This window comes from Rhinolophus sinicus, linkage group LG05, assembly GCF_036562045.2.
Source record: "Rhinolophus sinicus isolate RSC01 linkage group LG05, ASM3656204v1, whole genome shotgun sequence".
Taxonomy (NCBI): domain Eukaryota; kingdom Metazoa; phylum Chordata; class Mammalia; order Chiroptera; family Rhinolophidae; genus Rhinolophus; species Rhinolophus sinicus.
In genome coordinates, this window is record NC_133755.1 from 64,435,582 (window position 1) to 64,557,477 (window position 121,896).

General features: G+C 38.6%; 2 protein-coding genes and 1 pseudogene across 3 annotated transcripts; 1 reads left to right on the forward strand and 2 right to left on the reverse strand.

The window, feature by feature from the left end:
- Positions 1-34,932: 34,932 nt before the first annotated feature.
- Positions 34,933-39,365, reverse strand: SOWAHC (sosondowah ankyrin repeat domain family member C). The gene has a single exon (XM_019757043.2). It carries the CDS (start codon positions 39,187-39,189, stop codon positions 37,564-37,566), a length of 1,626 nt encoding a protein of 541 aa, XP_019612602.2. The 5' UTR covers positions 39,190-39,365; the 3' UTR covers positions 34,933-37,563.
- Positions 39,366-39,520: 155 nt separating this feature from the next.
- Positions 39,521-98,194, forward strand: SEPTIN10 (septin 10). Of its 2 annotated transcripts, XM_019757044.2 has the most exons (11): positions 39,522-39,887; positions 62,883-62,948; positions 67,622-67,742; positions 68,158-68,353; positions 73,283-73,469; positions 76,698-76,859; positions 78,460-78,556; positions 79,695-79,863; positions 90,191-90,323; positions 95,204-95,391; positions 97,197-98,194. In XM_019757044.2, the coding sequence occupies exons 2-11, from the start codon at positions 62,898-62,900 to the stop codon at positions 97,210-97,212; spliced, it is 1,320 nt and encodes a 439-aa protein (XP_019612603.1). In that variant the 5' UTR covers positions 39,522-39,887; positions 62,883-62,897; the 3' UTR covers positions 97,213-98,194. The 2 variants fall into 2 exon arrangements, with proteins under 2 accessions (XP_074188411.1, XP_019612603.1); XM_074332310.1 differs by lacking the exon at positions 76,698-76,859 and having other exon boundaries at positions 39,521-39,887.
- Positions 98,195-103,211: 5,017 nt separating this feature from the next.
- On the reverse strand, positions 103,212-103,362 carry LOC141572006 (U2 spliceosomal RNA; annotated as a pseudogene).
- Between the last annotated feature and the right edge of the window lie 18,534 nt (positions 103,363-121,896).

Sequence of the window (121,896 nt, forward strand, 5' to 3'; positions counted from 1 at the left end):
GCAGAAACATGACTTGAGGATCTACAAAGGAAGTTATTTCTCTTTCAATTGCCAGACCTTTGCCAGCTTACAGGAACCCCAACCTCTTGATGAAGAGAAGGCCAGTTCGCCTTAGGAAGGAAACTTTGTCAATGTCAGAAATAAAATAATCTGTAAATCTTCCTCCAAGCACTTCCCAAAGGGACCTGAGGTCACTTCCCAGGGTGACTGTGCATCTGGGAAAGGGAAACAATGAGACTTTTGAGTGCTTACTAAGTGCTGAATACATGTTGACATTAATCTCTGAAAAGCCAAAACATCCCTGTGTTCTACAACGCAGAGCAAATATCATTCTGTATTATCCCTTATTCTACAGATAACTTTAATCTATGCTTTTGAGGAACAGCTCCAGTTTCCTACTGGGCCCTGGTAGAGACTGAAAGGTTGACCATGGGACACCTGATCAGTAGGCAAGTCACGTTGCCATCATGAACTGGGTGCCATCGGACCCACCAAGCCATATGGCTGCGCATGCACGGCAGGAATCCATCTATCAAGTGGAAAATGCCTTACTCCTGATATGTAAGAGTCTTTTGGTCTGAGTAAGGTTTTGCAGGGTACTGAGACAGTAAATAAAACATTCTTTGAACCCATGGATAGTGGGACTAGCAGAAGCATTGCAGGTAGGGAAAGGAAGTCCACAGTCAGAACAGTTGCTATTGTAGTGACAACAAATTGCCTCCCTTTCTATGATGGAAAGGGGTCTGATGCAATCAACCTACTATCATGTAGCTGGCCTCTTCACCACCACCTCTTGGAAATGGTGCCCTATTGGGAAAGAAGTGTTGGCTTTTGCCATAAGCAGGATGGGCATTCAGCAGTGGCAGTAGCCAAATCAGCCTTGGTGAGGGGTGGTCCATCCATGTCATTGAACCCATGCACAGCCATTATCCTTGGTGCTGTAGCCACTTTGTACATCACCAATTGAGCAAGCTGTCGGGGAAGCTAATATTCACATATTAATATCATCTTGTACACTGACTTTTGAAAGTCTCCTCTGCAGTGGATGCCATTGGGAAGCAATCATATAGGACACAAGGACCATCATGCTCTGTCCATTCTGAGAGGTCAGACCACTTCCTTAGACTTCCTTGTCATAAATCTTCCAGTTTTGTTCCAAGTTGCCAACCAGCCATCTAAACCATCAGCCACTGTCTATGAATCAATGCAGATCCTTACTTCGGGCTCTCATTCTAGTGCTCAGTGTATTACACACTGGGAAGATTTCCCTTTACCACGACCCTTCAGGGCTACCCTTGAGAGGGACTGAATGCAACAGCAGCCCATTTCCTGCTGGTGCCAACATGTTGTGTAGATGTATCTGTAAACAAGACCCAAGGTTTTATGGCCGTCTCATATAATCTTAAGGAGCTTGCATAAGGGCTTGTGTTTGGAGTGAGGGAAACACAAAAATGCAGCAGTAGTAGGTGTTATGGGACCCTATAACTTATGGACCTGCTTGAGCCCAATCTTATATATATTCAGTTATGGAACCAGCTGGGACACAAGGTTGGAATGCTGCCATACAAAATGCTTTGAACCAGGAGCAATATATGGTGTCGCTTCTTCCACAGCAGAAATTCACATGACCTGGGATCAAGGGGTGGAAATGGTAGTGAACCTCTCACCATTATCTGATGGGTTACATTTCCATCTTTGAAAACTTGGTCTGGAGGTTTAGAGTTCTTTGTTGTCAGGGGGCAATGCTTCACCAAGGAATGCAACGATGTTTCCATGATGTGCGTGCGTGCGGAGACCTGACTATTTGGAACCTCTCTATACCACTGGACCAACTGGCAGAAGGATAAAAGGGGTTTACTGAGCTGTCTGGAGAATACATCCTGATTTCTAAGGGGATACTGGGTTGGCACTATACAGTGGGGCAAGAGAGGACCAGGTTTGGCACCCAGGGGATTTGGTGAGCTCTTCTTAGTACTTCCATGTCCAAAATAAAACCTAGTGGAAAACTACAGCTGCCCATTAAAGGCAGGACCACTGAGGACTCAAACTACTCAGAAACAAAGGCTTGTGTCACCTTACCCCATGACGGAAAAGGAAATGTGCAATAGGTGGTAAGGAATAAAAAGTAATAATATCAACCTCCTGACAGTAATAGAAATGAGAACTGTAGTAGTTTTAAATAGTCAAATATGATGAAAAAGATATAATGCATAAATGAGGCTTAAAGTTATATACACATATATGTACCTATGTTTCCACTTTATCTGTTACCTATTATTTCAGATGAGGAGAATTGGTGGTACTTAACCAGTGTAGTTCATAGGCCACCAGAAGCCACCTCTGGATCTGACAGAGAAAGGACTATGTATCATCAGAGATCCTGGGCTTTGAAAAGGATCCCTAGATTTCTGGGGCTTTGTGTCTCTCTGTTTGGAGGGAGAGAGTATATTGCGGAGAGCTAATTCTGGTAGTTGGACCCATGACATTTTGTAATAGGAGTTAAATTTGGGTAGATATATGAATAGATACTGAGCCACAAAAGGAGTGGTTGTGCCAGTTATTTGCCATCTGCTCTGAGATACTTTCCCAGCCCTCCCCCTGCTCTGCTCCATCAGACTACATTTCCCAGACTCCCTTGCTAGCTTCCAGTTAGGACTGGCCAGTGGAAGGTACTGGCAAGACATTGGCAGGAAGGAAAAGGAGAGAAACAGGGTACCCATTCTCTCTGCTCTTGCAGCATTTCTGGCTGTGTCTCTATGCTTCAGCTCTGGCTGGGCGGCTCTTCCTCCACAGCCCCAGCTGCAGCCAGGCAGCCTCTGTGGCTCAGCTCACACAAGTGGTCCTGGCTTTTGGACACCTGGCTTCACCTCCTCTCATTGTCCTTTCTGTCCTAGGGAGGTAGTGGCTTCCTGCAATTACTAATGTCTGGATTACCTTGCCTTCCATTGTGCTCTGTCAGCTTCCTAATACATTGTTTCTAATTTTCTAGATTAAATTACCACTATTGACCTTTGCGGTTTAGGCTGTGTCTCCTGAGTCTGGCTACTATGCGTGCTGTCACATCACTAGAATGCATTGTGTTAAGCCTTATGAATTTTCATCATCTCTCTGACTTTAGTTTTCCACAAAGTTTAAATAAGCACAAATGTCTGTGAATCAGTTGAAAAACCAAAGTGACACACAGTGCCCTGCAGTGAATATTCAGGACAGAGATTGTTTCAGTCAGCGTTAGGATCATTGCAGCCTTGCTCTAGAAAAGCTCACAACTGTTTTTGCAACAAATGGTTGCATCCTAAAATTGTCATTTATCACATCTACTGTGACACGCTGATGAGGGAGAGGTCATGGCCTCCAATGGACTAACCATCTTGGTGATAGCTTTCCCTTAAACACACAAGGGAGAAAACTTTTTTAAAGGAAAGTTGTGTTCCGGAAATCCGCTGTTAAGAAAGTGGAATATAAAAAACTTGGGATTTTAAAATAGATAAGTGAGGAGTGAATCAGATGCTTTACAAAAAATAGTTATTATTATAGGAAAGTATAACAGTCGTCATACCTTTAAATACTAAATCCCTGTAAATACATTTAAAGCACGATTTTCAGGAGCACATTTCACATTAGCTCTCAGCTCCAGCTTCCTACACTTGGCACGAAGGACTTAGGCATGGAGACTGATTACTCTTGGCTTCTAAGCCAGTTCTAACTTTTGCTGCTCCTAGCTTATAAGAAGCTTGCTTTTTCTTTTTTGTTTTTCTTTTTATTTTTCCCTTCCTCCCTTCCTTCCTTCCCATTAAAGGCAGGACCACTGAGGACTCAAACTACTCAGAAATAAAGGTTTTCATCATTCTGGTTGAGAGTATGGCATTCCCCTAAGTCCACGGGACCAGAAACTAGCTAACCATCTTCCCTGGATCCTGCGAGGGGTGAGGTGGGGACGGACATCAGAAATGTGTCTGTTTCCTCTTCTCCGGTTTTGCCCCCAGTGACCATGGGCCAGTTGGCTGTTGGAATCAATCCCAGTCGTGCAGGTCCAGAAAGGCCAGGCTGCGGAATCCCACATTTGCTTTCTCAGCACTGGAGAAGCGCTTTTCCCTCTGTGTGCTGATCTCTCATGGCCCTGGTAGGAAGAACAATAGGCAGAAAAATAGACCCAACCTGAAGGGGCTTCCTGAGATGGCTGAACATCGGGCCCTCCAATTTAAGCTGCCAGCCTCAGGCCCTGAACAGACCGACGTCCAGGCCTGGTTGCTTAGTAGTTGAGATCAGAAGCGATCATTCTGTGCCCTTCCTTTACAATGGACAAAAGGTGACTACAAGACACATATGTGTCGGTCCCCATCTAGACCCCTTCCTGCCCTGGGGCCCACTGACCCAATTCCCTCTGAGACGTGTGGTGAAGGTGGGGACTTTGAGAAAGATTTCCTCACTCTTCAAAGGAAGCTCCAGGAAGAAACTGGGTCTTCTCCCATAGGCTGTATCAGTGTCTGGCTGTGATGGGGGCCCAAACCTTGGAGCCCTGAAGGTGACTACTGTGAACAAATCAGTCTGCACATGGCAGAGCATAGAGACGGACAGACCCTGGGTCCTTGGTGACATCATGGACCAGCCATCACACCTCTAGAATGTCATGAACTAAGAGATAATAAATATTCTTTCTAAGACAATTCATTAGGAGGCCAAAAGCCTCCTAATAGTCTCTGATCTGTATGTTCCTTTATTATTTGTTAACGCACACGGTCACAACCACTGTTTATCTACCAGTGTGTCTGGGGTTGCCTGGAGGGAAGGCATTGCTCACTCCTCCATCATCCGATTGGGACTCAGAGATGGAGAAAGTGCTGTGGCCAGGATGGCAGCCCCCATAGGAGTGGGGCCACATACATCCCTGAGTTCTCTAGAGGCTTACCTTTGGAACACACCCACCCTGCCCCCAGGAAATGATGACCAGTGAGAGCCTGACCCATCCAGGCATTTGCATGGTGACATGCACTTATTGCTGGTGACATGTGATGCTGCTTACACTAGAGGCTCTCCTAGGCTCTCCACAAGCCCGGCCACCCCGAGTTACTCCGAGAGGAGGGTGGCAGGGCAGGAGGGTGTTGTCTGAGGCCTCAGGTCTAGGGCAGGTGAGCCCAGCCTCGCTTCCCCTGGGATCTGCAAGCCCTCGGCCTGATCCAGACACCTTTCTAGGCCTCTATCTCCAATGGGTCGAGTCACCTTTCAACTTAGATGTCTTGCTTGCATCTCAAGCTTAATCCTTCCCAAAATGTAACCCCCAGTTTTCTCCTGAAACTCATTCCTCCTACTGTTCCTTCATCTCAATAATGCCACCAAGTTGTTCAAGCCAGAAACAGGGACTCATTTGTTTTTTAACCGCATACTCCATGACTCAAAGCACATGACATTAACTGGGCTGTGGGAAAGCTGGACAGTGGTTCCCTTTGAGGAGGAGGGTGTGGCTGGAAGGAGCACAGAGGGCTCTGGGAGCTGGCGATGTTTTCTTTCTTGGTCTGGACAGGTTACATGGTATGTTCATTTTATAATGATTCATTGAGCAGCAGTACCTCACCCTCTACTCTCATGTCAGAAAAGCAGACAGACTCAAGGATATCACCTTGCCTAGTTTTGAATACATAGGTATTAATATTACCTTACATATTTGTATGTCACTCTGTATTTTTGTATGTTGCACCTACTTGTATGTGTGTTATATTTTTAAAATTTATTATAATGTTCTCTGAAATTGTTACATATTAACATTTTGTGACTGAATGTCTCATAATATTAGAATGTCATATTACAAGACTTAGAAACCTAATTCTTCAAACTAGACAGAAATGGATGCAGTATGCTAGCTCTTTTGCCAAGCTGCCTGAGTTTGAACCTGGTTCTGCCACTAAATTTTAAATAACCTCTTTGTGTCTCAGCTTCCCCATCTATAAAATGGGCTGGTGATGATAAATATCATTGTGTATTTATTTCCTTGTTTTCTGTGCAAGTAACTTCTATGTCTGCATATCTCCCTACTCCAGGGGCGAAGGCCTGTTAATCCTCTTCTGGTCCCCTTGCTATATTTTTTCAGGTGTTCCATAGACAATAAGGCATGAGTGACTAATGACACTAAAACTGAAAATTTTCTGTTTCAGCATTCATTCATTAGATTAATTCATTCCATTAAAGAGGAAGTGTGGCCCTGAGGCTGGAGGGCTGATTCAAACCCCAGCCTGGCACTGACTGAGACTTAGAAATTTGTCAGAATAAAAATGGTAACTCACGTAAGTGCTGTTAATAGCACTGGTGCAGAACCAGTACTAGGCATTAGTTCTAACTGTTCATTCTAAGAAGAAATATTCATTTGTGAAGAATGCATTTGTAACTTCTAGGATTACTCTGGGGTCATGACATCCCAATAAGATACCGTCTTACCCAAAGGATCTGTTTGTTTATATTAAGCACATGACATTGTCACCCGCTGTACTAGGTACTGGGGATAGAATGCTGAGCAAACAGATGCAGACCCCTCCTCTCAGGGAGTTTACATTCTAGCAGAGAAGACAGATACTAAAACATTCTTACACATATTTGATTATGTAATTTTGGGAGGACTCGCCTTAGTCTAGGGATCAGGGAAGAATTCCCTGAAGTAGTGGTATTTAAACTGAAACTTGAAGGTTAGCCAACCGGGCTTTTTGTATCTGCTTGAAATAGTCACTCTTGGTACTGCCTTGTATTGCTTTATACTTGCTAATTGGTACGTTCGTATTATCTTCCGCCTCTGGCCTTTTTCATACCTTGTCTTCGTGAATCTGTGGTTACTGCCGATGACAGCCTTACAAATTGTAGCCATGTTATTAGGCTTCCACTCTCCTATTTGACTCACCAAATTTGCCTCAAGGATTTTTTTGATTCTGAGTAATAGAAATCTGCTTATACCAGCTTAAGGGGGGGAAGAAAGACTTGGTTATAAGGACATGTAGATCACAGATCCCAAGGCAGCCTCGTGAGGAAATACCCAGTACATAGAAGTTGTTTCCAAGTCCTACTCCTGTGCCATATGGCCGTTTGCCTCCTTTCCGTCTGTACATCATCCATTTTCTGTCTTTGCAGACTGCATACCTGACCAGCCACAGCCATCCCCTGGCCTCAGGCTAGTATGGCCTCGTGCAGTGGCTAGCACGGACAGGTTTCTCTGGTCCCCAATTCCCAATTCTCCAGAGAGATCTACACTGCTTGGTGATGCCTGGGTCCAGTATTCAGTCAGATGTGGTCAGGGGGGTCACGCTGGACAGATACGACCTGCAGGGATGGAGGTAGAGGAACCATGTTTAAATAAGGAGAACCATTGGCTGGGCTAATGCCTCCCAAAGTGTGCAAATCAATAGGCCTGCAAGGCAAGCCCAGTGCCCTGCCATGTAGCCCTATTAGAGCCTGACACCAAGAAGGAAAGGTGCATGGCTCCCACAGATTTTTATGTATTTTTTAAGGATCCCCCCCAGAATATTAAAGTAGTTTTAAAATATTGAAAAATTTAAACATAGTGTGAGGAGGAAATGTTCCTCTACCCTTCTAGGTTCTTTTAGCTGGTCTAATAATGAAATCAACATGAGACAGATTAAGGAGAGAAAATAACTGCATTTAATTACATATGTGCATATGGGAACCCCACACACATGAGAGATCCAGAGACCCTACACACGAGAGGTTCGGAGACACAAAGATAAAATGGGCACTTATGGCTTTCTGAGCTAAGGGTGAGGTAAGCTGTTTTGGGGCTTCCAAGGGAGGACGGTCATTGCAGAATGATAAGAAGAGCAGACGTTCAGTAACTAAAAGTTTGCCCTGGCTTATAACACGTCATAAAAAGTGATCTCTGATCATCTTGTATGCTGGACAAAGCCCCTAATTTAAATTCTTTGAGGGACAAGCAAAAGTTTCTCGTGAGCCTGCAGAGTCTCAGTTGCCTTCAGCTCAAAGTCATCCACACGCCAAAGTAGCACATCCAGGAGAAGCTTGTTCTGAACCCCTTCAGTATGTGCATTGAAACTCACAGCGTTCTTTTAAGTTTAAATATATAAATTGTACCCAGAACAGAATTTATTATCGTTTTACTCTCCAGGCTTTGATGGAAGCAACCCCTTTAATCATATTTTATTAAAATCATTAGCCATTAAAAAAACACATAAAAACATGAATATAAGGGAACACATCATTCATTCCTTTGGCCTCAGGCTCCAGTATGGCTCAGCATAGCATTGTCAGAGCTTGTCTTCATTTAAAATGTTAATGTTATTCATTATAGGTTTTTGCATTCATTTGATTTTTTTGAAATATTACACCAAAATATTTATCTGGATGACTGTGTTTTCTGGCACCACCCCCCGCCCCTTACATTTTACACCCAAGGTGAGTCTCACTTGCCTCACCCTGGTCCCAGCGTGAAGTGTGAGCGTCAGTCACCTGGGAGGAGACCAGAAATAGAACCAAGTAACAGAAAGTTACCTAGGACCACAGTGCCTGAGGAGGGAAGGTCAGCAGTCAAGCCTGGATGGGGTGCCAGCACCTCTCCCCCATGTCCCCCAGGGTGATTGGGGGACAGTATCCTGCTGGGCTGGTGTCAGGCTTCAGATTTACTTTGACTTTAGTTCCCTTTGGTTCTCCATTATTATGTTTTTATGAATATTGCAGCCTTTCTTAGCTGTGCTGAGAAGAAATAAGAATTTTGTCCATACTGGAAGCAGAATACTTAAAAGGGGAAGAGTGTACCTCTGGGAGCCAACATGGGTTTGACAGCCATTATCAAACATTTATGACACTCACACTGTGCTTACTATGTGCACACACAGCTCTAGGAGTCTTACCTAGGTTAACGCAATTCAAACCTCTAAAAAGCTCTGTAAACTACACACTGTTAGCATCCCTCTTGGAAGAGGTGAGAGAACTGAGGCAGAGGAAGGTTAATTTGCTCAGAGCTGGTCTAGACAGTTAAGTGCTGAATTGGGTATACAAATCCAGACAGCCTGACTTCGGACTCCAGGCACAGAGCCATATGCTCTCCCATCTCTCCGCACTCCATCCCTCAGAGCCTTAGCCTACCACCATCACCTGGAAAATCTCCTCTCAGAAGTAAATTTGGGGGAACCTGGATTTATTTTCATAAGCTACGGTCTCACTTACTAATGGCAGCAGCAATTGACTTTACACTGAGAACAGAATCTCAGGCTGAAAGTGTGAATTTCAGGCGTCACCCATCGGGGATTTGGTCAGAAGAGGCTGGGTGCCCATTCTGCCAATTCACAGACTACTTGTTGCTCTAGAAGAGGTAGCTGAAATTACTTATTAAATTGGTAAGTCCTACCCCACCTCCTTCCTCCAATCTATCTCTAAATCCCTTAACGGTGTGACATTAACCCTGCACTCTGTTGGGAATCAAGGCTCAAAGACAGCAGTCAAGGAATTAAGTTTGCTGGGCCCATGAAGGTGTGTGTTAGAAATAAAATACTGGTGGAAGAATTTTTCCAGCAGATTAAAGAGTAACCTTGCTGCTGGCATTCGCACTGACATTTAGGATCCCACTGGCTTGTGAATCATGGCATTGTCGTTTGGGGCCACATAGTCAGGAAGCAAACAAAAGCTCCTTAGAGTTAGCACAGCATTGCTATTCCTGGGGGAGGAGGCCAGCAACAACAAGCCAACTAGGAAAACGTCCCCAAAAGTGGTCAGTTAGACCAGACTAGTTTCTGTTGACTCCATCTTTTGTTTGTTTTAAGTGACAGGCCTTGAGGCTTGGCAATGGATGGGGTCCTGTGATTTGGAAATCAAATATTGACAAGCAGCCAGGGAAACAGACTGGAAACAAGGTCCAGGTTTGGATGACAGCTCCAATCCTTTGGAAAGTGGAGTGCTGGCCACAGGCTTAAATTCCAGTCCAAGGCTGCATCCAGGCAGCATCGCTGCAACTCCCCAGCCACAGTGTTTTAATTGTCCTTGGGATAAAGAGACAACCAGAGCCAGTTCTCAGCTCCTGTAATTTGAAGGTGGTTACTGCAAAAGGCTGAGTTCTTTTTTTGCCTTGGAGAAATTTTGCAGATGATTTCTTAGTACTCATCTCAGATTCTGGAAAATTTTAACTCTAACACAGACTACTTTTCTTCAACCCCACTCTCTCCTTTAGTGATCTTATCTGATATCCTGGTTTTAAATCTCATCTATTGACTGATAATTCCTTAATGTATATCGTCAGCTCCAACACCTCTCCAGAGCTCCAGAGCTAGATGTCCAACTGTGGATTGACATTTCTAATTGCCATGTCAAACTTAGTAAGAGCAAAACTGAACTTTTGAATTCTGCCTAACTTTCCCAGTTTTCTGCCTCCTTCAGTTTTCCTTTTCTAAATAAGTTCATGGCAATCCTCCGAGTTACTCAATGCCAAAAACCTAGGATCATATTTGCCTTCATCTACTAATAAAACCACTAGAAAACTGTTCTCTATTCCTCAAAAATATATCCCCAATTCATTCAGTTCTCACCATCTCACTGATATAACCAATATACAAGTCACCTTTGTCTCCTGCCTATGTATATTGTAAAAGTTTCCCTCCCAAAAATGTTTTATTATGGAAAGTTTCAACCATATAAAAAGTAGAGAGAATAATACAAACCTCCATATACCTATCACCCAGCTTCCAAAATTATCAGCATTTTGCTTGAATTATTTCTATCTTTTTTTTCCCCACAAACACTGGTGTTTTCTTTTATTTCAGGATATTTCTAAGCAAATCTCTTACATAATGTCATTTTTATCTGTAAATACTGCAATATACATCTGCATACTGATAAGGAATTTTTAAGAAACATAACCACCATACTCTAATCATATCCAACAAAATTAACAATAATCCTTTTATATTGTACCTATGGTCTTAAAAACCTAGTGTTACAATTGCTCTAGTAGAATCAGAATTGAAAAAGAAAATCAATTTATGGCATTTGGTTAATTTGTACCTAAAGTCTCTTTTATAACCATCCTTTCCCTCCCTTTAATGTCCTTAATTTGGGGAGATTTAGTCACTTGTCTTTTGGAGTTTTCCACATTCTGGGTTGATTGATGACATTCTCACGGTGTAATTTAAATTGTTTCACTGTCCCCTACTGTTTCTTATAAAGGGGTAGCTAGTTCTACAGTTTTGATTAAATTTTGATTTCATTTTTATTGCAAAAATACTACATAGGTAGTGCTGAAAACTTCCTATTGCATCATACCAGGAGGCATAATGTCTGTAGTCCCAGTTTTATCGAAGCTATAGTTTATCTATGGGTTCAAGTGTCTTAAACCCAGAATCCCTTCAAGCCAAAATTAATTAAATTGTGCTATAATTTTAAAGATCCTGTGGGAATTCTATTTGGTAATCTAAGCCTGAAGTCTACATAGTAAATGGTAGAATTGGAGCAAACGATTAGTTGGGACTGCTTGAAGACAAGGGATAAGGATAGACGTGAATATGAGATATGAAAAATCACCAGCCACCTGTCTCACTGCTAGGATAAGATATTGAGTGGATGTCATACAGAGAGGGGCTTTTGACCTTGACTTGCATCCCCTTCTCACTCCCTCCACTCTACCAGCCCTCTGTTTGCTGAACTCCTGGAGCAGAGTGTTATTCCAGAAAGGAGCTTTGCCAGATATTATATTGACTTTTACCTTCTACTTTAAAAAGAAAAACCCAGCTACTTAAGAGCATAAGCAAGGATTGAAAACTCTTGGTCATAATAAGAGTGGGTCAGTCATCTCTTGAACGGTTTAGGAGAATGATGAAAGAAGACCTTTTGTGTACTGAGAGTTTAAGAAAAACATTTCAAGAGATCTTTAGTCAGCAAGAAGTTGAGGATAGGGAGAGCTGATGGTTATAGGTTTAGTAGGTAGGTACCAACAGATATTGGAAAAGGTCTTTTTAGCCTTAGTGTCTACTCAACCATCAGCACCCATCCATCTACTGCAAGCTGCACCGCAAAAGGATATAGCTTGATGAAACTTCCTTCAGTACTCCCATTATCGTGGGGAATGTCTTGTGTATATCAAGAAGAGAGGATAGTATTTTGGAAGGAGATAGACTGTACTTTGATGTTATCACTTCCCAAGAACACATAAGGACTCATGCATAATTGTTCTAAGATCAAACTAGGGGAGCACCTAAGTCTATAAAGCAAATATTAACAGACCTAAAGGAATAAATAGACAAATACAATAATAGTAGGGGATTTTAATAACCCATTTACATCAATGAATAGATGTAAAAAATCAATAAGTAAACATTGATTAGCCAAAAAATCAATAAGTAAACATTGGCCTTCAATGACATGTTAGATCAGATTAATTTAACAGACATGTACAGAACATTTCATCTAAAAGCAACAAATACACATTTTTCTCAAGTGCACATGGAACATTCTCCGGGATCAATCATATATTAGACCACAAAACAGGCCTTAATAAATTTTTAAAAATTGAAATCATAGCAAGCATCTTTTCCAATGTTATGACATTAGAAATCAAGTACAAGAAGAAAACTGAAAAATTCACAAATATGTGTAAATTAAACAGCATGCTACTGAACAACCAAGAGTAAATGATGAAATCAAAAGAGAAATTAAAAAATACATTGAGACGAACAAAAATGGAAACACAACATACCAAAATCTATGGTATGGAGGGGCAAAAGCTGTTCTAAGAGAGAAGTTCATAGCAATAAATGTAGTACCTCAAGAAACAAGAAAAATCCCAAATAAACTACCTAAGTTTACACCTCAAGGAACCAGAAAGAGAAAAAATGAAGCACCAAAGTTAGTAGGAGGAAGAAAATACAAAGATCAGAGCAGAAATAAATAAAATATTGTGTTTTTTAACACAATAAAAAAGATCAATGAAACTGAAAGATAGTTCTTTAAAAAAAAAAATTTACAAATTTCCAGCAAGAGAAAAAGAGGGCTCAAATAAATAAAATCAGAAATGAAAGAGACAATACAATTGATACCACAGAAATACAAAGGATCAGAAGAGATTACATGAATTATTAGACACCAACAAATTGGACAAGCTAGAATAAATGAATAAATTCCTAGAAACATACACTCTTCCAACACTGAATCACGAAGAAATAGATTGGATCAGTAATCAGAAACCTCCCAGCAAACAAAAGAGTTGTGGGTTAGGGAGTCGGCAAAATAGGTTAAGGGGGTCAACTTCTAGTTATAAAATAAATAAATCATGGGGATATAATGTATATCATAGTGATTGAAGATAACAATACTGTCTTGCATATCTGAGAATTGCCACGTAAGTAAATCTTAAAAGTCCTCATCACAAGAAAAAAAAAATTGTAACTATGTATGGTGATGGATGTTAACTAAATTAACTGTGGTGATCATTTTGCAACGTATACAAATATCGAATTATTATGTTGTACAACTGAAACTAATATAATGTTATATGTCAATTAAACCTCAAACATTTTTTAAATAATCTTTTTTAAAGATCAAAATAGAGTCTATGAATTGCATTCCAACTAGTGTAGAGGGACATCTGAGTCAAGCTTAGCGTATACTATGGTGCTGAATTCCTATAACAAGCCTATGAAATGGTAGGTATTATTCATCTTTATTTTGCTGATAAAACTGAGGCTCAGAAAAGTAGATCCAATTGATCTAAGTCTCACAACTAGTAATATATTTTATTTACAAAGATGGATTTTGTGGTGGCACTCTCCTCTGAAGGACCTAGAAACAATAATAAATCCAATAGCTATGAGTACCCTAAGTGTCCCTATGGTATTTCTTACTAAAACAAACAAACCAAAAAAACAGTAGGTTTCCTTAGAAAAATGTCCAATTCCAGGTTGGAGGAAGGAAAAGTACAAAATGAACTTGGAGCATCTTGTCATATCAGAAAGCAAGGAAGTAAAGAGTTGTGTTGAAATGTGTTATTAGTCAACTTGAGAGAGTATTTCTGACCCCTCCTGTTGACTAATAATAATAAAATTAGAGCATCAAAAAAAATAAGCAGAGGGTTAAAACACATTAAATAAGTTAAAGCTTGGAGTTCATAATGGCATTTTTAAAAATCCAATTCAAAACTACCAAATAAAGGGAGAAATCCATCTTTCCTTATATGAACTGTACCTCAGGGTAACCAAACAATTCTCTTTACACAAGTAGGCCAGATAATAATTGAAGAAGGAAAATAGAATTAGAAGACCACAGTATTGCAACCCCTAATGAAATAATGGATCCAAGCACTGATCTTATACAGACAAAAACAGATATTATGGATATCCTGATAGAAATACACAACACCACTTACGAAGTGTTCTTGCCAAATGGAACCTGAGTATGATCAAGCCTCTGAATATGCATACTGATTTTCAGAAAATAAGGAGACGGAAGAACATGTTAAATGACACATGAGATGCAGTTAGCAAAATCTAGACCATGGGAACTCTACAGGAAAAGTGACTCCATTTCTTCCACAAATAAATGGAAAATATCATAAAGGAAAAAAATGGTGATGGGGTGTGAGATAGTAGAAAATTGGTCTATGCCCCCAGTTCCTGGCACAGAGCTCTTGAAACCCTTGTAATTTCCTAAGAGCTCAAGGAGCATCTCTTGTTCTAACTCAAGGTTCCTGAAACCCTTGTAAATTCCTAAGTGATAAGAGCACTAGGAGCACATTTTGTTCTTTTTTTTTTTTTAATTATTAGCTTCAGGTGTACAAAACAATGTAATAGTTAGACATTTATCATTTATATCCCTCACAAAGTGATAATTCCCTTCCCCCAATCTACTACCCTTCTGACATCGCACACAGCCTTTACATTTCCACTATCTCTATTCCTAATGCTGTACTCCACTTCTTGTAACTATATAAAAATTATATTTGACATTCATTATTGTTCAGCTTCTATTGAGGCAACTCTGGGTGTGCTCCTGGATGGCTCCTGGAAGGGGGCTGGTCACCAGCAAGACCAAGCCATGATTAGAAGCTTGGGATTTTTAGCAGCCCCACCTCCCTCAACCTCCAGAGAGGTGAGAGAGGCTGGAAATTGAGTTAATAATTGATTGTGGCTACTTGAGGGAGCCTCCTGAGAATTGCAATAGCATGGGGTTCAGAGACAGTCCACGTTGGTGAACACATCCTCACCAAGTGGGTGATGTACCCCGACTCCATGGGGACAGAAGCTCCTGCGCTCAGGACCCCCCATCCTCACCCCCAACACCTCATCCTTGTATCTCTTCATCCAGCTATTTATTGGTACCCTTTATCATAGCCTTTAATAAACTGGTAAATGTGTTTCCCTGAGTTTTGTGAGCCTCTCTAGCAAATTAATGAAACCCAAAGAAGCGTTCATTGGAATCTTGAACTACAGCTGGTTGGTCAGAAGCACAGATAATAACATGAGCTTGCAACTGGCATCCAAAGTGTGTGTGGGGGGAGGGGGGACTGAGCCCTTTAACCTTTGGAATCTGATACTATCCCCAGGTAGGTAGTGTTAGAATTGAGTTAAATTGTAGAACATTCCGCTGGTGTCACAGAGAATTGCTTGTTGTGGGGGAAAAACCTCCACACATTTGGTGACTAGAAGAGTTAGAAGTGAAATGTTCTGTGTGTGTAGTAAAGGAGACTCACAGGAAGGAAAGATATAATAGGAAAGAACTGGGTTTTTCCTTTACAGAAGGAGACTGAACTCGGCCTTTCATTACATGGGGTAAGTGGTGGTGGTGGCAGGGGGGAACCTATCAATTAAAAGAGACTTGAAAGACATATTAACCAACTGAAATGCATGAACCTAATTTGGAATTATTGCCAGTATTTTCAGTGTGATCAGGATACTGTGTGTGTGCAGGTGTGTACACTTACGTTTTAGTAATTTTTAGCAAGTTTTTTAAATCGTGAGTTTCATTAAGGATTTAAGAATTTAAACATTTCATAGAGGACTGGGAATGCCACCTAGAAATGATGCCAGCTTAAACATGTCTGTATAGCTCATTGCGCACACACTCTGATGACATGCAGATTGGCAGCACAGTGGATGGCCTTTATTTTTATTATTTGTAGAAAACTGGCATTAAGATTTAAAAATTTACCTTACAAAATTACTAGCATCAGTTTTAAGCATTTCAACAATGCTTGTGAACTCCGCTTTTCTTGATGTCTGAGATTTGCTTAAAAATAACGTGAGATCTGGGAAAGTGGGCAGGAAACTAGATTAAAGAAGATTTGACCAAAGTGTTGATAACCATGGAACCTGGTTTGTGGTTACACTGGGATTCATATACACTTTTCCATATTTTTGACATCTTCCAAAATGAAAAGTTAACAACATTAAAAACCCCCAAGAACAAACCATTGCCTACAAGATATGTCCTTAGTTCACAGGGCCCACAATCCTTTGACAGGAGTTCCTATTTCCTACCGAATCTTCTCCTTCTTGGCAGTATACACTTTTTGTTCTAGCCCAAGTGGATTATTCTTGTCTCCCTATGAGATGCAAATTCCAGACTCTGAGTATGCATTGTCTTGTCCTGTTGCTGGAACCAATCCTTCTGTTATCACTGCAAGTGTATGATTCCTAAGTCTGGCTCTTTCAAGGCCTCTCATTTTATACAACTCCCGCTCTTCTCTGAACATCAATGACACATTAGTATCTGTATCTCACCTTCAGTACTGATATTGTTAGTTACCTTTCTGTGTGCATGTGACTTTCCTTCCTATTTAGCTCATACATAAGTCCCTAAGACCAAAAACCTTGTGTAGTATTTTGGTACACCCAGAAGACTTTAGCACGATGGTCCACAGTAAATGGTTAATAAATATGGTTTAGTTAAGTGGCCATAATCACTCAATTCTGCCAGAAGTAGGTCTTTGAAAGGAAAAAGATGATGATGTCTGAAAGCAAAGTTAAGAAAAAGAAAAGTTAGATTGAGGCAACCTGCCCAGAGGAGAGAAAAATTACCGGGTGACAGCCTTCTGAATACTTTGCTTAGAGTGGGAAGATTTTTGTCTTATGACCTTAGCAGACAATATTAGCAGATTTCCCCCTGGACTCTAAATAAACTGTCATTTATTTCTTGTTTACAGCAATAACACTTCTGCCTGCCCCAAATGTTCAGCTGCCAAAGCACACCATCTGGCTGAAATACCTTGAACCACTCATTAAATGGCCATTACTCAGTTCCTTTATAAATCTTAATTCCTTTTTTAAATGTATTTCAAATAGCCAAGGGAAAATAAAAAAAAGATTTTTTTTTTAGAAAATGGAAAGCCAATCTCTCCCACTTATATGACTGGCTAGGATGTTGTCTTTTTCCCCCCCAATCCAAATGCTTTTTGCTGTTGATGTTAAATGTGATAAATACACATAACATTAAACTTACCATTTTAATCATTTTCAGGTGAACAGTTCAGTGGCATTAAGTAAATTCTATTGTTGTAGAACCATTACCACCATCCATCTCCAGAACTTTTTTATCTTGCAAAACTGAAACTCTATATCCATTAAATACTAATTCCCCATTCCCCGCTCCCAAGCCCCTGGCACCCACCATTCTATTTTTTGTCTCTGAAATTGACTACTCTGTGTACCTCATATAAGTGGAATCATACAGTATTTGTACTTTTGTGTCTGGCTTGTTTCACTTAGCATAGTGTCTTCAAGATTAATCCATGTTGTAGCATGTGTCAGAATTTCATTCCCTTTTTAGGCTAAATAATATTCCATTGTATGAATATACCACATCTTATTTATGCATTCACCCATCAGTGTCATTTGGGTTCTTCCAACTTTTTGACTTATTGTGAATAATGTTGATATGAACACTAGTGTACCACTACATGTTCAAGTTCCTACTTTCAATTCTTTGGGCTATATACCCAGCCCAACCCATGTTTGGAAGCCATTATTTACAATTACACTTCTTAGGCGTCCTGAATATTTCCCTTCTTCCCCCATTTACCTTTTAAAGTAATTCTAGAAGATTTACCTCAATTTTTAGCCTTTGGTAAGCCCCACATAAAAGTGACAGCCTCTGAGTGTCAGGAGATTGTCAGAATTGATTTGGAAGCAGGAACCAGGTGGGTGTGGATGGGCACTCGGCCAGCTGGTTCAGTCCTTCTTGCTACACCTGGGCCTAATTTACAATAACAGATGCTTCAGTCTCCAGGCTTGAGGATTTGGAATGACTGTTCAGTAAACAGCAGTCGGACAGGATGGAAACAGAGCCCAGGAATCTGGGCTTCCCATCCAGAAGGGGCTGAATGTGACTGATTCATGGGAGCAGCAGGAAGCTGGCAGCCTGGAGGTGACTCTAAGTGACATACTGTGGTGATGAAGCATGGCTGTGGCCCTCAGTGAGTAGTCACCTCTGCCCTGGCTTCAATTCATTGTTTGTGGAAAAAGAATCCTGTAATACATGCTCACCGTTGAGAGCTTTCATAAGGAAAGATTAAATATTAAAGGAAACTCGGACTTTGAAAACTACAGGAATCATAATTCCTAAGCCTTCATGTGAGCTCCCCATTACGCTTAATGTCCTCTTTTAGGGAAAAAACAACACACATACACACAAAGCAGAAGGCAGAAAAAAGAAAGAAAATTCCCAGCCCTTACTGAGCAGAATGTTCCTTGGGTTTTCTTTTAGTCTTAATCTGGCACTGTTAGAAAGCATAAATGATCTAGTAATAACCTTGAGTAAAATGCAGGTCAAAGCCGCTAGAATACAACCGATTTCCTTACATGATTTCTAGAGTCAAATGACTACTTAATGAAAACCTGCAAAAGATTCTGGAGGAATTCTCTTTGCTACAATGTCCAGTGAGATGAAGAAACATCTGCTTTATTTTCTTACGGAGATTAGACCTAATGTTTAAATTCATCACTCACTACGATAAATTTCTTAATTCAGAAGGTAGAGAATAAAGGCACTTGAGAGAAATCTGAATGAATCTCTGCAAATGAGGAAGTGCTACAGATTAAACTACTGTACTTTGAATGTGAAAGGTCTACATGACAACAAAAAACATTCAAGGAATTGGGCAATTCGCTCCTTCTTTCCAAGAATATTAAATAGAAAAACCAGGCGACATCTCTTGTAAATTGCTCCCATGTCTGCCATAAAGGGATCTGGCCAGAAGCAACATCTGCTGAGTACAGGCTTTGTTTTGGAGCATGGTTGGAACTCTACTGGAGACAGGAAAAAAGTCTCCAACCTCTATTTACTTCAAGAATCATCATCTCAAAAAAAAAGAGAGAAAAAGAAAAAAAAAGAAACATCATCTCAAGGTGTTGGCAGAAGAACCAGGGAGCTTACAAGAGAATCATCTCAACAATGCAATTTCCTAAGAGGCATTTCAAACTTTTTAAAAAAAACAGTTTTAGTGGTTTTTTAACAGTTTTGAACAACTTAGTGGTTTTTAGGACAGTAGCTGAGATCAAGCCCTCATGAATGAACCATTAAAAAAATCTGAAAGACAACAACATTGTGTTACAATCATCAGTCTAAGAGACTAGAATTTAATGATTCCAACCACTAAAAAAGGATAATTATATAACGTGATAGAGGTACTAATTCTTGCTACAATGGCAATCATATTACAAATACATAAATGTATTAAGTCAACATGTTATACAACTTAAATTTATACAATGTTAGATGTCAAATATATTTCAATTATAAGTAAATAGATGAATTAATTAATCAATCAATACATAAATGAAAAAATTATAAAACAGAAGAATCTAAAAGATAATTGAATAGTAGGAACCCTGTTACTGAAATTTCATTTAAATTTCTATTACTGTGCAAACCTACTATGTATTATACAGGGAATCGGGAATTGATTTTGTTAACACATGTGTGAAAACTAAATCTAACTGGATTGAGTTTTAAACTAGCCAATGGAAGAGGCCACACAGAAAGGGAGTAATTAGATCAGTGACCTTTCGTAGATGGCTCAGTCGCACTCTGGGGATTGCCTTCAAAACCAGATTCAGGAAAAAGAACAACAACAAAACACTCCAATCTAAATATGTGACATGCACACCTGGTGGGGAATTTGGAACTTGTATTTGCTTTTATGAACTATGAAAATGAAAGTTTCAAGGAGGTTAAATGTCATTTGAAACTATTGTCAGAGAACAAACCTAGTGTTTACCTTTTCTTTAAATGAATTTAGTTACCTTTTCTTTAAATGAATTTAATCAGTTTCTAATGAGTGCTATGGAAACTTGAAAAGCCTTTATCTTAACACTTACCTACTTAAGAGTTTGGTTCTTTTAGTTTTTTTTTTTTCTTTGTTTAAATGAAGTTGCAATAAAACCACAAAGAATTTCCATATATCTTTTGTCCTGATTTCCAAATGTTAACATTTTGCCACATTTGTTTTAAATTTATCTTTTTTTTTCCTGAAACATTAGAGATTAAGTTGCAGACATGATGCTTCTTAGCCCAGATTGTTTGTTTGTATTTCCTAGAAGCTAGGACAGTTCTTTTACATAACCACAGAACAATTTAAAAAATCAGGAAATTAGCATCGACACGATACCGTTATATTCTACGGACTTTATTCAGATTTTGCCAATTATCATAATAACATCCTGTATAGCAAAATAAAAGTCTGGATCATGTGTTGCATTTGGTTGTCATATTTTGAGTCTCTAATCTGGAACAGCTCTGTAGTCTCTCTGTCTTTCATGATATTGACATATTTGAAGACTACGTGTTAGTATATAGAAAGTCCCTCCATTTGGATTTGTCACATGTTTCCTAATTGTTCCATAGGGTTATACATTTTTGGCAGAGAATTCATAAAAGTAATGTATTCTTTTCAGTGCATCATAGCAGGAGACATATTATGTTGATGCATAACAATTTTTAATAGAAAAATATATCTTGGTATGCTCTTCTCAGTGGAAACAATGAAGATTCTAATCACCATCAGATTTTTAATAACTGTAATACAACTGTGTATTTACTTATCACTTTGCTGTAGTGGGAAAAGTAGAGAGTGTGTCTTATTCATGTTTACAACTTAACGCTCAGCACAATGCATGACATCTCATTGGCAGTCGATAATACCTATTGACTGAATTATTTTTGGAGAGCACTCTGACTTCCTCTTAACAATCCATCGTTACTGGTTTCTGCTCTCTGTCTCATTCTCGGCTTCTTCCTTGGCTTAGACAAAGTCAAACAGTCCAGTTTGGATACAGCTCCTCTTAGGACATGACGTATGGCTCCACTCATGAGCTATGGGTAAAACGCCACTCACCTCACTGCTTGAGAATGTTAGATCACTGAGAAAATAAATGATTAAAGTACAATATGCCAAGTACTTCTGTCACTTCTGCTTGACAGTGGAGTTTCATAAAGTGGATTAAAGAACTAGATCACTGACATTCAAACCCTATACTTTTTGCAATTTACAGAAAATGTTAGGATTGAACATATGAATTTCGAGTTTCTCTATAAATTGGTGTTAACAAATAGGCTCTTGCCATAGCCTATGTGTTAGTGGTTGCTGGCAGATGGCAATGTAAGAAAACATGTCAGCAATGAAAAATTTAATCAGAAAGAGGTGATCATTATTGTTTACCAGTTTTTATTTCTTTATGGATATTCATCGTGGTTGTGACTTTATATTATGTGCAAATAATTAATATTATAGTGAACAGTGGTCATTTTTTGTATGATGATCTATCTCAACTCCTTCCTATGTTAATTCTCTCTTAATTTTTAACATTACAAATGGTTGATATTAATGTATGATGCAGTAAATATTCTTTTGATTTGCCCACATATGCACATCAATATACATCACCACTCACATCCCAGACCTTCCAACTAGGATTACGTTGGTTCTTTCTGAATATAATTGTTTAATGAGCAAGTATAGAGAAAAATTCTCTTCATTTTTATTTGTCTGAAAAGATCTTTATTTCGCTGTCAGTATTGAAAGATCTCTTAGCTTCATCTTCAGTTATAGCTGATGGTTATTTTTGTCAGTACATTGAAACCATCCCCACTTCCAGCTCTTATTGTTGCTAAGATATTAGCTCTCAGACTATTTGTCCATTTTTTAGAGATAATCTATCTTTTCTCTCTGTCTTATTTTAACATCTTCTCTTTGTATTTGGTGTTCATTAATTTAGGTATAATATGTCTAGGTGTGGGTTTCTATTCATTTTTTTCTGTTTATGGTTTGTTGGATTTCCTGATCAATGACTGGTATTTTTAAACAGTTGGGGAAAATTCCCAGCCATTATTTCTTTGAATATTGCTTCTTCCTCCTTTTCCCTACCTTATCTTAACTAGAATCCCAAATGCATGTATGCCGATCTCATCCTTTCCTTTATGTGTCTTAACTTCTTTTTTACATTAAAAACAAATCTATTTCTCTGAGCTACATGCTATATAACTTATCCAAATGTATGTTCCAGTGGTTTTTTTTTTCCTCTTCTGAGATGTTTAATCTGGTGTAAGACTGTCCATTAAGTTTGTTTGTTTTAAATCTCAATTATTATACATTTTGTTTATAAAAGTTTTGATTATTTTTCAAATAAGCTTATTCAACTTATAGTCTCTTGTTACTTGCTCACATTTTTGTGCTGAGTGTTCAGAAAGGAATATGAGAAAATCCATGCCCTTGGAAAAGCTAGCCATGTGGCACAGAAAATAGGTAGAGAATTAAACTACAACAGCACAGTGTACTGGAAGATGCAACAGAGAACACACAACCTGCAAATATAGCCAACTCATCAAAGGCTTCCTGGAGAAAATAACTAGCTACAAATTGCAAGTGAATCGCCATTAATCCATAGTTCTCCTGTGTAATAGCATTAATATGATACCAGCTATTGCACACTAGATTTTTAAGAGAATCAAATAAGTCAACTCTATGCTACATGAGAAAACAAATGCCCCTTGACTTTCTTTCTCCTTCTTCTCCTTCTTTTAAGGAGGGCGCAACTCACAGTGGCCCATGCGGGGGTTAGCACCACACTCTAACCAACTGAGCTAACAGGCCACTCCAGCCCATTGACTTTTTGAAAATCTACCAGCCTGTGACAATCCTTGAATCTAGCAGTCCTTATTTTGAGTCCTTCACTCATTTTTGGTGCTAGACATCATTTATTTGTCCCTCCCCAGGTTCATTCTCACCTGGGAGACAAATCCTTTTTAATCTTGCCTTCAGTTCCATCCAACTGCTGGGAGGAGAGAGACATTGCGGTTGCTCCTCACACTTGGCCGTGGTTCCACAGTGGCTGCGTCCTTCTGGGACCACCGGTCTTGTTGGGCAGCCCCTATTCCACAGCTCTATCAACAGGTACTGGTAACACATCAACAGCTGCCCTCGGTGCCTCAATCTTCCCTGCTGGTCCCTTTAGTCTTGTCTCTTCTTTCTAAAAGTGTTCCTTCATCCAAAGTCTTTAAAATAATTCCAGCCAAATGTGCCTTCTGTTTCCACAAAACCATTTTCCATAGAGCATGAGCAAAATAAAAAGTGAGTAACAACATTTATCGTGTAAGATTTTAAACTGAAAGGAATTTGAAGGAAAAGAAATCTAAAATGATAACTGTGTATTTCATCCTGGACAGCAAGTATTGAGTAGATAATATGATATTCTGTTTCCACACAAATTGGTCTGACACCAGCTGGGTGCACTGCAATTCAATTCCAGCAGGGTACCCTGAGAGGCACAGAGAGAGTGGCAGTGCCCTGAGAGCCCTGGCTGAGTCCAGGAAGTCTGGCTGAGCCCTGAAGGTACCCTGGCTGTGCCCAGGAAGTCGGGCTGTTCCCAGAGAGAGTGGTGGTGCCCTGAGAAACCCTGGCTGTGTCCGGGAAGACAGGTGGTACCCTAAGAAGTCCAGGAAGTCTGGCAGTGCCCAGGAGTACTGGTGGTGCCCTGAGAAACCCTGGCTGTGTCCGGGAAGACAGGTGGTACCCTAAGAAGTCCAGGAAGTCTGGCTGTGCCCAGAAGTACTGGTGGTGCCCTGAGAAACCCTGGCTGTGCCCAGAGAGCCTGGCTGTGTCCAGGATATTGCATTCACCCCCAGGCTCCTCGCACAGGTCCCCTCGCGGAAGACGCTTGTCGCGTAGATTGTGAGGCGAGAGCCTGTAGGGGTGGAGTGTGGGGGCGGAGCCCCAGAGAGTAGTTTCCAGGCTCTCGGCCTCACATAGACAGGTGCTGGCTCAGGTAGTAAATGGCCAACTGTGATTGCATGGCCATCAGCTGTGGCTAGTTGGCCGTCAGCTGTAACCAGTGAGCCATTGGCCACTAATATAACTGCTGTGGCTACGCTAAGGAGAAGGAAGAGAGAGAAAGGAGAGAAGAATGGGGGCTAGCAAGAAGATGGCGGCTGGGCTGGCAAACGTGGATGGCGGTTTGCGGACAGTGTGGATCCAGCCTCCAGTGAGAGTATAGTGCCGCCAGAGAGAATATAGTGGTATGACTCCCCTATCTATGGCTCCTTGTGTGTTCCTTTTTGGCCTCACCATATCCTGCGTTCTTGTATGGGGAGCGGGAGCAGAGACCCCGCAAGCTGTCCCGCACGACAGCATGTATGCCGATCTCATCCTTTCCTTTATGTGTCTTAACTTCTTTTTTACATTAAAAACAAATCTATTTCTCTGAGCTACATGCTATATAATTTATCCAAATGTATGTTCCAGTTGTTTTTTTTTCCTCTTCTGAGATGTTTAATCTGACGTAAGACTGTCCATTAAGTTTGTTTGTTTTAAATCTCAATTATTATACATTTTGTTTATAAAAGTTTTTATTATTTTTCAAATAAGCTTATTCAACTTATAGTCTCTTGTTACTTGCTCACATTTTTGTGCTGAGTGTTCAGAAAGGAATATGAGAAAATCCATGCCCTTGGAAAAGCTAGCCATGTGGCACAGAAAATAGGTAGAGAATTAAACTACAACAGCACAGTGTAGTGGAAGATGCAACAGAGAACACACAACCTGCACATATAGCCAACTCATCAAAGGCTTCCTGGAGAAAATAACTAGCTACAAATTGCAAGTGAATCGCCATTAATCCATAGTTCTCCTGTGCAATAGCATTAATATGATACCAGCTATTGCACACTAGATTTTTAAGAGAATTAAATAAGTCAACTCTATGCTACATGAGAAAACAAATGCCCATTGACTTTCTTTCTTCTTCTTCTTCTTCTCCTCCTCCTCCTCCTCCTCCTCCTCCTCCTCCTCCTCCTCCTCCTCCTCCTCCTCCTTCTCCTCCTTCTTTTAAGGAGGGCGCAACTCACAGTGGCCCATGCGGGGGTTAGCACCACACTCTAACCAACTGAGCTAACAGGCCACTCCAGCCCATTGACTTTTTGAAAATCTACCAGCCTGTGACAATCCTTGAATCTAGCAGTCCTTATTTTGAGTCCTTCACTCATTTTTGGTGCTAGACATCATTTATTTGTCCCCAGGTTCATTCTCACCTGGGAGACAAATCCTTTGGGTTTCCTTTTTAATCTTGCCTTCAGTTCCGTCCAACTGCTGGGAGGAGAGAGACATTGCGGTTGCTCCTCACACTTGGCCGTGGTTCCACAGTGGCTGCGTCCTTCTGGGACCACCGGTCTTGTTGGGCAGCCCCTATTCCACAGCTCTATCAACAGGTACTGGTAACACATCAACAGCTGCCCTCGGTGCCTCAATCTTCCCTGCTGGTCCCTTTAGTCTTGTCTCTTCTTTCTAAAAGTGTTCCTTCATCCAAAGTCTTTAAAATAATTCCAGCCAAATGTGCCTTCTGTTTCCACAAAACCATTTTCCATAGAGCATGAGCAAAATAAAAAGTGAGTAACAACATTTATCGTGTAAGATTTTAAACTGAAAGGAATTTGAAGGAAAAGAAATCTAAAATGATAACTGTGTATTTCATCCTGGACAGCAAGTATTGAGTAGATAATATGATACTCTGTTTCCACACAAATTGGTCTGACACCAGCTGGGTGCACTGCAATTCAATTCCAACACTAGCCACCTGGAGTTAACACAGGCTCCCCAGGTGGAGGGCAGAGTCCTCCAGAGGCTAGCCTCATTGTTCAGGATACACATAGGGCAAGATTTGAGAGTGTCCTGTTAACCTAAAAATAAAAGGCTAAAATGAGAGGCAGCAAGTGCTTATTTGAGATCCAAAAGAATGGCTCTTCTGGAAGCAATGATTCAGGCAGAAACCCAAATACAGTTTGATTAGGAAGGGAGGGCAAGGGGTATTGATGAGAAAGGGGATAGGGTGGGGAGGGGGTGAACAATTACAGGAATGAAAGGAAGGAATTTCTATAGATGCAGATAAGCTAACATAGTGATGCTAATTCTAAACAATGTCTTTAATTTCCAATCCAGTATTCCTGTCTGCTTTCTTGTTATCTTTGCAAATAGTTGTTTTGAATATAATGCTGCTTTAAGCCCAGTCCAAAGGTTATTTTGTCCAGTTTTAACATTCCAAATGTTTGAGGAGTAAGATGTGCAAGGCAGTTCCTCTGGGACGACAGCCCTGAATCCATTTCGAAGTGACTCAGTTTATACAGCCTCACTTTCCCTTTCACTAGCTGACCTTGCTGATCTTTGCTTATTTAGTATAATTCTTTCTATTCTGTTAACCACTCAGAGCTAGCATTCTCAGGGGCATTTATATTTTATTATTTAGATTTTATTGTGAATGAGTTCAGATAAACAACAAAACAAGGAAGAAAGGAAAAGTCGTGACACAGAAGACCAAAGCGTGCCTGTCTTTTTTATTCTTTTTACCTTGTGCAGTATTTAAAACATATAGGAACATATGGTAAATAAATATATACCTTTCATCCAGCTTTATCATATTTAAACATCTTGCTATGTTTGATTTTGATTTTTTTCCTGAAGAAACAAAACACTATAACAGATATAGTTAAGTTTCTTCACTTCATTCTTCTTTACCCCAGAGGCCATGACCATATTCAATTTGGTATACACCATCCCTATGTCTTTTTATACTATTACTATTATGTTTGCATCCCCAAATGAAACAATATTGTATTGCTTTATTTTCAAACATCTTTATAAAGTGTATCATACTCTACATTTCAGTCTGCAATTTACTTTTCTTCCACTTAATACTATGATTTTGAATTTAATCCATGTTGGCTCTACTTCATTTATTTTTAACTTCATTTATTTTATAATAAATATGTCATTGTATGATAGCACTACAATTTATTTATTCGTTCTCCTTTTGTTGGAAATTTGCGTTGTTCTCTTTTTTGTTGTATTAAAAACAATGCTGCAACAAACACACAGGCTCTGGGCCAGTGCTTGTCAATTCCTGGGCTCTCGTTAAAATGCAACTGTTCATTCGCTAGGTCTTGGGTGGGGCCTGAGATTCTGAATTTCTATAAAGCTCCAAAGTGATGCTGAGGTTATTGACCCACAAGCTACCTATCTATCAGGAGGTAAATCAAGAAGTGGAGATGTTGGGTTAAAGAGTATGTGTATTTTTGACGTTATTACAGTTTTTCAAATGAGTCCAATTTATACCTTTTCTGTATATGAGTTCCCTTTGTTCCACATTTTCACCAACACTTGGTATTATAAAAATTTAAAGTCGTTTAAATGATTATACATTTTTTCTCTATACTTGAATGTGGTATATTATGTTGAATATATTTTTCTGATTTTGAATCAGCCTTCCATTACTGGGGGGAGAAAGTTACTTAATTTTGTTGAATTTGATATGCCATTATTAAGGATTTTAAAATATAAATTAATGAGTGAGATCAGTCTACAATTTTCTTTTATACTCTACCAGTCTGATTTTGGTATCAACATTACACTAAACTCATAAAGTATTACTTTTTATAGTCTCTGAAACAGTATAGGATAGGAAGTATCCGATTGTGATGTATTTTGTTTGTTTTGAGAGAGTACAGTATTGAGGAGAACCGGATGAATTTTAATAGTTCAATTTCTTTAATGGTTATTTGATTTTTAAAGATTTTCTAAAGTCTTTTTCTAAAACATTATCTACTTGATATTAGTTTTCAAACTGATAGTATAAAGTTGCTGTATGGTTTTTATTTTTATCACCATTTAAAAATTTACTACATTCTTTAGTTTGGGTTTGATTTGAGTTGTTAACCTAGTTATTTTCAATCTTTTTATTTATTTTTTAAATTTTTTTATTGGGGAATATTGGGGAACAGTGTGTTTTTCCAGGATCTGTCAGCTCCAAACCAAGTCATTGGCCTTCAATCTAGTTGTGGAGGGCGCAGCTTAGCTCCAAGTCCAGTGTTGTTTTCAATCTTAGTTGCAAGTGGCGCAGCCCACCATCCCATGTGGGAATTGAGCCAGCAACCTTGTTGTTAAGAGCTCGTGCTCTAATCAACTGAGCTATCCGGCTGCCCCTTTGATCTTTTTTTAATGAATTCTTTAAAGCTATATGTTTCTAAGAACTTGTCCATTTCTTCTAGGTTGTTGAATTTGGTGCCATATAATCCTTCATAGTATTCTTGGATGATCCTTTGTATTTCTGTGGTGTCTGTGATAACTTCCCCTTTTACGTTTCTGATTTTGTTAATCAGTGTCTTCTCTCTTTTTATCTTAGTAAGTCTAGCCAAGGGTTTGTCAATTTTGTTAATCTTCTCAAAGAACCAGCTCTTTGTCATATTAATTTTTTCTATTGTCTTTTTGTTCTCTATTTCATTTAGTTCTGCTCTAATTTTTGTTATTTCCTTTCTTCTGCTGACCTTTATTTCCTTTTTTCTGCTGAGGATACATTATCTTCGATTTCTACATGAACTACTGAAACTCAGAATACATAACTTGCCGAAGTTCAAATGGTACGTAAGTGGCAGATCAGTTTTCCAATGATCAGGAGAGTGGTCACTTTCAAGGAGAAAATACAGAATTTATGTTTTGCATGAGTCAATTATATCTAAGTAATCTTATATCTAAGTAATCTAATCTTATTAAATACTATAATCACCACTGATTGGGGGTCAGATCAACATGAATTCATGAAAAATCTGAATTATAAGATGTTACAAGTGCAATTCTTTTCTATTTAGTAAATTCAAACTGGGTTGACAAATTTTTGCTTCAACATTTCATAACATAAAGGTCCCAGTGTTAATGAATGCTGAGAGGTGATGTGCAGCTAGGTTTCTGGGGCATGAGAATAAGTATCTGTATCACAGAATATTTCAGCTAAAATGACCTCAAAGTTTATCCTGTTGACTTTCCACTCAGTTCAGAAATTCTCTCCTCAGTGTTTTACAATAATGGTTGTATTGGCTTGGAATGAAAGACGCATTGTGGTGGTTTAAAATCCTCACCTAGCAATGTTTCCCTTAAATACTCCTTTATTGCTTACCAAAATATCTCTTCATTATTAGTTAAGAGCTTAATATCAATGTAGTTCAGATCTGAATAAATAGATTTTCTGTGTATAACCAAGAGGCAGTGAGAGATGTGGAAGACACAGTGAGAGAATTTGCTACAATCAGCATAATAATCACACACATCTATAGTCATTATCTCTCCACAAGGGAAGAAAAAGAAGAGCAGACCTCAAGAAATACTCCTTAGACAACTTACAAATGGCTTCAAATGGAAATCTAAAGCAGTCTAAGTGGCTGAAATAATGTATATGAAATGGGTAAGGAAGGTTGAAAGCATATATCATGGTCCAGAATGTTGCCCAGAATAATAAAAGCAATTGATTGTGAGAGATACATTTTCTTAAAATATAATATGCATCAAGTTATTGTTCTGCTCAAGAAACTCACCAGAGTATGGACACACTTCTCAGCGTGGCATTCAAAACATTCTAAGAGATGGCCCCTACCTGCTCTCATACGCTTGTCTCTTACTAAACCCCCTGGAAAATCCCCAGAGTTTCAGGAGGTTACCTCAAAACAATTTTGTATGATGAGCTGAACCATGGCATTTACTTTTGTCTTAGGCTCAGACCACCTTCCATGCTCCACGGCTTCCTTTGTACATGTGTTGACTATGCAACTGCCATGTGCAAAGCACTGGATGTAGTATGTGAAATGGCAGCTCCAGCCCCTCCCCATGGAGCCTGCAGAATAACAAGGCATTGCCTAGCCCTACAGTGCACAGAAGTGCAAACGTCATATTTTTGTAGAATTAAATTGGCCCTCATGAGCATCCTTTTTTTTCCAGACCCCACCTCAAGCTGTCCTTATGTCCTTTCTTTTTCTCTTCTCCTTTCCTTCCTCTACCCCAAACTTACCAATCTTGTTTACAGAATTCTTTTAGAAGATTCGTTTTGGCTTTGAAGGTGGTATCCAGCTTTTTGATAAAGAAATCATGTTTTTCTAGTGGTTGATTATGGATTAAAACATTACTTGTCCTGGAAGGAACTTGCCCACTGTGTCTGTACAGGAGGATACCTTAATCCAGACTTTTGAGGTAAGACATTGGGAAAGGTAATCATGGTGGGTTAGTTTTAAAACAAATAACACTCACACCACACAGATACCAGACTCACCTGTCAGAAGCTATCCAGCTGGGCCACTCTAGCTTTTGAGGAATAGAAGCTCCGGTTATATTTCCCTCTAAAAGATCCAAAAGTTGTGGGGTATAGACTGTGAGAGGCCAGCGGGCAGGGAGAGCAGTTCATTCCTTTAGTCTTTAAACAGCTCCTAAGAGCAAGCGTGCCTCAGGATGGTTGGGTGTGAGGAAGACATCTGCTTTTCAGAACAAACAGTGGGAAAGAACACCAGGGATCTGTTTCATCGGAAACAGAGACGTCCAGGGGCTGGGGGAAGTACAGAGGAGAACACTATTAACTGGTCAGAATTGTGTGGGGAAGTAACCAAGGAGGAGGGGACCAGAGATTTCCTGGTAGTGACAGGAAAGCAAGTTCCAGCCATCTGTGCAGCTTGGAAAAGGGCACAGAGGCTGTAAAGAGCACTGTGTGGTCCATGAACCTCAAGGAGCTTAGAGCATCCAAAACATGGTGCAGGGGTGGGTGTTGGGGGCAAGTGGCAGGAGATGAGGCCAGAAAGTAGAAAGTAGGCTGGTGAAAGCCTTCTTGTTAGTCCAAGGCCTGGGGGTGACAGGGGCAGCTGTTCATTTGCAAATTTTTCTCTGGAAAGAATGCAGTGGACTGGCAGTGGGCACGCTGAGATGGAGTGAGGGCCTGAGTGCCACTTCCTGGGGAATGCAAACTGTAACAAGTCCTAGTCTCAGCTCTGAAGCCTTCTAGTTAAGGAGCCCTTTAGATGAGAATCTAAATACTAGCTATTTTTCACTTCGTCACTATCTGCATTAGGTACAACCCAGTAAAAACTGAATAAATTATTTTAAACCAAGGAGAAAGACCAACCTGAATTCAAGAAAAATCAAATAACCCAAAGTATGGAAGGAACCATTAGCTGGAGTTACATTGGAGAATGTAAATAGGGAGAGAAATTAGTAGTTTTTACTTTTCACCCTAACAGCTTCTATACTGTCATTTGTTTTAATCCATGAGCATACATTACATTTTTTATATAAAAATAGTTAATGAGTTATTTAAAAACTTCACAATTAAGTTTTATTTATTTGAAGTACATGCATAGATAATTGGGTATCAAAGTTCTAGAAAGTGACTCATGTGTCAGAGCAATTTGCAAAGAATGAGCCAATGTCCTTGAAGATTCTGTTCTTAAAAACATTCAAATATCACCCTTTGTAATAGAGCCAAGGTGAGCTTCTTCCTCTTCCAAAATGAGTTATCAAAAATTCAGATGCAGTGTGTCACAAATTTACGGCAAGGAAAACAGAAGGTGTGTTGCTGGTTTTCTTCCAGGTTGACCTTGAATCTCTTGATAAGTGAAAGTGGGCCTGAGTCGTTCCACTAATGCTGAAGTGCTCAGACAAGGTGTATGGAAGCTGGGGAATGGGAAGGTGAGCCTAAAAATAGAAACATAACCACGTCCTATACATTTTAAAAGCAACTCCACCATTCTGAGCTAAGGAAATATTCTTTCTCAACCCAAATGGATTTTATCCTAGGTGACAAAACACTTAAAAATTCAGTTCTTATTCCGTGCATCTGTGTCAATCATTCGTGTTTGTTTGTGGTTTTTGTTCGGTCTCTTACACAGAGACTATGAATTTTCCACATCATTTCTACATCACTAGGTGGTAGCCTTTTAAATGTACGGCCAGTTGACTCTATTTTATGTTCCCAGAGAAGTGGCATAGCCTAGTGAGTACCACAAACCTCTGAGCCAAACTGCCTTAGTTCAAGGTCAGGCTCTGCTACCCACTAGCTTTGTGAATTTGGGCAAGTAGCCAGTTTCTACCCCTTGTTTCCCCATCAATAAAATGGAGATACTAGAATAGAATGCGGAGGGAAGTTGGTTTACTTTTTATAAAGTGCTTTAAAACTATGAGTAAATTCCATTTTCATACAGCCAAAGAAAACCCTCAGCCAGGTTTAGAATCTCAGTGCAGACAGCATGCAGCCATAGCACTGAACTGCTGAATAACCAAATAATTGCCTCTAGAATGTAAACTTGTTATGGACTGAATGTTTGTGACCTCCCCCCCTCCCATTCATATGTTGAAACCTACTCCCCAAGGTGATTAGGTGTTGAGGTAGGGACTTTGGGAGGTGATTAGGTCATGAAGGTAGAGCCCTCATGAATGGGATTAGTGCCCCTTTTAAGAGACTCCAGAGAGCTTCTGTGCTTCTTCTGCTACGTGAGGACAGAGCAAATAGAGGGCTATGAACAAGGAAGCGGGCGCTCTCACCAGACGTGGAATCTGCCAGCTCCTTGATCTTGGACTTCCCAGCCAATGTAACTATAAGAAATAGATTTCTGTTGTTTATAAGTCACCTAGTCTATGGTATTGTTTTAGCAGCCCAAATTGAACAAAACTCGAAGATCACATTTATCAATATTGGCAACTTTTGGACAAGCCTCAAGGCTATTCAACTATATTTCTAGACTATTAAACCTAAAATTTCTTAGAGACCCAGAAAAGTATTCTAAAGGGCACTTCCAGGTTCTTTTATCAGAACAGCATAAAGTTGTGTTTTTTTTTTAAATAAAACAAAACAAATAAAACCAAATTTATACAATCCTACTTCACTAGTTGACTTCATTCTAAGTCAGGCCAGTTTTGGCTACACCTCAGAATGGATATGGCCTAAAGCAATGTTTCTCAAGACAAAATAAGTCACAAGGGTGCTTTGCAATGATGTTTTAACTTTTCCTGTGCTCACATAACCTCTGACCAATTATTTCCGAAGACTGAGTGAGTGTTCTACCTCATGAGACTCAATGGCATGTTTAAAATGACTATTAGAAAGTTCTCTAGGCTAAACTAAACTTCATCTCTTCTTTTGCTCTTGAGGGCTTCACATAAAGTTGTTTACATACTGATAATAGACTATTTAAAGCCACTTAGATTCTCCTAGGGATTATGTACTTGAGTCAACTTGTAAGGTAAACCTTTCTTATAATCAAATTTACTCTTGAAAAATCTTTCAAATTGCCCACAAAGTAAAATCCTAATAAAGCCAATTTTACCTCCAGGATTGGGATAGATTGTTCTTTTGGCTGGGTTGCAGATGAAGTGGTTAGCTGGCAGTTAGAATAGACATGTCATATGAAAAATACTTAACCTTTATTCACTTGGCATGAGTGCATATTGTTGAAATTATCCATATGATGCAACATTACAAAATGTTTAACGTTTTCCATTACAAAAAAAAAAAGCTTACTGAGTACCTTCAACATGTCAGGTATTGTGCAGGGAGGGGGCAATAGATATGGACAATTCATTAACTAACTGGGGGAGCCACTTCCTGAGATGAAAATGACATTTAAAAGAAGATTAAAAAGTATGGTAACATGAAAGTGATGTTCTTCAGAGGGAAAAAAGTGGATAGTGATGCAAACAACTCTACTGCTATGTCTCAAAAAACAAATTTGTAAGTGTCATCTAGTCCTCTAATACTAAGTATTTCATGAAAATTTGACTTCATTGAAGGAATAATGGTTTGCAGAAAATTCCCAGAGTATTTACTTTTAGGATTAATATACAAGAAGCTCCAAGTAATGCCATTTATTTAGCAAAATAAAAAATAATTTTTCACTAGGAAAAATTATAATATCTTCAAATGAACTGCTCAATGAATCCTTTCAAGATACGTACTTCTAACGAAAGAAGTCATTTTAGAAACAGAAACTAGACTTATCTAGTCCTTCAGTTATAATGAAAAATGTTTCATAAGTTGTCATAATGAACAGCAATAACAAAAAATCTCAGCAACAATCATAATGAGATCTTCCCAAGAGAGAGCAATGGCAGACAATTATATCAAGGATTCCCACATCCCTATGCCATCTCATAGAGGTAAATTTTGTTAAAATAAAGATCAAAGGCAGACTTAATGAGGAAATGAATTTGTTAATGTCCAGAACTTGATGGCTATTGAAGAAAATGGAAAAAAAAAAAGGCATTCCCATACCTTTCTGAAGATCTGGTCTGAGTAGGGAGAATTTATGGTAGATGGCGTGTGCAGGAACCAGACTTTTTTTTTTTAAGGTAATAGTGGAGGTACTGCCTTCTCTGTAAGTTGATTCCTCCATCACTGGTGCCATTATTTGAAGTACAAAACAGATGTGAAAAAGTCCGCAATCTTAATATCTTACTAACTGCCACTTACTTTGTGACCCTGAACAGCCATCAACCTTCATTTCCTCATCTGTAAATTAGGGATATATGGCTATAAGACCAGTAACATTAAGAGACAGGAAAGAAATCACATAAATCAAAAATTCAAAAGCACTGTATGAACTGTAAAACATGATACAGGTAAAAATTATACAGGACTATGGAGATTTAGACAATTTGGAGGAAAAAAATCTAGTGTGAATCTTTTATTTTGACAAAACAAACTACAAATTTTACATTCTAAACTTCCAAAATTTCACTTATTTAAAAAATAAGAGACAAGGCAATCCTGGACTCCAAGACTTCACGCATGAACAAAATAGTACCAGATTTTCAAGTTATATAAGCTAGCTGCATTTTATATACCATAAAAGTAAAGAGAATTGTTCCACACATTCACTAGTTTCAAGTGTATCAATAAGAAACACATGGACATACTTGGGTTTTCTAACCACACAGTTTTATATCAACAAACATCTAAGTAACTGACATGATTTCCATTAATGGTAAATATAACTCCACAAATATCAAATTACACAAATCATTTGCTCTTTATGTTCTCAATTTAGAAATTGAAAAACAAGAGGAATGTAGAGTTAAGTAGCTGAAAATGCTACACAAGCACATCATGGCAAGGAATGCTACAAGTGGTTCCCCATAGGAATGATTTTTGAAAATTAAAGTATATTTTATTGGAAAAGTTAAAATCTTTAGTGTGAAAAGCAAGTTAAATGAAGTATTGGCTCAATCTCTAAATATTTGGCAAATTATAGATTTTGTGCAACTAATTAGTAACACACACATTTAAGAGATTAATACTGTTTAATAGAATATTCAGATGATTCTTAAGTGTCTACTTTGTATAGTTCACTTTAGCTTTACATGTCAATGAAAGGTAAGATTCCTCAATGGGAAGTTATAGCTTATTCTGCACTAGATACAGGTAATGTGTATGATTCAGAACAAATAGCTGCTTTCACCTTCAAGGAACCTATTTTTAATTTATACAAAATTAGATTATTTTCCACCCATATGTATGGATAAAAGTGCTTCTCAAATGTACATGGCCCATTTTCATAATCCTAAAACAAAAATAAAGGCACACAAATAGGTAATAGTTTATATATCTTATATGGATATTTTTCATTAATTTTAAACTAATTCAATTACTATCTAGAGAAGTGTGACACACTTGTTACCAATTTCTATGACTTGGGAAATTAAAGCTCTAACACCTCACTAAAGACCGCAGTTCTGTGCAATTCATCTATTGGTTCATTCACTCTGCAAGTTAACTCACTCCTTAATCTCTATAGGCTATAGGTACTTTTATTTTAGCAATTATGAGACCAGAAAGACTAAGGGAGGACTTGCTGGAATTAGTCTCCCATAAGTTGTTTTGTATCTTGTTACCATAGATTTAATATGCTTGTGAGTTAAATTTTACAATGCTTATAAAACACTTACCCTAACATATTTGAATGTAATGTAATTAAGAACATGTAAGTCTCTAATTTTAATGAACGGTATTTTTCATTTATACACAAAGGAATTCAATAGCCAGCAGCATTTAAATATACAAATAGTACCATCTCTTCTCTTTTCCCTTTATAAAGTGCTATTTTTAAGTAGGTAGATTTACTATCCAGGTTTTCAGTAACTTCACTGTATGTCTCTAATAGATTTAAGAAAACATTAGAAAATTGAAAGAATTTAGTATTTTAAACATTTGCAAAATATTGCTACAAAGCATAGAGACTATGAGTGTGTTTTACTAGGAAAACAAAAGTGTACCTTATGTGACAGTCATTAAGTTGATTTAATAATTACTTCATAGAAGCATAGACTCACTAAGATTTATGCCAATATTTGCTAATCATCTAAACCAAAAAGTTTCTGTAGGCAATTCAACTCTAAGCACCATCAAATAGGATCATGTCAAATAAAACCAATTGCTATATAACCCCAGCATAAAAACTTCAGCAAATTTAGATTTTTAGAATAGCAAAATAAGTTAGTGAGAATCAGTACCAGAAGCAATATTTTACTTAAAAGTACCATAGGTTGTTAAAAGCGTTTAATTAAAAAATTTTTGTAGTTATTAGTAATGTACCTTAATACTGAGTGCAGTGGTTTTAGAGATAGTTAAGAGGAAACTCAATTAGTGAGTGTTGCCTATTTCTTTAGTTCAGTGATTAAAGCTGAAATTGCTTTTTTAAAAAAATAGTTGAACACTACTTACAATACAAATAGGATACCAACAGGATTCCCATTTTTATTCACATTCTCTAATTAGTGCTTCTGCATTTCAATTTTGACCTGCTCTTCAGTAGTATCTTAAAAACCAAATACAATTAATAATAAAAAAATAGAACAGAACGTAGTTTTGTTCACTTACAAATACTAGTACCAGTTTCACTATATTTGTTGTTGCTCTTGGAAGAGTAACCACTTTAAAAAACAGATACATAAAAGTGCAATATTCCTTACTTTGCATGGCATCCAGTAATAGTAACATCAAATGAACCTTCAAACCATCAATTCTATACCCCCAATTTAGACACATTTCTAGTCCTTAGTAAAAGGGACTCCAGGGTAGAGGGATAGCATGGGGAAAAGAAGCCTAGGGCAAGGTTTGATGAATCACTTGGAAATCCACCTCACCCAGAATGCTAGGGGGAATTTCTGCCCACCCATTCCAACCCCCCAATTAAGAATGGGAAATTTAGCCTAAATTTCTTCTGGTCTCACTTTCTTGCCTACATCTAGTATTCTATCTCAGAAGGCAAATTAACCTTAGAATTTTCTAGAAGAAATTATTTTTACCCAAATACATTGGACTTTGGTCTCAATTTGAATGAGGATGACTGGCCTTTAAGAGACCGGTCCTCTTCTTCTTCCTCCTCCCCCTCCTCCAGTGGCTGCTCCCGGTCTCTGAAAGAGGGTGTGGTGTGGATGATCTGGGTTCGGAAGCGGATTTTGTTGAGTCTGGGTTTTACTCGCCCACCAGAGCTGCCTGAGGCTTTGCGACCTGGGTCCTTTGCTTTGCCTCCACCCCATCCCTCAGCCAAGTGGTGGTGGTGATGGTGGTGGTGGTGATGGTGGTGATGATCCCCTCCATCCTCCGGGATGTGGGAGAATTTGTAGGTGATGAGGTGCGAAGGGAGCACCTTCGACAGCCTCCAGCGCCCACCCCCGCTGCCGGTAGCGCTCTCCGCGTCGTCCTCATCCATGGCTCCCACCAGGTTCTTGATCTCCTCAGCGATGCTCTGACTCAGGTACTGCGAGGCCTTTTTCCCACTGTAGTCCCTGATGTCCACGTCGGCATCGTAGGCCCCCACCAGCAACTTCACCACCTCCACGTGCCCATGCATGGCTGCCAAGTGCAGGGCGGTGTAGCCTCCGCTGGTCCGGGCGTTGATGTTCACTGGCAGCTGGTGTTTGTTGGCGAAGTTGACCAACATGGCCAGGAGCTCCTGCTTGCCGAGCTTGGCGGCCCAGTGCAGGCAGGTGAAGCCGGTGATGAAGTCCCGCTTAGCCAGCAGGCCAGGCTCACAAGTGAGCAACGCTTCTAGGCTGTCCCACTTGCCCTCGGAGGCTGTGAGCATCCAAGCGTGCTCCAGAGGGTCTAGCGTCACCGAGCTCCCACTGCTGCTCTCCTCCTCTGCCGACGACGAAGCAACAGATGCGCTATCCGAGTCGCCCCCGCCTTTGCCGCGTCCTCCGCCAGAGGAGAACCCAGGGCTGCTGCCCCCAGGACAGACGCTCCTCTTCAGCTGCGGGGAGCTGCCCATCACAAGGTCCAGGAGATTCTGGCGAGTAGACCGTGGGGTGGTGGCCCCCCCAGGGGAGCTGCCCCCGTCCACCTCCTCGCAGCCGTGGGGCGGGGGCTCCAGGTCCTCGCTGGGCTCCGGGGCCGATGCCCAAGCTGCGACGCGCAGCGAGTTCTTCCTCCGGGCCCCGCCGCTCAGAGGCGGCCCTCTCTGACTGTCTCTGGCCAGGCTTGGCGGCCCGATCGCCGCGGCGGGCGACTCCCCATCGCCCGGCTCTGGGGGCGCCACGATGGACGCCGCCTCGGGGCACAGGCCGCTCTCCCGGCTCTTGGCCGGGTCATCGGGCGTCTCGGGGTCGCCGCCGTGGGGCTCTGGCTCTGCGGTCACCGAGATGCGGGGCAGGTCCCGAGGGGGCGCGGCCTCGGGGGACAGTGGGCCCTCGCAGAACCTCCTCTTGAGATGTACGTACTTGGAGCCGTCGGCAGGGTCGGTGCGCACCGTGGCTACGGCGTTGACCAGCTCCTTGAAGCGGGCGCGGGCACCGGCGCGTTGCTCGGGCTCACCGCCCAGGGCGCCCCTAAAGTGCTGCACTAGCTCAGCGTGCCGGGCCCGACCCCCGCGCTCCGAGAGGAAACGTAGCACCGCCTCGGGGCTGAGCTCCGCCGGCCCCTCCATCCGTGGCCACGCTGCTTGTTTGGTGGCGGGCGGCTCAACCCGGCCCCATCGTGGCCAGCTCCAAGGTGCGGGCTTCTGACGAACTTGGACTCCAGCAGGAGAGTCAGGATCTGAGCCTCGCGCCAGCAGCCAGAGCCTCCGCCACCGCTTCAGTGGGGCCGCGCCCAGCGCGAACACGCCCCGTCGGCCCCGCCCCCGTCCCTGTCCCGCCCACTTCCGGTCCCCGCGCGGGCCGCAATCTCTGCTCCTGCAGACTGCGCGCCAACAAGGCTTGCTCCACCCCATGCCCCGCCCACTTCCGGCCCTCGCGCGGTCTTCAATCGCTGTTACCGCCAGCCGCCGCAGGCTGGCTAAGGAGTACTGCCCTTATTTCTTCGCAACGTCTCTCTCACGTCCCCAGTCTCCTGCAGTCACCTTCCCCCTGCATTGACTTGCCCTATAAAACGTGGAGGGGCACTCCTGTGAGAGGCTTGCACCGCGTCCGTGCGTCACAGGCCACTAGGCTCGGCCCCTCCCCTTTCCCGGACCGCCAGCGGAGGCCGGCCCCGCGCATTAAGCCCTCCTCGGCCCCCTTAGCTCCCTCCGCCGTTGGGACGCGCCGCTCGGGGGCCAGGGCTGATCCGCCGCTTCGCTGGACCGCAGCCCGCTTGTCTCAGCGCCGGCTCGGGACCCTGACCTCTGAGGTGCCCCGGCACCTGGTGAGTCCGGCCGACGCCTCACGCCCCCTCCGCCGCCCTCCCCACCACCAGGGCCTGACTCCCAGGACCCCCGCCCCGCCTTTCCAGGGTCCCAACGTAACTTCCTCAGCCAGGAGCTCAGAGCTGGGAGTGCCCGGCTGCGTCCGGTCCAGGCGGTGATAGTGACCTGCGCCCCTCCGCGACTCCCGGTCCTCTTGGGCGCTCTCGGCGGGCCATCCCAACTTGGCAGGGAAGAGGGCTCCGGTTTCTTTTGCTGCAGCCTGGGGGAGGCGTGTTACGGTGCTGCCTTGCACCGGGAGCGCAGGGCGCGCCCCTCACTGCTCCCTCAGCGCGCCATGCAGAGTGGCTGGAAGTTTTTGCGTGGCTTCCCCGTCTTTGCCAAAAGTTAATCTGAAACAATGATTTTGGGTCCATTATTTTTATAATGATTTTGAACGCACAGGGCAGAGTAATATAATAGCAGTGGTCAGAGTTGTATACATTTCCCTCACTTTTTAAATTAATTTTTGTTTTTAAATTACCGTTGATGTTCAGTATTATTTCATATTCGTTTTAGGTGTACAGCATAGTGGTTAGACATTTATATAATTTACAGAGTGATCCCCCCATAAGTCTAGTACCCACCTGATACCATAGTTATTACAATATTATTGACTGTATTCCCTATGCTGTACTTTACAACTGTGACTATTTTGTAACTATCAACTTGTACTTAATCCTTGTTCACCCAACCTAACCCTCCCCTCTCATCTGGCAGCCATCAGTGTCTTCTCTGTATCTATGAGTATGTTTCTGTTTGTTCATTTATTTTGGTCTTTAGATTCCACTTATAGGTGAAATCATACGGTATTTGTCTTTCTCTGACTTATTTCACTTAGCGTAATACCCCCTAGGTCCATTTATGTTGTTGCAAATGGTAAGATTTCATTCTTTATGGCTGAATCATGTTCCATTGTATAAATGTACCACACCTTTTTTTTAATCCATTCGTCTATTGATGGACACTTAGTTTGCTTCCATACCTTGGGTATTGTGAATAATACTGCAGTGAACGCAGTGGTGCATATATCTTTTCAAATTAGTGTTTTGGATTTCTTTGGATAAATACCCGGAAGTGGGATTGCTGGGTCATTAGGTACTTCTATTTTAAATTTTTTGAAGAATCTCCACACCGTTTTCCATAGTGGCTGCACCAATTTGCAGTCCCACCAGCAGTGCACAAGGGTTCCTTTTTCTCCACATCCTCACCAACACTTATTTGTTGACTTGTTGATGATAGCCATTCTGACAGGTGTGAGGTGATATAGCTCATTGTGGTTTTAATTTGCATTTCTCTAATGATTAGTGATGTTGAGCATCTTTTCATATGTCTATTGGCCATCTATATGTCCTTTTTGGTGAAATGTCTGTTCAGGTCCTCTGCCCAGTTTTTAATTTGACTGGTTTTTGTTTTGTTTTGGTGTTAAGTCACATGGGTTCTTTATAAATTTTAGATATTAATCCCTTATATGTATCATTAATCCCTTATATGTATCATTAATCCCTTATAGGTATCATTAGCAAATGTCTTCTCCCAGTTGGTAGGTTGTCTTTTCACTTTGTTGATGGTTTCCTTTGCTATACAAAAACTTTTTAGTTTGATGAAGCCCTATTTGTTTATTTTTTCTTGTTTCCCATGCCCAAAGAGGTATATCGGAAAAAAATTACTGAAAGCAATGTCAGAGAGTTTACTGCCTGTGTTTTCTTCTAGGATTTTAAGTCTCACATTTAAGTCTTTAATCTATTTTGAGTTTATTCTTGTATATGATGTAAAAATGTTGTCTAGTTGCATTTTTTTGCATGTATCTGTCCAGTTTCCCAAACACCATTTATTGAAGACACTGTATATTTTTGCCTTCTTTGTCATAGATTAATTGACCATTTAGGCGTGGGTTTATATCTGGGCTCTCTAATCTATTCCATTGATCTGTGTATCTGTTTTATGCCAGTACCATTGCTGTTTTGGTTACTCTAGCTTTGTAGTATATAGTTTGATATCTGGTAGCGTGATACCTCCCACTTTGTTCTTAAGATTGCTGTGGCTATTCAGGGTCTTTTGTGGTTCCATATAAATTTTAGAATTATTTGTTCTAGTTCTGTGAAAAATGCCATTAGTATTTTGATAGGGATTGCATTGAATCTATAGATTGCTTTGAGTAATATAGACATTTAACATTGTTAATTCTTCCTATCCATGAGCACAGTATATGCTTCCATTTATTTATATCTTCTTCAGTTTCTTTCTTCAATGTCTTATAATTTTCTGAGAACAGGTCTTTTACTTTCTTGGCTAAATTTATTCCTACATATTTTATTATTAGTTTTGGATGCAATTGTAAATGGGATTGTTTTCTTAATTTCTCTTTCTGATAATTCGTTATTGGTGTATAAAAGTGAAACTGATTTGTGAATATTAATTTTGTGTCGTACTACTTTACTGAATTCATTTGTCAGTTCTAATAGTTTTTTGGTGTCATCTGCAAATAATGACAATTTTACTTCTTCCTTTTCCTTTTTTTTCAAGATTTTTTTTTTTTTTTTTTTTAATTGGGGAAGGGGAGCAGGGCTTTATTGGGGAACCGTGTGTACTTCCGGGACGTTTTTCCAAGTCAAGTTGTTGTCCTTTCAATCTTAGTTGTGGAGGGTGCAGCTCAGCTTCAGGTCCAGTTGCTGTTGTTAGTTGTGGCTGGGGGCGCAGCCCACCATCCCTTGCTGGAGTTGAACCGGGCAACCTTGTGGTTGAGAGCCCCCACTCCAACATACTGAGTCATCTGGCCACCTGGGAGCTGAGCGAGAGCTCATTGACTTCATTCTAGTTGCAGAGGGCGCAGCTCGCTGGCCTATGTGGGAATGAACCAGCAGCCCTGTTGCCCAGAGCTCACGATCTAACCAGTTGAGCCACCCGTCCACCCCTACTTCTTACTTTTCAATTTGGATGCCTTTTATTTCTTTTTCTTGTTTGATTGCTGTGGCTAGGACTTCCCATTTCCCTTACTCTTTACTCACTGGAGTCCTGGTTTGCTTCCTCATTTTACCCAACTGTGTGGTTATCCAAGTTTTCCTCCATTAGGATTTAAGGGCCTTCCCCCTTTTACTTTTGCCTTGGCACCCTTGTACATTAAAAGAATATGTGTGACTGATTTGTCTGGTGTTTTTTACCTTTCAAATAATTTTTATCTATTTATCTCATTTGATAGTAAGCCAGTTGTTCTCAAAGTATGGTCACAATTATATTCCTAACAATACCACACTGCTTTTTGCCTTTTTCACACTCATTCTCTTATGAGTGTACATTCAGTTTTCCAGAGGCTGCATGATGTAGTGACCTCACCCTTCTGAGGGCTAATGGAATGTGTCCCTGTGTATACTTGTCTTTTTAAGTTTTTCTGTTTTAATTTTAATACTATAAATATCAATGGTTGTGATTCATGCAAACTAAAGCTCTTTGGGAGCCTGAGACAAAAAGTTTGAGAACTGCTGGTCTAAGCAATCTCCTGAATTGGAAGTTTAGGTTGTAGGAGCAGAGTTCACATTGTAGCCTGAGAGGTTAGATGCTGTGTCCAAAGTTATACAACCAGTTTCTTTGATAGAGCCTAGACAAGGATTTTTCTCCATGACTCAAAACAGGTCTCTTTCCACTCTGTGGTGTATTTAGAGAAATCTCATTTTTCTACCCCGACGGCCTTGTTGCAGTTGCTGTTTGTGTGCATGTGTGGGTGAGGAAAATGTGTTTTATCCACTTTAGTTCATGGCAATCTTCAGAATTAAACTTGGGCTGAAGAAAGCACTTCTTTAATCGGTGTTGGATTTCTTGTCAATTGCTGTATTTATTTTGCAATACAGTAATAAGGCTAACCTTTGCTTATTTTCTAATTAAAGTTTTTTATTTTGAGATAATTGTAGATTCACATGCAATAGAGATTCCTGTACTCTTCCTTCAGTAATAACATTTGCAAAACCATAGGACAAGACAACAACCAGGACACTGACGTTGACACTGTGAAGATGGAGAACTTTCCGTCACCATAAGCATCCCCTAGGTTGCCCTTTTATAACCACACCCACTTCCTTGCCACTCCCACCTCTTCCTTAACTCTCAGCAACCAGTGATCTGTTTTTCATTTCTATAATTTTGTCATTTCATGACTGTTATATAATGGAATCACACAGTACTTAACCTTTTGGGATTGGATTTTTTTTCACTCAGGAAAATTCTCTGGTGACTCATCCAGGTTGTTGCTTATGTCATTAGTTTGTTCCTTTTAATTGCTAGTAGTATTCCATGGTAGGGATGTACCACACTTTGTTTGAAGGACATCTAGCTTGTTTCCATTGTTGGGCTATTCTGAATAAAGCTGCTATAAACATTCATGTACAGTAACATGTAATGGAACATAACTAAAACATAAGTCTTCATTTCTCTAGGCTAAACTCCCAGTAGTCCAGTTGCTGGGTTACATGGCAGTTGCCTTTAGTTTTATAAGAAACTGCTAAACTGTTTCCCCGAGTTTCTGCATGTTTTCCATTCCTGCCAGCATTGTATGAGATCAGGCTCTCCACATTCTCACCAGCATTTGATGTTCCTGTTTTTTTATTTAGACATTCTGGTAGGTATGTAGTTATATATAGACAATCCGATATATACTGTGGTTTTAACTTGGGTTTCCTTAATGGCTAATGATGTTAAATATCTTTTCATGTGCTTATTTGCCATCTGCATATTCTCTTCAGTGAACTGCGTCTTCATTTCTTTTGCCAATTTTCTAATTGGATTTTTTAAATTGTTGGTTTCAGAATGGTTTTTTAAAATATATTCTAAATATTAACCTTTTCTTGATATGTGATTTGCAAGTATTTTCTCTCAGTCTGAAGGTTTTTCATCTTAATATTCTTTTGCAGAATAAAAATGTTTAACTTTGATAAAATCCATTTAAAATTTATTTTTCCTCCTGTGGATTTTTCTTTTGGTGTTAAGTCTAAGAATTCTTTGCCTAACCCTAGATCCCAAAGGTTTTCTCTTATTTTTTCTTCTAAAAGTTTTCTAGTCTATGTTTTACATTTAAGCCCATGACCCATTTTGAGTTAATTTTTGTATAAGGTGTGAGGTTTAGGTTGAGGGTCATTTTTTGGGGGCCTGTGGATGCTCCGGCACCATTTATTGAAAAGGCTTTCCTCTATTGAATTGCTTTTTTGCACTTTTGTAAAAAATCAGTTGAGCATATTTGTGCAGATCTATTTCTGGGTTTTCTATTAGCACACAGTCTTGATTCCTGTAGCTATATAATAAGGTTTGAAATAGAGTAGACTGATTCCTCTCACCTTATTCTTATTTTTCAAAAAAGTTTTTTTTGGCTATTTTAGTTCCTTTGCCTTTCATTATAAATTTTAGAATAGTCTCATCTATATCAAAGAGTTTTGCTAGGATTTTGATAGGAATTACATTAACTATATCAATTTAGGGAGAATTAATACTCTACTGTGTTGAGTGTTCCAACTTATGGACGTGGTATTTCTCCCCATTTCTTTATATTTTCTTTGATTTCTTTCATTAGCATTATGTAGTTTTTAGCTTACAAATCCTGCATATGTTTTGTTAGATTTACAATAGTCCCTTCCATATCCCTGGGTGCATATATCCCAAGATCCCAAGTGGATGCCTAAAACTATGGGTAGTTACTAAAATACATATATATATATATATATATACACACACACACACACACACACACACATATACATATATGTGTATATATGTGTATATATATGTATATATGTATGTATGTATTTATAGTTTTTTTCTATACATACATCCTTTTCATTTAAAAAGGAAGCATGGCTTTTCTTTGGCATGTCCAAATTGCCAGCATCATTACTCTTGAGCGTTGGGGCCATTATTAAGTAAAATAAGGGTTACTTGAACACAATTACCGCACTACTGTCAATCTCATAACGGAGATGCTAAGTGAATAACAGGTGGCTAGCGTATACAGTGTGGGGATGCTGTACAAAGGGATGACATACATCCTAGGGAGGATGAATGGAACGGGATGGTGTGAGAGTTCGTAATGCTATTCAGAACACACAATTTAAAACTTATGAATTGTTTATTTCTGGAATTTTCCATTTAATATTTTCAAACCGTGGTTGTGTGTGGGAACTGAAACCATGGATAAGGGGGGACTACTGTACACCTACTTTATTTATTTTAGCAATTGTAGATGGTATTGTATTTTTAATTTCATTGACCACATATTCATTGTTAATATATAAAAATACAGTTGATTTTCATGTTTATCTTGTGTTCTTTGACCTTCATGAATTCATTATTCTAGGAGTTGGGATTCCTAGTAGAGTCATTGAGATTTTCTACATAGAAAATCATGTCATCTATACATAGGGGCAGTTTTATTTCTTTTCCAATTTGTATGCCTTTTCTTTCTTTCTTTACTTTCTGCCTTATTGTGCTGGCTAGAACTTCTAGCATTGTTGGAATGAGAATAGTGAGAGCAGACATCCTTGCCTTGTTTCTAATGTTGGGGAAAAGCATTCAGTCTTTCATCATAGCTGTAGGTTTTCTTGTAGATGCTCTTTATCATGATCACGGGATATTGGTCTGGAGGTTTTTTTGTCTTTGTCTGTTTTGGTGTGGGTAATAATATTAGCTTCCTAAAACCAATGGGGAAGTGTTCCCTCCTTTTCTGTTTTCTGTAAGAGATTATGTAGAATTGGTGTTAATTCTTCTTTAAATGTTTGGTAGAATTCTATGAAGCCATCTAGGCCTGGAGATTTCTTTATTGGAGTTTTAAATTTATAAATTTAAATTTAAATTTCCTTAATAGTTACCTGCCTGGCAATTTATATTATTTCATATGGGGTGAGTTGTGGTAGTGTGTGGTTTTGTAATTCCTTCCTTCCAAGTTGTCAAATTTGTGTGTATAGTGTTCATAGTATTCTCTTACTATCCTTTTGATGTCTGCAGGGTCAGTAGTGATACTCCTTGTTTCATTCCTGATATAATTTGTGCCTTCTACTTTTCTTTGTCAATTTGCTAGAAGTTTGTCTATTTCCTTCAAAATTCTCAAAGAACCAGCTGTTTTGTTGATTTTTCTCTTTTGTTTTTCTGTTTTCTTTTTTTTTTTTTAATTAGTTTCAGGTGTACAAAAGCATAAGGGTTAGACATTTATACCGCTCACAAAGTGATAACCCCAACAAGTCAACTACCCGTCTGACACCGTGCATGGCTATTACAATACCGTTGTCTATACTCCCTATGCTATACTTTATATCCTGTGACTGTGTGTGTGTGTGTGTGTGTGTGTGTGTGTGTGTGTATATAAAATAGTTGACATTCAGTATTATTTTATGTTAGTTTCAGGTGTATACAGTGCAGTGGTTAGGCATTTGTATATTATAATTTTTAAAGTGATCCCCTCCATAAGTCTAGTTCCCATCTGAGACCATACATAGTTTCTACAACATTATTGATTATATTCCCCATGCTGTATTTCACATCCTTGTGACTATTTTGTGACTACCAATTTGTACTTCCTAATCCCTTCATCTTTCTCACCCATTCCCCTAACCCCCCTCCCATCTAGCAGCCATCAGTTTGCTCTCTGTATCCATGAGTCTATTTGTTTTGTTTGCTCATTTATTCTGTTCTTTAGATCCCACATATAAGTGAGAGCATATGGTATTTGTCCTTCTCAGTCTGACTTATTTCACTTAGCATAATACCCTCCAGGTCCATCTATATTGTTGCAGATGGTAAGATTTCATTTATTTTTGTGGCATTGTTTTTCTATTTTCAGTATAACTGATTTCTGATCTCTATTCCTTTTCGTTTGCTTGTTTTTGGTTTATTTTGCTCTTCTTTTTCTAAGTTCTCCAGGGGAGATCTTAGATCGTTGATTTGAGAGTTTTCCTCCTTTCTAATGCATGCGCTTGGTGGTATGAATTTCCCCACAAATTTTGGTATGTTGTTAAATCTCACTTGATACTCTTAACGGATTTGCAGACTTTTTTATTTTTAATAGAAGAGGCCATTAGGACTCAGGGAGGTTTAGCATCTTGCTCAAGGAATCACAGCTAGTGATGATGGTCAGATCTGCTCTTGGCCATATTGTCTCTGTCACTATCTCCAGTATGTCCTTATTAGCAATTGCAGAAGTTTTAGGATTGAACGGATTTTGACTATATAGTTACTTACTGTTGACTGTGATAATGGATCTTGAAATAATGTTCACTACCTTTTCCTGTCTTCTGAGAAACACACTCATAATTTTCCCCTTCTTCAGACTATCCTTAGGAAAACTTTTAAATTCCTACCTGCATTTGTCATATCCTGTTTCAGCTACAATGCTTCTGAACTCTTCTGATTCTTTTTCAGTTATCCTTCAGTGAGAATAATTTTTAGAGGTGTCCCTCATTTGTTTTATTACACTTCTATTTTGAAATTGTGATTCTTAATTCTTTCCTTTAGTGTCCTAGAGTTAGTTACCACCTCAGTGCCTTTGTGTATTCCCATTTCTCCATCTGGAGTGACATTTTTCTCCCCCACTGGTCCAGATACTGTAATCATTGGATAATGAAAGACCAAGTTCCTGTCCCACCTCAGAAGCTTTCCCAGAGAATCCTAACCCAAATTCTCTTAGTAACTATTAATTACTATATTCAGTCTGTCATACTGCTCATTTGCCATAATTTGTGTTTTGTATTGTTCCTTAATGTTTTGCATCAATTAAATTTTAATGAGCCTTGCAGTTTCCCCGCTCAATTAAATGATCTGTCTTCTGGAAGAGCAACCTGTAATAGTCTTTGTATCCTCCACAGCCGTGATTATATCTTTGAGGACATGTGTTGATTATTTTTTATATGGAATATGTGTTCACCTTGAATCATATTCTTGTTGAATGTTAAATACATGAATTATCAATTCTCCCAGGCATCCAGCAGCTATTTGTTAGTCTACATTTTTGTGCTAATGGAGCTCCACCTTCCACCAGGCTTGTACACTTGTTAGTTTCTAAGTACTGTGATACTTTAGACCATGTGTCTGGAGCATCTATTTTGAGAAACATGGTTACCAAATTCTCTTAGTAACTATTAATTACTATATTGGGAATTCTGGAATTTCCAGATTTCTTTAATTGTATGTTTTCAGACACTAGAAATATTTAAATTATGGAATAAATAAATTGTTGGGGCAAATTTTAAAAAGTGAACTGGGTGTTGAGACTAGAAAAGGAAGGTAAAGTCAAACAGAGCATATGAAAGAGTTTTGAAATGCAGTCTTGGAGAGAAAAGAAGCTGAGGAAAACGCACCCAGGCTTTAGAATTCACCCTCACTTCTTTCTGTTACAAGGGAAGATGCTTGGAGACTTAAGTAAAAGGAAGTGGTAGCATGTGCGATGTGAACATGGTAGAGCCAAGGCTATAAGCTTCTGTTGGGATGAGGGATAAAGATACACCTTTCAGCCGTATTCCATTTAAGGCTATCCCAAGTCTTTTTCCATCTAGAGAATCTTAAATACTCTGATTTATCTGACAGGTATAAACAACTGACAGGTATAGAAGTAAGTATATGGCAGTGTGGTAGAGATTGCATAGTAATCATTTAGTTAACAAAGGATGTGTTCCAGAAATGTTTATTATCAGAAGTAGAAATTACATAGGAGGCATGGGGTTATTTTCTGGGATGTTATACCCGAGTAATGTAATTGAAATATTAATTAAATAATACCATATGTTGAAAAAAATACAATATACATGATGAGGAATAAGCAGAGGTTAAGGTTGGGGGAAAGGAGAAAAGACAATTTCTGTTTGAGATGTGGATGTAGGAAGAGACCAGGAGAACGAGCGGTTCCCGCAGGTCCTCACCAGGTCTGACGGGTTCCCCAGCCCCTCCAAGCTTGTTTCAGGCCCCCAGTGTCATACCGCCAAAGATAAGGTGGGAGAGCTGTGGGATATCTTCTCTGATCTCCTTTCCCCTCTCTTAGAACCAGATCGAGTTTATTCTACTCTCTGTGTGGGCTCTCTTTATGGAGCAGCATGATATGTGTAGAAAGAGGTCATATTAAATAGTAAAATATTAGGTAGAGAGTATATTGATGGATATCATAAATATTTGTAAGCGGTCTGTGCTCCAGTTTTTTCATGGCATCAATTTATGAGATTATGATATGTACTAAGCTTTAACTTATGTAAGGAGTGAAGACTTTTTGCAAAAGCTCAACATTGAGCTAAGTATTAAAGGAGATGGCCATAGATTAGCAGAGAAGAACTGGCTAAATATTTCAGGCAGGAAGAAGATTCATCATCTCAGACTCGTATACACTCAACCTTAAAATAACAATGAGATGCCTTTCAATTGTATTTACCAATCATGAAAACATAACTTTAAATTTTTCTTTATTGTATATATTTTTAAAACTAAAGGGAACTTTAGTAATTATTTTTAACTTCTTTGGACATATTTTTACTTTTTTAGTGGTCTAGCAATCTCTAGAGATCTTTGCAAACGTTAACATATTCAAGTTATATTTTCATATGGATTTGTCCTTCGCTGGTTTGAACATACCCACTGGAGTAACTAAATGCTGCCAATGCTTAAGTGCATTCACTATGGCCAGTACTCCAGTACTTGCATTATCACATACGCGTATGTCTTCAGTGTCATGAGCTGAGTACTGTTATCTCCGGATTTTTTTTTTAAATGAGGATTATCTTTCTCAAATTTTGCTGAACAAACTGTCTCTTGTTTTGCTCATGTTGTCATTGTATCTCCTTGCCCCAGGCCCTCATACATGGCTTTGGCAGTCACTTAGTGCACCAGCAGTTTGCATCTGTTGCCTCCATAAGCAGTTAATTCTAACAGTTTTCTCATTAAGCCATACATTTATACTGATGTCACGTTCTCTTCTCTGTTGTGACATGGGTCATTCAGATAATTCTAGGGGCTCTCTGTTTTGAGAGAAGATAGGCTGCTTGTCATTTAATAACAGAGATTTTGTTGTATAGAAAGAATTATAATTACAGTTTCCACATAACTTAGGGCCAAAAGAACCTAATACTGAATTGTAATTTGAACAGTTCGAGAAAATATTTTAATCTCATTTTGTATTTGCATATTTTGCTGTGTGTTTTCTTTTGTATTGCTGCTCACAAAATAATCAACACATATATTGTCTCAATCATTTTGTTTATCCTCAGATAGTCTTAAGTTTTTGTTAGCTACTACTTTCCCATGTATTACTTACTTTTAGGTAGAAAATTTTGTTACATCTTTATGAATTAACTTTTTTTTTATTGAGGTGTAGTTTATGTAGAGTGGAATTTACTCTTTTTTAGTATAAAGTTCCATGAGGTTTGGTGAATGTATCGAGCTGGGTAACCATAGCCACAAACATACACACAGAACGAGTCCATCACTCCCCTCCGCAGCTCCTTTGTGCTTCTCTGCAGTCCTCCTCCTAATCTCTGACCATCACTCATCAATTTTCTATTCCTGTTGTTTGCCTTTGCAGAATTTCACATTTATGGAATTATCATCGCCTGTGAGCTGGCTTCTTTAGCTTTAGCTAAGTATGATGCTTTTGAGAATTAGCCATGTCGTTGCATGTTTCTTTTTACTGTTGCCTTTATTTCATTGTATGGATGTGCCACAACTTTGTCCATCCTTTCTCCACTTGAACATTTGAGCTGTTTCCAGTTTTTAACAGTCTTGAATAAAGTTACAGTATACATTCACGTACAGGTTTTTATGTGAGTATAAGTTTCCATTTCACTTGGGTTGGTATCTAGCAGTCGGGTTGTTGAGTATGTGTGTGCTTAACTTCAAACGGCAAACTGTTTTCCAAATGTCTGTACCAATTTGCATTCCTAGCAGTAATGACTGAGAGTTCCTGTTACTCTGTGTCCTTCCCAGTGTGGTCAGTTTTTTAAAGTCTCATGACTTAATTTGCATTTACCTAATGACTAATGTTGAGCATCTCGTCATGTGCTTATTTGCCATCCCTAGGTCCTTGATGAAGTGTCTGTTCAAATCTTTCCCCATTAAAAAAAACTGAGTTATTGCCTAATATTGTTATACAAGTTTTAAAATATACATATTTCTTATATGTCTTTTTATGAAATAAATGATTTATGAGTGTTTTATCCAAGTATGTGTCTTGTTTTTTCATTCTTTTAAGAGTATTTTTGAAGAGCAGAAATTTTATAGTTTGTTAGGTTCAAATCATCATTTTTTCTTTATGGATCATGCTTTAGGTGTTGTAACTAAGAAGTCTTTGCCTAACCTAAGGCCACAAAGATTTTTATACCTTCTGGAAGTTTTAGAACTATGATTCATTTTTAGTTAGTTTTTGTATGGTGCACAGTATGCATTGAGGTTCATTTTGTTTTGCATATGGAGTCCAGTTGTTGCAGCACATTTTTAAAAAAGATTATCCTTTGTCCATTTAATTACATTTGCACCTTGTTGAAACCTACCCTGCCCCCACTCCCGCCTTGACTTCTCTGGATCTCATCACTCTCTTTCCTGGAGGCAGGGTAGTTAACTACTTGACACCTGATTGCCACTTCTAGATCATTCTTCTCCTCTCCTCCCTAAATAGTCCCAGTTTTGACTCCCACTTAGTTATCCTGCCATGTACTCACCACCTTTCTTTGCACAGAGTCATCTCTGAAACCCCACCTCCCCCTATGCTTGATGGTGTTGCTACTGGCTCCTTGTAACTCTCTAACTTTAGACCTGTTGTAATTCTGGGTGGTTTCAGGATCCACACAGATTATCCTTTCAGGACCCTGCCTTTCAGTTTTTGACCTCCTCTTCTAAAATCCCTTGTGTTCTCTCTCCTACTTGAGCCTCTTCTTGACCTTGTCATTACCCAGTAACTGTGACCCTTTGCAATCTCAGTCCCAGGCATTCCATCCTGACCATGCCTCCTGTCTTTCCTGTTTATTCCTTCAATACTCTAAGTCCCACAATTCTTTGACCCAATCTGTTGACCTACTACCTTTCCTCTTTCCCTCATATCCCTTTATGCCCTCTTTTCCTTTATTTGCCCAGCTTTTAAGTCAACCCCTGTAACATTTATAATCATTTCCTTGCATGTCTCAGTTCCCTCTCTTGCTCCACCATTCTCCCCTGGCAAAACCCAATACCCACTTCAATTAAACTATCCCCGCCTCTGCTCTTGCACCCTCACAGCTACATATGATAGAGGAAAATCATGCTGAGTGGTTTCACTTTAACGTCATGACTACTAAACTCAAGAGGCTGCCTAAAAATAGATGCTGCCTAAAAATTATACTGTGTTTTCCTCATTCATTCACCCACTCATTTTTCTAGATCAAAGGTAGGCAAACATTTTCTTTAAAGGGCCAAATAGTAAATATTTTCAGCTGGTCTCTGTCACAACTATGCAACTTGGCCATTGTGTCCTGAAAGCAGCCACCCACCTTATATAGAGTCGGAATGGCACACTCTCTCCTCTCTAAAACACTTTCTTTTCCTGTCTTCCAGGACTCCACACTTTTCTGGATTTCTTTCGCCCTCTTTCACTGTTCCTTCTCAGTCGTATGGACTGGTTGCTCCTCAGTTCTCCAACCTTTAAATATTCGAGTACCCCCGGGGCTCAATTCTGTGATCCTTTCTCTTTTCTAAATACCTTCAATCCTTGGGTGATATCTCCTCCCACAGCATTAAGTATTAGCCATATATTGATGACTTCAGAATTATCACATCCAGTCCAGATAATTACGTACTCAGTACCTTCACTTCAATATCTAATAGGCTTCTCCAATTTGAAAGAGAGCTCCTCGTCTTCCCCAGTCCTCCTCCTCCTGCAATCTTTCCAGTTCCAATAAATGGAAGCTCCCTCCTCCTTATTGCTCAAACCAAAAACTTTGGAACCATTCTCCATATCTCTTCACATCCCACATTGAACCTCAGCAAGTTCTGCCTTCAGATAGATTCAGAATTTGATCACATCTTACCTCTTCCACCTCTAACATTCTGCTATTATCTCTTTCCTGGATTAAAGCAGTCGTCTCTTAACCAGTCTTGTTTCTGCCTTGCCATTCTTCAGTCTACTCTCAACATAGTACCCGTAGCTGTAGCAAACCTTTTACTACAAAGAGGAATCATGTCACTCTTATCCTAAAAACTCTTCATAGCCAAGTCCTTACAGTAAGCCAAAAGAACCAAGACCCGGTATTGTATTGTATTGTATTGTATTGTATTTATTTATTATATTATATTATATTATATTATATTATATTATATTATATTATATTATATTATATTAATTATATTACCAGGTCTTATATAAGACCCGGTCTTATGTTAAAATAAGACTGGGTCTTATATTAATTTTTGCTCCAAAAGACGGATTAGAACTGATGGTCCGGCTCGGTCTTCTTTTCGGGGAAATACGGTAGTTCCGTCTGCTTGGAGTGGCCTTCCTCCAGATTTCCCTTTCATGGGCTCTGCTCCCTAACCCCTCAGGTCTTTGCTAAACTATCAGTTAGGCCTTCCCTCACCACGTGTAAAAAATGGCATCCCTCACCCATGCCATCTCCACATTTCCTATCCTTCCTTATTTTTCATTATTGCATTTATGATTCTCTGTTATATCATAGCATACACTTTACTTTGATTTTTGCCTGTGTTCATAATGGCAGGGATTCTTTTCTATTTTGTTAAGTTATGCATTCTCAGTGCCTAAGACAGTTCCTGGAACATAGAAGGCACTCAATAGCATTCAATACAGATCTGTGGAATAGATGCATGTTTATAGATATTTGAGGAAGACATTTTCTTTTTTCTACTTTAGTCTTTGTTAAATTCATGTAAGTGATAATGTTAATGGATATCAAGAAGAAAAGGAAATATTCTACTTACCCAAGAATCAGGCTCCGTATATGAGTGTGCTTGCTCATATGCAGAATTTGTACTTGTAACCATGGTCAGTACAGTCTTCATTTGCTACTTAATATGATACTGTGTCATTTCTCTTTATTTTCATAATTATTGCTTCTAATCTTTGTAATAATATTCCTCATAGCCAATATTTCATATAGACTCTTGGTATATGCAATTTTTTTCTTCTTTTTGAATATTTATCTGACTTATAAAATGAAAATGAATCTGACATATATTCTAACTTATAAAAGTCGAATAACATCTATTAAACTGCAGCCTGTACCAATAATGTGGCATTAACTGTGTTCAGTCTAAAAAGTCAGCCTGGCTGACTTGGTGGGTTGGGGTTTTTAGTGCTCCTATCAATTTAGAAAAGTTCAAACCCATGGAATCAGTGGAAACTTCAAGAGTAATGGGAACTACCACTGTATTTGTTTTTAATAATGATGTAAAAATTACCCTAGATTCATTACACACTTGACTAAAGAGTTAGGTGATCAGGTGGAAACTCCTTTGAGGAATCCAAGGTCCCCATGGGAACCTTAAGCTCAGTATTTCCAAGGTTGCGTCAAACCTGGGCCGATTTAGCTTCACAGTAACATCTATCAGGTTCCCTTAGTTTAAGGCACTGGAAGGCGCTCATGGCATCTCTCTTAGGCCAAGTGCATGCCCAGTCCCGTTGCCTACTCCAGCCACACCTCTTCTGCTGTCCTCCTTGCACTTGAACTGAAGCCTCCTTAGGTTTAAACGATAATGAGCTTACTGCAGTTTCCCAACCATACCAAGTATACTTGCATGCTTTTACATACATTCAGTCCCCTACCTTCTTTTCTCATTTGCTAGGAAAATTCTTGTTTCTCCTTCAAGTCTCAGCTCAAGCCTTTTCTTGGGAGTGCTTTCTCTTACCATGCAGGGTTCATTATATCACAAACTACTGCTGTGTCCTGTCCATAAGTCATATGTACGTCTTCCACCTGTACTAAAATTTAAGTTGCAAGAATATTAACTCACCTTGATCCTCAGTGGCTGGGGTCTGTTATTCTGTCCTGAAAATGTAACGCCTTTTATAAACATTGTGCGTGTTTAAGGAATACATGAAAAGCAGTGTGTATTGATAGACTTCACACTAATTCTTCAGTGTTCTTTTTTTCCCCCCAAATGTTCCTTGTTAATTTTAAGTCCTTCCAATGAGTCTTTTCTGCCTTCCCCTTTCTTCAGCTCCTGTCCCATTTGCTTTTACTTGGTTCAATAAATCACTGCTCAAATATGATTGACATTTTAATCACCTAATCTGCATGGAATATGTTCTCTCTCCCAGGAATGCAAACCATCTACTTTTCATTTAAATGAGCCTTGAGATTTAGTTCCGAGAAGTCTTTCCACATCAACCAGGTGCAGTTTTGTTGTCTTTCCTTCATACACCTTGTCTGTACACGTAGTTTCCATGACTCAGTCTCATTCTCTATCACATCACATATCTCTTCCTCATTGCTTGCTCAGAGGTGTACAGTCACGAAATTAGAGTTGAAAGAGACCTTAGAAGATCATTAGTTTTGCTTCCCACTCAGTGTAGGAATCGACTCTACAGTTTGCCCAGTTGCAATGACAGTGTCAGTTATTTGAACCACCTCCCCGTCCCCCGGCCAACAGCTGAATCCTTCATGGTACGGTCCATTCCACTCTTGCCAGACAGTTCTAGTCCTTCAGTAATTTCTCTTCTTTGTGTTAAATCTGCCTCTCTAGTCCATTCGTGGGTCCTAGTTTTTCCCTTGAGAGATTCATTTCCATAAGCCTGACTATAGATATTTGAGTACACCTGACTAGCCCTTGATGGTGCAGTAAGCTAGCAATATTGGGGGAAAGTCAGATTTCCTTAACTCATAAAGTATTAGAAAGTAATTTTTAAAAGGCTTAAAAACTTCTGTGTAAGACATGAAGTCATAAAACAACTTGGAAAAAATTTAGATGCATTTTTTCTTTTAAAACCTCAGGGTATGGAAAGATTTTCTAAGCTTTACCTTTAAGGGAGAAACTATAAAGGAAAAGATTGATAGGTTGGACTCTGTGAAAACTGAAACGATCAATGACAAATCAGGAAAAGATATTTGCAATACACATGACATGCATAGAGTTATAGCCAACAGCTCTTTTTAGAGAAACAAAAAAGGACTACCCTAATAGGCAAGTGGGGGAAAAACATAAGCTGATGATTTATGAAAATATGTTATCTAATTTTCAGGCCAGTAACCTGAAACAAAATATTCAAAATACCAGAAGTCAAATTAACTTGTCAGTTTTTGCCTATCAAATTAACACTTAAAATTTGTTAATACCCTGTATTAATGACTATATAATGAAATGGACACTTTATTTTTATATACTAATTTTGGAAATGTGAGCAGGTACAGCCTTTTTGAGGTGCAGTTGGGCAATACATTTATACCTTTGACCAGTAATTGCCTTCTATGAATTTCATGAAGAAATTATCAGATGTACAAAATAACTGATGCTTATACATGTGTTTCCCTTTGGGTCCCCCAGGAAGCAGATGCTGAAGAGCTAGGAATGTCAGAGATTAGGAGTGGAGGGGGAGGGGAGGTGATGCCTGTGGAGGAAGCAGGACTGGAGAATAAAAGCCTTTAGGCCCTGCTGCGGCTGTTAGCAGGTGTGAAAGGGAAGAGGTTAGGAAGCAGAGCAGGCAGAGCCTCAGCGGCCTTGGCAACCTCGCAACTGTCTGGACCAACCCAACGGAGAACTTGGACTGACTGGGATTTGCCTGCTTAGGGCAGAAGGGGCTGGGCCCTGACAGCTCACTGTGCTCGTCCTTGGCGAGGGGTGGCCTGGAAAGTGAGTGTGGGTCGGGTCCGTAGGCAGCTCCTGAAGGCTCTGCTGCTGAAGGCTGTTGGCTGACTGCGTTCTTTGTCGCCCAAGGACAAGTTCTTGCTCCAACGGAGATCTGAGTGGAGCCCGTCTTTGGCTACCACAAGAGAGACGTTTATTGCAATGTCATTAAAATGACAATTAGAAATGGTATTTTTTCCTATAATAAACATGAAATACTCCTTTTCTAATTAAGGGGGGGAAGTAATTTCAAAAGAAGATTACATTTGTATTTTAAGCAGCCATGTAATATTGTAAGCTTTAGTTAAGCTTAAAACCCCTAACTTTTTTACGAGCTACTATCAAGAATTTCCCCATTTTGACGATGTTTTGAGGCTGAATATTAGACTTTTTTTTTCTAACTCTAACCCGAATCCTAATTTGAATCCTATGAATATTAGAGTTTGTTGTTATCATTTAGCTTTTGTATTTTTTGGAGATGATGGTAAAGTTGAGATAAAAATGGATACATTGATGGGACTTGGACTACCCTTAACTGCCCTAGACAGACTGTCCTGGGGAGACCAGGCTGGGCACGTTCACAGGAGACCGGTGCGGCTTTGCCCTCTGTCGTCCCCAGTCCCATTGATTTTAATTGAATTCTTTTTTCCCTGCTTGGAAGCATTCACTTCTGGAGTCATCCTCTGCATAATTTGAATAATGTAATATTACTATTTATTTCTAGGAAAATTTTAGATCAGCACTATTAACTATTTTAAAGTTTCCTTAACGTGAAGATTTAATTAAGTGATTTTAAAGAATGAGTCTGTGGAATCTTTTAAAGTATTGTTTTAAGACAAAGAACCATACTCTCTCAAAATCCATTCAATAGGCCCAGATAATTATTTTGACTACTGTCTTCATATATTCTCTCTTTTGCTCTCTCTCCTAAATGTGTCCAAGAAACACCAGGGAAGACTTTGAAAACTTTGATTTTATTTCTTGGGTTAGATGTCTGAAGATAGAAATTGTGGGAAAATGAAGTTGAAATGAAGCTATTTTAAAGTCAAGTCAGAATTCTGTTCTGCCAAGTCTCATTGTTACCTAGAGAGAAGCTAGAAGGCAGTTTCCAAGGAATGTTTCCAAGTAGTTAAGGAAAGTCGTTATCTGGGGTCCTGGTGTGAAAGAATCACCAAATGTTTTCCCATAACTGGCTGATAGGAAAAAGGTCATGTCTCCCAAGGGCCCCCAGGACAAAGTCTATGCCACCTCAGTTGTGTTGCCCATATTCCCCAAACTGAAATTTTGAAGAAGGTGGAGAACCTGATCTTCCTCCAGCTACCCCAGAATGTTCTGGCACTTTTTCTATGATTCATTATATACTGCAATTTCTTTAAAAAAAGAAAAAAATATGTGTTAGACTTTGCCAGGAATTAAAGGAACTGTATAAGTTTTTTCTTCTAGGTAATAGGTGTATAGATTTCAATATATGTATGTTTCTGTATTATGATGTATATATGTATTTAAAATAAAAAATACAGAAAAAGCAAACCGACTGTGTAGTCAAGTGTAGTTTATGGTTTTGTTAGTGTTCCTTGTGCCTTGGAATGAGATTATGATTGCCTGTTACGAGTTTGCGTTTCTCTGATGTAAGTTCTTAAGATCAAGGACCATGTCTTACCCCTGAGACCTCAGAACCCAGCGTCGTGATTTGCACCATAGTAAGTATGTGATTTGCACATAGTCAGTGATAGAGTAGACTGGAATTCCACTTCCAGATTTTTTTAATTTAGGCTTTACCACCAGAGGGATTGGGTTAACTTTGTCCCCTTATTATTTTACCTTTAATATTGTGTTGTTAATAACTAAAAAACTGTTTCATTCTAAATCTTGTTTTGGAAATTTAGTCTAAAGTAGTACCAGTGGAAAATATTTAAAACAACTATTTATAATACTTTCATGTGACTCATTCATACTTCCTGATCAAAACATTTATCCACAGAGATTTTAAGAAGGCTTTTTGGCCGGTGTTCAGAAACAAAGGAAATGAATAAACAAAAGCAGATACTTTATGTGAACTTACATAAATGACAGAAATGTAACCTAGTTTTTATTAGTCAAAGTTTAGCGATAAATGAGTACAAAACCTGTCTTATTTTTTTCTAAGCAAATTTTACTTATCAACCAAACTGCTTACTGAGCAGCATTTCACACACATCTAGTCATATGATATCCATTATACTCGTATTAAAAACTGAAAACTACTCTTATTGTAATTTTTTAAATTAAAATTTAATTTTTACTAGAGTTCTATAGTTGATAAGTGGAAATAATATGGCCTTCAGTTAATTAGCTGTGTGGCACCTCCCTTTCGACACTGATGTGAACAAGTAGCGTGTTCCATTAGAAGTGACACAAGCCGGTTGTTCCACTCGTACTGTTTCTCCAATGCAAGGCTCTGAATAGGGGTCCTCAGCAGTGCTTCCCGTGGCACTTCTTTACCTTTACCAACGAGTCAGGCTCTGTAGATGGACACTTCAGACTTCCCCAGTCAGCTGCTCTTCTACACTGGCCCGTAGCTGTTTCTCAACCTCATTCATAACTGTAGCAGGAGACCAATGAACCCTTTTTCCTTACCAAACTCATAACCACTATTTAGTTTCTCCAGATACGAAATTCTGACTCCCTTCTGAAGACACTCAGGGTTGTTTTATATCTTAAATGCCACCTCATCAGACGCTATACCACTTTTCTTTTTTAAATAAATATATTGGGTTTTAAATAAATCTATTGGGTTAGTAAAATTACATAGGTTTTGAGTGTACAATTCTGTACTATGTCATCTATTCTCACATTGTGTGCTCACCACCCAGAGTCAGTTCTCCTTCCATCACCATATATTGGGCCCCTGAAATAAATCAGACAAAAAAAGTTGAGAAGCATATGACTTCAGTCATATGTGGGATATAAAACTGAAAGCAACAAAGGAACAAGACAAATAAAGAAACAAAAACTCCTAGACATAGACAATAGTTTAGTGGTTACCAGAGGGTAAGAGGAGGAGGGGACTCAGTAAGAGTGTCATTGTCTCAGTTCAGTGTCATTGTCTTCTTGGAAAACTGCTCTGGCCTTTAATGAGCTCCCCTTTCTCCAAATCTCTGTAACCACCTCTGCTCTTTCCTTGTCACTCACTTTTCTGTCCTGGTGTAATGGAGGGACGTGATCTGCTACTATGTACCGCATAGACTGGGGGAAAGCAGGTTTATTAGAATGGCAGGGGGCTGGCTGGAGGGAGTAAGGTGACATATATGTACAGTTAAAAATTAAAAACAAAACCGTAGGCCAATTCTGATGTGTTTTGTATCATTATGTATTTCTTACTTTTTAAATTGTGAGAACACAGCCAGTACAATTACTTTTATATAAGAGCATCTTCCAACTGACCAGTCATTTCATGTTGCAACACTGTGTTCAGTTAGCAACTCAGGATTTGGAAACACTGTATATGTAGCGGTGACTTAACAAGGGTGGCTTCAAAAGCTTAGATTACCCAGAATGTGCCAGAGGAAGATCGCTGTTAACATTCTGTAAAATCCAGTCATGAAGTATACCTGTGTGTCTCTGTGGGATTGCATGCATGATCCCAGTGGGGGCAGGAGAGCGGTTTGATGTGCCAGAAAGCCCACTCCCCTGCTGCAGTGGTGAGGTTCTGCCTTGCATCCTACCTATGGGCAGAGCTGTTCACTGCAGCATAGTTCATTGTAATTAAAGACCAGGGGACTGCTTAAGTAAAGATAGAACATCCACATATGCTGTAGTATACAGAACAGAATGCTGTCCTATAGAAAGAATGAGGTAGATCTGGGTACCAGTGATGGATTAAGTGAAAAATACACAATACAGAGCAATAGGCTGCTACCATTTATTAATGTGTCAACAGGAGACCTGCATATTCACATATGCTTAAATACGTGCATGGTCTATCTCTGGAAGGGCGCAGAAGAGTCTGGTGACCTCGGGAGAACTGAGGAACTAGGGAATCAAGGGTAGGAAGGGTACTTACTGTGTACTGTATGCTCACTGGCACTGTTTGCATTTGTTTCTTACTCCATCCATATAGATATTACTTTGTAAAAAGGCACACATTTCCTCCATATCTTGTGCTGCACTCAAAAGTAGGATTGCAGTGCCTTTTGAGGCAGCATTGCTTTGAAATTCCCATAACTTCTCTTAAACCTCTCTTCCCCGTTCCTTACTGTTGCAAACACAGTGAATGTGTATTTGGTTTACAAGTTGGGAGGAACACCAGCTTTGCAGTCAAATCAGTGCTGCATCTACAACTTACTGACTGGTATGATTTGGGGTAAGTTATTTAAACTTTCAGAATCCCAGTGTTCTCATGCAGGCTGTGGGAATGTAGAGCTCAGATCTGCTGTAAGGATTAAATAAGAAAATGTACTTCAATGAGCTGGCATGGTAACGGGCATGTAATAGGAGTATTATAAATGATAATTATTTCTACTGTAATTGGATAACTAAGGGACTTGTTCAAATGTTAAAATCCCTGCTTTGCCATCTATACTGAAACTGGAGCGTTAACATTTCTCTCCCCTGGCATGCTACATGGGGTATACCTAATTTTGAGTGCCTTCTTGGCTCGTAGAGTATCTTTTTCAAGTGAAATAGCTTATTTTCCCTTTTTTAATCTTCTAAAGCCTTTCCCATAAAAGTAATGTTTTTTTTTTTTTTTTTATTTGTCTTCCTGGATGCAAATGGGAGTTTACTGTTTGTCTTTTTTAATTAAAGTTTATTGGGGTGACAATTGTTAGTAAAGTTACATAGGTTTCAGGTGTACAATTCTGTAATACATCGTCTATATATCACATTGTGTGTTCAACACCCACAGTCAGCTCTCTTTCCATCACCATATACTGGATCCCCTTTAAACTGGCTTGTGTGTGTGTGTGTGTGTGTGTGTGTGTGTGTGTGTGTACATTAATGTATATTATATGTTGAATATCATACATTATTTACTTATGCAGGTACCTACCCAGCATAACCACCATTTTAAACATGAGTCAGTCGTGTAGATTGCAAGTCAAAACTTGGTAATAATGACAATATTAGAATTCCTTTTAATGTAAATATATTATTCAGATATAGGTTTTTTTTGAGTAATATCTGTATTTTCTTTTAATTTTTTTCAGCTCTTTCAGCTTCACATGGCAACAAAAACTTACAAGTCCTCCCAAGTATCTGATGATGAACAGAGAGTGAGTATATCTTTTAAATATTGTAAAGTTTAAATAGGAAAATGTATAATATTGATCCATATTGTACTCCAGATGTCTCTGTGATTTCAAGATAACTAATCAGAGACCTGACAGACTTTTGTTTATACTTACTTTGAAAGTGAATTATTTTTGTGTTCATTCAAGTTCAAAATCAATGAGGGATTCAGTAATTGGTGAATGTCCACAGTGTGTCTATCCAGCTTGACATTAAGCAAAATAAAACTCCAACTGAATACGAGCGCTGCTTTTGCTGAGCATACTTGCAGAACTTGGTGAAAGTAAAGAACTTCTTTAGTGACAGTGTAGGAAGTCCCTGTGTGGCCCTGTCAGATGCCTTCCTGAGCTCCAGATCAGACCTTAATGTTTCCGGGGTCCTTCCAAATGTGCCTGTGTAGGAGGGCACATTTCATATTGAAATTTATATTTAAAAAGAGGGAGTAAGTTTAACTTGGTGAAAGAGAGAAGTTGTCGAATTTTTAAAAAAAGAAAATTGCAAATATAAGCATGGGTGTAATTCAATAATGTTAAATCATTTCCTTTAGTTCTGTGCTCCAGTACATCTGCTCTTTTTCCCTCTTTCTCCACACATGCTAAGGTCCCTATGGTTTTGAAAATCATAATTTGACCACCAAACTGCCACCCTTTTTATTTTTTTCTCTCATTGGTATTATGATAATAGTATATTTCATTTTTATCACCTCACAGACTTTTTGAGTGTCTCTTCCTTCTAAAATTGCTTTGCTGAAATTACTGTCACAGTCACTAGTAATTTTTTAGTGACTAATCCATTGAGTGATCGTTGCTTACTCATTCACTCTGGCCCTGTTCTTCATTAAATTATGGTGACCAATTCCATATTTTTAACAAGCTTCTTTTGTTTCCATGACATTAAAATTATATAGCTCTAATGCCAGAGGGATTCCATAGGCCATTTAATTCAACTTTCATCTGATAAACTCATCACATAAAAATTAATCTTGAATATTTTCATGACATAGTGTGTCTTCACTCTCTCTTTTAATCATAAAGATAACATGCTTACATGACTAAAAAGGATTTAAAGGGCACAAAAGAAAATATAGTGTACTGGTTTTCTGTTGCTCCATAACAAATTACTATGAATTTAGCTGCTTAAGACAACACCTGTTTGTTAGCTCACGGTTCTGTAGGCCAGAAGGCAGGCCCAGGTGGCTTCTCTGCCTGGGGTCTCACTCAGGATGTTGGCTGGTGGGTTCTCATCTGGAGACTCCCCTACCAAAGTCTTTCAGGTTGTTGGCAGATTTCAGTTCCTTGTTAGCTGGTTGCTGTCAGCTCCTAGAGATCATTAGGTCCTTGCCATGTGGCTCCCTCTTATCGGTACAGCAAGAGATGACTCAAATCCTCTTCATGCTTCAAATCCCTTTCACCTGGAAGTTCTTAGTCATTCCTAAGGGCTCAGCTAATTAGGTCAGGCCCACCACGGGTAACCTTCCTTTCTAAGGTGAACTGATTTGGTTAACCTCCCTTTCTAAGGTTAACCTTAATTACATCAGCAAAAATCTTTTCATAGCAGCACCTTGAGTAGTGTTTGTTTGAATAATCAGAAAGTGTGAGTATACCTGGGGCCATACATTTTGGGGTCTATCTTAGAATTCTTCCCACCACGTATCGTCTTTTTCACCTCCACCTCCAAGATCACTTCCTAGTGGTAACCACTTGGTCTGTCACTGCCCTTTGAGACATTTTAATCCATATTCATATATATATATGAGAATATATGAAAAAAATGTACCTTTTTTTTTAACTCCAATCACAGTAAATAAATTACTATTTAGATACTAAGCTTTGAGATTTATCCATGTTGTGGCTTGTATCAGTAGTTTGATATTCCATTGTATTGGATATACTATAATTTGTTTATCCATTCACCAGTTGTTGGACATTGTTTTTGATGTTTCCAGTTTTTGACTGTTTAGAGTAAAGCTCCTTTGAACATTCCCGCATAAGTCTTTGTGTAGATGTATGTTTTTATTTATTTTGGGTACCTACAAGTGGATTTTTTGGTTGTATAGTAATGTGTACTTAACTTTATAGAAGCTACCCACCTGTTTTCCACAATAGCTGCACCATTTTGCATTCGCACCAGCAAATTTATCAGACTTCCAGTTGTTCGTCATCGTTTGGGTTAATAGAGTATTGTTATGATTGCATTCTATTTCCACTGTTGGCTTATTAACTATACCGCTGTTGTTTTTTTTAAATAGTAATTGATGTAGGCTTTAACTTATACATACTACCTTCGAACAATATAGCACTTCACGTGTCATACAGAAACCTTACAGCAGTATGTCTCCATTTCCCCTCCTTTCCTTTGTGCTGTCATTATGATATATTCCACTTCTCTATGTATTATAAATCCTGTAATACATTGTTGTTGTTGTTGCTTTAAACATCCAATTATATTTTCAAGAAATTAAGACAAGCAAAAAGTTCTCTTATATTTACCCATATTTTTACCTTTCCAGCAATCTTAATTCCGTTTTGTAGGTCTAGGTTTCTATCTATTCTCATTTTCTGTTCTCTTGAAGAACTTTTTACATCTCTTTTACTGTAGGTCTGCTTGCAATGAATTTTCTCAGATTTTGTTTGTCTGAAGATGTCTTCATTTTCCCTTGAATTGTAAAGGATACTTTCATTGGATATAGAATTCTTGGTTGTCATTTTTTTCTTTTGGCATTTTATTGATGCTTTTCTGTTGTCTTCTGGTTTGCGTTGTTTCTTATGAGAAACTTGTGGTCATTTTGTTTTACTTGTGTGTAATATGTCTGCCATACCTGTGTTTGTCAAGTTTTCCTTTATCCTTGTTTTTAAACAGTTTGCTCTGACTTGCCTGGTTTTGGGTTCCTTTGGATTTTTCCTGTTTGCAGTTTGTTGAAATTTTTGGATCTCTGAGTTCATGTTTAGAAAATTGGAAAATTTTGAGTCAATCTTACTTAGATATTTCCTTTCTCCTTCCCCCTGTCTGCCCTCTTTTTTCCATCTGATATTCCAATTATAGGTAGGTTAGACCATTGATATTGTTCCATAGTTTTTTGAGGCTCTGTTATAATTTTATCTTTTCTAGTGAAAATTTTAGCTTGGATAAATAAAGATATTTCAGCTTAGGTAATAACAACAAACAAATCTTCATTCCATTTTATTTACCTTCTGTTAATACTATTCAATAACATTTTATTTCAGATGTTGCATTTTGCCATTCTAGGAATTCCATTTGTTTCCTTTTGTTGTTGAGATTTTTCATATTTCATAATTCCCTGTCATGTCACCTGTTATATCCATCTCTTTTTCCTGTAGAAAGAGTATATTTTTCTTCTTTAGCATGTTTATCATTGTTATTTTAAAGCTCTAATCAGCTAATTTAACATTTGGTTCATTTGTGGATCTCTTTCTGTTGACTTTTTTTCCTCAACTATGAATCAAATTTTTCTGCTTCTGCCTATGTAGTAATTTTTGATATTGTGGATGATACATTGTGAAGGTGCTGGATTCTATTTTCTTCTTCTGAAGAATGTTGACTTTTGTTCTAGCAGGCAGTTAAATTACTGGTTGGTCACATTGAGCATGTTGAGCCTTTGTTATAGGCTTTGTTAGGGCAGGTGTACTTCAGTTGTGCCTTCTGCACTAGGGAACATTTCTGATTCATGGGATGTGATTCTTACTCCTAACATGTGGCCCATATAGGTTTTCAGTGGAAAGCCTTAAATGTTTACCAAACCCCTTTAACTTACAGACTTAAAATTCAGGCTCCTAAGGATGACTCTCTTGAAAGCTCTACATAACTTCCTCTAATTCCCATTTCCCCATGTTAGGTTCTTTGTATTTCTTCTATACATCTGCAGTTCAGCAGTCAGTGAAAGATTTGAGGGGAGTGCATTTGCAGATTTTGGAGTCCCTCCTTCTGGAATTTTCTCCTTCAATTTTCAGCTGATCTCCCTGCCTTTATCTCCAACTGACTTCTCAACCCAGTAAAGCTGCCACTTCCATATTGTCCTCTACCTTCTTGTGCAGCAGTCAGTGACTGGGGAGCACCCTCAGGGGAAAGCTGGAAAGATGCATCTCACCTTATATGGTTTCCTTCTCAAGAGTCTCCCCTCCAGTGTCTGTCTGCGTTTGATTGCACTCCAGTGACTTGAAAGAATTGATTACAATTATTAGCAGGAGGATAGTGTGACATAGGCTATTCTGCCTTTACTGGGAGCTGGAATTGTATCTATAATTTTGTCTTGTACTTTTTATCACTAAACATTTTACTGAAAATGTTAAAATGTTATTAAAATTATATCATACGCATCTTTAATGACTTTAAATATTCTGTTTTGTGAATGAATATGCCATAGTTTACTTGGGTATTTTCTTATTTTGGAAATGAAATATTTTAATGTTATAAATAGTGCTGGACTCTCATCGTATGAAGAGAAGAAGATATACGTGTTTTGAGGGTCTGGGCACAGATTTCTCACAAGTTTACTTAATCACTTGTGTCTTGGAGAGGTATAACGATCATCAAATCTTTAGTTTCTTTGATAAATTGTATTTATTCTTTCAAATTTGCTTATCTCCTATCTTAGTAAAAGTTTTGTTTTTATTGTTGCTGTTCTTTTGTTTTTCTTCAGCAAAAAAAAGAAAAAATTCGTTCTTTATGTATGTCTGGCCATGTTGGTTTTGAGAGTTTGCCTGATCAACTGGTCAATAGATCCATTCAGCAAGGCTTCTGTTTTAATATTCTCTGTGTTGGTAAGTGCCAAACTCTTCCTCTAAATTGTTCCTTCGTGTTCCTTGTGCGTACTTCATTCTTGTAAGCTGTGTGGTATACCTGTTATCAATTTGCGATCATGATCACAGATATTTTTCAGTTATTTAAATTCTATCAGTTTTGTGTTTTTGATTTTTTTTAAGCTGTACTGTTTTAAACTTTTTGTTTGTTCTTTAAACATTTCAGTGCTTTCTTCAGAGTTCTGAGTAACCTAGCATACATACTCATTTTTATGCTCTGCTAATGACTCAGTGGACCACCCATAGCATGTATTTCTTTCATGGACACCTCAGCCTTTGAAATAATTGGGATCCTTGAAACCATCTAAGAGTTCACAGTGCTGTTTTTTTACATCCATTCTGTGTACCTGTAAAGATGTACCTTTGTTTCTTTCAGGGGAGACTGGAATTGGAAAATCAACGCTGATTGATACATTGTTTAATACTAATTTTGAAGACCATGAATCCTCACATTTTTACCCGCATGTTAGACTTAAAGCTCAGACATATGAACTCCAAGAAAGTAATGTTCGATTGAAATTGACCATTGTGAATACAGTGGGATTTGGTGACCAAATAAACAAAGACAAGAGGTACATGTTTTCTTCTAGTAGTAAAACAAGTTTTTCTTATTTCAAGATATTTGTCTTCTTGCCCCATTACCTGTGATTTGATTTTCTACAATGGAAATCCATACCTTTCCTCCCAGACTTAATTTTTTAAATAATTAAGCAATGTTTTGTTCTCATTAACAAATTGACATTTTTATATCTAGTTGTCTAATTTGTTTAGAATAATTTGAATCACATTCTTAAAAGGTGTATTTCAGCAAAAATCGTTTTAATTATTTCCTGATGTGCCAATTCAGTGTATATTAAGTGATGTGTACTAATTTTCAGGCAGGACTTCTCTCATTGAGGCAGGAAAAAAAAAAGACATACACAATGATAAATATGTAATGGCCAAATCCATGGTGCATAAACTTTTTTGTGAAATTCTAAGCAAATTAGCCAGATACATTATTAAGCATTACAGAAAAGGTTTGAGAATTAAATTTCTACTTTATATTATGTCATTATTTCTCCTATGGTATTATAAAGATTGAGTAATACTCAAACTATGAAAGGAGGAAATAGATTAGAGTAAAGCAATTAATTTTTGTTCTTTTTTGAAATGTATATATTTTCATTATTAGAGGTAATTTCCACTTTTATGAAGTTGGCTTTAGAGGGAAAATATTTTGCATAAGTAATGCTCTTTGTGTGACTTGTGTTAGCCTGTTTTCTGTACATTTGTGTGTTCCACTTTAAATTTCAAGACATGTATGGGCTTTTTGGAAGGAAATTAGTGGTGGAGGCAAAGATCTGTGACATGTTGGTTTAAATCTTACTAATTTTTTAATTATTTTCTACACAGATATCTTATATGGCTTTACTTAAATTCATCTTTAGGTAGTTGGCATTTTTGATGCTCTCATACATGGTATATTTTTAAAATATTTCATTTTCTATTTGGTGTATAGCAATGTAATTGATTTTGTATATAGCAACATCTGTAAATTCTCTAGTTCTAACAATTTCTTTCAAATATTGTTTAGATTTTCTATGTACGTAATAGTATAATCTACAAATAATGAGATTTATATTTCTAGTTCTTTTGTTTTTCTTTTTAAATAAGTTTTATTGATGTATAATTTACATAGAAAAAATAAAATGCACTGTTTTTTTAATGTACAATTTAATTAATTTGTACATTAAATATATACAGGTTTGTAACCACCCCTGTGGCTATAACATAGGAAATGTCCACAGTCTTGGGTACTTTCCTCACATGAAGATCAGTGCTTCGCCAAAGCCACCAGGGGACCCCTCTCCAGATCTCTAGTGCTTTCTGTTGGTGCAGTGCCCTCCGTTCCAGTGTTCTTAACTACAAATTCTATTAGGTTGGTGCAAAAGTAACTGTAGTTTAAAAGGTTAAAAACAATTGCAAAAACCGGAGTTACTTTTGCACCAACCTAACAGTTGCTTTGGTTTCCCTGAGCTTCTACCTATGTCTCCTCAACTCAACATTGAGTCGGCCAAGCTCCGTTTTCTTCTGTGCTATGCGGTGGAAACTTGTCTCCAAGCAGTAAGTTGGGGAAATCATAGGTTTCCCCTCATTTATTTCCCTTCTCTATAATCACAATTTTACAGTTTTTATTTTTCTTATTAATTTCTGCTTTTAAGTCTATAGTTGCCGTTTTTTAGAGCAAATTCCATCTAATTTGCTCTAATTTTTCTCATGTAGTGCTTCTTGTCTTAAAGTCTGTGTTGTCAGACTTTGGTATAGGTACATCAACTTTCTTATGTATCATGTTTTTTTAACTATCCTTTTACTTTTCAACCTTTCTGTACCCTTGTGTTTTAGATATGTTTCTTTAATATGTTTCCTATTAAGGATATAGTGGGCAATTATTTTCTTTCTTCCCATTGAAGGTACATTCCACTGTCTCATGGCTTCTGTTTTTACTGTTAAGAAATCAGCTGTTGGTCTGTCTGCCTCTTACTCTCTTTTTATTCCTCTAGTGCTTTTAAGATCTTGGTTTTTGCTGTTCTCCAGTTTTACCATATCTGTGTTTTCATTTGTTTCTGATTTATCCTGCTTGTGATTTGTTTGACTTCTTGAGTCTGAACAGTATCATCAATTCTTTATTAATCTGAGGCATCATCTCTTTAAATATTGCTTCTGCCCCTTTTTATGTCTCCTTTCCTCCTGAAAATTTGGTAAAATGTATGTTATATGTTAGACCTTCTGGCTATGTCTTCTATGTCTCTTACTCTTTATCTCTCTTCCATATTTTTATCTTTTTTCCCCCTCTCTGCTGCTTTCTGGATAATTATTTTTAATTTATTTTCCAGTATACTAATTATTTCTTCAGCTTTGTCTAATATGCTAGTAAGCTAATCCATTGAGTTTTTAATTTTGTTTTATATTTTTCAAACCTGTATATTATGTGTAGTTCATGTTTATTTCCATAGGATCACTTTTTATTACTTTACTATTCCCAGCACATATATTAAAATTTGCCTTTTATTTCTATTTCATTTATCTCTATTTATAATTATATCTTACAGCATATTAAAATTTTACAGTTATTTTACTGATGTTTGTTTTTTTCCTTCTCATTCATTATGCTTTCCATTTTCTTACACGCTTGGTTAATTTTTAGTGTAGTTATGACCTTTGAAAAATTATTTGCAGAGATACTTGAGGTCTAAGATGAAGATGTCTTCCTTTGAACAGATTTGGACTTGCTTGTGTCAGGTCCCTCTGGGCATTAATACTCTGGGGCTCCCTAAACCTATTTCCTGGCTTGAGGTTCCCAGAATCAAAGAGGCAGTGTACACCTGTGCTGCAGATATGTATAAGGGCCGGCTGTGTCGCCACAAGTTCTCAACGATGGGTCTTTTTCTCCTTTGTTTTTATATTTCCTACTTCATTTAGTGCCAGGGCAGCCTTCCCTACAGATTCTTGGGGAAAGGGGAGGGAATTGAGGGTTTACTTCTAGTTCTTTCTTACCCTGAAGGTTTAGGCTTTTAGGATCTCAGCTCAATGTGGGGAGGCGGTCTTTCAACAGATTTCCACGTTGTGTAGGCCCTGGACTTTGATTCCTTCCTCTTTGTCTTGTGAGTCCTTCAGAAGCAAAGCCCAAGAATTAGATTGACAAATGGCCTCAGGACGAAACTAGCATTGATGCTTTTAGTGCAGGGGGCCACATAGCAAATATTTCAAGCTTTGGAGGACATATGATCTCTCTCCACACTACTCAACTGTTCCATTGTAACACAAAAGCAGCCACAGACAGTACTTAAACAAATGAATGTGGCTGTGTTTCAGTAAATCTTTGCTTGCAAAAATAGGCATCAGCCTGATTTGGTCCATTTATTTACTGACCCCTACTCTAGTCCTCTGCTTACCTCTCTGAGTTTCCACACTCTCTTCAGTTTTGACCTAGTTAATTCCTTGCCACTTTATAAGTACTTTGATGTTTTTAAGAGGTGATTTTTATATTTTAAGCTGCCAGTGTCTTTCATTTCATTGGAACAGTGAGTCTGCAATTTACTGGAAATGAAAGAATTCATTTTGCTATGGAAGAATTCCTAATGGTATATTAATTTAGCAGAAAATGTTTATGGTTTTCATTTATGACAAGGATAATGCAAAACATTCAGATAGAGGAATGTTTATGGCTATTTAGGTCATATAATAGGTCATATTAGTGATCTATTTTGTCATTAATAAAAGCTTCTTTGGAATTTTTATGTTAAATGTGTACTTATAGATTAATTTTTACTGTTTTATTATTTTGGGAAGGGAATCATCTTAGGTCACATTTAGACCAGTTTCCCAAGGATGGTGTTCCTAGTAGCCCATCTGATAATGTTCAAGGTATTATGCTAGTTGTTGTAGAGAACACAAAAGTGTAAGGTACTGTCTGTGTCCTCACATTGCATACCATCTGCATGGGGAGAACAAGGTATTCTGTGACTTTAAAAGAGGTGATAATCCTCAAGGACTAGAAGGGTCAGAAATTTGGGGGAAGAATTCAGTTCTATACACATTTATTGAGTACCTCAGCTGCATAAGGTACTGCTCCATTTGGGTGCTATAAAGGTGTTCAGGGAATTGGACAGACGAAAAACTTCCTGTTATTTTCACTTGAAAACCCAAATTTGCTTAATGAGAATAGTTAAGAGTAGAAAGTTGTTATGTAGGCCGTGATTTAGCATATGAAAATGAAGTGGAACATTCACAAACTAATCTTCCAAGAAAATTAGCTCAGTGCTCTACACACGCACTGTGGATGGTTTGCATCTTGAAGGATGAACAGAGTGAAACAGCTCTAGGGAAGAAGGCATGCCAGGGAGGAGAAGCAAACAGAGCGAGGACTCAGAGCGTTGGGTGTGATATGCCTTTTTTCTTTGTTCATAACTAAGTGAAAATAAAATCACGCCTGAATTACTAGTTTGATACTTTCATTTGATGTGTACCTTTCCTCCTTAATATGTTAGTACTTTTCGTGCCTTACAAATCTGATTTAAGAAGCAACAAGTCATGGAATTTGACTTAAATATCTTTTAAGTTATTGATACCCATGCCTTTTCTCAGTTAAATAATATGCCACGTCCATTTTGATTACAATTAGATGCCTATCTTCATTCAGCAGTCTGGGAAGTGTGGGAACCTTTGTCAGAAAGAGAGCCGTTGTATGAATGAACGTGAGAATGAATCAATGTAAATTAAATATCATTTCTATAAACCAGTTTAAAGCACAGTTTGTCCTGATGGTTTTAAAGTACTAGCTTTGTACATGCATGTTCTGCAAAATTTGTTTTATCACTAAAGTTACCTGTTCAGTCTAGATATTAACTGCTTATTAATTGGTGAAAATATAGCTCTCAGACTTTAGAGTTACATAAATATCTTGTTAGGGTAGCATGAATATGCTATTGTATTTAATATTTTAATAATTGTTTTTTCAGCTACCAACCAATAGTTGACTACATAGACGCTCAGTTTGAGGCCTATCTCCAAGAAGAACTGAAGATTAAGCGTTCTCTCTTTAACTACCATGATTCTCGTATCCACGTGTGCCTCTACTTCATCTCGCCAACAGGCCACTCGCTGAAGACACTTGATCTCTTAACTATGAAGAGCCTTGACAGCAAGGTGGGTTTGGAAAAAGAATCAGGGTATCCTGTTTTAATATTTATTTTGAATTATTAAAGTAGCTTTATGATAATTATACATAATAACTTTTATGCTGTGCATTTCTATAACATTTGATAAGTTTCAGTGTGAGGTTATTTTCCAGAGTAATTCAGATCGGAAGATGAGAGGCAAAGAAAAAACATTAATGTAAAAACTTAGTTATTTTTTAATTATTAAATTGCGTGTCAGAATATGGGAATTCATGTACATATTTTTCAATATGGAATTTATTTGACCCTAGTTTTACTTTATGACACTATTGAGAAGTTCATTGACAAAGATTAAGGCTTATTGTTTTATCATATATTATAGTAAGTTGTAGTTTAATTTGAACTATACCCAGAAAACCTACTTTTGAATTTCTGACCCAAGGAGATATATATAAATTCAGGAAACTATGAAAAAATATTACAAATTAACTCACTTCAGACTTTTTATTTATTTAAAAGATGGTTAAAGACTACTGTCTTAAAAAAATCTGCAGAGTTCTGTAACCTTTGATGGTATGAGAAATACAGCTTGCATTATCCTGGATAATAGTTTTATGAGACACTATTCAGAAAGCAAGGGCAATCTGGACACTATTACTTTCAATATGTTACAGATATTGGTATGGAAAACATGAAGGCCTGCTAGTGAAGTCTTTGTGCATAGATTGACTGACTTTTGACTAGTTGTCAGTCCCTTGGCTTTAGCAAAACTTGATGAAGCTTATGTGATAGCCTATTCATCTGATCAGATTTTCTAATCATTCAGCCAGTTATTTTCATAGTTGAGTCTGATATATGGAAGTTCATATTTATTAATAGAACATAAAAGCAAGAGTGTGCAACTTTGTCTTAACTAGACAGAAGCAGCAGGATATCATTCCTATAAAGATCGTAGAAATTGGTGTCTTTGGAGGCTGGTTTTAAATATTGGCTCTGGCACTCAATAGCTATGTGTTCTTAGGCAAGTTTCTTTAGGCCTCTGAGCCTCAGTTTCCTCACCTGTAAAATAAAAGCGAGGCAGTTTTTAAAAGGTGATCTCAAGAGGCTGATGTAAAGAGTAATTAAATTGATTTGTTTGTCTTTTGTTCCTAGAAGCAGAACACTCCACTGCTTAACATGAAAAGTTACCTTATCTTATGCAAATAGTGACAGGTTACCATCAATGTGAAACATCTGTTCCCTCCGCCGATATACAAACACACATTATGTTTATCTTTCGGTCTATGTTGTGTCCTCCCAGCCTGTTGATAGTGATGCGCTGGGCTAGGAATGCTCAAGGTACTCCCTCGCCTGCATTCACTGGTAGTGTGAGTCCCCCAGACATTCCCTGACCACCACCAGGGGCAGCATTGGTACTGGGCCGGCCCTTGTGGTTCTAACTATGATCTCAGAGGTCACTTCAGCAAGAAACCATCAGGCAACTTTGAAGAACAAGATTTGTTACTCACAGATCCTGGAGTATACACAGCACACCCAAAGGGCCACACAGTGAGGTCAAGAGAAGAGAGAAAAGGAGGGCGTGTGAACCTGGGACTCTGCCTTTATCAGGGTCCAAGGTTGGGGTGTTGAAGGTTTCACGGGTTCACTCTATTAGTGAATTTAAAGCCTAAGAGTGGGAATTAGAGCACGGGAAGGGAGAAGTGGCCTCATTCAAGGCGTCAGTTTGTTAGGTTGCCCAGGCTTTCTAAAAAGGGGACTTCCTGGATGGGGATGGTCTGTTTCCTTATCTAATTGTTTTCTAGTACCTCTGTCATGTAGCTGGCAGTATTTTTATTCAAGATTGATGTCTTTGAAATGGATACCTTGGCAATGAAAAGCTTAATGTCAGGCACTTTTATTACAACCAAAAAGCTTAATGGTAGGTACTTACACTACAGCCTGCTTTCTGCTGTTTATTGTGGAAGTAATTATAAGTTATTAACTTGGCATAATTACTGAATACTGAAGTACATAATATTGAAACCAAGAACTTGGCATCAACTTTTTATGTACTTCGACTAATTTAACGTGAAAGCTATTTACCCACAGTTGTTGGAAAGTTTTCTGTCATTTATTTCATGGATAATTTTTTAAAATCTTTACTTTCATTGGAGCATGTTTAAGACTAATAAATCCAAATATACCAGTAAATCAGTGTGAAATTGGAGAAGAGAAAAAAATTTAAGAATAGGAATTATGGTTTTTACTTTTCACTTTCATTCTGAAAATTACATTGATACTTTACTCTCTTGACACATATGACTAATTAGCCTGAAGTTTTTCGCTAAAAACTAAGTAACTAAAAACAAAAAAGCCTGCAAACCCCTAAATGTGTATAGGCATCAACCTTTTGTTGGGTCGTTAATCTTATAGAACTAGCTTTACAAGTTGGTTGGTCTTCATGACCCCAATTCTCTTCCTCTCTGGCCAATGATAGGACTTTAGGTAATGCTGAGAAGGTTAGTCCTTTGAGTCATGAACAGCTTCAGTGGGTATTCATAAAGTTTCCTTTTTCAACATCTAGGTAGGAGTCTCTGACAGTGGGTCACAGATTGGGTGAATTCTTTGGGGAAAAGGGGCCTGCTGAAATGAGAGGCAGAAGGAGAAATTTCAACTGTTTCATGGTTTTGTGAGGGTCAGTCACCCTAATTACTTATTGCTTAGATTATTAAGAAATAAAAAAAGTCTTAGTGAACTTACTGCTTACATTTTATTGTATAGATAGAATTGTAAGAGACTTTGAAAAGAGAGAAGAAAATGTGAGATTTCTAAACCTAAATTCAGATGAAAGATTAGTATTATAAGAGCTGTGCTTTTTAGCAGCAGTTATTGTAAGGCCAGCATCTGCAGGAAGGACAGTGTAGGGGTATATGGTAAGGATGAAGCTTACCTAGCTCAGGAGGTGGTAAGCTTTTTCTGTGAAGGGCCAGGTAGTAAACACTTTAGGCTTTGCAGGCCTCATGGTCTCTGATGTAACTACTCATCTCTACTATTTTAGCAGGACAGTGGCCATAGACAGTATGTAAATGAATGGGCCTAGCTGTGTTCCAATACATCTTTATTTATATAAGCAGGCAGTGGGCTGGACTGTAGTTTGCCCATCACTTGATCGAGGTTAAGGAAATTTGTCAGAGATTTAGTGGTTTTGAATGCAGAAACTGCAGGGTGAAAATATAATCCTCAAATATGAGATTTTGTTTTTCTTTAATCTTAATAGGTGAACATTATACCAGTGATTGCCAAAGCAGATGCAATTTCTAAAACTGAATTACAGAGGTTTAAGATCAAGCTCATGAGTGAATTGGTCAGCAATGGCGTCCAGATATACCAGTTCCCAACAGATGATGAAACTATTGCTAAAATCAATGCTTCAATGAATGTGAGCTCCTAACTGAATATTAATTCTGTTTTACTTGTGAAAAAAAGTAATTTATAGGTAACATTACTACTAATATGTTTTCACTTGTCTTCCAAAAAGACTTCAAACAAGGTGAATTTTCAAAAAGTCTAATATAGGAAAATGTTTTATTTTCTGGAGTTGAAAAAAGTATAATGAGAATATATTTTTAAGCATGTTTTCTTTCCTCTCTACTTTCATGTAAATAAAGGGATGTATTTGTGAAACTGAGATACCCCTTTTGTGGAACCATACTTAGAAAGATTCCTTTCTATCCTGTCTTTAAAAACATGAGAAGACTTTATAGCCTCCTTGGATGCTTTAGAATCTTAAAATCTTTAAGGAGATCTTTCCAATCTGGTATTTAAGCTTATTCTCCCTTATAGTATCACACATACATATTAAACATTCACATAACTTTTAGTTTAATATGATTGAAGCTGACTAAGTTCTTTGTGTTACTTTCTTCCAGCTACCAAATTTCTTAAATATCTGGTTATATTTTGAAGGATCATGGGTTTTGGAGGCAGACACATTTAACCATATATTCTTGTGGGAGTTATTAACCTCCCGAGACTGTTAACTTATCTACAAAGTTGGGTTACTAATACCTATCTTAAGGGTTGTTGAGAAGACACAACTTGAGTGCACTGCCTAACACAGTGACACTCAGTAACTGTTCCTTCCCTTCCATGTCTCTTTTTTCCCTTTCTGGCTTTTCATACTCCCATTTATTTTAAGATACTTCAACTAAATATATAAAAACCTGACTAATGTAAATGACTAATGTAAATGTAAGTGATCTTAATTCCTATGTGTCATATTTCCTTTACATCTAATTTTATTTCTATGTCCATCTGGAATAATTTTTCAGAAAGGTACAATCAAGAGACTAAATAATGTCAATTATTACATATTAAACATAATACTTAATACTTTTTACATTGGACTTTTCCCCTGTATTACTTCTCAGCTTCAGATAGACCAATCTAATCACTGACTCTAAATCTGGCTTTTGTATTTTTGTTCAAAATCTTCTCCTTACCTAAGTGAGTTCTTCTACTCTGCTTGATCCGTCTCTAGTTTGGATTGTATCTTCCTGCACAGTGATTTCTCACTCCTCTAAATTTCTGTAATATTTACTGTATTTAGCATTAGTTTGAGATAAATATTATTTTATATTAGTTTCATATTTATACACACACTAAATAGATATAGCCTTACTCGAGTTATATATATGTGTGTGTGAGTGTGAGTGCACGGGCACCATTTCCTCAACATTGTCTTTCAGGGCAAAGATAATATTGAGGGAAATGATACCTCTACCAGAATTCTTCTCTTTGTATGTTTCTGTAACATGTAGGGGGGATGCTCAGTAAATAATTTTCTTTTTGGACCTGAAAATGACTCTTGTAGTACAGTTGGCACATATTCACTGCTAAGTTTTAAAATCTGAGGCATAATGAATCATTTTATTTTAATAAATTTGCTCTTTAATATATTTTCTCTTATTTTCATAAAACTATTTTAGTCATTTATCACATTGGTGTGAGATGTGATTAATATCATGGTTTCTTTCCAGGGACACTTGCCATTTGCTGTCGTAGGAAGTATGGATGAGGTAAAAGTTGGAAATAAGATGGTCAAAGCTCGTCAGTACCCTTGGGGTGTTGTACAAGGTAAATGAGATAAACGATGCCTAGAAATATTTATTTCGCCTAATAGTCTCAAAGTTGCGTTTAATGCATTCTTTGAGGTGATACTTATTTTGGATTATGACTGGTTGTCAGAAAAGTTGGCCATGTTCTGTTTAGCCAAGTCTGTAGAGACCAGGCAGAGCCTTCCCATTTTCCGCATTTTACCTGCCCAGGTGTCCCAAGACATTCGGAAGGTGGGACACACTGGTCAGGTACTTTGAACAAAATTTGAGTGTAAATAATAGTGTTTAAACATGATATGTAAACTAATTACTTTGTAATTCTAGAGTATAATAAACCATCTTTATAAATTTATGTATTTTTATTCCAAAGTATTGTCAACTATTTCCAAAACAAACCAGTCAGCTAACTAAACAATGTGAGGATTTATTTAGCATTGTAATAAGTAATGAGTACAATCTGGTTCATTTACATGTGAAGCTAATTAATCTGGAATAGATTATCCTTGCTAGTACCAGTTTCTCAATGCTTTTTTTATTTGACAAATTTTGTAATTAGTAAAAAATATTGAAAATTTAAACATTTTTTAATGTATAAAGATATGAAAAATACTGTGCTTAAATAGTAACATTTATTTGTAGTCTTCTGGTCACCCTAAACATTGGAGGACCAACTGTGAATAGTATCTAACCCAGGGTCATAAATGTGGCATTGTATTAAAAGAATTTGATAAGTATAGCATGCACAGATGGTATTCCTGAGTAGGCAGAATTTACTACTTTGAAGTTTTACTTTGAAGTGAAATAATGTTTCATATTCTTTTTAAGCACTATGCAAAATACACTGAAGATGGTTTGTAAACTGCTAACACAGTGTTAGTGAGATAACTGGAGCTATGGTAACATAATATAATGTATTTCATTCCGGTTTATCCATTAGCTGCTAAATTTAAAGCAAATCTCCTGGTCTGATTTGCCTATAATTCAGTGTGTATAACCAAGAGTTTCTTCCTTGGTTATTTGTATAAAACAATCATAGCTGTTAATCAGACTTATCATTTCGCTGTTTGTTATTTCAAATGTTTTCATTTATTCAATAAATACTAATTGTGTGACAGGAATTAAAAACTAGTGTTGCTGTTCCTTGTTTTTCTGGTTAGTGGAAAATGAAAACCACTGTGACTTTGTAAAGCTCCGGGAAATGCTCATTTGTACAAACATGGAGGATCTGCGAGAACAGACCCACACTAGGCACTATGAACTCTACAGGCGCTGCAAACTGGAGGAAATGGGCTTTACCGATGTGGGCCCAGAGAATAAGCCACTCAGGTAAGTGGGGTTTTCTCTGAGAAGCCAATCAAAGAGGAAGTTAGAGAGGACTGTACTATTTTATGTTTCCAGGATGATGGAGAATGTATTTTTCAGAAATCTTCCAATATGACAGAATCATTTGACAATGATTAATTATTTTGCTTCTCGAATCACTTGAAGCCTTCTTGCTTTTATGGATCTCTAAGTCCTCATCTGACTCAAGGAGTTAAGTAGAAGGAAGAATATACAGTAAAAACCCACATTTCCGTGTATGCTAAAATGAATAAAGAAAAACTCTTTTAATGTGGTTTTATTTTTTTTTTTATCTGAACAAGCTGAAAGCATATTTATCTATGATTATAAAAGAAAGTTGGAATGTGAATCATATTAAATAAATTTTAAAACGTGGTTTTTATCCTGATGAATGTTTTAGAATGACTTAAATTTAGGAAAATATAAAGGAAGCATGAAAGTACTTGTAGGGAGTCAGAAATTAGACTTTCTTAAATATTACAGTATAGTTAAAAGAATTTTAGAAACTGATGACCTTCTGATGATGAGCATTAAATGTTGTTATAAACTTGCTTGGTAATTTTATATCCTGCTGCATTCCTTTTTTTTTTTTTTTTTTTGGAATAAGATACGTAAACATGAAACTCTGATCTTTAATAAACGAAATCAAATTTGATATAGCATTTCAGAACAATCTTTGTATTGAGGAAAGCAGGAGATTTTTAGGACAAACGCTGTTGTAAACTGTGTTATGAGACTAAGGATTCCTTTTCTATTTCATTATTTGCATTTCAGTCATTTTCCTGGCTATTAATATTTATACCAGAGTGAAAACAAAAGGAAGGAGAAGGAGAACATTAAATTGATGCTGCTATTGCATATGACCTTTGGGAAGATTTAATAGATGAGGTTGAATTTTTAATTTTTTTCAATCTATGGATTTAATTAGTGTTTTAGCTCTGGAAGCATAATAAATTAAGAATTATATGTACTTAACCCCTCCTCACCTATTCATGCATGCTATGCTTCTAGTTATGGGCCAATTCTGGTGAAATGATTTTGTCTATTGAAGATAAATCATCTAGCGTTGGTTTCTCTAGTGCTTCCCAGAGGAGGCTTCACTTCTCATTCTTTTAAGTCTGATGGTCAATTCAGAGGTCTTTGTGTGCATTAATGAGACATGGATCCTGAATGAGAGCTAGTGGGACAACCTTGAAGTAAGTACTCTGAGAATTGGAATTCAGGTTGCCTGGTGGATCAGTCATCAGTCAGCTGTGGATGATTAAGTGATACAGGTTCAGAATTTCCAGGGATGGAGCCTAAGAATCTGCATTTAAATTAATATTCCCATTCAGTCATTCAGAAGATATTTATTGTTGGGATTTTTTTAATCCAAAGATGAGCAATGTTTTATTTTGGGGGGAGGCAATCAATGTTTATTGATTCAGATACAATATCAATATCAAATGTACAATACAGATAATAAATGCTACAGAAAACTGCTAAAACATGAGATATAAAACCTAAAAAAATAAACCATGAACAGGGAAGTCTTATTTGCACCTAAAACCAAACAAACAAAAAAAAGGTAGATTCTTAATGAAAACAGGATCCTTTCACAGAAATATCCAAAAGCATGATTTAGCAGTAGATTTACCTTAAACCTCATCAATCCTTTTTTAAAAATTACAATACTTTGTATTTTATTTCTTTTTTTAATTTTTTTTTATTTTTCAATTACAGTTAGCACACAATAATATATTACTTTCAGGTGTACAACATAGTGATTAGACATTTATATAATTTACAAAGTGATCGCCCCAATAAGTCTAGTGCCCATCTGATGCCATACATAGTTATTACAATATTATTGGCTGTATTCCCTATGCTGTACTTTACATCTCCATGACTGTTTATATAACTGGTAGTTTACACATCTTAATCCCTTTCCCTTTTACACCTATCCCCCCAACAGCTCTCCCATCTGGTGACCATCAAAATATTCTGTGTTTCTATGAGTTTGTATCTGTTTTGTTTGTCCATTTATTTTGTTCTTAGATTCCACATATAAGTGAAATCATATTGTCTTTCTCTGACTTGTTTCACTTAGCCTAATACTGTCTAGGTCCATCCACTTTGTCACAAATGGCAAGTTTTCTTTCTTTTTTATGGCCGAGTAATATTCCATTGTATATATGTACCAAAATTTCCTTATCTAGTCATCTATTGATGAGCATTTTGGTTGTTTCCATATCTTGGCTATTGTAAATAGTGCTGCAGTGAGCATAGGGGTGCAGATATCTTTTTTGAATTAGTGTTTTGGATTTCTTCAGAAAGATATCCAGAGTGGAATTGTTGAGTCCTTCTTTGTCTCATTATAACCTTTGTTTTAAAGTCTGTTTTGTGTCATACAAATTTACCTCCACTTTTTTTTTTTCATTTCCATTTATATGAAATATCTTTTTCCATGCCTTTACTTCTAGTCTGTGTGTGTTTTTCTATGTGAAATGGGTCTCGTGTAGGCAGCATATGTATGGGTCTTGTTTTTTTATTCCTTGTTTTGTTTTGTTTTAAAGATTTTGTTGGGAAACAGTGTGTTTCTCCAGGGCCCATCAGCTCCAAGTCGTTGTCCTTCAGTCTAGTTGTGGAGGGCGCAGCTCAGCTCCGAGTCCAGTCGTCGTTTTCAATCTTAGTTGCAGGGGGCACAGCCCACCATCCCATGGGGGGAATTGAACCAGCAACCTTGTTAAGAGCTCATGCTCTAACCAACTGAGCCATCCAGCCACCCCTCCAGAAGCTCAGCAGCAACTTGTTGTCTTCAATCTAGTTGTGGAGGGAGCAGCTCACTAGCCCATGTGGGAATTGAACCGGCAACCCTGTTGTTCAGAGCTCGCGCTCCAACCAACTGAGCCATCCGGCCGCCCCTAGGTCTTGTTTTCTTATCTATTCAGCCAGCCTATGTCTTTTGATTGGAGTGTTTAATCCATTTACATTTATAGTAATTGTCAATAGAAGTGTAGTTACTGCCATTTTATTATTCATATTTTTTATTTTATTTGTTTCTTCTTCTTAAAGAAGCCCCTTTGACGTTTGTTGTAATAGTGGTTTGGTGGTGATGAACTCCTTTAGCTTTTTCTTGTCTGGGAAGTGCTTTATCTGTCCTTCGATTCTAAATGATGGCCTTGCTGTGTAGAATAATCTTGGTTGTAGGTCCTTGCTTTTCATCACTTTGAATACTTCATGCTAATCCCTCCTGGCCTGCAAAGTTTCTGTTGAGAAATCAGCTGACAGTCTTATAGGAGCTCCCCTATTGGTAACTAACTGCTTTTCTCTTGCTGCTTTTAAGATTCTTTCTTTATCTTTAAACTTTGGCATTTTAATTATGATGTGTCTTGGTGTGGGCCTGTTTTGGTACATCTTGTTTGGGGCTGTCTGCTTCCTGGACTTAATATGTCTATTACCGTCACCAGGTTAGGGAAGTTTTCCATCATTTCTTCAAATAAACTTTCAATTCCTTGCTCTCTCTCTTCTTCTTGTACCACTATGATGCAAGTATTGGTACATGGTAGTGATACCGTGTTTCCCTGAAAATAAGACCTAGCTGGACCATCAGCTGTAATGCGTCTTTTGGAGCAAAAGTTAATATAAGACCTGGTATTATGTTATATTATATTATAGTACATTATATTATATTAACCAGATCTTATATTAAAATAAGACCAGGTCTTATATTAATTTTTGCTTCAAAAGACGCATTAGAGCTGATGGCCCGGCTAGGTCTTATTTTCAGGGAAACACGGTAGAAGTAAAGCATACTTCGGATATGTTATTTGAAAGTCAAATTAATAGGACACATTGATGGTTGGATATAGGATGTAAAAGAAAGAGGAATTGAGGATGACTCCAGTCACTGTTTTTGACCTGAGAAACTGGGTGAATGGTGGTGATGTTTATTGATATGACCAGGATTGGGGAAGGGGTATGTTTTAGGGGTTATGGTTGGTAATTGAGAGGTTTTATACATGTTAAATTTAAGTTCCTTATTAAATATTCAGTTGAAGAGTTTGAGTAGATTATTACATAAATGAATCTGAAGCTTGGGAGAAGTTAAGGCTGAGATAATTTGGGAGTCAATAGTGAATAATACTGTGTAAAATCATAAGCATTTTAAAAGTGTCTACTATTTACAAGGCTCTGGACTAAGTGCTGGGCATATAATAATGAATACGATCATATAGCCCTGGCTGTCATGTAGTTTACATTCTTGTAGGGGAGGTAAAAGATCAAACAACTAATTGCACATTAAATTATAGTTGTCAAATGTGCACTAAAGGAGAGACAGTGTATAAAGGGGGCAGGGTATCCTGATTTCTCTGGAAAATTAGGGAAGACTTCTTTGAGTCAGTTACTGTTTTGAGCTATAATTCTGTGGGGAAAATAGAGCAAGATATATGCAAAGATCTGATGGCAGAAAGAGAATGACATCTTTAAGACCCTGGAGGAATATCAGTGCAGCTGGAGAGGAGTCAGTGGGAGTGGCATAAGATGGAGAGAACAGGTAAGCAGGAGTCAAACCATGGAAGCCCTAGTGATGATTTTAGTCTTCCTCCTAAGGTAAAGGGAAAGGCATTGAAAGAGTGATACCACATTTACAATTTAAAAATCACTCTTAGCTGTTATGTAAAGAAGGCATTAAAGGGTTGTGCAAAGATGCTTAGGAGAAACCAGTTAAGAGAGTGTCGCTGGGACTGAAGTAATAGCAATGAAAATATAACAGGTCATGTTTGAGAGATACCTAGAAAATAAAACTGAACAAACTTAGTGATTGTTTGGCTATAATAAGATAAAGAAGCAGGAGGTGCCAAGATGCTAAAGGAAGATTTCTAATCTCCTGGATTTATGGTTTCATTGGCTAGGTAGATGTTTGTACCATTCATCAAGATAGGTATTTCTGGAGGAAGACTAGCATTTTTGTGGGGCAGCAGTGATTGGCATGACCTGTTGACTTTGCGTTTTCCTCTGAAACATCCAAGTGACAATGTCAAATAGGCACCTTGGATATTTATGTGGAACTCAGAGGAGAGGGCTGGGCCAAAGGAATAAACTTAAGAGTCATAGGCATTTAGATGGTTAATGGAATATATGAGGATGGATAAGATTGCCTGGAGAGAGATGTACATCTGGAAAGAATGTTACCTTGAAAACAGCCTTGAATCACTCTAATATTTGTCAGCTGGAGAAGCAGATAGAAGAGAAGGTTTGGGTAGAGGAAAGAGGACAATCAACAGCGTCATGTCTCAGAAGCCAAATGAAGGGGATTTCAAGGAAAAAGGAGAGGTCAGCTTTGTTAAAGTCGAGGATCCGAAGTACAGCAAAGTAATACAGTCCAGTTGCTTGTTTTACAGTTCTTTGAAAATAATGAAAACAACACCATCCAAAACAAAAAGACCAATCGTTGGAAGACTGCATAAGCCAAGACTTAGAGATTCAAAGGGAAAGTTTAGAACAAGTAGAAACCACTTTCATTCTAATGCTGAGAGTGGAGTAAATAAACTGAAACCATTCATTTTTAGCCTTTTTGTTCTCTGCTCAGAGCCCGGGAAGAAGTGTACAGCAGGCCCAGCGTAGGACAGGTACCCATGTCTTGGGTAGGGGCGGGTATGAACCTGATTAACTGCCCCACCAGTTGTATGCCATGGAGGAGTTTAGCACTCCAAAAAGTGATCAGAGCAATGAGACCGAGAGGAGATAGGCAGGTGGTGGGCAGTCAGAGCCAAAGATTGTTCAGAACATCCATTTTTTTTTTTTTAGCATTTCATCAGTTTGGGGAGCATCTGCTTACTGATCAGATAAAGAATGGAAAAATTGAAACATTTCTTCCATGTAGTCCAGGTTACGGGATGGGTAGAAAGCAGTGGCTGTAGGTTGCTTGCAGAGGACAAGCAAGGAAGTTGGGGCACTAGATGTCAGTGTGGGGGAGGCCCCAGTTTTGTTCCCATCAGTCACCTTCAACATCTGAGTAGAAAGTCACTGTCCTTGAAGTGTTGTGCAACTTGTAGTTTTGAATGGAAGATTTTTCTAGTATTTTAGTGTTGCTTAAGTGTTTGGCATAATTTTGTCATAAAATTCTGTGTCTTTGGAACTCCCAAGAAATAGTTAACTTCTAAGTGTTACCTGAGAGGGGCCCTTCTCAGTGAAAAGTCCGGCTGTGGCTCCCACAGCCGGGCCTCGGGGAGGAGCACTGGGAAGCTTAGCCGCTACATTAGGGGAGGATGGGCCCGCCTTGATGTAGTTTCCCGGTTCTGGGCATCTTGAGCAAAGAATTGAACAACATGCCGAGGTAAAGTAGTGAAAGAGCAGTTTATTAGAAGAAAAAGTACACTTCGAAGAAATAGAAGCGGGTCTAGGCAGAAAGCAGTGGCTCAAGGGCCATTATTAAAAAGGACAGTACACTCCAAAGAGTTTGGAGTGGGCCCCAAGGCAAGGCAAAAAAGGGGCAAAGGCTCAAAGGTAGCATTATTAGGAGAAAATGTACACTCCACAGGGTTTGGAAGCCCCCCCCACCCCCACCCCCACCCCCACCCCCAAGCAAAAGCAAGGCTCAAAAAGGCACGGCTTGCAGGAGCCTGTGGGTTTTATCTGGGATGGGCTGTTCCTCTCCAGGTGTGGGACCACTTGATTGACACCTGTGATTGACAAGGGGCTATTACCTTATCTCTTCAGACTGCTTATTTTCTCCGCAGTTTGAAATTGTTAACTACAAGCTGATTGGCCCTTCCCCTGTACCTGGGCTTTCGTGGGCTTTTTAGCTGCTTTGTTACAAGCCGGATGCCCTTCTCCTCCCACCCCCACCCCACCCTACGTCTGAGCCAATTACTCAGGATTATTTTTGTGAGTCAGGCATCCTGAATCTATTATTCAGCCATTCAAGTTACTTCCTCTGGCTTTGTTAATGGTCTCTGTCTTAATTCCCCTCCATGGTGGCCATTTTCCTGACTGTTTATAATTTTCTGTCTCATAAGCATGTAGTCTACAGTAGACATGGAAAAACGTAAAGTGAAGGGACTAGAGTGGCTTTCTTGATGAAAATGAGCATCTGAGAATGTTTTTCCCTTTTGATTTTCAACTTTGCTTTAAATCAGTGATATTTGCAACTCTAGTTATATGTTACATTAAATATTCATGACAGCAAGCTACTTTTATACTAGAAATGGGAGCAGTATAGCATGAAAACTTTTTCATTTTTGTTTAATAAATAAACCCATGAGAGAACAATGGTTGCATTAATTTTACAACACTATATCAACTGTTTCCTTTCAGATGTAAGAGTTTCTTTACCATCTTTTGAAAGATAGTGCAGGCTCTTGCAGTTGGCTTTATAAATTTGCATTGTCAAAGCTGGAAAACAGTGTGGTATGATAGAAAACGTGCAGGAACACTACATCACTTTTTGATCTTTTGTTGAGACATCACTTCAGATAGTCTTATCTATGGTCCTTAGGACTATGGCTTTGGAACAGGTCTGATCTGGTTCAAAGCCCAGCTTTGACCTTACCAACTATGGTACTTTGGGCAGATTACTTTACCTCTCCAAGCTTTTGTTTTCTTGCCTGTAAAAAGAATATTAGTGCTTGTTTTTCGTGGTTGCTGTTCTGTCTGCTCGCTCGTGGGCCGTGAAAGAATTCACAAGTCAGATAGAAATATAGAAGATTTATTAAAGTAAGAGGAGAGTCGGCTGGGCAGAGTCTGCTAGAAACTACTGCAAACTACTGAGTTGTGACTTTGTTTGGTCTCAAGTTTTATCTTTTCCTGTAGTTGTGCGGTAAAGCTGGTTACTGCACCCTTTGCATATATTACATAGATTTAAGTTGGAGCCAAGAGAGTGGATTACATACAGATGCAAAACCTCTCCCAAGTCACAGGGCCAGCACTGGGCTAAGTAAATAGAAACATTGAAACTGGTCTGCATAGTAAATGTACAGCAAGCAGAATCATTAAGAAGCTAAAAAGGAAAAAAAGCTTTCAAAAAGTCCCAAGCTAAACTACACTTATTAATGTGAATTATACTAGAGGTCCAAATCTCAAAAATAGAAAATTTAGTGCTACCATTACAATCCCGTCTTAATGGGACAGGTTAGTTAGTATGTTGCGAGGTAGACAGGGAGGTCCCTGGTGGAATAAACAAAAAGCAGCCATATCCTGAAATTCCAGATTCTGGAATGTCTCCTTCACTCCAGGACAAAGATAGGAGAACTCGCCTTGAGGTTAATAAATTACCTCACATCCCTTTTGGCCGGACAAAGGAGCAGATCTGATAGATAGGAATGGGTTGGTTCGTTAATCCCTTCAGGAGGAGCAAATAGGACAAACCTGATAGATGAATTCCAGTAGAAGGCTCCAGCTCCCTTCCCCAAGCAGACAAGGGAAAGTATGAAAGTAAGAGCTTTTGCCTCACTCACGGGGCACCCCCATTCGGGACTCCCTCCCGCTCAGGAGCTCTGACCCTTTGTTTTCAATAAACTACCTCTTTTTAAAGCTCTGCCTCTCCAGGGTCCGTGTTTCCATTCTTGGGTCTCAGGAGACACGATCCCGGCTCACACCCAGAAACTGCCGCCAGAGAAATATTCCTAGATCATTAACAGTTGCTATGGAAATTAGATAGTGAAAGGAGTCTAGAAAATTCCCTTGTTGGAAGCAGCTATTCAACAAATGTTAGGTCTTTTTGCTGAGTAGATTTATTTTCCTCCTAAGCAACTCAAGTGCTTGTATAAATAGATTGAGAACTTTAAAAAAACGTACATTTGATGTGGTTATTGAAACCAAGTTTGTCATTAAAGACTATCAGCCCGTGTAGGACCAGCAAAATGTAGGGACGTTTCTGAAAATGGTGAAAGAGTTAGAGGCTTCTTTAAAATAAAACCAAAACAAATACAGAAAATAGAAGAAAAAGCAAAAACCCTGGTGCAAAGTAAAAATGCCTCCTTGAGATTGAGGCCTTTGTGGGGTCACCTAGGGCATTTTGTGCCCCTGTCAGCTTTGCTTTTCAAGACATTTAGGATCTCTTCCTCCTCAGAATACATACTGTGTCTCACACACTCAACTAGCAGCCGTAATAGCTACTGTGCAACTGTCTCACTCTAGTTTTCCTTGAACTTAAAGAATTCTATACTTAAAAGATTTATTTCTCCAGTTATCACATTTAAAATTAGTAAAATTTCTTAATTCATCACATTTTAAATAGGACAGTCCTTGCTGTGCTTGGTTAAATTCGGATCCACGTCCTGACAATTTCTGTGATTAAATGAACATTGATGAAGAAACTGAAATGTCTAGAGAGCTCTGCTTAAGAGTTGGGTTACAAAGATGTTGCTCTATTAGAAGAGAAGCAGGTAGGCTATAAATGCCAAGGAGGAGGTATAAACAAAGTGCCATGGAAGTGCCTAGAAGGAACAATTACTTCCAGCTGAGAGGATGGAGAAGGCTTTATAGAGGAAGCTGCATTCGAATATGGCCTTGAGAGAGGATTAGCTGGGTAGAATGTGGGGTTGGGAAGTGGGCAGTGGCATTGGAAGCAGGAGATGCAACAAACTAAAGCATGAAGTGCGTGGCATGTTTTAGGACTAGTGAATAGGTTGGTATGGGTGGAACCTTACGAGGTTTGGATTTGGTAAGAGATGAATCTGGAAAGGCCATACTGTGGAGTTTTTAAAAAGCTGTTTAAAGGAGGTGGGACCTTATTCTGTAGATAACATAACTGGTGCAGAGAACAAAGGTAGTGAGCTCTGTAGTTTGGTTGGAAAATCTTAAGAGTGGCAAGAACAAAGTGAAAGAAAGAGAAACTAAAAGCCCAGTGATCAGTTAGGAGATTATTGTAATAGTGAAGACAGAAAATCTCAAAGATCAAGTTAGGCTATAACAGGATAGCTGTAGAAACCAAAGAAGACTGGATTTAAATGTTTCACAGTCACAGGCTGAATTCACAGGCCTTGGTGATCAGATATGGAGATGAGGGTGAGGGAAGAGTCAAAGATCACTTCAGGACTTCAAGTTTTCTAGACACATTGATGCCAATTAACGAGGATTGAAAGAGGAATTCCTTTGGCATAAAATGAGAGTACTTATTGTGAAGGATTTGATAAAGCAGAATTTCCAAAATTCTAGTGCTCTCTATTATGTCTCACGCTATAGGAAATCCCATGTTTCGAGTTGTTCTGTGTGAGAGGACACTGGTACATATTGTTGTAGTTATGAGGCTTAACCTGAGATGTTCGAGTTTTTACAAGTTTGTTACATTATCTTTTTAACATAAGAGTACCACAAATAAATTTTCTAGTCTTCAGGAGACCTATGAAGCCAAAAGACACGAATTTTATGGTGAACGTCAGAGGAAGGAAGAAGAAATGAAACAGATGTTTGTGCAGCGAGTAAAGGAGAAAGAAGCCACCCTGAAAGAAGCAGAGAGAGAGGCAAGTACACTGGTGTGATGGGATTTGTATATTTTTGGTATCCTATTAATTTGGGGGATCTATCTTGAGAATTTAGTTGAGGTGCTTTTGGAGACTGCTTGTTACTCTTTAACAAGTATCTATTTTAACACAATCTTTGGATACAGACTTTAAAATATCACAATCTGAAATCAAATAAAAACTTTGGCCCTTATGGGTAAATGGTTTTCCATTGAAATTGGTGTTCCAAGGACTTGTAATGGACTGGTTTACTAAGAAGTGTTTTAAATATCTTAACCATGAGCCAGAAATATTTTAGCTCTGGAATAATAAAGCCTTTTCTGAGAGTTTTTGAGAGTTATTGGGATTGTGTTTTGCCACGAAATGGGTAACTATGAAAGCTGTTAAGTAGCTTTTTGAGTTTGAACGCAGGCTTTTTGGATGAGTTATGGTCTCGATGACCTTTGGATATAGCCTTGCCACAAAAAAAAATCAGCAGTAAGTTCCTGTAGTTTTGTTTGCTTCTCATTCTTCAAGCAACAATTTTAGTTTTATTTATGTTAAGCTATTTTCTACAAACCTGTAGACCTAACTGTAATGGTTACTTTTAAGTAAATGGCCATATTTAAGAGGCGGGTCAAAAAGGAGGAGCTACAGAAGGAATTTCTAGGAGAAGACAAATGTTAATACAAATGAATTTGATAACATAAGAGTTCCTGAAGAGTTATTTGTAAAGTAATTTAATTTTACAAATTTATTGTTTCAAGTACACTTACAGCACTTGATTTTAAATGAATGCTATAGTAAGTGGTTTTATAAAATTAATACTCTCATGTACCTTATTTATAATGAATTTTGATCTTTTATTTTGAAAAAGTTCAAATAACAGGAAAGTGACAGTACAGAATGCCCGTGTCCCTCCCTACACCTAGATTTAGCAATGAACATTTTTCCTTCTTTATTTTATGTGTATGTGTGCATCTGTGTGTGTGTGTGTGTGTGTGTGTGTGTGTGTGTGTGTGTGTGTGTCCCTGGTCACCTGAAAACTGGTTGTAGATGTCATGAGACCACCTCTAGGTCTGTCAGTGTGTATCTCTGAAGCTTCGGGTATTTTCCTCCATAACTATAGTAGCAATATTACACCTAAGAAAATTAAGAGGAATGCCATAATCTCCTAATCTCCAGTCCATATTCAGATTTCTCCAGTTGTGTCAAGACTGTCTATTATTTATTTTTGTTTGGTGATTTTTTGGTTTTGTTTTTGAATCAGAAGTAAATCACAGGTCTCATATTGCATTTGGGTGTTCTCTTTCTTCAGTCTCTTTTATTCGAGAATAGTCCCTGTTTGGAGTTACTTTTATACAAATACTGAGGAAGGAGTTGTGATGAGTAGGAAATAAGGATGCTGATTTTTCTTTCAATTAGTAGACTCATCTTTAAGATGGTAGCAGAGTAAAACTCTTTCAAGTGTTTGTCTTTCATATCATGATTCTTAGTTTCTCCAGTGAGGAGGGAAGATGGAGAAGTGGTTTATAGATTAGTTTTAATTTTGAAAACCCCACATAAGAATATTTTGTTTAAATAATGTATTATTTAAAAGGAAATTAAAACTTCAGGGTGACCAAGTAGTTGAAAGAAAAAGAGAAATACTGTTTGTCAATAGCTGCTTTATAGATTTTTATTTTTGTGATTCAAGTGCTTTTTTGTGTTAAGAGTATGTATTAAACTAATGAAGAAGTTAATTTAAATCTAAGGCACCAACAACCAAAGTTGTCACAGGAGTTCTAAACTTTTCATTATATAGCTTTAGAAGCAGCAGATTACTGGCCTGTTTCATAACTATTACACGGTATCCCATGACCAGTTTTCATGCTGCAAAGGCAGTATCGTTAATACTTTAGAGTCAGGATCAGTCTGCTGAAAAGGAAACCTAGTCAGTAATCATCATTCCATGAGACCAGAATCGTCAACTGAAGGACTAAGGACGACAGTATAATTTATTGCTGGTTTTAGGACGGCTTCAGAGGGAAAGGAGGCTTATTAATAATTACAGTGGGACAGCGGGTGGGTGTAAACCAGGTTTCTTCTGGGAAAACGGGACATTTGGTCACCCAGTACTTGGCTGCTGACATTTTAAAGTTAGTTATATCGGCAAGATACTGGCAGTCACTAATAAAAAGATAATTTGGGTAACCCAAAACATTATTTCTGTATTAGAGGACCTTGTTATTTAAAATATCCTTGCCCATATTGTTGTAAAACAAATACCTCTTAATTTATCTTGCGTAAGAATCTGGATTTTATTATATAGTTAGCTGAAAATGCTGTGAACATTAGATAACTAAAATATGTAAATGCACAGAACAAATATTATCTCAAAATACTGTTTGTTATCTTTTCTACATCTTTATTAACATCATTCTAGATGTACTAATGAGGCATTATATGTATGACACTCAGAGTTCCCATTCCCCTCCCCCACTACAAGAAAAAGTACAGCTTATATTTATCCCTCAAAGCACATACGCATCATTAAATCATTACTCCTTCCCCATTTTATATTTCTTCACTAATTTTTCATTTAATATTAATGCCTCTCCATTTCTAAAAGTACTCCAGATGATTTTTAGTAAAAAATACAGCTACATTATAATCCTGAACATGACAGTACAAGAGCCTTGTAACAGAGCAGGAAGGAGAGGTTTGCACATAGGCGGAGCTGCGAGCTGTGGCGCAAGGTAACTTCTCAGTGAACACAGACAGCTCACCTTCCAGGCGGTCAAGGCCAAAAGGGACCACGGCAAGGTTCAGAGCTCAGATTAAAGATACTTGCTAGTTCACTAAGGGAGGAATGTTGTCTCTAGCATTCATTTCTAAAAATGGATACATTTTAAAGCCTCACTGAACAACACAATGTATTCCTTAGAAGTAGTGTTGACAAAAGATACAGCAGTGTACCTTATTGGTGGTAACAGTCTTAGGAGCATAGGGGAGTAGTTGTCAGCAGCACAGGTCTCCTGTTTCTAGCTTCTTTGATTAGTATTTGAAAAGACGTTTGAATGAAATGCCTATTGTAGTGAATAATGGAACCACAAGTGAATGCTTCATGTATAAAGTATGCATTTAAGTAATCAGATATACGGAGTGTGCCAAAAAAATGTTTATACATTTTTTTGTCACCCCTGGTATATCTGTATTAATATAATGTAAATCTGCTCCTTCATCTTCCCTGTCCAAGTTTTACCGTCCACATCACTCCTCTCCCAAATTTATAGGGGATGCACACATGCTCAGAGAGCTATAGACTATTTATACCACTGCTTTGAATGACAGCTAGATGAGTTCTACTACACACACACCACTTTTATATCTTAAATAAGAAAATAACAAGGAACTAATGCTTCTCTGAAATGTCATCTTCAGGAATAAAAGGATTTAAGGTAGAATGGCCTTACTTAATCTGTCTCAACCTTGTTCTGTCTCTTTTTAAAGACTTCTATCAGGTTTACTGGTTTACTACACACTGTAACATATTTGGAATATTTAATTTTTACTAGGTTGGAGTTTAGCTCTCTTAATTTTCTACCCTTAGCCTCTGATTTTTAATGAAGTGTTTCCTCAACTACTGTTTCCCCGAAAATAAGACCTAGTAGACCATCAGCTCTAATGTGTCTTTTGGAGCAAAAATTAATATAAGACCTGATCTCATATTATATTACATATTATATTATGTTATGTTATACTATACTGTACTATACTATACTATACTATACTATACTATACTATATTATATTATATTAAAGACCTGGTCTTATAGTAAAATAAGACCGGGTCTTATATTAATTTTTGCTCCAAAAGACGCATTAGAGCTGATGGTCCGGCTCAGTCTTATTTTTGAGGAAACACGGTATTATATGCCATCTTTTCTAGAAGCAAAGTTCTGCTTCTTGTATGAATGCTAGGTTGCTGCCCAGAACAGAAAATATTAAAGATTATCTAAGCAGACCAGAGGATCAAGAAAAAAAATCTTACCTTTTTTGATCTAGTAGATTTAGATCCTATACTTGTGTTTGTGGCAGACATGGCACACGGCTGATTCATATGGAGTCCACTCAAGTCTCTAGATTTTTTTTTTCCAGATAACTAACAATTAAGTCAGTGAAATCTCATGTTGTAATGTTACAAAACTCATTTTAATGGCCGCATCGAGTGTATTTAGCACAAATGTATTTTTTTTTACATTATTAGCCAAAGGCTATTTTTTCCCGTTATAGTGTAAATTCTACTACAGTGAATATTTATATATAAAACTTTCTCTGAATATAGGATTTCTCAATTCAGTTTAAGTTTCAAGAAGATCAGTGACTGTGGAAAAGTGCATTTTTAAGGTTTTTGATTTAAATTGACAATTAACACTTGCTTTCCAAACAGCTTTACCAGTATAACTTTCAACAGCTGTTTACTACAAATGATAACTTTATTTGGAAAATAGGGTTTTTTCTTTTCTCTTTTTGATAACTTGCTTCTGTAATTTGTGTCCCTCACTTTTATTGAGCATGGATTTTAGAAACTACTTGAAGAGGCTTTGTGGAGAAACTGTACAGCAAGAAAATAAAAACTCCAAAAAAGGGTCAAGTGTTTTAAAGACTGAGGTCTGTTCATGAGGTTGTGGTTTTTTATTACATTTTTCTCATGCACTTTTTGCATGGGACCTTATTGAAAATTAAAGGCAATTCCATGTGTAAATTTTTTCTGAAAGCACGGACTTTGGGGCCCCCAAGAAGATTGTGTGTATGGCTGTGTAGGTTAGCATTCTGAGTTGCATTTCTGAGCCAGAGAACCTTCCTGTGCATTTGCTGCCATTCTGTGTCATTAGTGAGTATTGCACCTTTGTTTCACAGCTACAGGCCAAATTTGAACACCTTAAAAGAGTTCACCAAGAAGAGAGAATGAAGCTGGAAGAAAAGAGAAGACTTTTGGAAGAAGAAATAATCTCTTTCTCTAAAAAGAAAGCTACCTCTGAGATACACATGAACCAAGCATATATGGCAGCGGGCGGCCACCTGAAGAAAGACAAGGACCGTAAGAAGTAAGCCACCCCTAGCCACCCTGTCCCCGGTAGCCGTGTCCCGCCTCTCTTTCTGTCTGATCGCCCTATCTCATCTTCATAGTGCTTCTCACCATTCTCTGTATTCCCTGTCTGCCTCCTGGGACTGAAATGTCAGTTCCTGCAGAGCAGCGACTTTGTCCTTTCTGGTCACTGCTGTTACCCTAGCATCTGGAATAGCACGTGGCACATATTAGGTGCTCTGTAAATATTTGGCAAGATGAGTGGATAAACAAAAAAATACAGTGTAAAAAGGGTCAGTTACGTGGGGAAACAAATGGGCTGCTCCTCATAGCTAAGCCTGCGGCTCCATTACACGTCTAATAACTACTGACATACCATTAGTTATGTTTAATTTCATGTCTAATGGAAGCTATACAGTTTGTTATGGAATCACAGATATAAAATAATACTTGATAAAAAGAACTAATTCTTAGGTTCACTTTTTTTATTTTTTATTTTTTTAACAAATTCTACTGATAATGATTTTGTGAGAATTTTTATTTTAATAAGGGAACCAGGCTGTCGATTCGAACTCCTGTGCTTTGATGTCAGAGCTTGTGAAACCAGTGCTGGACGTAAAGATGCAGAGGAAGGTAGAGAGGGCCCCAGTAAAACGGGGCGGCCATGAGTAGCATTTGGATGATAATCCCAAGACTTATAGGTTTGGGGTATGTGTTAAATCGAAGTTACCAAAGTTTTAGAAATAAGTTTTATTTTTCCTTTTTCATACTTTGTGTCCTTCATTTTCTTTCTCCCACTTAAATGTCCTTGTCAGTTTGCCTGTTTGACTGTTCTTGAAATTCCCCACTGATTTGTTCTATTGAGAATGTTCCTTGGTGGGTTTCTGCCTCAGTTGACTCCAACTGTCTCTGCTTTAGCAGCATCAAGTCCTCAGGTTCCTCACAGAGCAGCACTTTCAGTTTAATTTTATCACCACGTCTGATTTCAAACCCAGCATTTTCAGAATGTTGTAAGTCAGTTTCAAAATAGTCAGGAAAACATAACGTTGGTCCATTTTTGAACTATGGAGAAGTAAATCCACAAGGTTTTGGTGTATTTAAGTGACCTGTGGATTTTATAGTTTTGGGGGGAAGAAAGAAAGAGTTTATATTAAAAGTTCAATGATCTTTTAATAAAAGCTCTACAAGGGCATGGATCTGTGTTTTGTTCATGGATGTATCCATCTCCAGGTCCGAGAACAGTGCCCGGTACATAGTGGGCGTGTAATTACTTATCAAAAGAATGAGTACGATTTGTAATAGCTATTTTTTATTCAAGCATTGAATTTCAAAAGATAAACTATAATGTATTACTGCTTTTCAATATGTTTTGAATTATAAAGTTAAGGGACCTTTTACCCTCTTTTTACCTTAATCCAGTGTTACTAAAATTGGATTCCCCCATTTTATTTCATATATGAAAGATAATTTACATTTACCTTGTAGAAATTGGCACCCTGCTTCAGTTGAGAACCATTGGTATGTGCTGTTGTTTACAAAATTAGGGCCAAGCCCATACTTTTTTGAGAGCTCAGAATTCATCCTCAAGAAAATAGAGGTTTTTTTTTTTAAAAAAAAAAAAAGGAAAGAAAACAGTTTGGTGGGGTTTTTTGTGTTTTCCTTTGCCAAAGTTCTGTAGCTAGATACCCTACAGTATATTAGCTGTATATTTCTTCTTTCTAGAAAAGCTTTGTAAAACTAATGATTCTAGTAATTTTTATTTACTATATGTTTTTTTTTTATTGTACCATTCAAAAGGGTTTTTGTTTTTTTTTCTCTTTCCAGCTCCAATTTTATGTAAAACAAAGGTTCCAGGTCACAGAAGGTCATCACAAGCAAGAGTTATTAAAATGTTAGAAGTATGCTGTGATTTTCTTGCTGTTTTTATTTGCTGTATCACTTATTCTGTATCTGGCAAATGGGCACAGTTACTGCCATGTATGGAAAAATACTTTTAAGTATAAGCCAGAGTGGATGATAGCACTTATATATTCACTGTTGTTAGAAGTTCTTAAGTTGTTGATTTGTGATGACTCTAGATCATTCCGCCTGCTGCCCACTTAATGTCACTTTGCACAGCGTTATACCACAGAGCAGTGTCAGTGCCACTGAAAATACAGAACTCATTCATACTATGGCTGATTGCATTTATATTCCAAGATGAACCTTTTTATGGTGCATACAAAAAGAAAAATTTTGGGACTATGTTTAAAAATGTATTATGTACCTGAAACTGACCTCTCAATAGTTTTATAGAACTTTTTAACTTTTGATATAATTATCCAATTGGTAACATGATCCTGAGCTTTTGTATCGAATTTTATATAACATGATGGCCTTCCATGCTTTAGTATGCCTTATTGTGGTTGATGTATTATTATGAGGAAACAAAATATGTTTAAAAGTAAAAACATCCAGGTATATAAACCCATTTCCGAGTGTTAAATACCTTTGAACCTGGGTGTTAATCACAGTATTTTCATTAGGATGTATTACATACTTGTTGCTTAGAACTCTGTCTTCCGGGGAGAAAACAGTAGAATTTTAATCATCTTATTAAAAATATTTCTTAAAATAATTGAACATCTAAATATTAAAGATATAAAAATTTAGATAATTCATATCTCAAGGGATATTAGAATTCAGTGCCTTAGTAATATTCTCCGAACAATTAACTTTTTTTTAAGTCATAGGTATATAATTTTTCATTTTTTTGTACCTAAATATTCTAAATGAAGCTGACATTTACTCTTGACTAATAAATCTACATATATTTACTAAAACATGTTTAAATTACTTTTTCTTTTTTTAATTAAAATTTATTGGCGTAACAGTGGTTAGTAAAATTACCTAGGTTTCAAGTATACAGTTCTGTAATACATCATCTATATATCACATTGTGTGCTCACCACCCAGAGTCAGTTCTTCCATCACCATATATTTGACCCCCTTTACCTTCTTCTACTATCACCCCCCCCTTACCCTCTGGTAACCACTGAACTATTGTCTGCCATAAGAAAAGATGAAATAGTGCCATTTGGGACAACATGGATGGATCTTGAGATTATTAAGCTAAGAGAAATAAGACAGAAAAAGTCAAGAACCATATGACTTCACTGATATGTGGGATATAAAACTGAAAGCAACAAAGGAACAAGACAAGTAAAGAAACAAAAACTGATTAACTTTTCTTTTTACAAACATCATCCTAAGAAACATTTTTATCAAAATTAGTTCATTTAATTACATGTTTGAATTATTTTAAGACAGGTATATTACCAGTATTTTTTATACAACAAAATGTCTAACTTAGCCTATGTCAGATTCTGAATAGTGTTTTTTTCCATGAAGTTGCATATATTGCAAATAAAACCTTTCATTTCATAGCACAATTTGCCTGGACAAATACTTTACATTCGATTTTTTACATTTGAAATTCACAAATGTCTCAACTTTTTAAAACTTTAGAAAGGAGGTTATAAGTATCACAGAAAAAGTTCTCAACTGTCTTCTCAGGATCAGTCATGCCCACGTTCTGGAAGGTGGAGCAAGAGAGTTGGTGAGTCCCTGAGGCAGGTAGCCTGTGGTACAGAGCCCAGCCAGTGCCACGGCACTAAGCTTTAGCCAAGGAGAGTGTCATCCCAGAAGCTCCGGTAGTTATTTGTAGCCATATTAGAGTAAACTCTATGAAACAGCTATCCTAAACTTTAATAAAGTTACTTTTAAATGCCACATTGGTTGTTGGCATGTTAAAACAAAGTTATTCAAGTTTTTGTTAAAAAGATTATGGAAAGCGGCCTAAGACTCTGCACTTAACAGAAGGGTAATCATTTTGTACTAATGCTCTGCTCTGAGACAGACTCACTGCGTGTGCTCCAGTGACAAGGTGAGCATTATTTCATGTATTTGGGATTCCATGTATGATTTTATTTTTAAAGAATTGCACTGCAAAGAAAAAAACATTTTAAAAATAATTGCACTATATGTTCAAATACTCATTACAAAATGAATTCTTATCCACGGATGCTTAAACCAGTAAATTTTCTGGGCACAAAATAAAGCTAAACATGTTTTGTTTACATTTTTTTCCCATAAAGCATGTGAAACATTGCCTCTCGCTATCAGTCATTAATCTTTGCATATACTATTCTGATTTTTAAAGCTCTTTCACATAGACTATGATTTCAGCTTCAAAACAACACAAAGGAAAAAGAGTTGCAGGTATTATTATCATCATCCGCATTTTGAAGATGAACTCAATTTAGGCCCCATGTTCCTCTTGGGCTCAGAGGCTGTCCTCATGGAACAACCACAACAGTAAAAAGACAGCAGATTTATGCATAAAGTACTTTCAAAAGGGCTCCTGTCTCTACCCACAGAGCTCGACTGGGTCTTGGCGGATTGGAAACAACTTTTCAGATGTAGGAATGAAGAAGGGCAATCCAGGTCATGTTTTTGATAAAACCTGTGTACTCTTGGAAAGTAGCTAAATATGAATAGTGAGTTTAGGGGAGATGTGGGGCATCATGAGAGAGGTCTAAAACTTTCTGTCTTTATAGACAGAAGATAGGAAAAGTAACATCATGCAAACCCTAACTAAAGCTAACATGTAGCTATATTTTCTATATCTTAAAAAAGTTTTAAGATAAAAAGCATTGTTAGGAATGAAGACGTACACTTCAAATAAGAAAACGTAATAATTCCAAACATATGGAATGTCATAGCCTCAGCATATTTAAAGCAAAAATTGAAGAGAATACATGGAGAAATAAGCAAATTCACACTCAGGAGATTTTAACACACCTCTTGTTTATGATAGAACAAACAAACCAAAAATTACTACAGATATGGGAGACTTGATAAAAACATTTAATAACTTGGGCCTGGTGAACGTATATAGAACAATGTACCCCAGAATCACAGAACACACTGTTCAAGTACACTCGAACTTTTATGAAAATTGACTATATGTTCAACTGTAAAGCAAGCCTCAATACCTTCTAAAGGAATTACATTGTAAAGACTGTTTTCTGATCATAATATAATTGATAGAAATCACTAGTAACAAAGATTTCCATATGTTTAGAAATTAAGAAATATACTTCTAAACCCATGAGTCAATGAAGAAATCAAAAAGCAAATTAGAAAATATTTTGAACTGAATGATAATGAAAATATATACTTGTGAGAAGCAGCTAAAGTTATTCTTAGAATCAAAATTTATAGTCCTAAATGCTAGTATTAGGAGGGGGGAGAAAAGGCTGAAAACCAATGCTCTACACATTTCATCTCAGGAAGTTACAAAAATAGGAAGGAGTATACTAAACCCCAAAAATAATAAAGATGAGAACAGGAATTGATAAAATAGAAAAAAATATTGAATGTTCTTAAAAGATAATTAAGATTGACAAGCCATGACAAGAAAGACCAAAAAGAATGAAAAGAGGCAAGAATGGCTAAGATTAAAAATAAACAACAAACCTGACATTACAAAAAAAAAAAAAGGATATGGAATGACCAGAACACACTACATTGCTTGTGGGAATGCAAAGTGGTTCACGTACACAATGGAAAAGTTTGGCAGTTTCTTACATCCTCACCGTATATGTTTTCTATGGCTGCTCTAACAAATTATCACAAACTTAGTGGCTTAAAATAACTATTTTTACAGTTTGGGAGGCCAGAAGGCTGACATGGTTCTCACAGGGCTAAAATCAAAGTTTGTGCAGGGCTGTGTTCTAGGGCAGAATCTCTCTCTTGGTCTTTTCCAGCTTCTAGAAGCTACCCACATTCCTTGGCTCATAAACCCCCATTTTCCAAGCCAGCAATGTTGAGTTGAGTGCTCATGCTACATCATTCTGACCTTTTCCTCTTCCTGGCTCTTCCACTTCAAAGACCCTTGTGATTACACTGGGCCCATCAGCATAATCTCCCTATCTGCTGGTTAGCCAGTAACCTTAATTCCCCTTTGATCTTTAGGGGGACATTGTTCTGCCTGTTATGCCGTACAACCCAGGAGTTCCAGTCCTTATAAAGTGTATTCAAGATAAATGAAAATATGTGTCCATACAAGGACCTGTACTTAAATGTTCATAGCAGATTTTTTTCACAATCTGCCAAACTCGAAACAACCCAACTGTCCATTAACTGGTGAACACATTAACAAGTTGTGGTTCATCATAAAATGAAAAGGAACAAACTACGGACACATGCTTAGAAACATGAATAAATCCAAGTGTTATGCTAAGTCAAGCCAGATTCAAAAGGCTATATACTATGACTCCATTTATGTGACATTTTTGTCAAAGCAAAACTATAAGGACAGAAACCAGCTGTGTTTGCCAGGCCTGTGGAGGGGAAGGATGGCTTCAAAGGCACACAAAGCTTTTGGAGTGGTGAAAATATTCCATTTCTTTATTGTGTTGGTTACACAGCTATATACGTTTGTAAAAATTCGTGCAACTGTACACCTGGAAATTTTTTTTACCAAATGTTAATTATACCTCATAAGCCTGGCTTTTTTTCTTAAGTTAAAAGGCAAAAACAATGGGAATGAAAAAAGAGAGTATCACTACAGATCCTGTAGACATTAAAACATTAATACATTTGAAAATATAGAAAAAATGATAAATTCATTTTAAAAATTAGCTTAGTGATATAAGAATTAATGGAAAATTTCATAATAAAAGACAATCCATAATTAAAATCTGCTTAAAGGTTAGGCTGAGATGACTATCCGAGAATCCTACCAGACATAGAAAGAAGAAAGCCATTCTTTCACAAACTCCCTGTGGTAGGTAGAACAATGCCCCCACCCCAAAGATGCCAATGCCCTCATCCCTGAAACCTATGAATATGTTGCCTTACCTGGCAAAAGAGAGTTTATGGGTGTGGCTAAGGTTACAGCCTTGCGATGGGGGGAGATGAGCCTGATTGTCTATATGGGTCCAGTCTAATCACTTAGGTCCTTAAAAGCCGAGAGCCTTTCCCAGCTCTGGTCACGGGGAGGTGTGATGACTGAAGCAGGAGCAGGGAGATGCAACATTGCTGGCTTGGAAGATGGCTGAAGGGGCCTCCAGAAGCTGGAAAAGGAAAGGAAACGGATTCTCCCTGGGAGCCTCCAAATGGAGCTCAGCTGTGCGTAACACTTTGATTTTGGGCTGGTGAGACCAAAGGGAGACTTCTGACCACCAAAATTATAAATAAATTTGCATTTTTCTTACCATTCAGTTTGTGGTATTAGGTTGGTGCGATTATTATTATTATTATTTTCCCCCCTTCTTCCGCCCCCCCCCCCCCCAACTCCAGTTCAAGCCCTTTGTTTCTCAGTCTAGTTGTGTAGGACACAGCTCCCTGGCCCATGCTGGTGTTATGAGCCTTGCGTTCCCCCGGCTGAGGCAGTCGGTTGTTGGTCGGCCACTCACAGCAGCTCATAGCAGCTCTCGCCTGCTGCCGGCCACTCACGCTGGCACACGGTAGCCTGTGGCAGGAATCAGCAGACCATGACAACTCACGCCAACCTCCGGCTGCTCACGGCCAGCTCCAAGGAGAGCTGTTGTTCACAATCTTAGCTGTAGAGGGCGCAGCTCACTGGCCCATGTGGGAATTGAACCAGCGATCTCGGCCGGTGCTTCAACCACCTGAGCCACTGGGCTGGCCCTGGTGCAATTATTTCTAACCTTTTAAACCGTAATTACTTTTGCACCAACCTAATAATTTGTTACAGCAGCAATGGAAAACCAATACATTCCCCAAGAGTAAGTAAAGGAAACATTCCCAAATTCATTTTATAAAGCCAGTATGACTTTCATTTCAAAGCCGAATAAGCACATTCTGAGAAAGGATAATTATAGTCTGATTTCATGTATGAACAGAGGTACAAAAATCCTAAACAAAATAACAATACAGGAATATACTACACTTGATCTTAGCCAAAAGGCCGAGAAGCGATGGGACTATATATATATACTTTTTTTTAAGTACCTCATAGCTCTGTTGTTTTATTCCAGAAATGTAAAGTTGTTTTAACATTAAAAAAAATGTAATTCATAGCATTAACATTAAATGAAAAAATAATCTACTGTCAACCCTGTAGATTCAGAAAATATAAAATTTAGCATCTTTTCAAGATTAAAAAAACAGACAAAAAAACCTCTTAGAACATTGACTAGTAGGAAACGTACTTAATTTGATAAAAGATACCTATCAAAAAATAACCAATAGCAAGCATAATACCTAATGGTGAGATATTGGAAGCCATCTCTTGAAGACTGGGGACACGTGAGGGATAACGACTGTCATTCCCTTCCATTAAACATTTTACTGGAGCTTGTAGCTACTGCTGGAGGGCAGAAAATAAAGATGGACCAGAAAGCAAGAAATAAAACGCAGTATTCACAGGTAATATGGTTGTGTTTGCAGTACATCCAAATGAAGCTGTAGACAATGTATTAGAATAAATGAGTTTAGGAAGGTTGTGGGGTACAACTGCCTACCTAATAATGTAAGAACCGTGGTCTGTAGCTCATGCAGGACTCAGATGCCTAGAGTTTAACAGGAGCTAGCTAGTACTGTTTACTCCCGGTGCAAAGGAGCGTCCTTCTCCCTAAATTGTACTCTTGGCTCTGTTTCGCTTGTGCCTTTCAGCCTCAATGGCTAGTAGTTTGTACTCAGGTCCCTGCTCCCACACACCTATGCTAACTGTAGTTCAGGATCAGGGTCAACATCCTCCATAAAGCCCACCCTCTCTTGGGTTCATGCAAATGGCCTTGTGCCTTTGCTGAGGCCCACGCAGCTTTGCGGACACAGCCACTCCAAGGAGCAGTCACCTGCAAGGTCAAAGCAGCATGATCCCCACACCCCACATTCTGCCCAAGTCCAGAACTGAAAAGCGGATGGCACAACTGAAAACAACCCACAGGACGCCAAGCCACGACACCCACCTGTATCAAATCTATGTCCAGATGTCCGAATAATGGTTATTCCGGGTGGGGGAGTCGTGACCAGAGGGAACCTGAAGGGAGATTCTGGGGTGCTAGTATATTTCTTGATCTTGGTATTGGTTACATGGCTGTTACTGTTTTGTGAAAATCCATGAAGCTGTACATTTATATGTGCACTTTCTGCAGTACTACAACAAATGTTTAGAAGAGAGGGAAAGAGGGAGGGAGGGAGAGAGGGAAGAAAAGTGACTGCATACTGAGGTCCATGCACCACAAAACCTCATCATAAGTTACTTTGATCTGTATCATCCATTCTCTGTGTTATTTCTCAATGTTCCTGACCAGTGTCATAAATGGTAGAATTTTTCAGGGCCTAATAAATAGCCCCCAACCTCCTCATCTGAATTCTGAAAGACGTTGAAAAATAAAAATGTGGCAGCTGGAGGCCAAAATGTCACCTTTATTGCTGATGAAGATTAAGCTTAGTGTGAGAGCCAGATGAGCTTGTTAAATGACGCCCAGAATTAGGGAGAATCACCCACTACCCCGGCGGTGCTGAGTTAGAGGCCTTCTCAGAATTACGAATATACCCACTAGCAACTCACTTAAGTCACCCAACTTCTACTAGGTAACGCACAAAACCAAGAAAGTTTTGGTCCTAGACATTTCAATCGCAATGGCTTAAATGCTATAGTTGCGTCTTCTGTTGCCCTCCCAGCTCTTAGTTCTTTTTAAAGCACTTAGTAATTTGCAGACAGCTGTACCGTCTGTGCTCCTATTTGAACTCAAGGAAGCAGGTGGGTGAGTATTGTACCTCCACTGGACAGGGAAGGAAATTGAGGCCTAGAGAAGTGAATGACCTCAGGTGACGGTGGCAGAACTGCAATTAGAATCTGATCTTCCCTGTCTCCTACTGTGAGGCTCTCTGCTCCAGGCTACGGACACCAGGCATTTCTAAGTCCAACTGAACAGTAGCTGTTTGTCCTCAGTACGGAGCTCTGACAGCCTTACCAACACAGGTTTGCCTGTGGAAAGAATGTGTCCAGGAAGAAGTGAGCTGGGCCGAATTTCTTTGCAGGCCTCTGGAAATAGCTTGTAACATCCCTCAGGTTAGACAAGAAGATAGAGGGGGGGCAGTTTGCCTCCCTGCCCGCCCATAGGGCCATGTAATATTCTCCGGTATTGTCCCAGGAGTCCTCATTTCTGTTTATTCCCAATTTCTCACTGCAGAGTTGTTAATTTCAGTGTTTTAAGGTGTTACCACACATAAAGGAAAACAATAGCTTTAAAAAGAGATGCATAAAGAACAACACATCTTCAAGACGCCAATGAGTTTGAATGATGGAATTTCAGGAATAGACGGGAAGTATTTCAAAGCACCTCCCTGGATTTCATGTTCTCTAAGTTAATCGTAGGAAAGGCTGATTAGAAATTATGTTTGCATAAATTAAGTGGATTCAAAGTTCCTAAACGCTGCATCACTCTAATTCTTACCTGTTTCTATTTGCTAAGAGCATACTTCCTTTTTAATAACTGTTTTTTAAAGCTACTCTCTGAAATAATTGATATATGAATGTGACGTGGAGTGGAAAATATTATTGGAATGCAGACATTACCCCACGCCCATATTATCCCATCTGATAGCCGCCTCGGGTCCATGGCTTTATCAGTGTTTCCCATGGAAATCCTCATCCAAATTTCTGCTTTAGAAGATAGATGTTTTGCTGCTCTTGACAAGCAGTTGCAAATAAAGCTCAATGTGTTTTCCAATGGGGGAAAATGTGTCTAATGTTTCTTTTAAAGATACAGAGAATAGCTCAATAACAAAAAGGATAAGTCACAGTCTTGCTATTCCTTTTGTGGTTCCCAATTCATACATGTGGGCATGAAGTTCACAGTGTGAACTGGCACATTGATTTTTTTCAAATGCTTACTTTTTCAGCAGCATCAGTGTAAATGTGAACCATTTTCCTTTTTTTCCTTTTCATTCACAACAACAAAAAGTAGTGAGCTCTGTCTTCAGTGCTAGACTTTTCCTAGTGAAAATATACACAGTTTGCCATAACCAAAATAATTTCCTTTCCAAATCTGGGTGTTTATGATTCCCACCAGCACATGCTGCCGAGGGGTCACCTGCCTCACGAGCAGCAGTTTGTCTCATCATGCTGGTAAGACAGCTGTCTCTTTGATGGTTTTGAGCTAATTTCAGGACAGATGTAAGGCTCGCTCAGTGTCAAAGTGGATAATGCCAATTTAAGAGCGGTGAGGATTTAATAAGTCATTTGAGACTGGCCAGAAAATACCTGAGAAATTTGTAAGAGTGTTACAAAGCATACTGGAATATTCCCAGAGATGACTAGCTAAGGAGAGCTCTTGGTCTCTCGGAAATCTATATTTGGGTAAAAATAACATGTGTGATTACTTTATACTTAAGGGCAACATAGGACCTTAAATAGAGCCTGGTGTTCACAAGGAAAAGCAGTAACATGCTAACTATAAAAATAATCTCCACCTTTGGATAAATTGTTGATCATGATAGTTTTCTCTGCTGCGTTTGAGATGGACAGAGGATCATCTGTCCTTTTGGATGACAAGACTGTGACTCATTTGCTACAGGATTCACTCCTTTTTCACATCCAGATAAGGTAGAGGTTATTTATTCATACTTTCTATGTGATATTTTCGAGAGTAACAAGGATGAAGAAGCTAAAATTCCTGTCTTCATGGTGATGGTTAATATACTGATACTGTGTGAGACACTACCTGGGTGCATTATATTATTATATTTCATTTATCCTCATCACACTCGAAAAGGTAGTTGTTTTTCTCTGCCTCTCAAAGATGATGAGACACGTTCAGGAAATTTCAGAGCTACTCTCACCTACTTCCCTCACCTTTTTGATTATTCATTCTCCTGTGCTGGACCAGCTCCCTGAATCACTTGAATGATGGTGTCACCAGTGTTCTGTCCTCAGCGTGCCTTTTCTGTCCCTTCTCTTTCCCCTTCTGAGTCTCACTGTGTGCTCATCTACACTCTTCACTAGAGTCACATGACAATGGCCCCATATTTGTACCTGTGACCTTCATCTCTCTCCCAAGCACCAGATCCATATTTATAGCCAACTCCTTTAGCTTTTTCTTGTCTGGGAAGCTCTTGATCTGTCCTTTGATTCTAAGTGATGGCCTTGCTGAGTAGAGTAATCTTGGTTGTAGATCCTTGCTTTTCATCACTCTGAATACTTCATGCCAGTCCCGCCTGGCCTACAAAGTTCCTGTTAAGAAATCAGCTGACAGTCTAATGGGAGCTCCCTTGTAGGTAACAAACTGCTTTTCTCTTGCTGCTTTTAAGATTCTTTCTTTGTCTTTCACCTTTAGCATTTTCATTATGATGTGTTTTGGTGTGGGTGTCTTTGGGTTCATCTTGTTTGGGACTCTGCATTTTCTGGGCATGTATATTTATTTCCTTTGCCAAGTTAGGGAAGTTTTCCATCATTATTTCTTCAAATCAGTTTTCAATTCCTTGCTCTCTCTCTTATCTTAGTACCCCTATGATGCGAATGTTAGCATGCTTGATGTTGTTCCAGAGACCTTTAAACTGTCCTCATTTTTTTGGATTCTTTTTTCTTTTTGCTGTTCTGATTGGGTGTTTTCTGCTACCTTATTTTCCCAATCACTAGTTTGATCCTCTGTTTCAGCTAATCTACTGTTGATTATCTCTAATGTATTTTTCATTTCAGTTATTATATTCTTTCTTTCTGACTGTTTTGTTGTTGCTTTTTTTAATCTCCATTTTTATGTTCCCTATTTCTTTGCTGAAGTTCTCCCTGAGATCATTGAGCATCCTTATAACCAGTGTTCTGAACTCTGCGTCTGGTAGATTGCTCATCTCCATTTTGTTTAGTTCTTTTTCTGGAGCTTTGTTCTATTCTTTTATTTGGGACATGTTTCTTTGTCTCCCCATTTTGGCTGCCTCCCTGTGTTTGTTTCTATGAATTAGGTAGAGCTGTTATATCTCCCAGTCTTAGTAGAGTGGCCTTATGTAGTAGGTGTGCTGTAGGGCTCAGTGGCACCACCTCCCTGGTCATATGAGCCACATGTTCCAGGTATGTCCCTTGTGTGGGTTGTGTGTGCCCCCCCTATTCTAGCTGAGCCTTGATTGCTGTTTGCACATCAATGGGAGGGATTGATTCTCAGGATGATTGGTTGTGAGGACTGCCCATGACTACAGTGGAGTAGCTGTGGTGGAGGGGCTGACCCTATGGAGTAGAATTCACTTTAGCAGGGTTCTGGTGCCTGCCCAGTGTGCCCTTCTGGCGTGTTGTCCCTGGGGGCAGCCAGGTGATGCTCCGCCTGGGTCCAAAGCTGGCCACTGACAGTGCCAGACCCCTGGGGCTTCCTGGGGGAGTGGCTCACTGCCAGCCAAGTTCAGCTGCAGCCTGTGCCCTGCCTAGGGCCACCTGGCATGAGCCACAAAGCAGTCCACACAATGGCCGCCACCCGTGCTGAGTTTGAAGGTGCCTCAAGAGGCCAAGCTACAAACTAAGGCCAGCTGTTGCTAATGCCGGGCCCATGGCTGCTCAGCTAGAGATACGGGACATGCCAAAGCCAGATGCTGCTTGTTTGGGTTTTGTGAACCTTTGAGAGATTTTAGGAAATTCTGGAGCATGAGCCAAGACAAGCTCCTTATACTGAAAAGCCACTGAAGTGGCTTGGGTGGACCCGAAAATTAGGTGGGGTGAGGTCTCAGGGAATCAGAGCAAATGAATGGTGTTAGTCAGGTTGATGGAGACTCAGATATGGCGGCCACCTGTGTCTGCACGCCGGGAGTGGAGAGGGCGCAACAAAAAAAAATGGCTTCCACCAACTCCTCCGTCAGGGAAAAAGCTGCCCCCCTCCAGCCCTTGCCCTGAAGCCAGGGAACTCAGTTCCTCCCCATATGTCCCTGGCATCTTTTGAGCTGCTGCCCCAGTGCTGGAGCTCAGAGCGAATGAATCCGTCAACAAGTAAGTCAGTGCATGGGCCCTTTAAGAGGAGTGCCTAGGAATGCAGCAACCCTCGTCTTACTCAGCCATAATCTCCACTGGTTTTCACAGCCAGAAATTGTGGGGACTTCTCTCCCTGGCACCAAAACCCTGGGGTAGAGGTCCTGGTGTCGGGCTCGGGCCCCTCACTCCTCTGGGGGAGACCTCTGCAGCCAAGACATCCATCCCAGCTTTTAATGGTCACACACATGTAGGGGACCAGCCCGTTCCACATCTCCACCCCTCCTACCAGTATCAAGGTGGCTTCTTTTGTTATGTCCTTAGTTGTAGGGCTTCAGTTCAACTAGATTTCAGGTGATTCTCAGTGTCGGGACAGAGTCCCAGAGAGCAGTTTCCAGGCTCTCGACCTCACATGGAAAGGTGCTGGCTTGGTTATTAGATGGCCATCAGCTGTAATCAGATGGCCATCCGCTGCAGCTGGGTGGCCATCAGCTGTTACCTGTTGGCCATTAGCCACTAATATAACTGCCATGGCTATGCAGGTGGGTTGATTGGTTGGCAGAGAAGTAGACAGTGGATTGCAGATTGTGTGATTCCTGCTTCCTGTGTCTCCAACCCAGCCACCAGGGAGAATATATGACTCCCCTATCTATGGCTCCATTGGTGTTCCTTTTTGGCCTCACCATGTCCTGCATCCTTGTGCAGGGAGCAGGAGCTGAGTCCCTGTATGACACTCAGTGATGGTTGTTCTGTAGTTTAGTTGTAATTTTGATATTGTAGTGAGAGGAGGTAAGCACAGCATTTACCTACTCCACCGTCTTGACCCTTAACCATATCTCTTTTTGTTTTTGAATTTGGCAGAGCAGACATTTTAAACAGGCATACACAGGAAATATGCATCTTCTAATTATGCTTTTCTTCTCCATGTCTGTTTAGAGGAATGTTTTGTAAAGCTGAGCCTATTACTCCATTATCCATTCATCCACAACATATTTGTTGTGGCCTCTATGGAACACAGAGTGAACTGAGGTCCCAGCACGCTGACCTGCCAGCAGGCACAGCTCAGAGTTCCCCTGCAAGGGCTCTGGTGGGGGAAGGTCAGGATGGTCAGGATGGCATTCTGAATCTGGACTTGGCAGGGCCTCAAGCAATCTTTCCAGAGAAATTGACACCCAGTGGAGACCTAAAGAAGACAGTATCAGCCAGAAGAGAGTAGGGGGAAGTGCTACCAGCAGAACACAAACCTCAAAGAAGCACAGGCCCCATTCTCTGACCTGCATGAAGTCAGGGTGTAAGCAAGGGCTGGGGCAGAAATGGTCTTGTGGCTGGTGTGAAAGGTTTTTGACTTTAACATAAGGGTAATGGGAAGTCATGAAGAGTTTTAATCAGTTTTGGTGACTCAGTGTAAAAGGTGGGTTGGATTGCGGGCAGGAGTCTGCAGGGGAAACAGCTGGGCTCCTGGAGAGCTCCAGGTGGTGGAAATGATGTGCGCTGGGAAGAGGAGACATTTTAGAGGGCTCCTGGGGACAGGACTGTGGGATGGAACTGTAAGACAGGAGGGTGAAGGGTGGGGAGGCAGCAAAGACAACTGCCTGGATTTCTGGCTTGTTCACCTGGACACATGGTGGTGCTGTGACCTGGGGCAGGAACAGATTGGGAATGAAGTGGTGATGCCTGGAGAGCCAAGGTCCAGAGAAAGAGGTCCGGAAGGGAGGGAGATTGTGTGCACATGGGATTGGAGGCCAAGGAGAGTTTGAGGTCGCCCAGGGAACACATGTGGAAAGATAAGAAAAGTGCCCTACACTGAATCCAGAGGAGCAACATATTTAGGGACAGACTGGAGAAGAGGAGCCTGCAACAGAGACAGAAAAGGAACTTCCAGGGAGGTCAGAGGAAAGCCAGGAGGTGTGGCATCCTGGAGAGAAGAGGCAGAGGAGAGACAGAGAGGGGCTGTTTTTAAGAATGAAGCCATCACGTGCCAGTAATGTCAGGAGTACAAAAAAGATATGTAGAGCTTGGATTTCTCAGCAATGAGGTCACTGGTTGCCTGAGATAACAATGGGACAGTAGTGTCATTGGAGGGTAGAGAGGGCAGAAGCTACAGTGGTGGATGGGAGATGCATTGAGAGGTGCACACAGTCCAAGGACTTTTCCAAGAAAGTTGGCTATGACGGGGAAGGGACAGGGAGGCAGTGCATTATCAGCTCGCTACTGCTGAGTAATAAGTCACCCCCAAACTGTGTCAAGCAACAACCATTTATTATTTCTCACAAGATCTCAGATTGGCTAGATAATTCTGCTGAGCCAGGCCAGGCTCGCCTGAGTTGGGCTGGGATCCCTTGTGTGTCTGCAGTCAGCAGCTCCGTGCGATCCCACACCCATCAGGAGAGCCTGAGCTTGTTCTCGTGATGGAGACGGGGGCTCAAGGGAGCAGATGGAGGTGCGCAAAGCTTCTGGAGGCCCAGGCGTGGAATGAAAAACCATCACTCCCACTGCATCACTATGTCCAAAGCAAGTGTGGCCAGTCCGGACCCAAGGTGCGGGAGACAGACAGACCGGCCCCTGTTGGGAGGAGCCACAGTAAGAGGACACAGACACAGCCAGGGAGGAGTATGGCTGTGTGGCCACTTTGTCATCAGTCCATACAGGCAACACACAGCCCCTCTGCTTCCACTTTGCCTTCCGTTGATCCATTCTCCACACAGCAGCCACAGTGGCCTTCTGAGCACAGCTCGGACTGCGACATTCACATGCTGCAAACCTCCCTGGGCTGATGGTGGTGTCATCTAGTCCAGCTCCCTGTAGGACTCGCTTCCGTCTGCCATAGGCTCCCCCAGGAATCCGTTGTCCTGTTCTGGTCTCCCAGGAAATGTCAGCTCTCCAGATGGCCCTCTCGACACCAGTTGAAGCTTTCGAATGTGTCCATATGTTTCCACAGGGATTGTCTTTCTAGAGACAGCCCCACAAGGGCAAGGGCCTCACCACTGTATCCCAGGGCGGGCACATACCTGGTCAGTGAGCATTTGGAGTGAATGAACGGACACTGAGAAGACACCAGACTCCTGGATGACTGGGGCAGAAGGGGCAGGAGTTTGGCGAGGCACCGGGGCTGGCAGGGAAGACCAGCTGTGGTGGGCCTTGCCCCTGGTGCCCTCTATTACCTTCCTTTCATTTCTTTTTAAGGCCTATTAGGGCTTCCAGGACAGAGTGGAATAGAAGTGATGAGAACAGAACCCCTTGCTTTGTGTTGGATCTGAAAAGTAAAGCTTTTACCTTTTTACTAAGTATTTTCATTAAGTACATCAGCTGTGGATTTTCATAGATGCCCTCAGGTTGAGGAAGTTCCCTTCTACCTCCTAGTTTTTCAGAGTTTTGTTTTTAATTAGGAATCGATGCTGGATTTTGTCAAATGTTTTTTTCTGTATCTATTGAAATGATCATGTTTTTTTTTTCCTTTTTAATTTAATTTATTTTTTTATTGAGATATAATTGGCGTATAACATTGTATAAAGTTAAGGTGTACAACATGTTGGCTTGATACATTTATATATTGCAATACGATTATCACTGTAGGTTACCTAATACTTCTATTACATCACATGATTATCATTTCTTTTTTCTGGTGGGAATAATTAAGATCTAGTCTCTAGCAACTTTGAAATTTATAATACAGTATTGTTCTTTCTGCTGTGCATTAGATCTTCAGGGTTTATTTACCCATTAATTGCAAGTTTGTACCCTTAAACAATATATCTCCAATTACCCCAAATCCCAGCCCCTGGCAACCACTACTCTACTTTCTGTTTCTATGAGTTCAGCTTTTTTAGATTCTACATATAAGTGGGATCATGCAGTATTTGTCTTTTTATGTCTGACTTATCTCAATTAGCTTAATGCCCCAAAGCTCTACCCATGTGGTGGAAAATGGCAGGATTTTCTTCTTTTTCATGGCTGAGCAGTATTCCAGTGTGTGTGTGTGTGTGTGTGTGTGTGTGTGTGTGTGTGAGATAAATCATCTCCTTTATCCATTCATTCATTGACAGACACTTAAGTTGTTGCCATATCTTGGCTATTGTGAATAATGCTGCAGTAAACATGAGAGTGCAGATATCTCTTCAATACCCTTTTTAAATTTCCTTTGAATATATACTCAGAAGTAGGATTGCTGGATCATATGCTAGTTTTATTTTTAATTATTTGAGGAACTCCATACTGTTTTCCACAGTGACTAAGCCAACTTACATTCCCACCAGTGGTGCACAAGGCTTCCCTTTTCTCCACATCCTCATTAATACTTATCTCTTGTCTTATTGATGATAGCCATGCTAACGGTATGAGGTAGTATCTTGCGGTTTTGATTTGCATTTTCCTGATGAACAGTGATGTGATATTGAGCATCTTTTCATGTATGTGTTGGCAATTTGTATGTCTTCTTTGGAAAAATGTCTATTTAGTTCTGCTGTCCATATCTTAATTGGATTATTTGCTGTTGTTGTTGTTGTTGCTACTGAGTTGTATGAGTGATTTATATATTTTGTATATTAAACTGTTATCATGTTTGCAAATATTTTTCCCATTCTATAGGTTGCCTATTTATTTATTTGTTTGTTTGTTTATTTATTTATTTATTTTTGATTGGTTTATTTTGCTTTTTAGTTTGATGTCCCATTAGTTGATTTTTGTTTTTGTTGCTTGTGCTTTTGGTGTCATATCCAAGAAAAACCATTGTCTAGCTCAATGTTAAGGAGCTTCTTCCCTATGTTTTCTTCTATGTGTTTTATAGTATCAGGTCTTATGTTGAAGTGCTTAATCCATTCCGAGTTAATTTTAGTGATTGGTGTTCAGTTTTATTTTTCTGCACGTAATTATCAAGTTTTCTCAACATCATTTGTTGAAGAGATTACTCTTTCCCCACTGAGTGTTCTTGGCTCCATTGTTAAATGCTAGTTGACCATAAATGTGGGGATTTGTTTCTGGGCTCTCTATTCTGTTCCATTAGTCAATGTGTCTATTTATATGACAGTACCATACTGTTTTAATTACTATAGCTTTGTAGTATAGTTTAAAATCAGGACGTGTGATACCCCTGGCTTTGTTCTTTCTCAAGATTGCTTTAGCTATTCATTCAGGGTCTTTTGCGGCTCTATACAAATTTTAGAATTTTTGTTTCTATTGCTGTGAAAAACGCCATTGTAATTTTAATAAGGATTACATTGAATCTATAGATGGCTTTGGGTATTACACATGGTTTACAATATTAATTCTTCTCACCCACAGATATGGGATAAATTTCTATTTATTCTGTTTCTGTCTTTAATTTTCTTTCATGAAGGAATTCTAGTTTTCATTGTTTAGATCTTTCACGTTTCCCCCAGTTTTATTGAGATATAAGACACATACCACACTGTGTAAGTTTCAAGTATACAGCACAAGGACTTGACTTTAATATATTGTGAAATGGTTAGCACAATAAGTTCAGTTAACATCCATCATATCATATATGTATATAGTTAAACATGTTTTTCCTTGTGATGAGAACTCTTAACAACTTTCAGATATACATACAGCAGTGCTGGCTATAGTCATCATGTTGTGCATTACATTCCCAGTACTTACAAATCTTACAACTAGTAACTTGTACCTTTTGACCACTTTTTTCCAATCCTCATCCCCCACTTCACCTGATTCCCCCTCTTTTATTTTTTGGTTACATTTATTCCTAACTATTTTTGATGCTACTGTGAATGAGCTAGTTTTCTTTATTTCTTTCTCACTTGTTTTGTTGTCAGTATTAGAAACACAACTGATATATGTATATTGATTTTACATTTTGCAACTTTACTAAATTTGTTCATTAGTTCTAACACTTTTTTGGTTGAATCCTTGGAATTTCCTATATATATCATATCATATACAAATAATGACAATTTCACTTCTTTCTTTCTGATTTGGATGTCTGTTATTTCTTTGTTATGCCTTTTTGTCTTCTTCTGGAACCCAGATTATTCTAATATTTGTTCTTTTGATGGAATCCCAGAGATAATACCAAGCTTTCTGCATTCTTTTTTATTTGTTTTGCTCTGATTATTTCAAATATTCTGTCTTCTAGCTCACTTATTTTGTCTTCCACTTACTTTACTCTGCTGCAGACGCCCTCTCTTGCAATTTCTTATTTCATCCATTGAATTCTTCAGTTCCAGAATTTTTTTGGTTTCTTTTTGTGATTTCTATCTCTTTGATAAATATCTCATTTTATTCCTGTATCGTCTTCCTCATCTCAATGAACTATCTTCCTAAAATTTCTTTTAGCTTATTGAGTTTCTTCAAAGCACGTATTTTGAATTATCAGATAGATTGCAAAATTCCATACCTCTAAGCTTAGTTAATAGAGAATTATTGTTATCTTTTGGTGATAACATGCTTCCTTGATTTTTCATGTTCTTTGGAGTTTTGTAGTGTAGCTTTTGCATTTGAAGTAGCAGTCACCTCCTTAAATCTTTACCAGTTGCTTTTAGATAGGTTGTACTCTTCATTGGTGCTATTATATATGGGGATTTTTCCCTACTTTCTGGGTTTTCCAGAAGGTGGCACTACAGCCTAAGTTTGTGGTTTCTCCGTTGCCCAAAGATCCTGATCTGTTTTTCTTTTCTTTAAAAAAAAATGTATTGTCGTAAAATATAAATAACATAAAAATTACATTTCATCCATTTTTAAGTGTATGGTTCAGTTGCATTAAGTCATTTCTATTGTTGGGCAACCATCACCACCCTCCATCTCCAGAACTTTTTAAAAAATAGTTTTATTAAAATATAGTTAACATACAATGTTATATTAGTTTCAGTTATACATAATAGTTATTCAACATTTATACACTTAAAGAAGTGACCACCACAAGCCCAGCAACCATTTGACACTGTATCACGCTGTCACAATATTATTGACTATAGTCCCCATACTGTATATTACATACCCATGACTTAATTGTTACATACCTGGAAATTTGAACCTCTTATTCCCCTTCCCCCTTTTCCACCTATTTAAAATTTTTCAACTACAGGTGACATCCAATATTATTTTATATTAATTTCAGGTGTACAGCATAGCAGTTGGACATTTATATATTTTCAGAAGTAATCCCTCTGACTAGTCTAGCACCAACCTGGCACTATACATGGTTATTTCCATATCATTGACTATATAACCTATGCTTTAGTTTACACCCCCATGACTATTTTGTAACTATAAATTTGTACTTTTTAATCCCTTCACCTTTCACCCTGTCCCTAGCTGCCCTCCCAGCTATCACCCCAATAAATTTAGTACTCACCTGACACCATACATAATTATTACAATATTATTGACTATATTCCTTATGTTATATCCTACATCCTCATGACTACTTTGTGACAACAAATTAATTTTTTTCCCTTTTTCACATCCCCAACCTCCCTCCCATCTGGCAACCATCAAAATGTTCTCTGTATCTATGAGTTTGTTTCTGTTTTGTTTGTTTGTTTATTTTGTTCTTTAGATTCCACATATAAGCAAAATCACATTGTATCTATCTTTCATTGTCTGACATACTTCACTCAGCTCAATACACTTCAGGTCTATCCATGCCCCTGCAGATGGCGAGAACACATTCCTTTCCATGGTTGAGCAATATTCCATTGTATATGTGTTCTACCTACTCTTTATCCATTCATCCATCAACAGACACCCAGGCTGCCTCCACATCTTGGCCATTGTAAACAATGCTGTAATGAGCTTATGGATGCACACATCCTCTCAAAGTAGCATTTGGGTTTCTTTGTGTAATTACCCAGAAATGGGGTTACTGGGTCCTTCTTTGTCACTTGTTATAGCTTTTGTTTTAAAGTATATTTTGTCTGCTATAAGTATTGCTAATACAGCTTTTGTTTGTTTGCTTGTTTCAATTTTTATGAAATATCTTTTTCCCATCTTTTTACTTTCAGTCTGTATGTCTTTTAATCTGAAGTGAGTTTCTTGTAGGTGGCAAATGTAAGGTCTTGTTTTCTTATCCATTTAGCTACACTGTCTTTTGATTGGAGAATTTAATCCATTTACATTTAAAGTAATTGTTCATAGATATGTAGTTATTGCCATTTTATTATTTATATTTTTTATTTTTCCCCCCTTTTTCTTAAGTTCCTTGTAATACTGGTTTGGTGGTAATGAATTTCTTCATCTTTTTCTTGTCTGGGAAGTGCTTTATCTGTCCATCAATTCTAAATGATAGCTTTGCTGGGTACAGTAATCTTGATCATAGGCCCTTGCTTCTTATCACTTTGAGAACTTCATTCTAATTCTTTCTGGCCTGCAAAGTTTCCATTCAGAAATCAGCTGACAGTCTATGGGAGCTCCCTTGTAGGTAATTAACTGCATTTCTCTTGCTGCTTTTAAAATTCTCTCTTTGTCTTTAACCTTTGGCATTTTAACTATGATATGTTTTGGTGTGGACCTGTTTGGGTTCATCTTGTTGGGAACTCTCTGCACTTCCTGGACTTGACCGTTTATTTCCTTCACTAGGTTAGGGAAGTTTTCTGTCATTATTTCTTCAAATAGGTTTTCAATTCCTTGCTTTCTCTCTTCTCCTTCTGGTATCCCTATAATGCAAATGTTGTTATGCTTGATGTTGTTCCAGAGGTACCTTAAACAATTCTTTCTTTCTTTCTTTCTTTCTTTCTTTCTTTCTTTCTTTCTTTCTTTCTTTCTTTCTTTCTTTCTTTCTCTCTCTCTCTCTTTCCCTCCCTCCCTCCCTCCTCTTTCTTTCTCTCTCTCTCTCTCTCTCTCTCTCTCTCTCTCTCTCTCTCTCTCTTTCTTTCTTTCTTCTGGGCCAGTTGAGTCTTTTCCACTATCTTGTCTTCCAAATTGCTGATTCGGTCCTCTGCTTCATCTAATCTACTATTGATTCTATCTAATACAGTTTTCTTTTCAGTTATTGTATTCTTTCTACAATTTTTAGTGGTTCCTATTTATGGTTTCTATCTCTTTGTGTAAATTCTCACTGAGTTCATCTATTTTTTCCCCTAAGCTCATTGACCATTCTTTTATTTTTTTTTAAAGTCAAGTTGTTGTCCTTTCAATCTTAGTTGTGGAGGGTGCTGTTCAGCTTTAAGTTGTTGTCCTTTCAGTCTTAGTTGTGGAGGGCGCAGCTCAGCTCCAGGTCCAGTTGCCGTTGCTAGTTGCAGGGGGCGCTGCCCACCATCCCTTGTGGGACTCGAGGAATTGAATTGGCAACCTTGTGGTTGAGAGCCCACTGGCCCATGTGGGACTCAAACCGGCAGCCTTCGGAGTTAGGAGCACAGAGCTCTAACCGCCTGAGCCACGGGGCCGGCCCCACCATTCTTATAACCAGTGTTTTGAGCTCTGTGTCTGATAGATTACTTGTCTCCATTTCATTTAGTTTTTTTTCTGGAGTTTGGTTCTGTTCCTTCATTTGGGACATGTTTCTTTTTCTCTTCATTTTGGCTGCCTCCTGTGTTTGTTTCTATATATTAATTAGATCTGCTACATCTCCCAGTCTTAGCAAAGTGACCTTATGTATTAGGTGTTCTGTAGGGTCCTGTCCCCTTGTTCACCTCAGCCAGGTGCTCTAGGAGTGTCTCTTATGTGGGTTGTGTGTGCCTTTCTGTTGTAGTTTAGCCTTGATTGCTTTTGTCATGTCAGTGGTGGAATTGGCCCTCAGGCTGACTGTCTATGAGGACTGGCAATGATTACAATGGATGAGCTGTTGTGCTGGGGCTGACCCCATGGAATGGAATTCAATTTAGCAGGCCTCTACTGCCCGCTAAGTTCACTTTTTGAGTATGTCATTTGTGGCACTTAATTGTGTAGTGCTGTGGTGTGGTCTGAAGCAAGCCACCAGGTGTGTTGGTTCTGGGACCTCTTGAGAGGCAGGCCAAGGTCAGCTGCTGCCTGTGCTCTGCCCTTGGACACCCATAGGAGCTACAAAGCTTTTTGCAGTTGGTAGCTACCTATGTTGGACTTGGAAGCACCTGGAAGTGGTTGTGCTGTGAACTGAGTCTAGCTGCCACTAGTGCCAGCCTTGGAATCGCTCAGCAAGAGGTACAGGGCATGTCAAGGCCAGCCACTGCTTGTTTGGAATTTGTGGACCTTTGAGAGATTTTAGGAGAGCCCTCAGCACAGCCAAGGCCAGATGCTTGTGAGGAACAGCCACTGAAAGTGGTTTGGGTGTTACGTGAGTTGGGTTTGGCAGACTCTCAGAGAATCACCACGGTGGGATGAGAGCACTGTTATCCAGGTTAATGGAGACTCATATTTGGCACCTGCCTGTGCCTGCAGTCTGGTTGTGTGTGTGTGTGTGGCGGGGGAGGCTCAACAAAGCAGCAATGGTACCTTCCAGCACTTTAGACCTGGAGAGAGCTGCTCCTCTAGCCCTCTCGCTGATGCCAGTCAATTCTGTTTCTCCTTGTATGTCCCTGGAGTTTTTGAGCTGATGTTCCTTCACTGGAGCTTATGGTATGTGTTTGTGAAGGAAGGAGATGCCTGGGTCCACAGCACCCCTCCTCTTCACCTGGACTGAGTCTCTGCTGATTTTCATAGCCAGCTGTTTTGGGGACTCCTTTTCCTGGCACTGGTACTTCAGACTAGGCAGCCTAATGTGTGACTGGGAGACTTGCTTCCAAGGGGGTACAGCTGATTCTTATCTGCCACATGTGGGTGTGGAACCAGCCCGTTTTGAGTCTCTGCTCTACCTACCAGTCTCAACGTGGCTTCTTTATATCTTTAGTTATAGGAGTTCTGTTCAGCTAGTCTTTAGGTGGTTCTCAAGGGTGGTTGTTCTATAATTTAATTGTAATTTTGAAGTGATCATGGGAGGAGGCAAGCACCGTGTTTACTTACTCCCAAATCCACAATATATTTTGATCTTGCTTTGAATAATTTATTATCTCATAGTGGTTTTTAAACTAGAGAAAAACAGTCTTTTGTTACTCATATATTTTCCATTTCCAGTGCTGTTTATTACTTTGTGTAGATTTGAATGTCCTTTAGGTATCATTTTCCTTCTGCCTGAACTTCCTTTAACATTCTTATTAAATTGTACTAGCAATGCATTTTTTTTTCAGTTTTGCTTTTCTTAATGTCTTTATTTAGTCTTTGATTTTGAAAGATATTTCCACTGGGATGGAATTCTATGTTGGCATTTTGTTGTTGTTATTCAGTACTTTAAATGGTGTCATTGTCTCATTGTTTTTCATGAGATGTCTTCTCTTACTATTAATTTAGTTCCTTTCTATGTAATGTGCCTTTTTTTCTCTGACTGCTTTCAGCTTTTTTCTTTGTCATTGGTTTTCAGGAATTTGATTATGACTTGTGCATACGTGGTGTGTGTGTGTGTGTGTGTGTGTGTGTGTGTGTGTGTGTTCATGTCTTTTTCCTGCTTGGAAAATTTTGTATGTTATTTTTTCAAAATCTTTTTCTATGCACTTTCCTTATTTTCTGTCCATTTTCCTTATTTTACATATATGTTAGGCCAATTGATATTGTCCCATAGCTCACTGATGCTCTCTTAGCATTCTCAGTATTTTTTTCTTCTGTTTCATTGATTAGTTTCTACTGCTCTGTCTTCAAGTTCATTGATTTTTTTCTCATAAATCATCTGATATGCTGTTAGAAGGTATTTTTTATATCAGATATGGTATTTTTCATCTCTAAGTTAAATTTGTGTCTTTTACAAATCTTCAGTTTCTGTTTCCATCATGTTCATACTTTCCTCTACCTTTTTAAACTTTTGGACTATATTTATAATAGTAGTTTTAAAGTTTTTGTCTACTAATCCTAAAAACGGTATCTTTGTTGGTCTATTTCTATTGGTTGATTTTTCTATTGATTGCATCATATTTTTCTACTTCTTTGTGTGATTATGGGATGCCAGTTGTTGTGAAATTTACATTGTTATAAATGGAGTACTAAAGTTTGTTGCATCCCTTTAAATAGTTTTGTTTTGTTCTAGATGCAGGTAAATTCCTTGGAATTAATTTAATCTTTTTCAAACTTGTGTTTGAACTTTGTCTGGACAACTTTATTCTAGAGCTATTTTGGTCCCATTACTGAGATCACACCCTTCTGAGAGATCTAATGTCCTCTTCTATTAGGAGATCACTTTCTTGCTTGTGGGAGAATAAACCATTCCTGGTCCTGTGTTAGTTCTGGGGTTTGTTTTGTCTACTCCCTCATGGTTGTTGTTTCCCTAGTTTGTATTGTTTCCTTATACATACTGGGGTTGCCAAATAGACATATACACATTTTAAGAGATGTTAACACTTTGGTCAATGTTGCTTAAGCAGTAGTTCACTGTAATCAGAAGTTTCTTGACGCTGATGGTAACTACTTTGAGCACCTTTTATAATTACAGAAGTTAAACGTGGCTTGTATTCATCTTTTGAGTATTACACTTTCAATACAGTTTTTTCCTTTTTTAAAATGTGTATACATCTTTTTGGCACCCCCTGTATGTACAGCCTGATATTTGAGTAAAGGCGTTTGTGGCCCCTCTGCAAATCTCCAGAGCTTGCT

Bases quoted from the DNA above. Each gene is read 5' to 3' on its own strand.
- SOWAHC (XM_019757043.2), bottom strand. From the start codon at position 39,189: ATGGAGGGGCCGGCGGAGCTCAGCCCCGAGGCGGTGCTACGTTTCCTC.
- SEPTIN10 (XM_019757044.2), top strand. From the start codon at position 62,898: ATGGCAACAAAAACTTACAAGTCCTCCCAAGTATCTGATGATGAACAG. The intron at 62,949-67,621 runs GTGAGTATATCT...GTTTTTCTTCAG, and splicing joins TATCTGATGATGAACAGAGA to CAAAAAAAAGAAAAAATTCG. The intron at 68,354-73,282 runs GTACATGTTTTC...TTGTTTTTTCAG, and splicing joins CAAATAAACAAAGACAAGAG to CTACCAACCAATAGTTGACT.